This window comes from Polypterus senegalus, chromosome 5 (assembly GCF_016835505.1).
Source record: "Polypterus senegalus isolate Bchr_013 chromosome 5, ASM1683550v1, whole genome shotgun sequence".
NCBI lineage: Eukaryota > Metazoa > Chordata > Cladistia > Polypteriformes > Polypteridae > Polypterus > Polypterus senegalus.
Genome location: NC_053158.1, coordinates 15,761,983 through 15,906,161, shown reverse-complemented (window position 1 = coordinate 15,906,161; position 144,179 = coordinate 15,761,983). Strand labels below are relative to the sequence as shown.

Below are 144,179 nucleotides of genomic sequence, written 5' to 3'. Positions count from 1 at the left end.
TCCTGATTATTTTTTACATTTCACTTTGTTGTTTTGGTAATCATCATTAAACATCAGGAGCTGAAGATGGCTGCATTAGAGGCTTGACAGAGCATCACCACAGAAGATCTTCAGCACCTGCTGATGTCTATGAATCACAGACTCCAAGCAGTCATTGCATGTGAGGGATATGCAACATTAAATACGATGGCTTTAATAGACCTGCCATTGCTGTGTTCCTAATAATATGGTGCCCAAAAATTGGGGTGGACCACATTAAAAAAATTGTGTGACCCAAATGTATGTAAATATATATAAATGAATGTCTGCAATGTGCACTTTAATCACATCTGAACTGTTTGATTTGTAATTTTAAACTGTGGAGCAGAGGGGCAAATCAAGCAAAAATGTGTCTTTGTCCCAAACATTATAGTGGGCACTGTATTTTCTCCCAGAGCCCTAAAGAGCCCTTCAATGGTTTGGAGTTTCAGGAACCTTCTAGAATGCCTTCCTTAAAAGCAAAACATAGTGCCAGCCCCTCCAGGGAGAGACTGTTTGCTGCTATCTAAATGGTACTGCTGTACTCCTAACAGGACTACCTAAGAAATACATCAATCGGTAATAGTGAAGAATGCAGCAGCAAGAGTCTTAAGTAGAAAAAACAAAATCTGAGCAAAGCACACCAATTTTAGCATCATTACATTGGTTACCTGTGTCATTTAAAATTGACTTATGCCTTCTGACACTTCAGTTCACAAGCAATGGTATGGGAATCCATTTGGACTTCTTTTTGGGCACATACACCGTCCAGATCTAAACACTAGAGTGGAGAGTCGCTCGCGTACTGCAGAGTCTATAGCTGCAGGTGGAAGCTGTCATCGCTGTACTTTGTATATAAAAGCCAGATCGAATGTTATTTACCTAATTACCTTGATTTATTTACTTATCTTCCTAAAGCATAAAGTCACAAGTAGACTGCTGAGCTTCCCGCATACATATACAAAGCAACAGCAAAAGTGCAATGTGTCAATGGGAAGCTCTGCACAACGCTAACCTTTACAAGTACCAAGTAAGTACAAGTACGTTGTACAAGTAAGTTTACAGCGGCTGTTACAGACTCAAATCAAATGTATGTTTTTATTCTAAAATAGTAAGAATAAGAGCAGCTCACTTCTCAAAACAGAGTCGTCTGGGGTCGAACCCATAAACTTTTGATTACGAATCAACAGATCTTACTGTTGCACCACCAAAGCAGTCGTATCAAAGGCGTGTCAATGTCACACCCTAACGTGGATTCTTTTTCAACAGTTATAGTCTTAAATAGAAGCGTACTTGTTTTGTTATACATGTACCTTTTGTGAAAGTGTTTACTTGATATTTGGACTTCAGGCTTCACACATTATATGCTTCATGTCTACATTTTGTCAATTATTACTAAAAGATGAAAAATATTTCTGTTTTAACGATGTGTTTACACAGATGCATGTGTTTCAAATAATGATACAGTATTTACTCTATACAACTCTAAGCAACTGGCATGCAGGTAAACAGACTTGAGTTGAGAAAACTTTGCAGTGGTGGGAGGATGTGACAGCAGGCTGCTTGCTGCTTGGGCTTATCGACACATTTACAAGACAAAAGACACTGATGGAGAGGTGTGAAGGGATTTAAGGTAGGACAGATTTACGTGTTTTTTCGTAGGCTTTGGTAATTCTAGTGTTACAGTATAATTCCCAGAGTCGAGCTTAAAAGAAGTTATGAGGCTGCTTTTTTACAGTTATACACCTAAACTTTGGAATACTTTACTAATAGAAATTTGCTAAGCTAATACAATGGAACAATTTAAAAAAACTGCTAAAACCCCATTAATGGCTTTTTTCGTAGCTACATTTTAGTTGTGTCCCTGTTAGTCTTTATGGGCATTGAATGGTGGCTCTGAGGCTAGGGAGCTACACTTGCAATCGGAAGGTTGCCGGTTCGAATCCCGTAAATGCCAAAAAAGGGATTCAGCTCTGTTGGGCCCTTGAGCAAGACCTTTAACCTGCAATTGCTGAGTGCTTTGAGTAGTGAGAAAACGCTTTAAAAATGCAAAGAATTATTATTATTGAATTATCATTTTCCTGTGGGTTCAGCAATTCCCTACTAATCTCTACTATTCTCTTTGCCACCACCACCTGATTAAGGTACCATGCTGCCCCCTGTGTTTATGGATTGAATGGTGGGTGTCCCAGATGTCCACATGACCATCATCATCAGATTCTTCCATGTGAAGTCTGTAAACCATGAAGACTAATTTAGACCATCTGTGTTAGGTAGAATACCCAGTGGGGGCTTGTGGTCTTTTGGCCTTGAAGCCCCTGCAGATTTTTTTTTTTGTTTTTTTTTTTGTTTTTTCTGTCCTCCTGGCCATTCGACTTTACCTTTTTTTTGTTACATACTGTATGATATTATTGTCTAATCTTGTTTGTTTTATTTTATATTAGCTTCCTTTTATTACATGTTGTAAAGCACTTTGAGCTACATTATTTGTATGAAAACATGCTATAGAAATAAGTCTTGTTGTTGGTGGTGCTATTGACTGAACTCCCGACAGCAACCCAAACATCACCTTTAAAAAGACCATCATCCCTCTTCCTCCTGTTCTTGTTGTGCTTTGCCCTCTTTCTTGTGTTACCTGCCATGTGAAGGACTTGTTCCTTTCCTTGCATAGGCTTTGCTATCATGTTTTACCCTGTCAGCCCACTTAAACAACACCACTTAGTTCAGGGGTCTTTAACTCTGGTCCTGAAGTACTACAGTGGCTGCAGGTTTTCATTCTAACCCTTGTCTTAATCAGTAAGCAGTTTTTGCTGCTAATTAACAACATTTATTTCTTTAAAAACATTTTCATATACAGGATGTTGCTCAGAGTCCTTTATAATATGTCAAAGAAGTTGTTACATGTAGAAAACAAAAAAGAAGAACAACAAAATTAATTTACAATAATAATGAATAAATAGTATACAAAAGATAAATAAATAATGCTCATTTACTGTACATAAGAAAGTTGTACAATTAAGAGGAATGGAGCCCTTAAAATACAGAATATATAATTGTTTTTTATTAAGTTTCCAAATGACGGTGCCTGATGATAAGGTCAGATGACTAGGTTGGACAGAAAAAAAAGAGAAAAAAACAGGCTAAAAGACCACCAAACCCCCACTGGATATTTACCTAACATAAAAAATCATAAGTCGCTTCTTATTGGTTCTTTTTTAGCTTCATCTTAGAGGATTCAACACAGTTTGGGGGGTAATCTGCTTTCATTCAGACAGCACAGGCGGCTGCACAGGACTTTGATCATGGATGGAAAAAATTAAGCAAGACTTACATAGAGGGTCAACCCTTCATTTCACTTTAGCTGGAAGAATTAACACTGTTAAGATGAATATCCTTCCGAAGCTTCTCTTTTTATTCCAAAACATTCCAATATACAGTACATCAATATATCATTTTTTTTAAGAAATTAGATTCAACCATAACCTCATTTATTTGGAATTCAAAACATTGACTTATCCAAAGAGCGACCCTACAAAGACCTAAGGCAGAAGGTGGCATGGCTCTACCTAACTTTCAATTTTATTAATGGGTGACAAAATATGCAAACTATAAAAACCTGGACACAAATAGACGAACAAACACCGGCTTGGTCCGCAATAGAAATAAAATCTTGCAGTAGTTCTTTATATTTCTTGCTTTGTGCCCCAATAAATGCAAGTTATCACCAATATACTAATAACCCAATAGTGCTTCACTCACTCAGAATATGGAACCAATGTAGGAACCATTTTAAGATAGAGAAGCTTTTATCGGTGGCACCTCTGCAAGAGAACCACCTTTTTCAACCTTTGCCAGCACATGCAGTTTTTAATATCTGGAAAACATTTGGGATTAAATCACTTAGAGATCTGTACATAGACAAATCTTTGTATCCTATGAACAATTATATTCTTAATTTAACTTGCCAGCAGCACATTTCTTTCACTATCTTTAAATTAGAAACTTTGTTAAACAGAACCTGCCCAATTTTCCTCACCTCCCACCTACCTCTATGCTGGAAAAGATATCAGTCTAGAGGACTCAGACAGCATTTCTGTAATATATAGCTATTTTACAGTCCCTCCCTTACAAAGATTCAAGAGGACAGTGGGAAAAGGATCTCTCACTCAACATCTCAGAAAAGGAGTGGGAGGTAGCAATGCAAAGAATTCACTCGAGCTCCAAATGTGCAAAGCATAGAATTATTCAACTCAAAATTATATATCAAGCACATCTGTCTTGTTTAAAATTGTCCAAAATGTTTCCAGGACAAGATCCAAACTGCGAACGTTGCAATCGAGCTCCAGCCTCACTGGGCCACATGTTCTCGATGTGCACCAAATTAACATCATACTGGACCAAAATTTTTTAAGTGCACATTTTCAAGTTTCAGACAGCCTTGGAGTCACAATCCCTCCTAATCCACTAACAGCTGTGTTTGGTGGGCTCACAGAGGGGCTTAAAGTGGAGAAGGATAAACAAACTGTAATGGCCTTTACTACACTATTAGCACGTAGATTTATTTTGCTCAACTGGAAGAATCCTAACTCTCCTCTTTTAAGTCAGTGGGCAACTGATGTTATATACTATTTGAAACTGGAAAAAATCTAATTCTTACTTAGAGGATCTGTGCAAAACGTTTTCGAAACCTGGCGGATCTCATCGATAACATTTCAGATTAAGCTCTTAAAGCACTGAGGAAGCAGATTCTCTCCCCATTTCTTTTTCTTCTCCATTTATCTTTATTCACTTATTAATTCATTGATTTACTTATTTTTATTAGCTTTAAGTTTTACTCTGTTGGCCATGCTCTCTTTCTAAGGGGTGGGGTTGATTTGTTTTCAATCCAATTTTTGTAAAAATGGATCTGCGTGTATGGAATGATTTCAATAAAATCAATAAAATTGTAAAAAAAAAAAAAGGACTTTGATCATGAAGTGGTCATGTATTAATGAACTCTTTTGCCTTAATTTTAATTGACTTGCTATTTAAGACTCAGACCCCTTATTTCCCTTTTCTTTAATTAGCAGCCAAACAATAATGAGAAACAAAACGAGCCAACACATGAGCAGCTAACCTGTGCCCATCATACAGTACCTGAAAAGTAAAGAAAGGTGAAGGTCTCAGTAATGCTGAACTTCTCAGGTCTTACAAAACATTCTGATGCTGTTATTAGAAAGAAGAAATTCAGTTTTGGAAACGTCTGCTGTGGTGTAATAAGAGCACCAACAAGTTACAGAATATAATTAATTAACAACAAGAATTGGCTTCTAATTAAGAAACTGGTTGGAGTGAAAATGGTTAGAGGAACTGGTCACCCGTTGACTCACTCACTTCACGTTTCTTTTCTGTTTAGGTGCCATTTATGGGAAAAAAAATGAAGCAATTCAGAGGGCTGGATCTTCAAAAACAAGTTCATTAAAATAAATGGAAAAGAACCTTATTAGCTCCAAAAAAAAAAAGATAATTACAAAAAGGATTTGAATGAAAACCTGTAGCTATGCCAGTTCTTCAGGACTGGGGTTGAAGACCCCTGTCTTAGGGAATATTATCATGTTTAAAATCTTAGTAGCTAGGCAGTAATAGATTTTAAATTTAACATCTTGAATGTCTTTTTTTAAAAGGAGATAAAATCAATTTAAGATAAGAAGTAAAATAAGCTGGGTCCTACAGATGCATTACACGGGGGTAGAAGTAGGCTTATTTCGCTATGCAAAGAGGCAGTTATACACTCCTGAACGTAAAAGATAATCTTTCGTACATGAAATTTGTGTTCTGTAAGCTTAAGGTTTATATTATCCACATATAAATGTAAATATGAAGAAGATAAAGGAGCCCAGAGTAAGCTAACTATATCTGATTATTGTTGACTCTATTTAATGGCTTCCCAGGGGACATTGCTGACAACATTAATCTGGATCTAGACATGGTGCTGTGGCCATGCACGCAGTTTGCAAGGAAAGTAATCAAAAAACAATAAACACTTGTAGAGAAATGAGATTTCAATGTGAAAATCTTAAAAGTAAACTTTATTAACTGTGCTGCCTGAGAGCCCATAAAGGCTGTTGAAAGCCTGAAACTTAGTTGTGCACATCATAAACTCCAATGATGTCGGGATGGGAGGGCATGTAAATGAGTTGCAGAGAAGAGCAGAAAGAGAAACTCTTGTCACAAACACAAAATTGGGACGTTAAAATTCCCATTCCCATCATGGTTATATGAAACACACGTTGGTTAGACTTGTTAACAGTGCAATGGTGTCTGTAACTCGACTCTTTCATGTGCTGGACCATTGATTGTCCAAATGGTGTGGGTATTATCATCATCCATCTTTTATTTAAAACTGGAACTACATGTTGGACAACCTTTATAAATGCTCCATATAATCTTGTTTTCAAGAAAAATTAAACCTGACGTTGCAGATGCTTTTGCCTATTTCATATTTTTGTCTTTCGTATTCTAAAACAATTGCAGCCTTCATATACTATAAATACTATTAATCCAGTAAAATATTATATTAATTCATTTTAATTAATAGACTCAAATTATGATTTACACCTTCGTAGTAAACACCACGTGTAATACTGATAGAAGGCACGTTTGCTTTCTAGCAAGTCACCTGACAGTTATGTCACTTCTTCTTTTTCTTCCTTTTCATCTTTTCCCACTTCTAGGTGGGGGTCGATGTGTTTGATCAACCTTCTCCATACAGCTTGGTCCTACACCTTCTCCACAGTCAGACCCTTTTCCTTCAGATCTTCTTTTACTTAATCCATCAATCTCTGCAATGGCCTCCCTTGCTTTCTCTTCCCCTGTACATCCATTCCTATCGCTCTTTTGCCCACATGTTCATTGTCTCTCCTCATCATATGTCTATACCACTTCAACCCACTTTTCTTTACTATCTTAGATATCTCTCCCAGTTTTGTTATACCTCTGATTGTCTCATTTATTATTCTGTTTACATCTCACATCTTCTCCTGTGCTCCCCTTGACTGCCCATGTCTCAGATCCATACATCATTGCTGGTCTTACCACTGTCTTGAAAACCTGACCTTTAGGCCTTGTTCACACGGGCATTAAGTTTTTGGATAAACGAACTTGCTCTGAACGTCCTAGACGTTTATGTTGCATTTTGTGGTGGCGATCGATTGACTTCTACACAGGCGTTCGTTTGTCTCTGTCTAACGCCAGCCTGCAGCCCAAATTGTAGTTTGTGTGTTAACCTGTGGAGGCAGTGTCGGGAACTGGATATGAAAGCCCTTCTCGTTTTATTTGAGGTGCCTCCTTTCAATATGGACCATTTTGCTATGTTAGATATTAATCTTCTTGTTTTAAAAATACTAATCTGGGCGTAGGGAGAGAAAAAATCGCCGCTACTGGGTTCATCCTCTGACTGCACAACATCGTGTTAAAGGAAGTTTTTTTGTGCTTTATGAAGAAATGCGAAAATTTCCGCACAAGTTTTTTAATTACTGTCGGATGTCGGTTTCCACTTCTGATTGTCTGCTGCAGCTGGTGAAATGCCACATTGCACGCCGATCAACCAATATGCGACTTGGTGTTAGCCCCGAAGAGAGACTACTTGTCACTTTGAGGTAAGGAAACATTAGTCGAGTGTGCGCTTACACCGGTGTTATGCATTGAAATGCCCCCTCCCCGCTCCTCCGAAGCGTAAAATAAACTCGCAGAAAACGAACTAAAAGCGGTTTCCTTGCGTTCGTTGGGTTTTGAACGCCAAGAAAAAGCTGCATGCAATGTTTTTTTGATGCTGTATAAACGCGCAGCCGGACAAACGCCCGTCACCAAAGCCCGTGTGAACACTCTCATTGACTCCTACGTGTAGAAAACACTCGGCGCTTGATCGCTCACCGGACGCTACGAACGCAAAAAAAATGCTTGATTTTAATGCCCGTGTGAACAAGGCCTTAACCTCCACTTTAATTTTTCATTCACACGATACACCTGATACCTTCTTAAAATTGTTACATCCACACTTCACTTTATGGGTTTTCTCTGCATCAGGTTTTGCTACCAATGATCCTAGACATTTGAATGTATCCACTCTTTTCAGTTGCTCTTGCTGCAGGCTAACTTCTGAATCCTGATCATCGATAAATCTCAAATATTTGGTCTTCTTTCTATTTGTCTTCAATCCTCTATCTTCCAAATCTCTTCTCCATTCTTTCAACTTCCTCTCCACTTTCTCTTTTTTCACACTACACAACACAATGTCATCAGCAAAAAGCCTGCAGAAGGAAGATTGGTCTTTTATCAACCCATTCATAACCAGAACAAAGAGGTCAGGTCTTAAAGAAGATCCCTCGTGCAGACCTACTCAAACTGGGATCTTGACCGTTACTACAAATTATTTTTATTATTATTGTTATTATTATTACAGATAGACAGAACATTGTTTGTTCCCAGGGGGAACGTTAATCTTGAGCTTGATAGATAGATAGAATTGAAATTATATTATATAAAAATTAAATTATATTGAAATTAAAATTATATCTATATAATAGATAGATACACTACTGGACAAAAGTTTTAGAAGACCTCGGTTTTTTCAATTTTTGTTCAGATGTAATCAGATGAAATGCAATGAATGACCTAAAATGGTGAAAAGGTAAGCAGTAAATGGCCAGAGGTTTAAATTTATAGTTTGGTTAGCAAAAACTGAAAAAAGAAAATTTCAAAATATTACCAATGGGCCTTTTTCAGGGAACAAGTAATAGGTTACAACCTACAGATGTTCTGTGGTATTTAAAGTAAATGAAGCCTTACAAGCTGAAATGAACAATTTGTACAGGTGTCCCAACTTCTGTTGATTACTTAAAAACTCTCTGACTGTCTTTAAGAAGAGCTGGAACAGACTACAGTGTTACTACACCCTCTGCACCCTATAAAGTTGTAAATTCCAGCAGTGATGGCAAGAAAACAGCAATTAATAAATAAAATGAGACACCCTTAGATGGCACTGTATAATCTTCTTATTCTTCTTTTGGCTGTTCCCGTTAGGGGTCGCCACAACGGATCATCTTCTTCCATGTCTTTCTGTCCTCTGCTTCTTATTTTGTTAACCCATCACCTGCATGTCCTCTCTCACCACATCCATAAACCTTCTCTTTGACCTTCCTCTTTTCCTCTTCCCTGGCAGCTCTATCCTTAGCATCCTTCTCTCAATATACCCAGCATCTCTCCTCTGCACATGTCCAAACCAGCACAATCTCGAGAAGGTACAGTATAATATATATCTATGAAAAGTCCTATATAATAGATAGATAGATAGATACAGGGTGGTCCAGATCTAATTATACAGATCCAGATCGTCTGGATGACTTTGATTTATGCAGGGACGATTCCAGTTTGGTGCAAAGACGATTCTTCATGTCTTCAGTTCGCACACTTCTCGATGGTCCTGGATTTTTCAGATGATTTTTTATGTAATAAACTTTACATTACATATTAAGTTATAGCATAATGAAAATTGCATAATCAGATCTGGACCACCCTATAGATAGATAGATAGATAGATAGATAGATAGATAGATAGATAGATAGATAGATAGATAGATAGATAGATAGATAGATGTCACATTTCTAAACCAATCCAATTCTTCATGTATGTGGGGATCGATGATTTTGAACTGAAAAGATCAGAGGTGCTCACATTAATCTGGAACTACAGACAGCAAGCTTCTGATTACAATAAATTGTCTACAGTCAAAAGTCTCCTAAAACCCTAGACCTATAACCGTATGTCATGTGTTTAGAGAGCAAATTACATGTTTTAAAAAGAAACATAACCTGATGCAAAGGAAATCCTTTCTGTAACATCAGATTATACATTGGCATTCAATAGCATCATTGGACAAATGGAAATGTGAACAATACGTTACTGTCGGTGCTGTGTGTGCTCTCTGTTGCTCAGCATTACGACAATAGCGTAGGAGTTGTCACACACATGTGACTAGGAGGACGTTGTATGGATCAAGCAAAGGTAATTCCATGCCAGGCCAGGGGGTGGCTGTGTGTACTAAACCTTCTCATGTTATCTCTACAGACCAGCCGCGGGAAAACCTGTCTGATTCAGAGTCAGAGCAGAGTCACTTCCGGTTCCGACGCCCAGAAGAATATCACTTCCGGCACCCAATCTGACATGCGAAGAACATCTCTTCCGTTTCCTTTACGTCACTTCCTGTCTGATCCCTTAAAGCCACCATCTTTGCATACCCTCAACAGTTCTGTTTTGGACTCTGTACTGAGAAAATCTCTGTACCATTTAAAAAAACCTTTTGCAGCCAGGAATAATATACAGGTGGCTGCCCCAAACCCAAACCTTTTTAAGTGTGTTGAGTCTATTCTTTTTACAGAGTTTGAAAGAACTGGCAACTATGCTTATGAAAATGTGAACTACAAAATATGCATTTGAAGTAAATGGTGTGTTACACATCATCAAAACAATTGACGTTAAGTGAGATGATAACAAAGAGCCACAGGTGATGCAGATTTTGTACTCAACACATCCGAATCAACAATTCTGCCTAACAACACCAGTAAAATCAGGCAGAAGGCTGCACAACATCTACTATCTGACTGTACGTCTAAACCAATAGCTACAGAAATGTAACTTTATTGTCTAACTGGAAATGCAAACATGCCGTGACAAAATAGCTGCAGAGTTTTAACATGTATATCCATAGACCACAATGCTTATTTAAGCTCTGTTTGCTGTTGTTATAGTGATACAATAATTAAAATGACAGAAACATATCATAACAGACAGAGGCACTTCTCAGACGTGTGGAGCTCAGTAGCTGCGGTAGTCTATGTGTGTGTGTCTGTCTGTCTGTCTGTCTCCACTACTGCAGCCCCCATTACAACATGCAGGTTATTATTATTAAGCTTCAGTATCCTCATCAACACCAACTTGAACTTTATTGTCATACTAGCTGAAATACCCAGCGTTACCCAGGAGGAAAATAAATTTTTTTTTAATTGTTTGAGAAAGACATAATTAAAAAAATAAAACTTAAAAAATAAAAATAAATTAACAACCCGGGTTCGCTTCCGTGTTCTGTTCTGTTCTGTTCTGTCCGTGTCTGCTTGGGTTTTCTGCTGTGGGTTGGCGCCCTGCCCGGGGTTTGTTTCCTGCCTTGTGCCCTGTGTTGGCTGGGATTGGCTCCAGCAGACCCCCGTGACCCTGTAGTTAGGATATAGCGGGTTGGAAAATGGATGGATGGATAAAGACTCACTAATGTGCTTGTCTTGCGGTGTTGTATGTACTGTATGTTATCATCTAGTTGACGCTCGGAACTGACCAACTGTATTTAATTTGAAAGGCAACAGGGGCGCGGTGGTGCTCAAACATAACGTATGCAAGCAGTCACCTCCAGTTCATCCTTGTGTTTTTTTTAATTGTTTGAGAAACACATAATTAAAAAAACACAACGTTAAAAATAAATGAATTAACAAAGACTCACTAATGTCCTTGTCTTGCGGTCTTGTATGTATGTTATCATCTAGTTGACTCTCGGAACTGGCCAACTCTATTTAATTTGAAAAGCAAGAGGGGCACGGTGCTGCTCAAAAATAAAGAATACTGGCAGTCGCCTGGTATATACTAGCTGTGTAAGCCAGTGGGATCCTAGAAAGTATTAAACATCGTCAGAACTACTCCTGGCATCTCTCTGCTATGAGGATTTGTGTTGCCGACGTGCTTGCATCACCTTGTGTATTAGCAGCTAAGCGACTGTCTTTCTTTGGAGGTTTCCTTTTGCCGGTGTTCTGGCCTCGGTTGTGTATCCTCGGAGCTGGAGCCCTCACCTCGACTCTACGTCTCACTTCAAATGCAACAGGGGTGCGGTGGCGCTCGAACATAAAGATTGCTGGCAGTCACCTTCAGTTCGCCCTCCGGTGGTCGTTCCGAGTGTCAACTGGATGATAACATGCATACAAGACCACAAGATCACCCCCCACTGTACCCAGAAGAGGGTGGGTTATGGCTGATTTCACCCTACAGTATTTTTATGTGTACCAAGTGTGTACCATGAAAATCGCGGACGTGATGCTGGAACATACATACACACACACATTGACTTTTATATATATAGATCAGTATGAAGATCAGTTGAGACCAATGAAATGGTCTCAAGATGGCCTTCCATCCCCCAGACTGAAGGAATTAGGATGGATGTTTTAGGAAGAAATTTCCGTGTGTGTAGACTTTGTGACGTAGGATTTTGCCGCTGTTCACTACACAGTTTTTAATGGCCTCTCTCTCCCTAGATTTGTATTCATATTTGAGAATCACGTTTGGGCCTCGTAAGACTGATACATGGAAGACAATGTTGTAGAATCCATGGCCCATGGAGACCTTCAGATCATTACTTAATATTAGTTTGGAAACAGGAGAAAATAAAACAAGGAACTCATGTCTGGGCTGAATGGCCTGTACTCCTTTTAAAAGTCCTTCTGGTTAATTAGCTGTTACATCGTTCATATTTTTATATTGCGTATCGTGATAGCGCATACACGTAACTGAAATATTATTTATGATGTTGAACATCTCAGTTGTGATTTTGTACGCAGTCTTGTTATGATCAAAATGTGAACACATCTGATGTGAATCATTCCCTTAAACCAGGACATTTACTGTACATGTTTATTTTATTTTTTAATCTGTTAACAGCAGTGATGGAAAGCTTGGTCTCCTGGAGCAGCCAAAAAGTTGTACATTTTTACATATAGGTGGAGTGGTAGCTCCGAGGCTAAGGATCTGCGTTGATATCTGGAAGTTTGCTGGTTCAAATCCTGTTAATGCCAGAAGGGATCCTACTCCGCTGGGCCCTGGAACAAGACCTTTAACCTGAAAGCTGCTTCGGGGTGCTGTGACAATGGCCGATCCTGCACTCTGTCCTCCAAAGGTCATACAAAAAGATGGTTTCCCCTTGGAATTTAATAGTGCACCAAAAAAAATTATATTTTTGATATTTTATTATTATTTAGAAAATGTTACCAATGAACAATGGAGAGAGAAGGATAACATGAGGAAGCAGCAAAGGCATAGGATAAGAGAGGTGCATTTGACTTTATTTTGGTTGATTTTCAGAATTATTTTGATAAGGGGCGGCACGGTGGTGTCTCGCAGTTAGGAGACCCGGGTTCGCTTCCCGGGTCCTCCCTGCGTGGAGTTTGCATGTTCTCCCGTGTCTGCGTGGGTTTCCTCCGGGCGCTCCGGTTTCCTCCCACAATCCAAAGACATGCAGGTTAGGTGGAATGGCGATTCTAAATTGGCCCTAGTGTGCGCTTGGTGTGTGGGTGTGTTTGTGTGTGTCCTGTGGTAGGTTGGCACCCTGCCCAGGATTGGTTCCTGCCTTGTGCCCTGTGTTGGCTGGGATTGGCTCCAGCAGACCCCCGTGACCCTGTATTCGGATTCAGCGGGTTAGAAAATGGATGGATGGATTTTGATAAGGTAACTTCTGAAAGGTTAATGATCAAATTAAAAGAATTCAAGGCATGCTGTACTGTACAAGAGGGTATCCAAAATTAACCAGAATTGAAAAAAAATTCTTTTAATAATTTTTCTTTACTGAAACTTTAGACTCCTTCAAAGTACTCTCCATGTGAATGAATGCACTCGTCCCAACGGTTTTCCCACTGGTGGAAACATCTTTGGAATTGCTGAAGAGGAACGATGTCCAAGACCTGCAGCGATTTTTCTTGGACTTCCTCCACGGTACAAAAACACTTTCCTTTGAGTTCTTTTTTCATGTGCAGGAACAAGAAAGAGTCGCACAGAGCAAAGATCAGGCAAGTAGGGAAGGTAGCAAGACCTCCAACACACACAAGTCAATTCAGAAATCTCTTCAACAGTCCAACGACGATCTTCGTAAATAGCATTGCGGACTTTTTCAAGATTTTCATTATTCCTAACTGTGGAAGCTTGGCCTGATCTTGGTTGCTTTTCAAGTGACATTTCCTCTCATTTGAAACGTGAAAAGCACTCGTAGACCTGTGTTTTACTTAAAGCTTCCTCTTTAAAAGCAGTCTCAAGCATCACTACAGTTTCAGCAGCTGTTTTCCCTGAGAAAACCAAATTTAACGCAGACTCGCTGTTCTTTATGATCTTCCATCACAAAAATCGCAGAACATGTTTAATAAGCACCAAGGAAAAATGAGGCGGAATGGCGTACAAACAAGACAGAGCAGTGCCACTTGGCAGACTGACACAGAATATTGTACTGTAAGTGTGCTACACCTAAGCAAGGAAATTCGCAGCTAAGCCCAGATTGCACTAGGTACAGATTCCAGTTATTTTTATGTACCCCCTCGTATATGTGGGTTCATAACTTCTGACTTGGCAGGCCCAATCCGACTGTGGCTCTGTACAGGCATATTGCTGTTGGTGTAAAAAAGCCCCCAGTCACATCTCTTGACACACTTCTGCTGACTAATTAGTTGGCTGAAAGTCCTCAGTGTTGGTGTGTCAAAGATGGGTTGTGTAGAATTGTTCATAATGGCACTCAGTTTTGTTTTCATTATTTTCTTCGCGGGCGGCGCAGTGGTAGCGCTGCTGCCTTGCAGTTAGGAGACCTAGGTTCGCTTCCCAGGTCCTCCCTGCATGGAGTTTCCTCCCACAGTCCAAAGACATGCAGGTTAGGTGGATTGGCGATTCTAAATTGTCCCTGGTGTGTGTGTGTGTGCCCTGCAGTGGGTTGATGCCCTGCCTGGGGTTTGTTTCCTGCCTTGTGCCCTGTGTTGGCTGGGACTGGCTCCCTGTGACCCTGTAGTTAGGATGTAGCAGGCTGGATAATGGATGGATTTCCTTCGCTATGACCTCCTGAGTTGGTCCTATAACCGAGCCTGCCATTTGGGATTTCATTTCATTCTTCACCGTCATCTTCATTTCTGAAGCTGGACTGTGTTGTGCCCAGTGTTTTGTTGGGTTTCTTCTGTATCTGCGTTAATTAATCCTCACCATTGGGGTTATTCAGGGGGGAAGCATCTGCATGCGTGTTATTTTTTTTGTTTTTGCCTTCATTATCAGCTTATTTGAATGGTTGTATTACTTGTTTCTGTGTGTGGGTGTACAAGTCAAGTCAAGGCTGGGTACATTGCTGGGGTCCTGAAATAAAATAACAAAGCACCGTTACAGGTCAATATGAATCAGTATGTGAGTGCCACACAGCTTCTACGAGATGACCCTTCTGCACCATGATTGATGTCCATTATTTATACAACTTTGAAGTTAAGCTACTGTCAATATTAATAAATACTGTAAAAGAAGTATAATAAACAACATTTTTTCATACCAAAGGTGAGTGAAGTGACGTGTTGGCAGTCTAAGTGGAGACGTGTTTAGCAAGGCTGCTCCACAGCTCTAGAGTTGTGGGTTCAAATCCCATGCCGGGTTATTATGTAGGTGAGGTTTCTGTGGGTTTTCTCCCCAATTCCACACATACATGCTACCCTGCCCAGTGTGGGGCTATATAAGTGGTGCCTGAAACAGAGTGGTGTACCATCTGGAGTTGTTTCCCACCATACCTTCCTAGGCTACTGAGTCTGGCAAAGCCTACCCACACCCTACAACTGGATACCTGTTGGAAAAATGGACAATTGGAAGGATGGCATTTCTTTTTAAATTTTTTTTGAATGCGTGTGAAAGTCTAAGCTACTCAGTCCTCAATTGTTCAATTAAAAAAGCACATTATAGCAGAAAAAAATCAGTTTATCTGTTGACAGTATTAAAGTCATTAAAGGCAAAAGAAGACAAAGCACAACAAATCTATCATCTCAGCGTGCCAAGGGGCACATGCGTGATGCCAAGGCACAAAAAACATTTTAAGCATTCTGAGCAGAAAACCTTGTAATAAGATGCATGACACCATGAATCCATCTATTTGTGAAAGGAGCCATAAATCATTTGAAATAAATCAGATCAGCAGTATTGGGTGTCTGATACATACAGCTACAATGGTGTACATTCCAATATAAATTCTTGTCGGTGAGATATGGTGGGCCAGTTTATCAAATCAATTTTTGAAATGTTATTATGGAATACAGAGTTAAACTATAAAAAGGAAAAAAAAAAGAAATCTTCAATTTAGCATGAAGTCAGAGCCAAATACAAAAACAAGGTTCAGAAAAAACATCCATCCATTTTCCAACCCGCTGAACCCGAACACAGGGTCACGGGGGTCTGCTGGAGCCAAACCCAGCCAACACAGGGCACAAGGCAGGAACCAATCCCAGGCAGGGTGCCAACCCACCACAGTCAGAAAAAAACACAAATTCCTAATTTAGCATAAAGTCGGAGTCTAATACAAGATAAAGGGGTTCAGGTGCTCTGGATTCTCAACATCCACACAATCTCCTCAAGTAAGGCTGCTAATAGAATTGTCTAGTTAGATTTAGTGGGCCTCCATTGATGCCTGCTAGGGTTCTTAACCTTTTTTAAGAATAACACTGCATTGCAAAGACACATATGAAAAAACTAGACAAAAAATAAATAAATAAATGGGTGTTGCTTTGCTTTGATTTAGCAAAAGTACCTGCCAATGGAGTAAGCAAAATTTACTTGACAAGATTTGTTAAAATAAGCTAAATAATCATAAATACACATAAATGACAAGTCAATAATTCTTCCAATAAAAACTTTTCCACCTGCTTAGATTTAATTTTTTGCAGCATGGGCAACAAAGATTTTTCTCCCTGAGCACTTTTAGGTTTATCTAATGGATTTTGGATTGCTGATCTCAAAAGTCACCTTTGATTTTTCAGATCTTAGCACTGTTTTATTGTACTAGCTTAATTTTGTGATTTATTCTAATATTATAATTATGAAACATAGATAGATAGATAAGGCACTATATCATAGATAGATAGATATTGTGGCACGCAACACAGGGTGGTACCTAGCCGGGACACCCAGGAGGACCGGAGGAGGGCTCACGTCTCCTCCAGACCACGAGGGGGTGACCGCCCTGGTTGTGTTGAGGACCACGGGTGCAGAGCTCTGAAGCTTAACCCTGTAGGGGTTCATGGTCACCACCAGGGGGCACCCCAATGCCTGGAGAGCCCTGGACCTCAGCACTTCCGCCACACCCGGAAGTGCTGGGGGGAAGAGCATCGGGGACACCCGGAGTGCTTCTGGGTACACAGCCGGTACTTCCGCCACACAGGGGAGTGCCGGCGAAGATTACTGGAGGACACCTGGAGCACATCTGGGTGGATATAAAAGGGGCCGCTGGAGGCTGGAGTTGGGTGAAAATGTACAGAGCTCGCGAGGAGAGGCACGAGGTGGCCTGAAGAAAGGACAAGGCAATAAGGAAGAGGCCTGGACATTTGGGATGATTGGTGCTGAGGCACTGGGTTGTGCACCTATTATTGTAAATATTGTAAATAAGCATGTATTGGGTGACTTTAAATGATGTCCGTCTGTCTGTGTCCAGGCCAGGTTCCACAATAGATAGATAGATAGATAGATAGATAGATAGATAGATAGATAGATAGATAGATAGATAGTCAATACACTATATATGATAGATAGATAGATTTTTTTCATTTTTAAAAACAAACTTTATTGACAAAAACATCAGTCAAATATACAACAACTTACAAATTATATTATTATATTATTATAAATACATTTTCATGTTAAATTTTTTTGGAAAAACACAATTGAACCAACAAAACCCCTAAAAAACAAACCGCAGTTCCTCATTAATACAGTCACATAATCAATCAATCAATCAACATTTATTTATATAGCACATATTCATACAAAAAAATGTAGCTCAAAGTGCTTTACAAAATGAATAGAAAAATAGAAGACACAATAAAAAATAAACATAAGTCAACATTAATTAACATAGAATAAGTAAGGTCCGATGGCCAGGTTGGACAGAAAAAACAAAAAAAAAACTCCAAAAGCTGGAGAAAAAAATAAAATCTGTAGGGGTTCCAGACCACGAGACCACCCAGTCCCCTCTGGGCATTCTACCTAACATAAATCAAACAGTCCTCTTTGTATTTAGGGTTTTCATGGAAGGACTTGATGATGATGGTCACGTAGACTTCTGGCTTTCAGTCCATCAATGTTGGAGCATCATGATGCTTTGAGTAGGTGGAGGTGGCACAGGCCGCCACCACAAAGAAACTGGAAAAAGAAACAGAAGAGAGAGTAGGGGTCAGTATGGATTTTGGAGCCACTGTGAATAGTTATTATGATGAATTGAAATAATATACTATTCACACACCATATTGTTTTAAACTTTGTGGATTTGTAAAAATTTAAATCTATCAAAATGCGACTAATGCACAGTATTTTAAAAAATACAATTGGATCTTGCAAACCACTCCCTACAATTTTATACTTTCTGGTTTTCCAAATAGCTAATTTACTTTGCCCCATAATAAAGTTTGCCAAATTTACATTGTCTACGTTTCTTTCAGTTTTTTTAAAACCAAACAGAAAGCCCACCCTAGTGTACACCAATTCCAATCCTCCAACAAGCCTCTCTATTAAATTAAACAAAGGCTCAAGCCTTAGACAAAACATAAAACAGTGAAACACGGTCTCTCTTTCCCCACAGAAGCAACAACTGTCAGACACCCCTGCATAATAATTGACAAGAAGGAGTTCACAGCTAAGATCCCATGTAAGACCCTCCACTGTAAATCACCCACCCTACTACTCAATGATGGTTTGTATAGCGACCTCCAGGCTGGCTCTGAGAATTCTGTGCATCTGATCTTTCTCCTCCATGGAGTGTCTGTTATCGTCCTCAGGGAGTCTCGATGTCTCACTTTTACGCACATCCAGTATATTTGTTTCCCTGTAGCCATTGGCAAAGGCAGGTCCATCAGCCTCTCCACTGAAAGAAATTTGCTCTGCTCCGCCGTTGTCCAGTCACCCACAGGAGATACCAAAAGTGTTGGAAAATCAGGATCCTCAGGGGGATGAGTCCGTTCATTGAACATGTCTCTCAGGAGTGCCGAGCTCTCAGCTGACAGTGAAGCCTTTACTTGCGTTAAAAAGGTCTGCACCACTCTCACTGACCGCACTCCAATCTGTTATGCAATTTCTTTTGCATTCTTCCAGCAGAAGTTCTCACAGTCAATAACATGTTTTAGTTTCGTGCACCCTCCATTTTTAAGATGATTAATAAAAGTGTGATCTACTGATTAATGAACTTCAAATTGTTTACAATGGGCACTTCCAAAACCCAGAACAATGACAGGCTATCCTCATCCCCTTTAATTGTCACCATCTGCCAGGCTCTAAAAAGACTCTTATAAAAGTCCGGTATGTCCGACATATCAAATTTATTCACCTGGCACAGCAGCGCAGTTTTTCCAAATCTGAGGTTTTCAATGTGATCAAAAAAACGTTGTGCAAACTCCATCCACGGCTGATGCTCAGAAGGATACAACAATTACTGTATAGTCTGTAGCTGAAATGCAGCAACTCTTCCACAGAGCCTGAACAGCTAGCAGACATTAAGTCAACTATGAATTCTTCATCATATTAAAGTGTGCTTGAGGAGAATGTGAGGCCATCTGTCTGAAAGTTGAAGTTGAACTGGAAATGGACCCTTCAACACGAAAATAATCTGAAGCACACCGGCAAATTCACGCAGGAATGGAGCGTTTTGGATTAGCCTTGTCTCATTTGAATTCCACTGAAATGTTATGGGGGGATTTAAAATGGGCAATAAATGCAAGCATCTTGCAGCTGAAGGAATTTTACATGGTGGAGTGTCAGAGCTCAGTGGGCAGTTTCGCAAAAAAAAGTCTTTTCTGATAAAGGGAGCAATAACATCTTCTGAGACCAAGGGTGGTCTTACCTTTCTCCAGTAGACTGTTACATCTATTTATAATTCTGTTGAATAAATCAAGGCATAAGGCAAATTTTCTTTGTGCATTTATTCAAGTATATCACTTTTACCTGTTGGCACATGAAGACCTACTGTTTGCCTGTTCAATTATGTTGAATCCAAAATATCAACAATTTTCATGCAGTGTACGTACTTTTGACATGTCTGTAAGTAAGCGAACTGTAGATTGAAACACACACACTCAAAAAAAAAAACATGAATACATGTTGTGGTACCTACTGGGAAAATCTCATTTTAATTGCAGGAAAATTAAGTTGAAGTAAGGCAGTAGCCTTTTGTCCCAAATTATTGCAACTCTTCAGGAGCTGTGCCCTTCAGCGCTGCTCTTGACCAACTATCATCAGCTTCCTCTTTTTGTGATGAAATTTTCATTGATAAAATGAAAAAAGAAAACCAACAATAATAACTGACTTTTGAGCTATATAAGAATAAGCAAAAAACACTGCCCCACCAGCATCCACCCACCCCACCCCATCCCATCCGAAATGACTACATGAACTTCCTGATAACATGTTCTTTAATTTCAGAGGCAGTGTAAAAGATGAAGTCAGGTGTAAGTGGACTTGATGTCAGGTGTTTTCACGTTAAACTTCCTCTGTGCTGGGAATGGGAGTTTGTGATGCTCCAGTGCTTGAAGTCTTTGGAACCACCTGTTTTCTGGACCATTTTGTAGTTTATGAACCAAAGATGGACCACAAGTGAGGAGACAACAACACATTATACTGCACAACGTGCAAAGTGCATATTTATTAAAAGCCAAAGTAATACTACTTCAGTTTAGTATACCCTGACTAGAGCTGCTGATTAGCTGTGCAAGCTGCATCTCTGTTGTTAGTCATTAGTATTAAACTATAAGTGATACAATATTTACAACCTGTTACTATCCCTCTCCTATTCTATTTCTTTTGTCATTTGTGGAAGTATAATTTTAGGGTAACATAGCTTTCATCTTAAAGAAATAGCATAAAGGGTTAGTAAATGTCAGAAACCTTTGCAGGCATAGAAGGAAACCAGATAAAGGTCAAGTGAACAACAAAATGTACTGAAAGATGACTAAGAGATGACTAAGAAATCAGTAGACTAGAACTAGAATGGACAGTTGTTATATGCACAGAAATTTCAAAGGAGGTGGCTCAACTCAAAGTTATAAGAAGGACCAGAATATAATAGACTTTTATTTTATATAAGTAATTTGGGTGTAAACCAACAAACTCACCAGAGTAAATGTATACATTGAGTGACACTGCATGTAAATTCAATAGCTTATAAAATGAACCTCTCTTCTTTCTGACCAGGCTGTAACAGACTGCTTTTGAAGAATGCTCCCTCTGAGGCATTTTACCGAGGTGTAATTAAAAGATACAATGAACAGCTTTTCTCCTCCCAGATAACTGATTTGTCCTGTTAGAGGATGACTCTTTCTTTAATGAGATGTTACATTTCTACTACACAGTATGCTTATGTAGCACTTTCTGCCACTGCTCTACTTCCAAGTTCTTTGCCTGCCTATGGAAAACTCATCTCAGATAAAGAAGCTCTGGAATCATTGGATAGAAGGATCCTTTCTTTTGAATGGCCGGCCAAGTACTGACTCAGCTGTAGAATAGTGGGGAGGTGGCTTGTTGGCCGCGGTCTCCAGGACTCTAACTGCGTCAGGCTTGTCAGACTCATTTTCACACTTTTGTTTTTAGACTACTAGATTACTAGATTACTGTAACGCACTTCTCTCAGGACTACCCAAGAAATACATCAATCGATTGCAAAGAGTGCAGAATGCAGTTGCTAGAATCTTAACTAGGAAAAGAAAATCCAAGCACATCTCACCAGTTCTGATGTCACTACATTGGTTACCTGTGCCATTTAGAATTGATGTTAAAATACTGCTTATGGTTTACAAAGCCTTCAATAATCTCGCTCCATCCTATATTTCAGAATGTCTTTCACCTTACACTCCAAATCGTAACCTTAGATCTTCAAATGTGTTTCTGCTTATTACTCCAAGTGCTAAACTTAAAAGAAGTGGTGAGACAGCCATCTGCTGTTATGCACCTAAAATCTGGAATAGCTCACCGATAGAAATTCACCAAGGTGATACAGTGGAGCACTTTAAAAAAATTGCTAAAAGCCCATTACTTTAACATGACTTTCTCATAGCTCCATTTTAGTGTAACCCTTCTGTATATGCATTTCATAATTGTTTTTATCATCTGCTGTTCTTTTTCCAGTTTTCTGTGGTGGTGATCTGTGCCACCACCACCTGATCAGGGCACCGTGCAGTCCCTACTTTGATGGATTGAAGGCCAGATGTCCACATGACCATCATTGTCTAAATTCTTCTATGTGAAGCCTGAAAACCATGAGGACTGATTGAGATCATTTATGTTAGGTAAAATGCCTAGTGGGTTCTGGGTGGTATCATGGCCTCGGAACCCCTGCAGATTTTCTTCTTCTTCAGCCCTCTGGAGTTTTTTTTTGTGTCTTCCTGGCCATTGTACAATTGGTCCATCCTGGGCATGACATTCATCTGCTTCCAGCCCTGCATGTACAGTAGGCCCTCCAAACTGCAGAGAAAAACTTGGGGGGTTGGTGGCAGAAATGGCACTTCAGCCACCATAAAAACCTCACACTGTTCCATTCTATCTGAAGTAGTGTGGTGCTGAAGTGCCACCCGTTGCATGGCTATATTCGGATCCTAATCTGGATCCTGAGTTGGTTTGTCATATTGTGGGTGCAGCAATGCGCTATATCAGCGCATGCTCCTAATCTCCTCTTTCTCCTGGCCATTGGACCTTACTTTATACTTTGTTACTTATTATTGCCTAATCTTATTTTGATATTTTTTATTTTTTCTTTCTTCATCTTGTAAAACACTTTGTATGAACATGTGCTATATAAATACAATTTTGTTGTTGTTGCATTTTACAAACCATAACAGAATGGGAAAAAGAAATAAAGGGCAGAGATTGCTGAGGAACTGGCAGCAGCTTTAACCCTTCTAACAGCACTGACTCCATCAGACAGCATGCTATTGGCTGTCAGATAAAGGGGCTAGCATGACTGCATTGGAAGATCAGCGCTTGGTCTGTAAATGTGACATGGGCTCTGATTTTCAACCGTAAAAAACTGACATGGTGCAGCGGTGAGATCAGTTGATATACATCACAACAAAAGGTCACGTAATGTGACATCAACTAATGTTTTTTCATCTGGGAGGACCTGAAACACCTTTAGAAAACTAATGTGAGCAGGCTGAAATTTGAAACCAGGACTCTGGGTCTGCAAGTTAGAGGTCCACTTCTTTGCACCGATTAACACTAGAATCCCTGAAGCCTACAAAAAAACTCGTAATCCTAGCCCATCTCAAATTCCTTCGCACCTCTCTGTCAGCAACTTTTGTTTTGTAAATGTGTTGATCAGCACAAGCAGCAAGCAGACTGCTGTCCCATCCACCCCCTTGATGGAGCTCAACTCGGGCAAAAAGCTCTCCCAGGCCAAGCCAAGGCTCCTTATCTGTGTGTGAGATGCCTGAAGTTGTATAGGGCAAATAACACAGTACAGTATATCGTTATTTGGAATAGATGCATTTCATGTGTGTTCCGTGTCTACAAAGATCTGGGTAAGTGTAGAATGAAATGCGAGGCAGGAATTGTTGAACACATAACTAAAAAAGAAACATTTTTCATATCTTAATAATAATTGGCAAAATGTAGACATGAAGCGTATCATGTGTGAAGACTAAAGTTCAAATATCAAATAAACATTTTCACAAAAGGTACACGTATAACAAAACAAGTGCACTTTAATTCAAGAATATAACTGAAGAAAAAGAAATCGGGTTAGTGTACAAATCTGATATGACTGCTTGGGTGGTGCAGAAGTAAGAACTGCTGACTCATAGCCAAGAGATTGTGGGTTCGATCCTGGATGCTTCCTAGAATTATCATTTGGAGTAGTGAGCTGCTCTTATTGTTACTATTATACAATAAAAACATACATTTGATTTGAGTCTGTAATAGCTGGTGTAAATGTATGGTACTTGTAAAGGTTAGCATGTTTTTCTTAATCAGTTTTATTCTCTCAGTCATATTCATGTTCCCCCCGATCTGACACTGCTGTTTTCAAATAAAGACGAGCTATAACAGAGGTGAACTCAGATGAGGACAAGGGTTCTACATCAGAGAAAGAGAACAGAAACCCTCCCTGTGAGACACATCCATTCATATATAAGAACAACGCAGGTGCAACAGGCATAAAGGCGAAAGATGGCACTGTTTGGATACAGCAACAGGTCCGAGTCATCTTCAACAAAACAGCAGGGCATGTCGAGCTAACCAAGGTATCGTGAAAAGTTCTGTTTGTAATTATGTTTTATGGTAGTCATTAAATGAAAAACATTTATATATTACTTATATAAAAGCCACATCGAATGTTATTTACCTTGATTTATTTACTTGTCTTCCAACAGCGTAAAGTCACAAGTACACTGCAGAGCTTCCTGTGTTTGATTGACAAAGTACACGTGCAATGCTACTTCAGTACGCAAATGACAGTTGCATAAAATGCAACTGTTTCTACAGTTTCAGGACATACACAAGGTATTTTTCGTAGTCTTCGTGGATTCTAGTGTTAAATGTCCATTCATTAAATTCCTAAACCCATTTAATCCAATTATATACAATGGGGTATAGGAGACTTACTGCATCAATCAGATTAGCAAATTCCTTCTCACCACATCCCTTTAAGTCAATGCTGGCTATTTATTTAACAAATACAGCATGTGTAACAAAAGTGATGCCTACCTAAGAAGATGTCTCATGCTTACCTAAAAGAGGTGGCATCTGGATGGCGTTCCACTCTGATTTCCTTATTCTCTTAACCCTTCATAAATTATCCTTCCTGTCTTTTCCTCATTTTTAGTGTGGCCTTCATCTCTGACCTCCCTTTCTCACTGCCAGTGAGCCATTATCCTCCAGCTCCAGATTCTAAGGTCAATGCTCACTGGTAGGGGGGATAGTGATTTAGTACTTTTTAAGGGAATTTTCTTAATGGCCAAATTTAGAGTTACATCCAGGGTCAAGGACTTCCCCATGTAAAATAAAATCCAGTGGTCATGGACCCCAAAGCTGAAAAGGACTTATTGTAGTCCAGGATGCTTGAGAAGGAGACTAGTCCAGATACAAGCAGACACAATTATGCTGAATTTGGGTTGGCACGACATTTTATGTTGCTTTTCCATCTTATTCCAACTATGTTTTTAATCTGCTTTTTTCCATGCAGAATCACAGAGAGCTGCTTTCCATAGTGTCTGTTATCACTTTTTAACTGTCCAAGTGCAATTAAGGGTTAGGAATGTGTTGCTGCCATCTACTGGTGGGAGTGGCACTTCATTAAATATTAGCAAACGTAAAGGCACCCTGTGGGGTTACATTGAGAGACAAAAGGGAGAATGGATGTTGGCATCAGTTTCCACTGACTGAATCAGAACAGTTCAAATATCTGTGAAATATTATATAATCTCTTTAAACATACTTTTGATAACATTAAACAAGTTGTTAATAAACAGTTGTCCCTTCACCTTACTTTATCCTGTCAAAATGAATAATCTCCCCTCTCCTTCAGAGTCTCCACGTACAGTAATTATTAACATATACAGTGGATTCAGAAAGTATTCATTCCCCTCCACTCTCTGAACACTTTATTGTGTTGTAGATTTAATTGTAAATGGGTACATCTGCCTTTTTTCCCATCAGCCTAAACTTTGAGGAACTGCAAACATGTTTTCAGAAAGGTTTACAACTGCTGGCCTCACCAAAACCTCTTCCAGCAGCAACCCAAGCTTTTTCGTGGTGGGTCTCCCATCCAAGTACTGGCCAGGCCTGAATGTGCTTAGCTTCAGGTGGGTGACCTCTTCTGAAGTGCCTGTGGTATGGCTGCTGATATGGTTATATATTTTGCCTTTGTACTTTGTACTGGATTAAAGAACATTTACAAATCACTGCTTTTGTGTTTTAGATAGATAGATAGATAGATAGATAGATAGATAGATAGATAGATAGATAGATAGATAGATAGATAGATAGATACTTTATTAATCCCAAGGGGAAATTTATGTTAAGTCCTGTCCTGTCCTGGAGTTGTAGTTAAAAAAGTATTATTTGTTGACTCAGGTGCCCCTCCTCTATTATTAGATTTTGACGGAGGACCTGACATTAACATTCTAACATTCAGTTTTAAAAGTTTGCAATAGTAGAGGCAGATGGAGCAGATGCTTTTTCATACCACCGTATTTACTTATTTTGTGACACAGACACAAATGATTATTTTATGTAATATATATTAAGGGTGGCACAGTGGTAGTGCTGCTGCCTCGCAGTAAGTAGACCAGGGTTCACATCCCGTGTCCTCCCAATGTGGCATTTGCATGTTCTCTTCGTGTCTGCATGTGTTTTCGCCGGGTGCTATGGTTTCCTCCCATTGTCCAAAGACCTTCAGGCTGGGTGACTTGGCAACACTAAATTGCTTGTGTGTGTTCACCCTGCGATAGACTTGGCGCCCTTTCTAGGGTTTGTGTCTGTCTTGTGCACTATGCTAGCTGGGATAAGCTCCAGTCCCACCAGTGATCCTGGTCTGGATTAAGTGGGTTAGACAGTGAAATGACATCTATATATATAAAAGTCAATGTATGTGCGTATGCATATATGTATGTTCCACCATCACTTTCAAACGGCTGGAGGGATTTTCATGAAACTTGGTACACATGTTTCTCATTGGTTGACTAAAAATACAGTAGGGTGAAATCAACCCTAAACCACCCCCTTCTGGGTAGGGTGGGGGGCGGTCTTGTATGCATGTCATCATCCAGTTGACACTCGGAATGACCACCAGAGGGCGAACTGGAGGTGACTGTCAACATTCTTTATGTTTAAGCGTTTAAGAGTTGGCTGGTTCCAAGCGTCAACTAGATGATAACATACATACATACAAGACCGGAAGACAAGCACATTAGTGAGTCTTCATTGTTTGTTAATTTATTTTTAATTTTTCTCAAACAATTAAAAAAAAAAAACTTTATTTTCCTCCCTGGCAACGCTGGGTATTTCAGCTAGTATATATACAAAAGCCAAATACCACTGACTCACACATCACGAAATCTCCCGAACCATGAGGACTTGAGACTTGAAATATGGAATGCAAGTTACCCTTGGCCCATAGGTGCTCGCTAAGAAATGGTTTAAAAAATTTTGTGGTCCAAGTGCGAAATAGTCTTATAGTATTTCAGACCCATTTGTATGTCGGTCCGCTTTTCACAAGAGAACTACTTAACGGATTTAGATTGAGTTTTTTTCTATAATTTGCTTGAACATTCTGGTGATTTTGCAACTTTCTCATTGCGCTAAGTATCATAGTTCGCTTGTGGTACCGATTTATTAGCGCAAATCCCTGAGAGACTCATCGGGCTGTGGGGAGGGGGGCGGGGCCCTCCTCACTCACGTGTCTGCCTCGGGGCATAACCTTAACTCTGCTTAGTTAGCAAATGAGAGAAATACTAAATGGATTTATCCATCCATCCATTTTCTAACCCGCTGAATCCGAATACAGGGTCACGGGGGTCTGCTGGAGCCAATCCCAGCCAATATAGGGCACAAGGCAGGAACCAATCCTGGGCAGGGTGCCAACCCACCACAGGACACACACAAACACACCCACACACCAGGGCCAATTTAAAACCGCCAATCCACCTAACCTGCATGTCTTTGGATTGTGGGAGGAAACCGGAGCGCCCGGAGGAAACCCGCGACACGGGAGAACATGCAAACTCCACGCAGGGAGGACCCGGGAAGCGAACCCGGATCTCCTAACTGCGAGGCAGCACCGTGCCGCCCTACTAAATGGATTTAGATCTTTATTTTTATATAATTTGCTTGAACATTCCAGTTGATTTTGCGACTTCTCGCATTGCACTAAGAATCATAGTTAGCTTGCAGGAGCGATATATTCGCGGTAATCTGAGACAGAGGCTGCGGGCCAAGGGGAGGGGGAGGAGTAACGTCAGGAGTAGAGAGCTGGGCTAGGCCCTCCTCATTGTCCTGTTTTACTACTACACTGGAGAAGCCGCGGGAGATGGCTAGTATAATATAAGTGTCTTCAAATGATACAGTCATTTAAAAACATGTATTATAGCAATTGATTGAATACCTCAATCAATATACAGTATGCTCACTGAATAATGTATTTTTTAAATATAAAGGATCATAAAAAAGAATGTTTGAAAACTATAAGTGATCACATTCTTGTAAGCAGGCAGTCTAATATATGTAGTGCTATGTTGCAAGTTTTAAAAATTTCAGCACTAATTGACTTTGATAGCTGCCAGTTTATACTGACTCTTTGTAATCTGTCAATGTCACGAAAATAGTTAAGGTAAACCTTAAAAGGAATGGATATTCAGGGTTTTTTTTTTAATAAACATACAGATATTTAGTGTGTTTAGTGTGCCACCTGCTGGAAATTTAAAGGAAAATCAGTTCTAACTTTCAAATATAAACAGTCCACTCCAGCAATTGAAGAAAAACATTTAAAAAGAAAACAAAAAAATTAATTCATTGAACACCCCTGTCTAAGTTTGGTCTCACCTAGACTTTCTCATATACTCAGATATGGGAATGGATATTTGAGAAGTAAACCGCAAGACAATGATTATATTTTTATATTATGTACCAACAACAATAAATCAAATCAAATGAATAATATATTGAACAATTAAAAGTTATAAAAGTAAAGTTGAATAAATCAGACTCTGCAGCTGCCTGAATAATAAAAAATCGAGTATGTGCTGAGGTAAAGTACCACTTCTGGTTGATTGATTTGGCCCAAAAGTTAATACAGATCTACAATTAACTACATGCCAAATTCCATCCATATATCTTGTCGTTTTTGAGTTACCGTGTTTACACACACACACAGACATAATTCCAAAAAATGGTATTGTCAGACTCAGGGAGGTCTAAAATGTCGAGATTCATCAAAATCTCGAGGTCGAGTTGTTTCATGATTACTATACTTTCTCTATATTTCGTATATGAGAATGTAAAAAGAAGATGTTACATCCAATCCCTCTGAACAATTGGAACAGGGAATGACATTCCAGCATACTTCTTCCCCTTTATTGTCCTCAGGGGCCCAAGTCTAGAAATCCTGTGCATTCGCTTCTTCCCATCCACAATTGTTCCCTCATTCGTGTTCTTGTTGCCCCCTCCATTTCTAGGAATGGGATGTTTGACAAGGCTCTGAAGCTTGTATCAGCTTAAAGAAGCAAACAGTTTTGAAGAAGTGTATTGTACTTTGTAGCAAAGCTTTCCAAACTTTTGCCCGATGACATCCAAGGCTTCAAATATCACCGAAGCACCGGTAGCACTCTGACTGCTTTGAAGCTTTGCACAGTCCCATATGTTCTGAAAAGAGATTTGAAACTGCTGCTCGTATCTTATACAGAGAACATATTGACTTAAATTTGGAGTTCAGAAATGTGAAACCTGTTATGGGGCAATAAAGTAAATATCATGTGCTTTTCTTCTATACTGGAACTAATAATGTGCCATTAATATTCTAGCTTACTGCAGGCACATTTTCTATTCTTTTTATGTGTGACCAGTTCCACAAGCAAATTCCCTAAACTTTGTTCAGATTCTCTTTCACCCCAAGGGCAAGCATTCCCCAAACATTGATGGAAAAATATGAATCTTTCACATTGATATATTGTGTTATATTTGCTGTCATAATTATGTGCAAAAGTTTTCACGTAATTAGAATCCATTTTGTTGTTTACATCGCTGTCGTAATGATGCTGATGAGTTATGCAACAATAAAGTTAATAAATTACTGTACCATTCTTATGAAGTGGAGCGTATTACAAATATCTTTAATACGCTAGCCTACTGTAGGCACATTTACCCAATTCCGCAAGCACACTCCTTAAATCCTGTTATGATTCTCTTATTCACCAATCTTTACCATTACCTCACAGCAAAAATCCCCCCTAATTGAAAAAGTTGTCACATTACATAATTATGAATCAGTGGTAGCTTTGTTGGATTTTTGTTGTTTACATAGCTTGTGTAATGACGCTGACGAGTTACATCAGCCTGGGGGATAAGTAGCAAGCAGTATTTGCTGGTATTCCATCACACAAATGAGCAGCTTTAGTGCTAGCTTTAGGGGAACCAAAAAAAAAAAACGGCAAGCCTGCCAAAGTCTCAAATTAATTCCACTTGGTGCAGCAGGAACAAGCTGTCTTTTAAAGGATATCGAGACACCCAAACAGGCGATGTAAAGACAGAGTCCATTGACACTCAGCATAAGTGATCACAGGTGCTGTGCTATAACATTCATAATGACAACAAATGACATTTTTAGGACTAATGACAACACGATTATCATAAGATCAGAAAGAACACACAGAGTGATCGTGGGCTTTTAGTGTTTCAGTGCATCTGTCCGATTGACACGATGCAGTCAGCAATGGCGACAGGTACAGTGGCTGGGTCGAACTCATGGCTGCTCTGGTTCCAGTAACCCACCAGATGTCACTGTTTTCATAGTTTCTTTTCTTGGGCCGATCAGAAAGACATTTCAGAAGCTTCATGGGGCTTTGTCAGCCCATCACTAACCATTCCCTCAGATCACACATAAACCATCCGTTCCTTGCCAGCTTATGACCTCCTCTCCTCTCCTCTCCTCTCTGTTCTGTTTTCCTGGTAGTCAGCAGTTTGGAGTACAATCTGTGGAAATACAAGTAAGCAACAACAAAAACACCCTTACGAGAGACTACCGGACTACTCACCAGCTTGAACACTTTCATCTCTGTCTCATGTGTTACGCGCTTTACATACACTAGTGGAGAAAAGATAATCACTCTCAGTCGGCTTGCGATTGTCTTTTCACCAATTATGCTACCACTCGCTGTCAACACCGTGCATTCACATTAGTATGTAATCACCATAATCATTCAGCGTAACCATCTTGCCTGTGCATTCTCACATGCTGTGATACACTTGCTCCTAACTCTCCTTTGTTTACAAAGGCAGAGATTAACCTTCATTTTCTCTTTACGTTCACACGTCCCTGTTGTTTTTAACCCTTGAAAGTGGAGACTTAAAAACGTTCTCCTAAAAACTCCATCTCAGCATTGCAGGATGGATGGGTGAAAGCGTAGAATTCTGAAAATGCAAACTCTTAGGCAGGCAATATGCTTAACACTATGCAACGCATGTGCATGAGGACGCTGCTGCTATGTAAGCAGTATGTTTTTTATATTTGTGCGTTGCCACACATGTGAGATTGGGAGGCAACTAAAAGGCCTGAATAATAGTAGTTCCACGCCAGACCAGGGGGTGGCTAGGTGGAATAACTTTCTCTCTCAATTCTCTGCAGACCATCCACAGGAAATCCCGCATGGTTCCAGCGCCATTAATGAGGTCACTTCTGCTTCTGGCGCCATTGATGACGACAGTTCCAGTGCAACTGACGACGTCACTTTCATTCCAGACGACATCCCTTCCGGTGCAGGTCCCGATGACGTCGCTTCCTGTCTCGGACTTTAAAGCCTCCATCTTTACAGCCTTAAAATCAGTTCTGTTTTGAAGTTGAACCTGAACACAACTCATGAACCAAACCCACTTTGCAGCCAGGGAACAATATTCGAATGGCTGCCCCAAACCTTTTTGATGTCTTTTGTTTATTCAAATGACAGCGTGTACTTTAAGTAAATCTGGAGGATTCCACCAGGTGGCAGTGTGAGAAATCATCACTGTGGGAAAACAACGTCCGTTTTCACTGTGTTGTGAGTTGAGGGAGGAAAGAGGTTAAAGATAACAATTCTTTCCATTTTGATGCTGTTGCAAAGGTGCAAAAAAAAGACAACAACAATGACACAGAAGATGTTATGTGATGTCATTAACATGGGGAATATGCAACACTTGTATTGCCTATCCAAGAAATGGATAAAGAAAAGCACCATGAATACATTCACATTTCAATATTTAAGTTTGATGATTTGCCTCCCCGCATCGAACCATTCATCAAACATTGAAGCATGCATGTTGATCATATTGGAGAAGCATGGTGACTTGCCATCACATATTGATAGTAAACAACAATGCTGACATCATGTACCAAAACTTGAGCACCAACACCACCCATATTTTTGTTGGTATTGCAACTTGTGCGTGCGTCGCATGAATTTTAGACATCGTACTCATAAGATGCATCAAAAGAACGCTGGCAGCCATGATGCGTGAGTGTATGTGTTCTGAGCGTGAAGTATAAACCGCCCCTTAACTGTTCCGTGATTGGTTTGTGTCTATTATGCTGTGTGGCTTTTCTCTGATTGGATTCTGCTCATTGCTGATGGTGCAATGTGAGTTGGGTGGTGGCCGAAGGCGGGGACCTTGGCGGTCTGATCCTCGGCTACAGAAACTGGCTCTTGGGACGTGGAATGTCACCTCTCTGAAGGGGAAGGAGACTGAGCTAGTGCGCGAGGTCGAGAAGTTCCGGCTAGATATAGTCGGACTCACCTCGACGCACAGCTTGGACTCTGGAACCAATCTCCTTGAGAGGGGCTGGACTCTCTACCACTCTGGAGTTGCCCCCGGTGAGAGGCGCCGAGCAGGTGTGGGCATACTTATTGCCCCGACTCGGAGCCTGTGCATTGGGGTTTACCCCGGTGGACGAGAGGGTGGCCTCCCTCCGCCTTCGGGTGGCAGGAAGGGTCCTGACTGTTGTTTGTGCATATGCGCCAACAGCAGTTTGGAGTATCCACCCTTTTTGGAGTCTCTGGAGGGGTTGCTAGAGGGCATACCTTCTGGGGATTCCCTCGTTTTGCTGGGAGACTTCAATGCTCACGTGGGCAATGACAGTGAGACCTGGAAGGGTGATTGGGAGGAATGGCCCCGATCTGAACCCGAGCGGTGTTTTGTTATTGGACTTCTGTGCTCGCCACGGATTGTCCATAACGAACACCATGTTCAAGCATAAGGGTGTTCATATGTGCACTTGGCACCAGGACACCCTAGGCCTCAGGTCGATGATCGACTTTGTGGTCGTGTCGTCGGACTTGCGGCCATATGTCTTGGACACTCGGGTGAAGAGAGGGGCGGAGCTGTCAACTGATCACCACCTGGTGGTGAGTTGGCTTCGATGGTGGGGGAAGATGCCGGTCAGACCTGGTAGGCCCAAGCGTGTTGTGAGGGTCTGCTGGGAACGGCTGGCAGAGTCCCCTGTCAGAAGTAGCTTCAACTCCCACCTCCGGCAGAACTTCAACCACGCCCCGAGGGAGGTGGGGACATTGAGTCGAATGGGCCATGTTCCGTGCCTCTATTGTTGAGGCGGCTGACGGAGCTGTGGCCGCAAGGTGGTCGGTGCCTGTCGTGGCGGCAATCCCGAACCCGTTGGTGGACACCGCGTGAGGGATGCCGTCAAGCTGAAGAAGGAGTCCTATAGGACTTTTTTGTCCTGTGGGTCTCTGGAGGCAGCTGATAGGTACCGGCAGGCCAAGCGGAAGCGGCTTCGGTTGTTGCTGAGGCAAAACTTCGGGCATGGGAGGAGTTTGAGAGGCCATGGAGAGCGACTTTGGACGGCTTCGAGGAGATTCTGGTCCACCGTCCGGCGTCTCAGGAGGGAAGCAGTGCAGTGTCAACACCGTATATAGTGGGGATGGTGCGCTGCTGACCTCGACTTCGGGCGTTGTGGGTCGGTGGGAGGAGTACTTCAAAGACCTCCTCAATCCCACTAACATGCCTTCCAATGAGGAAGCAGAGCCTGGGGACTCTGAGGTGGGCTCTCCCATCTCTGGGACTGAAGTCACCGAGGTGGTCAAAAAACTCCTTGGTGGCAGGGCCCCGGGGTGGATGAGATCGCCGGAGTTCCTTAAGGCTCTGGATGTTGTAGGACTGTCTTGGTTGACACGTCTCTGCAACATCGCATGGACATCGGGACAGTGCCTCTGGATTGGCAGACCGGGGTGGTGGTCCCCCTCTTTAAAAAGGGGGACCGGAGGGTGTGTTCCAACGATAGAGGGATCACACTCCTCAGCCTCCCTGGAAAAGTCTATTCGGGGTTCTGGAGAGGAGGGTCCGTCGGATAGTCAAACCTCGGATTCAGGAGGAACAGTGTGGTTTTCGTCCTGGTCGCGGAACAGTGGACCAGCTCTTCACCCTTAGCAGAGTCCTGGAGGGTGCATGGGAGTTTGCCCGACCGGTCTACATGTGTTTTGTGGACTTGGAAAAGGCATTGACCGTGTCCCTCGGGAATCCTGTGGGGGTGCTCGGGAGTATGGGGTACGGACCCCTGATAAGAGCTGTTCGGTCTCTGTACAACCGGTGTCAGAGCTTGGTCCGCATTGCCGGCAGTAAGTCGAGCCCGTTTCCAGTGAGAGTTGGACTCCGCCAGGGCTGCCCTTTGTCACCGATTCTGTTCATAACTTTTATGGACAGAATTTCTAGGCGCAGCCAGGGTGTTGAAGGGGTCCGGTTTGGTGGACTCAGGATTGGGTCACTGCTTTTTGCAGATGATGTTGTCCTGTTTGCTTCATCAGGCCGTGATCTTCAGCTCTCTCTGGATCGGTTCGCAGCTGAGTGTGAAGCGGCTGGGATGAGAATCAGCACCTCCAAATCCGAGAGCATGGTCCTCAGCCGGAAAAGGGTGGAGTGCCCTCTCAGGGTTGGGGGAGAGATCCTGCCCCAAGTGGAGGAGTTCAAGTATCTCGGGGTCTTGTTCACGAGTGAGGGAAGAATGGAGCGTGAGATCGACAGGCGGATCGGTGCGGCATCCGCAGTGATGCGGGCTCTGCATCGGTCTGTCGTGGTGAAAAAGGAGCTGAGCCGTAAGGCAAAGCTCTCAATTTACCAGTCGATCTACGCTCCTACCCTCACCTATGGTCATGAGCTATGGGTAGTGACCGAAAGAACGAGATCGCGAATACAAGCGGCTGAAATGAGTTTCCTCCGCAGGGTGTCTGGGCTTTCCCTTAAAGATAGGGTGAGAAGCTCAGTCATCCGGGAGGGGCTCAGAGTAGAGCCGCTGCTCCTCCGCATCGAGAGGAGTCAGATGAGGTGGCTCGGGCATCTGATCAGGATGCCTCCTGGACGCCTCCCTGGTGAGGTGTTCCGGGCACGTCCAACCGGGAGGAGGCCCCGGGGAAGACCCAGGACACGCTGGAGGGACTATGTCTCCCGGCTGGCCTGGGAACGCCTTTGGGATTCTCCCGGAAGAGCTGGAAGAAGTGGCTGGGGAGAGGGAAGTCTGGGCCTCTCTGCTTAAGCTGCTGCCCCCGCGACCCGACCTCGGATAAGCGGAAGAGAATGGCATGGTGCATTTTCTCAGCTGCTTTGCTGATGCATTACTCTCAATGACAATTCTAACTCATTGTCAGTTCAAAAAACTTGATCTGTTTATTTGTTTTTGTGTTTGCCATTGCTTTTCTCTAAGTGTAAAAGGCAAGCTGCAAATAAATGTCTGGCATGTGGGATCATTTCTTTTCTTGTTTCCACTGATATGTGCATATCCTGTGTAGGCAAATGGCTATGTCATATAGTATGCGTTTTCAGTCTTTTTATTGTGGCCAGAAATACTTTCCTAAACAATGTGAAAACGCTGGTGTGGATGGACTGTTTTTAAATGAAAATGTAGCAGAGTTAGGAAGTTTCATCTCTCCAGTGAAAAGTGAAACAGTCATCGAGAATTAATAAATGGCATTCACAAAACAAAATATCAAAAGGGATTCATCTCTGTAAAAACTGTGATAAGGTATCAAAAGTTGTTTTTTCTGATAAAGGAAGCCTTTTATGAGCTCAAGTGCTCTTCCTTTTCATCACTTTTTCTAACTTCTATTTTAGATAGAACTCCCACCTGTAACTGGATCCTGGATTTTCTGACAGATAGACCACAGTTGGTGAGAATGGGAGGACGGGTGTCTGCTGAGCTCACAGTCAGCACAGGATCCCCACAGGGCTGTTGCCTCAGCCCCAAACTCTTCACCTTGTATACTTATGACTGTGTCTCCACCCAGGGCAATACCATCGTCATTAAATACACTGATGACACCACCATCCTGGGGCTCATTGGGAATGAGTCAGGGTACAGGACCCTGGTAAACAACATTTTTGTCTATGGAGAGGAGAATGACCTAATCCTCAACACAGACAAGACCAAAGATCTAATACTGGACTCCAGGAAGAATCCTCACCCTCTACAGCCTCTTGTCATCAAAGGGACTGAGGTGGAGAGGGCTGACAGCCACAGATTCTTGGGACTGCAGGTTACATCAGACCTGAGCTGGACTCTTAACACCACAGCCATCAGGAAAGCTGGCCTGAACCATCGCCCTCTCACCCAGGCCTACAGAGGATTGATAGAGAGTATTGTTACCGCAGGCATCACTGTCTGGTATGGGAACAGCACACAGGCAGAGAGAAAGGCTTTGCAAAGAGTCATAAAGACTGTGGAGAGGATCATAGGGACAAAACTTCCTTCCATGGATTCTATGTACGCACATCGTTTCTGGAAAAGAGCAGAGGGAATTATCAGGGACTCATTCCATCCAGCTCACTCTCTGCTCAGACACAAAAAATGTACGTACAATCTGAGACACAACAGAGCGGACAGCATCATCACTCACAGAACAAGGTTTTTCAATAGCTTCTTCCTGTGCAATATCTGCAATATAATTGTATTTTTTGTGTAGATATTATCACCTTTTTGTATAGTGTTGGTATAATTCATATTATTTATTATATTGTTTTATTGTTTAAATGTTTACTATGATGACTCTAAAACAGCTCTGCACAAGAATTCCAATGTGCCTAGACTGTTGGTTTTATGTACAAATGGCAAATAAAGAAACCTTGAACCTTGATGTGATCGATCAACCATCTCCATACAGCTCGACCCCACACGTCCTCCATAGTGAAAAGCTTTTATTTCAGATCTTCTTTTACTTTATCCCTCCACCTCCTCTTTGGCATTCCTTGTTTTCTCTTCCCCTGTACTTCCATTCCCATCACACTTTTGCCCTCATATTCATTGTCTCTCCTCATCATATGTCCATATCATTGTACCCTACTTTCCTGTACTTTCTTAGATAGCTCTTCCACTTTTGTTGAACCTCTGCTTTTCTCATTTCTGATTTGGTCCTTATAACTCCACCCATCCACCTCAACATTCTCATTTCTGCCACATCTAACTTCTTCTCCTGCATTCCCTTTACTGGCCATGTCTCAACTCCTTACGTCATTTCTGGTCTTACCGCTATTTTAAAAACCTCACCATTAACTTTCGCCTTAATTCTTTGATCACACAATACCCCTGATACCTTCTTCAAATTGTTCCATTCACACTGCACTCGGTGGTTATCTCTGCATCTAATTTTCCATCTTGGGCTACCTTTGATCCTAGATATTTAAATATATGGCTACCATTGATCCTAGATATATAAATGTATCTATTGTTTTCAATAGCTTTCCGTTTAGGCTAACATCTTTATCCTAATCATCATTAAACCTCATATATTCCATCTTCTTCCTATTTGTCTTCAATCCTCTATCTTCCAAGGCCCTTCTTCTAAATGTTCTCTTTTCTCTGAGGCTACACAACACAATGTCATCAGTAAAATGCCTGCACCAAGGGGATTGGTCTTTAATCCCAGGATCCATCACATCCATAACCATCCATCCATTTTCCAACCCGTTGAATTCAAACACAGGGGTCTGCTGGAGCAAATCCCAGCCAACACAGGAACCCACCGCAGGACACACACACACAAGGAACAATTTAGAATCGTCAATCCACCTAACGTGCATGTCTGGATTGTGGGAGGAAACCAGAGTACCCAGAAGAAACCCACGCGGAGAACATGCAAACTCCACACAGTGAGGACCCGGGAAGCGAACTCAGGTCTCCTAACTGCGAGGCAGCAGCACTACCACTGCACCACCACATCCATAGCCAGATCAAAGGAATTCAAGAAGATCCCTGGTAGAGAACTCTTGTATCTGTGATCTTGTCTGTTACCCCAAGACTGCTTTTAACCCGAATTCTCACTCCCTCTTACATATCCTGAATGATCCTCGCATACTTCTCTGGTTCTCCTTTCTCTCTTATGTACCTCCCAACCTCTTGAAGTAGTAAATGCTTTGGTGCCATCTTTTCATTATCATTCTTTATCATTTTTCCTCTTGTGCGGCAATTGCGACTCTGGTGCTAATGAGGGAGCAGGTCAATTCCGCACGTTTGCATGTGAATGCGGGATCACCCACCCGCTCATCTGTCCCTGGAGCCACTCCGGCATGCTATCTATGCCCACCTGAAAATGTGTGTGTGTTATTTATTCCTTCATTTATTTAAAATGCATATGCCACAGAGCCACTATATTACACACCCACACACACACTCATGAATTGGACATGAACAAAGTTGTAGACCTATTTATTATCCATCCATCCATTATCCAACCAGCTATATCCTAACACAGGGTCATAGGGGTCTGCTGGAGCCAATCCCAGCCAACACAGGGCACAAAGGTAGGAAACAAATCCCAGGCAGGGCACCAGCCCACCGCAGCCTATTTATTATAATAAATATTAATGGAAGAACAAGGATGGATTAATGGCCCTATAGTGACTTAGCTCCTTAACAGACAATTGATCATATTTTTAAAAATGCAGTGCACGGACACTGAGTCATTCAATGCAGAGTGGTATTTCTCACACTTGATTTTGGCATGACACTCAGTTCAACTCACAGATAATCTATTGATTCATCGAGTGGTAGGTGGGGATCAATATTGATAATTTCGATGCTCACATACTTAATCATTTCTTTGGGGGATGGGGGATCTCCCCAGGTCATTTTGATTTGCAAATGTTCATTTGTGTCATCATGTCTGGTGGTGTCCCACTTGGTCATTCTGGCCTGCTGATATTCTTCCACCTTTTTCATTGAGCTGGGGTTTGGGGTTATTGGAATGTTGAATTTTGAGAGGATTATTGTGGAAAAATGGCAGAACGTGCCCTGATAGTAGATTTTTCCCTGTGGAAGAATCATTTTGTCATAATTGTATAATCTTCTGAAATAATGCACTACTGAAATTTTAAAATGTAAGAAAGCATGTTTCTTAAATTGCCCCTTCTCCCCCTTATGAGCCAGTAACCACAGAAAGGTCTGTATTTGTCACTGTTAGAAGCACAGTATTGTCATGTGTATAGAGTACAACTTTATATTCTATGACGACAAATTGCTTTTAGGGTGGACAAAACAAGGTAGCTGATAATCTTCAAATAACTGTAACTCACGATTATTTGGTTTCGAGTCTTTTCTTTTTTTTTATCAATTCAAAAACACCCTGCGCTCATTCTGGACGCGGCACATGAAGTTAATTAAGGCTTCAAAGACGCGTTCGTGTAGTAAGCGCTGGGTGAAACGTCATACCGTCCAGCGAGTCCGTGCTAAGCATACATAGTGACAGATCTGACTAAAGTTGCGCAGCAATGCCAGTTCACAAGCAAGCACAGACAAAAGACGTTCGCGCAGCACAAAGTCTGCGCAGGACCGCAGTGCCTGACTTCCTCGAAATGAGACGTCGTGTCAATCAACTTTGGGGCTTCCGTTGGTTTGCGCATGCGTGTTTCAGAACGGAGGTGGGTTTTTGCTTTGTATTTCCTGGCCAGCAGAAGCCGGCGTTTCCTCCGTGAGAAAAATGGCAGGAAGAAAGATCATTTTGTTTTATTCTGGTAACGATATTGAGTGAAACATAACTATAGAAATATGTATAAACGTAGTTCTGTTTGCATATGGCATGATGTTGTGGTTGATGCAACTTTGCATGTTTTGCCAAGACTAGCTTTCTTCGTTTGCCTTTTATCTCGCCGTTATATTTAAAAATATTTTTAAATGAACACATGCATTCTTTTAATTCATTTTAGTTGCTGTTTTGTTTATTGCACTGGTGTCGGCTTATGTGGAAGAGCTGGACGATTCGTAAGTATTTAAGAGATTCATTAAAATGTGGAAAGTTTTAATGTTTTTTTTTCTATTTGTCAACTTAACATATTTCGTATAAAGGGAAAAAAATCTGTAAAAACAAGGTTTGATTTTTTTTTTTATTCAGTCTGGTGTGTACAACTGGCATAACTGCATGTTTAATTCTGTTATTACATTTTCGACTGACGTGATTTGACGTTGTCAATTAATTATAATTACTGCTAGGGTTTATTTTATACTGCGGCATAGCTCAACAGTTTGAGAGCATCAAAGGTGAATATATTATTGAAAGTACAATTGGTGTAATTTTTTTGTGGTTTCATTTCTTTCAGGTTTAAAGATTCCAGAGTAGATGACGTTTGGCTAGTAGATGTAAGTATCTTGATGTATTACTCTTAAATAACACTTCTTACGTTATTGAAACCCATGGATATGAAAATTTAGATTGCTCTTTAATCAGATTTTACTTGCTTAAATTGCTCATTGAAGTGTCTGGTGTCAATTTACACATTTTAATGTAAAGGTTTAGCCACCCTCGTCATGTTAGTAGTAGTATTAGGATTCTAGTGAAATTTAATGTCATTAAACACTGTACAGTGAAAATATCTTACTTTGCATGCCATTCCGGTCATAAAGTAAAGTGCTAATAATAGACAATTTTCCTCAGACCATACAGCAGTGTAAGAGTATCGGGTATGGAATTGGGGACACAAATTGTTAAAAACAAAACAAAAAAAAAACTGTTGTAAAGCTTGTAGCAATTCCCTTCTACTCGCCTTCAAATAGTCCCCTTGTGAGTTCACAATGCAATGCATTTGTCCCGGTGCTTCTCTGCCAGTTCCACGGTACGTTTCCTGTTCTTGTTTTTTATTACTGTGCCTAGAGCCTCCAGCGTTTCTTCTAAACCTCTTCACTAGAAGTTAATCATCTTCCCTTCAGTCTCAATTATTTTTTTTTTTTTGGGAAGAGAAAGAAGTCACAGGGAATGAAATCAGGTGCGTTCCTGCAGATGCTTCTGTACTTTAGTGTAATGTGTCTGATTAACAGTCAGTTCAAGTAGGACAAATTCTTTAGGAACAAGTTTGTCAATGTCAAAAAAAATGTGATCACAGTTGTCTCTTGAAGATCTGCCATGGTGGCTTGGAGTGGGGGAAAAAGAAAAAATGAAGTCACCCGTACGACAGCAGAAAGACGCACTCGATCAACTGTAAGATGCCACTCAGTGGAATGATTAGGCACACAATGCTTACTGGCATATTCAAGACTTATACACTAGTCCTATCGTATTGGCTGATTCCAGGGAATTTCTTTGGCCTTCCTTGTACAGTGAAAATACAGTGAGTATTTCGTAAGCATAGAAATCGGCTAGTGACATTAAAACATGTAATCCAGAAAAAATGTTACACAATTCAAAGAATTAATAAAATAGGCAAATTTCAGGCTGTACCTATGTGCCAGCAAAGTCATATATTGTGAGTGGAAGAGGTTATATATGGGATCCATTCAGATGTCTAATTGTCTGCAGCTTAAAAAGTCTTCTCATAGTTCTTGATTTCACACTCCTATGTCCTCTGCTTAATGGGAGGAGTGTGAATAACTCTGCTGATGACTCTGGCATAATAAATGTCAACCAACAACAACATTTATTTATATAGCACATTTTCATACAAGACGTAGCTCAAAGTGCTTTACATAACGAAGAATAGAAAAATAAAATAAGTCAACATTAATTAACATAGAATAAGAGTAAGGTCCGATGGCCAGTGTGGACAGAAAAAAAAACCAAACAAAACTCCCAAGATGGAGCGAGATTATTTAAGGTCAATTCTAAATGACACAGGTAACCAATACAGTGACATCAAAACTGGAGAGATGTGCTCAGATTTTCTTTTCCTAACTAAGATTCTAGCAGCTGCATTCTGCACTTGTTGCAATCGATTGATGTCTTTTTTTGGGTACTCCTGAGAGGAGTGCGTTACAGTAATCTAGTCGCCTGAAAACAAAACTGTGAACTAATTTCGTGCAATGTTATAAAAGGTCTGTCTTTTGCTATATTTCTTAAGTGAAAAAATGCTGTCCTGGTAATCTGATTAATATGTGATTTTTAAAAGTCAGGTCAAAGATGGAAGAGCTGTTCCTGAAATGATTAGGGTAGTCTAGACCACCCACTCTTGGGTTTTGTGGTCCTGTGCAGAGCAGTTATCAAACCAGACTATGACAGCATTGGTAAGAATGTTCTCAATAGTACCCTAAGAAAAGCTACCAAGGATTCTGGCTGGCATGCCAAATTTCTTTAGCCCTCTCAGGAAGTATAAACACAGTTGAGATTTATTTACCTATTGAATGATGTTGTGAGACCAGGTAAGATCTTCACCAATGTATTTTTTATTTACTTTCTAAGAAAACCAGTTAACACAATCTTAGCAGGTTAATCAATTAAGCCAGACATACTTCAGCACATTTTAGTACACAGTTATGATTTCTTAGGCATGTAACAGTTTATAAATATCACAGTATGTTGTTTAGTTTTTCTTGGAGGGTTGGAAGATTAACAGAATAATAATTATTGCTTACTAGTGATTAATTAGGACACTCTAGTGCAGGGGTGCCCAACTCTAGTTCTGGAGGGCCACAGTGGCTGCAGGTTTTCTAACCCTTAATGAGTGACCTGTTTTTGCTGCTAATTAACTTATTTTGAATTAATTTTATTTGACTTACTCTTGAAGACCTAGACCCCTCAATTGTTTCTTTTTCTTTAATTAGCAGCCAAACAATAATGAGATACAAAAAGAGCCAAAACATGACCAGAAAACTGTGACCATCATACAATATCTGAAAATAAAGAAAGTTAAAGGTCTCAGGAATGCTGATCTGCTCTTAGAAAAGAGAAAATCCACAATTTCGGAAATATCTGCTATTGCACAATGAGAGCAGCAGCAAGTCATGGAATTAAAGAAGGGGTTTAATTAATGACAAGACTCAGCACCTCATTAAGCAACTTGTTGGAGTGAAATTGGTTGGAGTTTGAGGCCTTGACTTAGTAGGTCTTCTGTTGGCTCACACACTTCACATTTCACTTCTAATTGGGTGCCATTTAAGGAAAGAAATGAAGCAATTCAGAGGAACGATGGAGAAATTCAGGGAAACATTTCTTAAAAACCAAGTCAATTAAAATGAATGCAAAAGAAGTTAATTAGCAGCAAAAACAGATCACTAATTAAGAAAATGTTTAGAATGAAAACCTGCAGCCACTGCGGCCCCCCAGGACTGGAGTTTGGCACCCCTGCGCTAGCGTTTTATTATTAGGAGATGGGTGAATTGAGTATTTTGGAATAATTTTTGTTGTTCTACCTTTGGCTTGACCTCACAGCCCACTATTTTAAAGTATTTTATCAGCCATTTCTACTTGCACTTTGCAATAAATAAGTAAATAATGAATGAAAATATAAAAATTGCAGTGCTGTTACAGCAGATCAGTATGTGAAGTTGTGGTAAAAATGAAGAATGCTGGTTATTGGAGAGCAATGGGCACTCCTTTGTGGAGATTTGCTAATGTAGTTCCATGCAGAAATTGGGAAACCTAAATGTGTAATAGTTTTTATTTATATTATTTTATGATATAATTATTATATACTTATATATATATAGCAGTAACGGCGCACTGCACGATAACGTACAGTGAATACACTTGATTTGAGCCTTCCTAGTTTTCATCCTCTTTCTCTGTACATTTTTCATTCGTTTGCTCAGAGATTGATGTGTTGCTGCTTCCTGAGCAGCTCTTCTTTTCTCCAGCCTAGCGGCTCGCTTCTTCTCTTCTTTCGTTGGCATCTTTTTGTGTTAAAACTGATTAAGTCAGCGTTTGTGTTGCAGTTACTTAGTACGTTTTCCATAATTTTTCACTTTAGTTGGCACTTAAGTCTTCACTCTGCCTCAAGAATGATTTAAGATATGACGAGGTAGGGGAAGTGACGGCAGAGGTGGTAGAGAATGAGAATGGTGCCCGTACGAATGCGCTGCACGGCCGCTCTGCTGGCCACTGCAGAGAGTTGATCCTACAATAAAATAAAATTAAAAGAGAAATGATCTTGGAGGTCAATCATCACCCCGAAAGCGAACAGTAGACCTCACGTAGTATATGTGTACCAAATTTCAGTTTAGTAGGTCAAACGGTTTGCGGGCTACAGGTGATTTAAAATCCTGGACAGACAAACGAACAGCCACGGTAGCGTATTATATTTATATATCTATATCTATCTAGCGCGAGCGAGCCCAAGCAGAAGAAGTAAACATTACAGAATTACATTTCCTCATGTATGACGCGCACCTGATTTTCTAATGCTATTTTTCGGGACAAAATGTGCGCGTGGTACACGCGTAAATACGATATATATGTATGTGTATATATTTAGTGGTAATTCTGTAGCATAGCATGCACAATGATAATATTAATGTATATTGTGCCGTTTGTGACATTTTGATTTTTTCATCAGACTTGCAGTTCATTCCAGGTCTGGCTTTAGTCCTGGTGATGCCATTGTTGTTTTTATTAAAAACAAAACAAAAAAAAAAACATACTAATGTATGCTTTAACCCCCTGCGATTGTGTACTTTAAAGCTGTACTACTGAACGAGATAAATTGACATTAGCGTATTGTTCCGTGCAGATGATTTTTTCATGTGCATTTTAGTGCATGCCGCTTATTTGACGTGATACACTAGTAGTACTTTGCATATTTGACTAGTTTGCTTTCTGTTCAGTAAGAGATTCTCTTCTGGGTATTCCACATCTTGCCTTGACTTCAGCAGCTCTCTTTAAATTCCATTTGTTAATAATGTAGTGTAATTTCGAAGCTAGACGCATTTAGATATCCTTTTTATAGCATTCCTGTGCTTGTAAGGGTCAATTAACTTTATTTTCAATTCCCCTGTCAGCTGCCTAAAGGAGCCCACAGTTGTTGAGAAAAGGTACAACAACATCCGGAGTGGTTGTTAACTGAAAGGGTCCTTAAACGTTTGTACATGCCACTGTTTTATTTCTAACTTTCTTTTACATTTACCAGCAAAAAATAGTATGGTGCATTAAAATGTTCAGAAATCTGTCATATTCTGTACTTTGCAGTAAAATGATAAAATCTGACCAGGCTTCCCAAAAGTTTTGTTTAAATGATTCCTCACTTCAAGATGCTTCCTTTTTTTTTTTTTAAATTTCCCTACTGTCCTAAGTATGTGTGCGTTAGACTTTAACATCCACGTTGGGATTAATTTTAGTTTATAAAACAAGTTATTACAATGTCAGTCAGGCTTTTTCCAACCCACTATATCCTAACACTTGGTCACGGGGGTCTGTTGGAGCCAATCCCAGCCAGCACAGGGCACAAGGCAGGAACAAACCCCAGGCAGGGCACCAACCCACCGCAGGACACATGTACACACACACACCAAGCACACACTAGGGACAATTTAGGATCGCCAATACACCTAACCTGCATACCTTTGGACTTTGGGAGGAAACCCATGCAGACACGGGGAGAACATGCAAACTCCATGCAAGGAGGACCTGGGCAGTGAACCCAGGCCTCCTTAATGCGCCACCGTGCCGTGTGTTATTACAATGTTTCCCACAGAAATCTGATTTAGCTATGGCTCTGTCTTGGTGACACAATCATTTCTGTTATATTTTAGTGCTTACAATTACATTTTTATGTTCATACATATGTTTAAATTCTTTAAATAGGTTCAACATTTCAATATAAAAATGTAAAAAAAGCCGTTACTGAAAGTATATCTATGTTGTTGGGCTACCTTATCGATGCTTGTGCAGCCACAATCCTGTAATGTGTTGTGCTTGTTTGGAAAATACCAGATGCAGTGGATATATGAAGCCTGTGTTTGGAAACTTCAATATTCCCTACTTGAGCTAAAGATATGTGTGATAATCAGCTGACCAAATCACTTTTTTGAAGGGTCTGCACAATTTTTAGCAAATAGCTTGACAGTTTTATCAGTTCAGGGGATTCCCAAGTTCTTGCAGCCTTGTAATCTTACAGTGCACAAGACAACATATAAATAATCGATGCATTAAATTAGCTTATGTTATTAAATTGATTTTATGTGGACTACTAAAACACACAAAGCACCCATTGACCATTACCTTTGAAGTATTGCTATACAAAAGCTCTAACAAATTAATTAAATGAAGAATAGCCTTCTCTCTGTGAAATTTACATGACATAAATATCAAAATGCGTTAAGAAATGGTTATGGATTTTCATTATTTATATAATTTCATACCATGAACGGTGGCCATGGCGGCCTGCCTCTAAACTCGTAAGTACGAGTTAAGGGCCACTTTTCATGTACTGCGGAGATCATATTGAATGGCTCTGTATGTTGTTATATGGAGCACTTGTACTTATTTCTAGAATTGCATTTATATCACGCACTATTTCTAAATTATTTTTTTTTTTATTTGTCTTTTGTAGTTCTGTTTCTTTAGTAGTATTAGAAAATAAAGCAAGTATTCAATTTTATTTGCCTTTTTGTGTAGCAGCTTAAATTTGACTTTAATGCTAATATGTTGAATGCCAACTACAAGAATTCTCTGTTCCTTGTACAAGCTGTGAGTCAGTGTGGGTCTTCTGCTTAGCCAAGGGTTCATTGAATGTGTTTACCAGTGCTTTTATAACCTGGCTTTTCACAGAATCCTGGTTTGTAAAATGCCATGTAAACCCTTAGTCCAGTTAGAGAAACTGGGTTAACACACATAGATTTCTTGGCGAGTAACCTGGTTGTTTGGCTATGTAAACCCTTAACAGGGCTCCTTTTAGGACTTTGTAGTCTGCCCGTGTCTTTGTTCGCCTACAGCCATGGGTAGAAGCGTCATCAGGGTAAGTTTCCTGAGGCAAATACTCAGGCAATCACATTATTCTTCTTGCTTGTTCAAGTAATGTGTCTCGATATTTCAGAAATTGCTAAATTTATATATTGCTGATCTCAGCAGCACAATCTTGGGAGAAGTGTTGGAGGTAACATTTTAAAAGTAACATGGGTTACACAGTTTGAGTACTTTTTAAAGTAATATGTATCCTAACACAGTACCTATTTTATTAAAGTAAAATTACCTGCCTTATTATTATCCCTGCAGCACTGGCTATAAGGCAAGGCACATCTGCTGGTCCATTACAAGGCTCAAGCGTATAGCCAAGCAGAAAAGAATGTGCTGCGTGCAATCCACTAACAGTAACCTATTTTTTTTTTTTTTAAAAAGTGTTAGTTCAGTTTTCATTCTAAAAATTGCATCTCTGCTGTTTTCATGTGATGTTTCATCAGACATTGATCTCAGATGCCATTTGGAGTGGTTTGCAGCAGAGTGTGATGCTAGTGGGGTGAGAATTGACACCAACTACAAAAAAAGTTGTAAATATGAGGTTATGGTCCACTTTCTGTAAAATGTGTGATGCCTTCTTCAGGCAATGAGGATGTAGCTGTCTCAAGTTGTAAAATTCTTGGTATCTTATTCACAAGTGAGGGAGAAGGCCATCATGTGACTGAGCACCATTTTGGTGTAACTGTAGCAGTTACTAATACACTGAACTGGACATGATGTTCAGAGGAATTTTTTCTGATTTACCAATCAGTGGACCGCCCTATCCTTACCAGTGCTCCTCATTTCAGAGTTGTAACTGAAACAATTCATACCAGCAGCGGAAAGGTTCCTGAGCAGAGTGTCTGGGTTTAGTCCCCTCGACAGGGTGAGAAACTTCAAAATAGAACGGCCTCAAAGTAGAACTTTTGTTTCACTGCATTTAACAAAGCCATTTGTGATTGTTGGGACAAGCTAATTAAAAGCCCAGAGCCGCTGGTGGATGTTTAAGGTACAGTTCCCTTGGAGCAAAACCAAGGTAGACCCTGGACAAACTGAGGAATTACCTTTTAGTTGGGAGCATTTGAAAATTCCCCACAAATCGTGTAGACGGTAGATGCTGAGAAGAGAGTAGGCCTTGTTAGCTCAGGTCATCCTGCTGCTAGTGCACTTCTCATGAGCATAAGGAGAATGAAAATAATAATAATGATGATGTTAATGAAACACAGAAGCTGAATAAAATGTGCTTGTTTTCTTAGTATTTCCTGGTATTATGTGAAAACGGCAATAGTCTCCATAGTCAGTTCTCAGGGATGTCGTATTTAATTTTTCAATGTAATTACTGAATCCTTTAATCACACTGTGACGATGCGGGTTCGCTCCATGCTCCCATCTTGATTCTGGGAGCCCTTGAACCCGACACCGTTGGTAATGTCACTGATGAGCTAGGCATTGAGGCACAACGAAGCAAGGGAAGGTGCAAAAAGTGCAAAGTACTTTTATTTAAATCAACAAACAACAAGAAAGTGTCCAAATAGTACAGTGCTTTAAATCTTCAATAAATAAATAATCCATAAAATGAGGGAAGTAGTGGAGGTTAAAATCCAATAGAAAAAATTTATTTTAAAAACAACAATTAAGTTAAACAATGGCTTGAAACAGTCTCTTTAAAAACAAAGCCTGGTGCCTTCTTTTTACCTGGCGGCTCCCCTGCTGCTACCATCGGGCTCCGCAACAGGGGAGTCGCCCTACCTGCAGCTGACCTTCCTTCTGCCTTCTGATCTGGGTGCTTCCCGATCCCTGGCTTCGGTTCAGCGATCTCCAGACCGAGACTTGGTTTCCCCCAACGGTCAGGATGCTCACACTGGGGAATCCACCTTCCAAGCCTCCCGACTCCCGCTGCCTTCTTGGCCTTACGCAGCCAGCCATCCTCCTTCCGGCTCACTCCCGCTCCTCACAATGCTCAGCGGAAGCACTACCAACTGCCTTAGGTATCGGCCAAACACCCCGCTGAGGCTCACTGTCCAGCTGCCTGTGAGCCTGTGCTCGTTTGCTCTCTCACCAGCTTTCCTCTCTCTGCTTCCTTCTGCAGAAACCTCCGTTTGTCTTCTCAACCTTTTACTTCCTTTTTTCCTGCCTCTACTAGCCGCCTCTGCGCTTCTATATATCACGGGGACGTGGGTCAGCTGTGGCAATCAGCAGCTCCCGAGAACAATTACGGATGTGGACGACTCCTCACCTGTGCACTTTAAAGATTCGTCCGCATCACGAATTCCCCTGGGAACTGCTTCCACCACACTACCACGGCCCCTCACTAAGCTGCGAGGGCGGCAATTATTTATTTTAAAAAATGGCCTTTGACATGAGCTGTGGACCCGCTATACCACACACACATTCTGTACAGAATGAATTCCGTGTGATAAATATGAAGTAAACCCTTCAGGAACTGTGTCTAAGGCATCAATAAAAAGTTCAGGTCAGTATAACGTGATAGTTGAAGGGTCAATAGTGCCAAAGGTATGTGTTTAAATCTAATAGCATAACAAATAAAGTAACAATTATACTAACATCTAGTACACTGGAGTTAATTTAACCTACTGATTATTTTTAAATAAGGTGGTATGGCAATTATATCCACAAAAGAAAACATGTGGTGAGTTCGTAATGAAGTTTAAAGTAAAACATACGTATAGAAAGAAACCTTATGAGATAGAAGCACACAATGGCAAGTTTAGAGCAACAGTGTACACAGTATTAATTGAAATTCAATTGTTTGCAATTTTATGCATTTCATTTAGTTGGTTTTAATTATAGCAACTCTCAATTATCCCAGTGTAATCTTGGTATGTTGTGACTGGCACATAGTCAAAGGTGAGATTGTGCCAGATGTTGCGAGAGTCATAAAGCTCCCCACAACAATGTATTTGTATTCAGCTATTATAGGAAATGGATGGATTTGTTTTCAGTTCTATTTGAGTTCTTGAAAAGAGGAGTTCAATTTAAAATCCTGGTTTCACAAATCAAACAAAAAAGAATTTAAAAATCAAACCTTAATTTGACTGGTTTTTAATTTCAAAAAGGGAGAAAGGAAAAAGAAATTTTAGAAGTACATCAGCAGGTTAGGATATTCATTCATGTGTTTAATCCGCAAGAGCCAATTTATGATCCCAAGTTTTGGATGAGCACTAAACAATCTGTTTCAAGTGCAACTCTTCACTAATGAGGTATTGATTCACTTCAGTGGCAGGCTTGATTGTCTTGAGCAGAGAAGACACCATGAGAACCTAATTCATGCTTTCAAAATATTAATTGGCATCCATACAGATGATCCAACACATTTCTCTTTAGCTGTAAATCACCAAGAGACACAGAAGGAAGTTAAGGAAATCAAGACGGATTAGATACGTTTTGATCTGGTGTCCATGTATATTAACAACTTTATAGAAAGAGTAATTGAAATTTGGAACAAACTATCGAGTTATATAGTTGGAGTGAATACCATCGCATGCTTTTAAAAAAGATAACTGGATTAAATATTGGGACAGTTCTATTGTTTGCAAACCACTCAAGGCTGGCAAACTGAAGGATGTCCTCTTTCTTGCCAGATCTAATGTAATATGCATTTCCATCAGTCCAATACCTAGATACTAGCAAATTATCAAAATTCCTATATCTTGTGTTTCTGTAGTCAGTAATGAAACTTCTGTTAACCCAAACATATGTTGTTAAACAAGTATTTGAATTTTTTGTTTTACTGAATACAAAAAAAAATGTGAAATATTGCTTGAGTGATGAGAACTTTGTAACTGCATTTCAGCATTGAAAGCTCTAATTAAGGTCAAAATTAGTGGGAGGTACCGTATATACTCGTGTTTAAGTTCTCCCACGGATAAGTTGGGGCTTGATTTTACCGAATCATTTCCAGTATTTTATAATGTTGGTTGTTTAAGTCGAATGCAGAAAACTCATGCTATTGGTCCAAAAGATTTATGATATGCTAACGCCCACCTGAGAGAGTAATCACGGAGCACACTGCCTTTTTCTTTTTCTATGTATTGTGCCTACGTGACCACACGGTAATTCCCAAACTATTCCGAAACGACGTTTGCTCTGATTCATGTTTTTTGTATCTCGCACCCTCATACACCTTTAACGTAAGAGCATCCCTTATCTACGATGGAGCGTTCGATCAAAAGAAAATATGAAGCTGTTTTTAAATTAAACTTCGTTAAAGTGACAAAAGAAGTTGGTAACTGCGCTGCTGCAACAAAATTCAATGTGTGAGAAACTGGTGCGAGATTGGAAATTAAGTTGTATTTTTGAATGGGTGTATAAGTTGGGATCTGATTTTATTTTTTCGCGAGTATATATGGTAGTTAGTTTTCTGGTTAACATAATGAAACTGTTGTGTGGCTGTTAACACAATTCATTGAATAAGATAAGATCTTAAATGTCACAAGGTTTTGATGGTAGTAGTCTACTCGGCCGAACACTGATCTTCATTTTCTTTTTTTAATCAGATTTTACCTGAATAAATAGGGTTTAATGAACTCATTAGTGTTTCTGCCTTTGTGCCTGTGTTCTTGCGGAAAATACATTTTTAAAGTAAAAGTTGGCACTCACTCTTCCAACATAGTAAAATAAACAAATTTCATCTGTTCACTTGAATAACATTGTTATAACATACTTCATATGAAATTGAACTGTTTGACAGTTAATGCAAGGCTAACAAGAATATAAATACCAGTTTGTCTGTAGAAGAAACCACTTCATAAATAGCGAGTTGACTACACAAGTGATGTATAAAAAGCTATCTTGCTTAGCTTTGTTATACTTACCTTAACATGCAACATTTAATGAAGTATTCGAATGAAGGAACGAATGAATGCATAATGTTCATCATCTCTTTATGGGTGGGTTCTGCCTACCTTAAGTAGTGATTACATAAAATATATTTTTTGGACCAATGTTGACAATTGAGTTTGCTAGTTAATTGCAGGTCACATCCTATCTGCAGTTTTCACATTGAAGGTTTCAAAATGTTTAAAACACATTTTTGGATGAATTCAGTAACTGTGACACAGTTAAAAAAACACATGCATTTACAGAGCATGTCATACTGTAGATGCTTGTGTTTACATCAGGGAAACACCGATTTTCTGCATGTAAAAAGGTATGTTTGCACTTTTATAACAGACATACAGAGTTACAGTCCAGTTATAAGAAGAGTTTAACAAAACTTGATAATGAGCATTATCCAGTGAATGTGGCATCATTTGTAAATTTACAAGATGGCAATTGATTGGCTTTATAGTCCACACAGTAAATCTGGCAAGTTCTAAACACACTTCAAGGGGAGCTATTACTCACCTATTCTGGCAAGCGAAAGGGTGCCACTCGCTTTACTATGAAAGCTGTGTTTGTAGCAAGATCATTAACACCAGCATAGTCCTAAACACACCTACTGTGACCAGTTAGAAATATGAGAATTTTTTTTGTTTACTAAAAATACCAAGAGTAAAGAAGACAAAGTTTTTTTCCCAAGTAATAAATCGCCATAAGGATTAGACTTGGGCACTTCATGCAATTACACTTAATTGTTCTGGTCCAGAATTCCTTCTACAGCCTCCCAACACTAGCCAGCTAACTACCCAATTATCACTTTCCACCACTGGCTCATCACATTTCTCTTCTGATTCACGTCTGTTGATTTTTTTTTTATATTATTTCTTTATTAAAAATCAGCGTATGAGTAGGTCAGGTAGATCCCATTTGCTCTCCTTTACTCCACACTATACCTAAAAAAAAAAAAAAAAGTGGGGTTGCATCTGAATTGTTCTGTTTTATGTAAGGCTCATTGTTTTGTACCAACTTCTAAATACTGCCCATTTTTGACATGTATTGAGCTGTTTACCATATTTCGTAAGATCTGCTTATGTGCTCCGTGTCTTTAAAGAGTACGTTTTTGATATTTTCCAGTTCAAAGTGATTTCTACATAATAATATATATATATATATATATGTAAAAATATATATATATATATATATGTAAAAGCCAAATACCACTGGCTCACTCATCATGAAATCTCCCGAACCATGACAACTTAAACAGTTTGAAAAATTTTGTGGTCCAAGCATGACATTTCTTATAGTTTTTTAGACCTGTTTGTATGTCTGTCCACTTTTCACGAGAGAACTACTTAACTGATTTAGATGGGGTTTTTTCTATAATTTGCATGAACATTCCGGTTGATTTTGCGACATTCTCATCACGCTAACTATGTTAGTTCACTTGCATTACCGATTTATTAGTGCGAATCCGAGAGGCTCGTCGGGCTGCAGGGAGGGGGACGGGGCCCTCCTCACTCGCGTGTCTGCCTCGGGGTGTAACCTTAACTCTGCTTAGTTAGCGAACGAGAGATCTACTTACCAGATTTAGAATTTCTTTTTTCTATAAATTGGTTGAACATCCTGGTTGATTTTGCGACTTATCTCATTGCGCTAAGAATCATAGCTCACTTGCAGGAGTGATATCTTCGCGCTACTCAGAGAGAGCCTGTGGGCCGAGGAGAAGGGAATGAGTGACGTCAGGAGTAGAGAGCATGGCCGGGCCCTCCTCACTGTCCTGCGTCACTAATACGTGGGCAAAGCTGCGGGGGTTGGCTAGTGCTATATATTTGCCACATATGTTCTAAAGTGAAGCATATTTTTATAAATTTTAAAACTACCATGCCTGCTTTTGCACTTTACAAAGTTGCATGAAGAAAAAAGCCTTTGAACTTTCCATATATGTCCATGTTTCAAGAGTGTTATTGAGTATGAATGTGAATGTTTGAGATTATACACATATTGGAAAACAGCATGTCAGTGTCATTTTAGGAAGGAGAAGAAAACAAAAACAACTTTCTGAGATTCAACCATTTTAAAACTAGCTGTGTGCTTCAACTTACTACTTCTCTTTCTCTGTGACAGCCTTGTACATAGAAAGCTATATACCCAGGAAATAGGAGATGAATGTAAATTATTTCACAACACATGAAGGACTAAACTTTTTTTTGGTCATTCACAAGTATTATTAAAATATTTCCAATTTTCTGAATTAAAACCATTTGTGGTTAACCATACTAACTAATACTTGTCAATCTATAAATAAATGGGAACAGTGTGCAAACTCTATGTAGACCCTGGCATTGGAAGGCAAAAATGGCAACTCTACAGTAGCACTCTGCCTTTGGTAAAACATCTACTGCATTTTCCTGCAGCATCTGTCAGTTCTTGTTACTTGAGTATGCAGTATCACACATGTTCAGCCTACCTCTCTCTCTCTCTGTCTGTCACTAGACTACTGAAACACTCGAGTGCAGTTCTTTGCAAAATAACGCAATATATTTGAGCAAAAATATCCATGTGACTGAGTAAGTGTATCAGCATTAGGGGGTGTGCTTGGGGTAAATATCAAAGCTTCACCCATGCAGTAAGCGAGCAAGTAAACAAATAAGTTATCCTTACCTCAAGAAAACAATACCTAGAATCTGATAAAATGTGTTGCTTCCTGTTAACTTTTGTTGTTATAAACATGCCTTAGAAACATGGAAGGCAATCTTTCTTAAATCTAAAACTTTGCTGCTTCAAAATCAATTGTTTTAGTAAGTTTTGCTGCTTTTGTTTTAACGTTGGACCCTGGTGTCATTTACATTCAATTTTTTTTTTTTTTTTAATTTATAAAAACTGTTTCTCTTAAGAACACAATTTCATTTGCCAGATTAATACAATATATACTCTGATTGCAAAGAAGTAACTTTTAACTTGTAAAATACCAAACTTATCTGCTTTTAATCCATCGGGTCCTTTTCACCCTAACATTGATATCTTTTGTAGCCTGGTTGCTACTTAATTGAACTCATTGACCTAAATAAGCAAAAGGTCCATTTTCATGATATCCCTTATTGTGTAGCACACTCTTTATACATTTAAAGGAGTACTTTTTTTTAGATATGTTACTTATCCCATGAAGTTTTTAGTAATGGCTTAGAGTGTTTAATCTCAAGTTTTCACACAGAATAGAGATAACAAAGTATTTGATAGAACAGACGTGTATGGTCACCAACGCTAGACAATGGCAAGCACTATCAAAAATGGCCATAAAAAATTCCCACTTTGACTCCTTTATTTCTATTAGACAATTATTAGACAATTATTAGACATTATTTGAAAAAGGTGATGCTATTGTCCTAATGAATACTACTAAATACATAACTGAACCCATCCATTATCCAACCCGCTATATCCTAAGTACAGGGTCACGAAGGTCTGCTGGAGCCAATCCCAGCCAACACAGGGCGCAAGGCAGGAAACAAACCCTGGGCAGGGCGCCAGCCCACCGCAGGGCGCGCATACACATACACACACACACTAGGGACAATTTAGAATCGCCAATGCACCTAACCTGCATGTCTTTGGACTTTGGGAGAAAACCGGAGTACCCGGAGGAAACCCACGCAGACACGGGGAGAACATGCAAACTCCACTCCGGGAGGATCTGGGAAGCGAACACGGGTCTCCTAACTGCGAAGCAGCAGCGCTACCCACTGCGCCACCGTGCCAACCCCATGGTGTGATGAACTTTTTAAAAAGACCCTGCTCCACAGGTCCCTATTTAAGTCTTTGACACATGATGCCCATCCCAAAGGAGTGATTGATTGATAAACCTTCTGGATTTCTTTTCAACATGTCCTTTAATATATCAGTATTTTACCTTCTTCCTAATTACTTCCTAATTACATTTTGCCAGAAGATGCCTCAAAAGCTTACATATTGTAATCTTTTCAGTTACCCAGTAAAATACATTTTGCTTAACTTCTCATTACATTCATAATGGCTAACACGGGACAACACCCTACTACTACCTTCTTCCTAAGGTACATACAAATGTGCACATCCCGCCGGCATAGCAAATTGTTTCTGCTAACAAATCTTTATTACAGCTTCTTACCCAGTTTATTGATTTTCATATGGCTGATTTTGTGCAGCTATAACTATTTTTGTATCAACATACCAAACCATTCCTTTTTTAAAACTAAAGATTTTTTGCTGCAATACGAAACGTATTTTGTGACACTGCAGAAGCTTTGCAGGACTGTGCCATTCCTTTTATAATTTCTCTTCCTTCATGCATCACTGTACCATAGAATGGCAGACCACTTCAGTTATCTGTTAGTTAATACCATAAGGGCTACTGTGCACCTCTATGTATTTTACAGAATGGCCACCAGAAAACTGACTTTGTCATGTTTTACTTTGAAATGAAACTTGCCTCGCTGTCTTCTGGATTTGTTTAGCAGTTGTTCATACTGTGTATGTGGCCGAGGTGTAAGTGTGCAAGCTATAAAGCTGTAATGTGTTTTTTTCCAGGAGCTTTTCATTTGCCGCACATTAGGGATGTCATGTTATATTTTTCATTGTGTTACATTTCAAAGCTGATGGAAGAGTAAAGAGTGATAAAAGCACATGTTTGGTGCATTCTTACCAATTGGTGTTCCATTTTGAATTACTCATTTTTCACATCTGTGTTTGTTCATGTCTGCTTACAACAGAAACAGAAAGATATTAGAAACCACTCTAATTTCACAGATTGCTTTAGGAGGTTTTTATAAGAATTACATTTGCAAAAAAAAGTAAAGAGGATAGACACTGCTTGTGCTACTGAACAAAATGTTCAGAACAAAATGAGAATTGTGATGAAAAATAAATAGTATTGTGACCTTGTTTATTTAGAAATGAATACAATAGATATTTGGAGTTATTTTACATACGCAGTTGAATCTGAAGAAACAAATTCGTCTAAACTTGTATTTATGTAATTGTGGAAAGCACTGCTTTGTGCTACTAGAAGACTAATTGTGCAGTATTTATTTCTAGAAATGTCAGAAGTCTAATTAACGTACTAAAGGTTGGTAAGTTCATTATCTTATTCATAATGAAGTCCAGGGAGAGCTTCCTGTTCTTTTGAGGGTTCTTAAAAATATGAGCACCTAGTTATCTTAAAGGTTATGTTGTCACAGTGACACCTGTACCAATGTTTCTGTCTGGTTATTATGAATGTATTTTAGTTCTTCTGGGTATTGGTTATGACAGTGGTCACAATATTTTTAACTAATAAATTTAGTGGTTGTACTCAGATTGTTCCCTATTAAACACATTTTGTCCCTTCTAAATTTTGTGACAATACTAATTTTTGATTTTAAGTTTTAAAGTATCTTCAAATAAATCTTTTTAATATAATTGTTTGAAGATACACTGAGTTTGTTGATTCCAATTGCAAATTATACCTAAAATTATACCTATTCCTGTTCTGACCACTAGATACTGGAATCCAAGTAGACAAATGGGTGCCTGTCAGTTTTGTTTTTGTTCCATTTGTGAGTTTTCACACTCAGGTACAAGTAGATCTTGGCTTCCACCCACCTGTGTACTAAATGTAAATCTTCAAAGTTTCTATACTAGATTCTAATTTATGCTATCTTAGCAAACATTGTCATCCGTGCTGGTGCCATTTTTGCACATTATTTTTTAGCTTAATATAACTATTAAATGAAGGTATAGCATCAAAGTTTGCTTTTCTGATCAAACTTTATCTTGCACTAAGAATAAGTAAAATATATTTCTAGACGCCGCAGTCCTTTTAAAATGTGGTCATACTTTACCCCACAGAGCCCTTGCCTCCAACCCCCTTGTGTAAAAATCGGGAGTGGTCTCCTCTAGACTTTCTTGTAACAATACTTAGATATGGGGATGGATATTTGAGGAGTAAACTGTAAGACAATAATTATTTTACTGGCAATGTATGGAAAGCAGACATTGTTTAGAATGCCTTGGCAATATATAGAATTCCTGACATTTCTGGGCAAAGTATGAGATATCCGAATTATTTTAATATTATATATACTTTCCCTAGGCATTGTATGTAATACCTAGGCATTATATAGAATGACAAATGCTATTTAGGCAAGAGAGTCACAAAAAGGCTTTTATTGAAAAGACAATAAGAAAAAGAAAGAGAAAAGCCAAGCCAAATGACACCTTTTATTGGCTAACTAAAAAGATTACAATATGCAAGCTTTCGAGGCAACTCAGTACATCTTGCCTGAAGAAGGGGCCTGAGTTGCCTCGAAAGCTTGCATATTGTAATCTTTTTAGTTAGCCAATAAAAGGTGTCATTTTGCTTGGCTTTTCTCTACATTCGTAATGGCTAACACGGTACAACAACCTAGTACTAAAGAAAAAGAAAGAAATACAAAATAAAATATTGGACTTTCTTATTGAGCAAAACAGGAGAAAATAAAATATGAACCTACTTGTTGCAGCAAGGAAGGAAAAAAATTTCTTTTAAATTGCAAGTAATTATCATGACGAGTAACGTTCTTGTATTTGGGTGAAAGTTCTTTCAACATTCTGTCACGTCCTCAATGGCAAAATGAACGTCATTAAGTACGTTAAATCACTCAGAGTCCATGATGTAGAACTGGATAGCAGTAACGTCTTTTTTAACAGGATAAATCAGTTTACTTTTGTTTTCCACTAACATCACATCATAGCGATTCAGCAACCAATAGGCCCGTGGTTCCTTCTTAGTAGTCATCTTGGCCTTTTTAAAATTGCTAACTAACTTCTGGTAAGTAGTTTTAGTTCAGAAAACACTGATGTTTGCAGCATTGGCTCACACTTTAGACAGTTCATCGTAGAATCGTCGTTTCATGTCAACATGACATGATTCCTTCTCAGACACTACACCTTGCTCTTCCATTTTCATACAGCACAGTATGGGCTAGAATCTTTGCTGAACAAATTGAAAGTAGCGTATTTTGTCACTTCCGAACAAAGACTGAAATGCCAAAGGGAAATTCTCTGTCTGAGGCGAGCGTTGCAAGTCACGTGACATTAGAAACGTCATTAGCGGGAGTATTTTATACTTTGCCGGTTTGTCTTTTGGTATTGCATAGAATGCCTAGAAAATGTGTGAAATATTAATCGTTTCATACTTTGACGTCCAATTTTCGGCATTCTTTATATTGCCTAGGCATTCTATACAATGCCTGCTTTTCATACGTTGCCGGTAACAATTATATTTTTATATTATGTATATTAAAGAACCATCAACATAAAATCAAATGAATAATATATTGAACAATTATTATAAAAGTAAAGTTAAATAAATCGAACTGTGCAACTGCATGAATAAAAGATAAAGACTTGCACTTAACAGAAATAGCCTAAAAGTTAATAGAAATCTTCGTTTTGTACCAAATACTTGTATGCAAAATGTGCTTGACCTAAGTGAAAGCGTACTGGAGTTATCATGTTTGTTTATTTATTTATATATATATGAACACACACAGACAGACATAATTCCAAAAATGGTATTTTTGGACTCGGGGAGGTCTAAAACATCAAGATTCATCAAAATCTCGACATTGAATCTTCCAGTACTTTCCCTATACTTTTTATACAATAAAGTAAAAAATGAGATGACATGAGATATTAAGTCATTTAGTGCCCTCCCCTTAAAAAAAAAAAAAAAAACACTCTCCACTATGAGTTGGCTTATAGTTCTTATAGTTTGAAGGGTTTTTTTTAATATGAATATTCAACACTTAACTCCATGTAATGGCTTTGAAAAAGACATCTAAACATGTTCATTTCAGAATGAAATTTGCATATGTGACAGTCTGCGTCTTCATCCAAGTGATGATCAGTTAATTATTTTAACATCTTTTGCAGAGATTTTTATGCAATTCCAATTTTTTATAATAATACATTTTATTTATCCGTAGGCACCTTTCCAAACACTCAAGGACACCGAACAATAGATACAACACACATTATAAGCAAAACTAAAATACAAAAATCAAACGGAGCAATTGTAATCAAAGAGAAAAAAGCAGTCTTAAACAAATGAGTTTTAAGTTTAGATTTGAAAAGTGAAAATGAATCAATAATTCTAAGCTCAGATTGTAGTGAGTTCCAGAGCTGGAGAGCAGTGTAACTGAATGCTCTGCTGCCAATGGTAGTAAGACAGACGAAGGGGGCAGTCAAGTGGATGGATAAAGAGGATCTGAGGGTGCGGGAGGGAATGGCAGTATGGAGGTCGTCAGACACATGGAAGGGCAATGTTGTGGAGAGCCTTAAAAGTTAACAGAAGAATTTTGAATTGAATACGGAAGTTAACTGGAAGCCAGTGAAGCTGCTGCAAGACAGGGGTGACATGGTTAATAGAGGGGGTTCTAGTAATGATGTGGGAGGGCAGCCGAATTCTGGACCAGTTGAAGCTTATAAATAAATTTTTTTTAATTTATTTATTTATATTTTTTATCATTTTTTACATTTGACACAAAAAAAAACCAAAGAACGAAACCAGAAAAACTGCCTGTTATATTGATTTCCTTCCCTAACAAAAAACCCCTCCTCAGTCACATTGAGTAGGTAGCTTTTGTATATTGGTTGTACTGGTGTAGCATGCAATTCTTCTTTCGCTTTTTATGCAGGTAGAAAGTGTTCTAATGCACTATTATCAAAGCATTGCTGCTACACCTTAACTTCATTGCTGGCTTGACAAAAACAAGTGCAGTGAGACTGTATGCTTGAGTTTTTTATTTTTAACTATTTCTTCATCGGAATTGGTTATTTTTCATTTAAATATTGCTAGATACATGAGCTTATAAAGGTTGATAAAAGCTTTTACATAAACAAGGTGAATTGTTTGTGTTTGAAAAAGCTGAAATCTGATCATCCTTAAGTAGATTTCTGATGTCTACTCTACATACCCTCTGTCCAGTAAATAAAGTTTATGTACATTTACATCCTTGCACATGTAGTTGGCACAGTCTTATTTTATTAGCATTGCCAAATTTAACACATGAGACAAAGTTCCATCTAAAATTCAAAATTGCTGTAAAATAGGAGCTTCGTTTCGTCCAGTTGTTATGCCCTGAATGATATATTTAGTTTTTGCAAAACAGCAAAAAAAATTATAGATGGGATAGTGCAAAACTCTGAATACTAAAAAAAAAAAAACTAAATAAATTTGAAAATCATTAATTGCCAAGCCTGTGTTGTTAATGCATCTGCCTTTACCTGTATATACACAACTTATTAAATTGTTTGTTTTGTTTTTTGTTCTTCTTGCCTTCTAATTCTGTTTTGATGTTTCAACTTTGTAGTTTTATGCACCATGGTGTGGGCACTGCAAAAAACTGGAACCTGTATGGTTTGAGGTCGCTGCTGAGATGCGAAACTCTGGGTCACCTGTGCGAGTGGGCAAGATGGATGCCACTGCTTATTCCAGTGAGTACAAAATAATTATTTATGCAGTTTAAGAGAAGTAAAAATTAACTTGTGTAAAATTAGATTCTGTAACCATTTTTGAGATCCTTAAATGATGCATTATTGCTTGAAACTTAGGCGGTTTCAGAATGACTATTTTTAGTAGTGAATGTAGGTTATTAACTTCATTATATAATGTTGCAGGAAATACTTTGTAGATAAAGAAAAGTCTTGAGCCATCATTACATATGAATTCAAACATGGACATCCTTTATTTATACCTGCTGGTGAACTACCCAGTTGCTTAAGTTTAATGCAACATGGCAGACCGAAGAAAACTAACAGAGTGCTGTCTTGTTCTTTTATGTGTATATATATAACACATTTGAGTATATTTTAATTTTCCCCAGTCTGCATGCAAATACTCCAGAAATGCCCCTTATGTCATGAAGCATTATGTAAAGTCCCAAATTAGTTTAGCATATTAAGAGTCATGGGTGGTTCCTTGGTTAAAAGAAATGAGACTTTTTATAGTTAAACTGTCAGCAAAGAACAAAGTATGAAGTGATCTTAATTTTCTAATGTCAGAATGTCCCAGTTAAACAGGCAGACAGTTGGAAGAAGATTTTTTGTTACTTATAAATGCATATGGGTTCATAGTAAGGCCGACAGCAGCTGTGTCAATATTTACAAACTGCAAAACATTTTTCTGCCAGTAGATGTTAGCAGCGAGCCAGCATTGACTTGTTTATTAATTTTTCTTTGAAAAAAGGAGCATTCGTTTTTTTTCGGAATTTTCTGAATTGCCACTTGATGTTCATTCCAAATGATTCTATATAAATAAATTTTAAGTTGATGGTTTGGAACATAGTCAAGGTTGGTGTTGGCTTACTGCTTGAAGCACACTAAATTAGTTAATGATTAGCTATATTTTTTTTTCCTTTGTGGCTAAAACAAAAAGCTACTAATCGCTTTAAGATTTTATTGCTTTTCACCAAATACACACTGTAACAATAAAAAAGGCATACATCATTAGGTGAGGCAACTACTGTCTCTTCTAGAATATAATTTTATGCCGGTTTGTGAAGAAGCTTTTCCTGAAATTCTGGAAGTGTTTGGTACCATTTAGAATGTAGACCTTGGCCTATGCATACGTTTAATTTGGAAGAACAAGAGACAAATCACAATTACACAGGCACTGCTTATCCCACTGTACTTGATGACACCACTTACAGTATGTATAGGTTTTGTATGTTCTGTCTCTCTCTTTTTTTTTTTTTAAATATACAACCCTAGTGAAGTGCATGTTAGGTTAATTATTGGTTCCAAGTGATTGTGAGTGGTCCTCACAATGGATGGTGAGAAAGAATTTGCAAAAAAAAAACTACTGTGTGATCTTGAGTCACAGGGTTTTTTGAATACAGTATGCTCAAAATACAGTATATACATCTGTGTCCTACGTTAACTGGTTTAAGTGTGATCAGTATTTGCAGCCTGTTAAACAACTAAGTGGTGTTCTTGTTTCTGTGTTAAACTGGCTAAACATAGCTTCAATGTTCCTATCACTATTACAGCACTGACAATGTTTGATATCTCTTCCATACAGTCAACTTGGTATATTTACATTTATTGGCTTAGCGCACACTTTTATCCAAAGCGACTTACAAATTGTTCAACATGATGGAGTAAATCATCTAGGGTACTGCATGTGTTACTGGTCAAGGCTACAAAATTGATCACAACAACTCAGAGAACAAAATACAAGCTGGTAACAAAACCTAACAGCTGATTTTGAACATTTCATCAATCAAGAGAGTCTTCAAACATTTCTTAAACCCATTGAGGAAGTCAGCATTTTTAGTGGAGTTTGGCAGCTTGTTCCACCAGCTAGGAGCTACACAGGAAACAAAAGAGTCTGCACCTCTGCATGGTGTCAACTTAATCCAATCAGCACATGCTGTTCTTCAGTAGACCGGAGTAGTCTAGAAGGAGCATAGGACCTCACAAATGTCTTCATATATATATATATATATATATATATATATATATATGAATGAAAATATTTTTATATATATATATATATATAAAATATTTTCATGAGAGAACTACTTAATGGATTTAGGTCAGGGTTTTCTTCAAAAATTTACTTCTAAAATTTGCTTGAACATTCCGGTTGATTTTGCGACTTCTCTCATTCCACTATGTATCATAGTTCGCTTGCAGTACCAAATTATTTGCGCGAATCTGAAAGACATGCCGTAGAAGGGTGGGGACCTCTTAACTCACACATCTGCCTCGGGGCGTAACCTTAACTCCACTTAGCAAACAAGAGATCTACTTAACGGAGTTGGATCTTTTTTTTTATTCTATAATTTGCTTGAACATTCTGGTTGATTTTGCGACTTCTCTTATTGCACTAAGAATTAGGGATGCACCGATACCACTTTTTTGGAAAACGAGTACGAGTACTTGCATTTCAGTACTCGCCGATACAGAGTACTTAATAAAAACATGATTTAAATTTACAGGTAACAGCTTTAGTCATATGATTTAACAAAAAAAAACAAGGGACTAGTTTGGATTTAAGAACATTTATTTAAAATGAAAAGCATGTTGTATGCAACATATTACAGAATAAATAATTATAAAAAAAAATTTAAACAGTGACAGTGCAACTCAAGTATTTTTTTCAGTTTGTTGTAAACTCTGCCGCGTTGGACAACACAAGGGGCGTTAATAAACGTCTTTGCTATTTAGTGCACAATATTTGAATAAACTAACAACATCCACCAACATAGAACTGTGGCAGTCAGTGCAACTGAGGTAGGTATTAACATCAAGTCTAAGACGACCCACTTAATGGAGCCTATTTAGAAAAAGTGAGTGGCAGGTTTTTTTTAAGAAAAGTAGCTTTTCTGCATTATCAGCAGTCAGCCTGTTTCTGTTTTCATCTATAATGTGTGACACTGAGCTAAAAAGCCTTTCACTTTCCAAACTGCTACATGGGGCTGAGAGGTATTTCTGGGCCATTTTAGCCAAAGTGGGGAACCTGATTTTGTTGACACCCCAGTACTTCAGAGGACTGTCTTCACGAGGGCTTGGGGCCTCTCCGAGGTATGTGTCGAGCTCAATGGCAGCACCTGCTGCCAGCGGCTGCTCCTTAGCGATTTCTTCAAATACAGTGTCCAGACTGCTGCTAGTGCTGGCCTGGGCCTTGAGGAACAGTTTAGCAGGAGGTTCTGCAGCTTCTGCCCAACTCCCCTCTGCCTCAGCTCTGGACATCATCTGCAGCTCCTGCTTCAGGTGCAGCTTGGCCTCCAGAGCAGTGTTGTTGGAGAAGAAGTGATCTTTATACCTGAACAAAATTCATGAATGTATTAATATGTGGATAAATAGGACTGTTTTCAGTTTCCCCTAAACCACTGTCACAAATGCCAGCCATTTGGCTTTCTGGTAGTAATAAGGGAAATATATTTCATATTATATATTGCATACATTTGTATTTGTGTATTTTAGTTGCAAAAATATAATATAATATTTTAGATGGAAATTAATCTTACATTTAGTACTGTGGTTTATCATTGAATACCTATAGCATACAGACTTTACCTTGGGTCAAGTATGGTGGAGATGAAGTACAGTGGGTTGGTGTCGACGTCACTGAAGCGCTTCTTGACAGCTGCCAGTAAGGTTGCTTTCATTGTCTTGACGTCGTGGTCCTCGTCTGTTTCTCTGTTTAGAAGTCTCACTAGCACAGTCACAGCTGGGATGACATCAGAGGCTAGTGTGTCGTAGCTGCTCACTTTTTTAGTTAGTTCCTCAAAGGGGGAGAGGATGGCAACAGTCTTCTCCATAAGAGCCCATTGGTGAGCGGTGAGATAGTCAGGGAGTTCATGCTCGGACACATACACCCCCAGCACTCGCTTTTGCTCAATGAGGGACTGGAGCATGTAATACGTGCTGTTCCAGCGCGTCTGTACGTCCTGCTGCAGTTTCTTTATTGGCTGGTTGAGCTGTCCCTGAATGTCCTCGAGGCTGGAGTAGGCTAAGGCGGAATGTTTAAAATTCCCAACTATTTTCCACCCCACTGCTATAGCATCAGCTATGCTCCTCTGTGCTAATAAGCCCTCGTGAACAGCCAGTTGGAGCGTGTGCGCGACACACGGCAGACTTGGGAGCCCTGCGTCATGTTTTTGGCATTGTCACGAAGCACAACATGTACTGATGTTTTAGGTATACCCCATGTCTGGAGCATTTCCTCAAACACATGCGCTATAGTCTGGCTGGTGTGCGAGCCGCGGAATTGTTTCACATGTAATATGGCTCGTTGCGGCGTGAAACTCTCGTCTGTCCACTGGGAGGTTAGGCTAATTAGCGACACGGGGCTAACACTGCTTGTCCAAATATGCGTGGTGAAACTAAACGCAGAGGAGGCTTGCAGTAGGCTGTGGATATGTTTTTTCACGGAGTTGTGTAGTTTAGGCAGCTCCGTGTCAGTCATGTAGCGGCGGCTTGGGACATCATATCTGGGCTCCAGAACATGGAGGAGACGCAGGAATCCCACATTTTCTACCTCTGAGAGTGGTTGGTCACTCAATGCAATGTACTCGATAATTGCCTGTGTTATTTTCGCAGCACGTGGATTGTCTCTGGACATTTTCTCTCGTCTTGCAAGAGTTTGCTGCAGTGTGGGTTGTGTTGGTTTAGAAGCGTGGATAAACTCTTTGTACTCGTTGTCGTGTTGAGATTTTAGGTGCTTGATTAAATTACTTGTGTTAAATGCTCTACCTTTTGAGCTTCCTCTTGACAATTTCGCTGAGCACAATTTGCAGTCCGCCTTTGTTTTGTCGTCTTCATTCATTTTGAAATAGTTCCACACGGCTGACATGTCTCGCCTCGCCTTCTCCCCGTCTGTGATTAACCCCTTACACGCCGCTCAAACATAGACATTTCTCAGACCGTGGTATCGGTCCCCGGTTTCGGGGGACTTTTAACGAGTACAAGTACTTTAGAAAATGTGGTATCGAGGCCGATACCAGTATCGGTGCATCCCTACTAAGAATCATAGTTTGCTTGCAGAAGTGATATATTCGCACTAATCCGAGACAGAGGCTGTGGGCCGAGGAAGGAGGAAGTGCGACATCAGGAGTAGGGAGCAGGGCGGGGCCCTCCTCACTGTCCTGTTTCACTATTATGTTGTGGGCGGAGTCACCGGGGACGCTAGTAAAACATAAGCACAAAATATTTATCTTTAATACAGTATGTATGGCATTAAATAAAATACTTCCCATAATTACTAGCCACAATTCAAATAAACTATTGAAGTTTCTAATGAGTTTTTCAATATAATGTGGATCTGTAGTCAGCTTGTCTGTGTCAGTCTGAGAGATGCAAACAATTCTCATACCTGGCCATAAAACTTGTCTTTATTCAAACCATGTTGCAATGTGTTAAATTTTAGCATGAGTTTAACTTCCCATTCTTTTCTCTCTTGCTGTGTTTTGAAGTTGCCCATAAGCACTGTGACTTTAAAGTCCCTCTCACAGTGTCCATGGCTGTTGAAGTGGGCCGCTACAGGAACATCTGTGTTGCCACGTTTAATGTGGAACCTGTGTAAATTCATTCTCTGGTGGAGTGTTTGTCCAGTTTCTCCCACATAGAGCGCAGTGTCAGGACATTTCATGTGATGTTCTAGTTGGCAGTGTATAACTATACGGTCGGTATTATAAATGTGGGCACACGTTAAGAGCAAATTCTTCTTTATCTGTTCCTGTTCTAATTCAAAACGTTAACTGCTCTACAATTCACAAGCTTGCTTACCATCCATACTCGAGACAAGTAGTGTCCGTTTTAATTATAGGACAAAATGATCAGACCTGAATTCATTAAAACAATACCTGCTTTAATATCTGCAGAAGATTCACCTATCTTTTCTTCCACTTGATCACCTGGATAAAATATATGGCTGGCGTTCTTCACCATACACAAGATGACTCCACAGATTTTTTTTTTCTCAGTTTAATACTGTGCATTATTTATTGTAAAATCCAATATTGGGTCTTCTCTCTGCTTTAATGTCTGCCTGTTTTTGGGATTGGTCGATTTGCCAATCTCTTGATAGTCCTTTGGAGTGGAAATCGGCTGATTGGTGGACGATCGTTTGGAGCATCATTAATTTTAATATGGCAATCCTGTTAGCGATTGGGAAAATAGTCTCATGAATTCCAGTTTTTATGAAAGAAGTACCAAGACATAGGGTAGACTACAGTGAAACGCTGCGTGATCCTCCTTGGCATGGAAAAAGAAAAGTGTGACATTGTAATGGGTTCCTGTTAAACATACAGTGCTTCTTAGCAGTTAAGTTTTTTTTTTTTTTACTTCCTGAGGTAGTAAATTAACATTGTTTTCTTGTTGGCATGACATTGCAAAATGTAATCTGAAAATGAGGCCCACTGGGCAGTTTTATTTGCTATTCTTGTTTCTTTCAGTTTGTTTTTTATTTTACTTTAATAACACTGCTTTGCTGTGCGTATAGGAGCTTTGCTGTTTTTTTTTCTGTAATATAAACAGCAGGATGCTTTCAAAATTCTTGAATTAAAGTTTAGCTGAAAAAGCTAATACAGAAACTGAGCTTTTGAATTGTTGAACACTCTTAACTTTGCAATAGTATATGTTTATGCAAATAGGTTATATAATCTATAAACATAAAACCTGTTCTAAATCCCAGTGCATTATTTTAGTTCTGAGTAGTTTCTACACTTGCATAACATCAATGACATTTTATTAAATTCCAGCATCAAATATGAGACACGGGGATTAATTTTCACTTTCAAATTCAGCTGTAGTAAAATTGGTCTTGCATGAACTTCTTTAGTATACTGCACAGGCAAAGGGGAAGAGATGAAAATGATATTAGTTGTAGCACTTTTGCAGAGCTGTAAAGGAATATGCAAAACTAAAGACAATTTAAAATGTTGTTTGAAATGTAAAACTGCTCTGTACAGTACTTTTTAAAGAAGATACCACAGAAATTGCATTGGAACTTTTTTCATTGCTCAGTTCTTCTGCAACCAGTTGATTTTGGAACATGTCCTTGTAAAGTATAATAAAGTGGTGTAAAAAATGGATTCTCAGGTGATATTGAGCTTGCTTAATTATTCGGTTATTGTCTTTGAACACTGAAAGAATTAAGTCAAAAAACGCAGAAACAAATTGAAGCAAAGGCTTCTCCACTAAGTATTAAATTAGTGTGTTCAATATGTTTCAATAAGTGTCATTCCACTCTATTTCATGTACCTTAATTTATGACATTTAATGTTGGGAATTCTTTATATTTATGGATTTGTCTGATGAGAATAGTCTCATTGGAAATATGTTTACTTACACGTTCAATACTTATTTCCCCCACTGTATATTATGGTTTTTATTCTGGTTAAGAATGTACAGTCTTGGCCAAATGTTTTGAGAATATCACAAGTATTGGTTTTCACAAAGTTTGCTGCTTCAGTGTTTTTAAATCTTTTCGTCAGATGTTTCAATGGTGTACTGCAGTATAATCGCAAGTATTTCAGAAGTTTCAAAGTACTAGGGTGTTGTACTTTGTTAGCTATTATGAATGTAGTGAAAAGTCAAGCAAAATGACCCTTTTTATTGGCCAACTAAAAAGATTACAATATGCAAGTTTTTGCGGCAACTCCGGCCCCTTCTTCAGGCGAGATGTAATACAGAAACCGGAGTCCCCTGTGTTTATATACACACTAGGACAAAAAACAACATTGGTAAATCTTTAAGTGAGAAATGTTAAATGTAAAAAATGAATAGACTCCTTCAGGCTAGGGTTCATTTAACAAGAGAGAAGAACAATGTATGGTCAAGATCTTTGGATAAGATAACTGTGCAACAGTCTTTTGACGTTTCTGATGAGTTTTTCCATACAAACAGTGCATCTGGGAAGTATTCACAGCGCATCACTTTTTCCACATTTTGTTATGTTACAGCCTTATTCCAAAATGGATTAAATTCATTTTTTTCCTCAGAATTCTACACACAACACCCCATAATGACAACGTGAAAAAAGTTTACTTGAGGTTTTTGCAAGTTTATTAAGAATAAAAAAATTGAGACTGTACTGTATGTGGATCTGTTGTCAGGTTGTCTGTGTCAGTCTGAGAGATGCAAACAATCCTCATATCTGGCCATAAAACTCTTGTCTCTGTTCAAAAAGGCTTTTATTGACAATTACTTTTTCTTTAATTTTCATCTTATGTTGATTGTCAATATCATTTTCTTTTTCTCCTCAGACAATGGGCTTCAGTTTTAATATTATACTGTACATTTCATGTTACACTCGAACGTTGTTAATAATTTGCTCAAATATTTTTTGTTGCGGTTTTGAAAGAAAAGATTTAAGTCTTATGTATAAACTATGTAATAATGCAAAATGTTGCAATGCCCATGGGTGTTTATCACCTTTTAATTAAAAGACCCAACCCATTGCTCTGTGACAAAAATACTTTCGTAGCTTGTAATACACTTCAGTCCAGAGATCTGCTTTATTCTAAATAACATTGCTGCCTTGTGCCATTAACAATCATTTGTGTTACCCCCATACTGCCTGTTAGTGTTTAAGTTCATGAGAGTTGGACTAAAAGGTGTTTCAGATTAGAATGCTGTAGCTTTTGTGTAATGAAGTATAATTGTTCAGCACAACTTAACTGTAATAGTATCCATTTTATTTATTTCTCAACTTATTTCTATTTTTAGAATTGTTGTAATTGCCTGTGGTGTTTATTTTTGATCTGTGTGAAGATACAGTATCTTAACAGCTTTGTTTAGGGTGTACAGAGATTGTAAATTTATTCTAGTCTCACATCCTTTCATGTGCTATCAGCCTATACATGACCTGCACTTTCTTCATGTTCCTTAGCAAAACCACTGTCTTCAGAAAAGCTTTCTTTTAAAAATACTGTGAAAGGTAACGGGATGATAGAGCTGACAAATTATTCATTACAAATTGTACAACTTAGTTTCTGTATCAATTAAATTTAAAAGCAGTAGCATAGAATAATTTTGATTTCTACATTGGAAGCCTTGGTCCTCAACTGGAATGGCACTTACACATGTAAACTTGCATGGTTTCCCATTTTTCTAGCTATTCATTTTTTTTTTGCATTGCCAGTACTGCAGGTGAAGATGTAGATGTAATGAGTACATTTTGTAAGTGTATCAGCAGTTACAAAAAGTAGTAGACATTAAATATGTGTTGCTTTTTATGAACCAAATTAAAAGACTGCTCTGCTCGAAAATAAAAGAAAATCTGCTCTGCCACTCCATGTTATTTTTTACAAGTAGATAATATAGGATGTCGGGAACGTTGCTGCAATTTTTCCCATTTGTTATAGTTTTTTTTTTTTTTCTTTTCATTTTTAGCATAACCATAAGATCCTACCTAGTTTACTTGAACTAATTTTATGTAATTTTCACATATTAAAAAAAAGAAGTGTGGAAATTATGAGGACATTTTAAGCTTTGAAGCTATATGGTGTACACAGCCCTCCTCATTTAATATATAGTGTTTACCCTTCTATCAGCTTATTTCTCATTTATTGTCTAATGCTAGAAATAGTCATGCATGTGTGTACATTGCTTTTTTGCTGTTTTGTTTTTCTTTTTGCTTTTGATGTGATTATTTTAAAGTATGCTTAAATATTTTGCAAAACAGCATTTTGTGCTGAATCCTTCCCTGTAAGCGTTTAAATAATTCAAATTTTTATTATTGCTCATTTGTTTACTGTTTTATTGGATGCGCTCACGGAAAAGAGCTGTGAATAAAACACTGTCAGAGTCATCCTTTGCTAAGCCAGTTGTTGTTTGGCTTGGAGGACATTGACAGTGGTGTGAAAAACTATTTGCCCCCTTCCTGATTTCTTATTCTTTTGCATGTTTGTCACACAAAATGTTTCTGATCATCAAACACATTTAACCATTAGTCAAATATAAAACAAGTAAACACAAAATGCAGTTTTTAAATGATGGTTTTTATTATTTAGGGAGAAAAAAATCCAAACCTACATGGCCCTGTGTGAGAAAGTAATTGCCCCCTTGTTAAAAATTAACCTAACTGTGGTGTATCACACCTGAGTTCAATTTCCGTAGCCACCCCCAGGCCTGATTACTGCCACACCTGTTTCAATCAAGAAATCACTTAAATAGGAGCTGCCTGACACAGAGAAGTAGACCAAAAGCACTTCAAAAGCTAGACATCATGCCAAGATCCAAAGAAATTCAGGAACAAATGAGAACAGAAGTAATTGAGATCTATCAGTCTGGTAAAGGTTATAAAGCCATTTCTAAAGCTTTGGGACTCCAGCGAACCACAGTGAGAGCCATTATCCACAAATGGCAAAAACATGGAACAGTGGTGAACCTTCCCAGGAGTGGCCGGCCGACCAAAATTACCCCAAGAGCGCAGAGACGACTCATCCGAGAGGTCACAAAGACCCCAGGACAATGTCTAAAGAACTGCAGGCCTCACTTGCCTCAATTAAGGTCAGTGTTCACGACTCCACCATAAGAAAGAGACTGGGCAAAAACGGCCTGCATGGCAGATTTCCAAGACGCAAACCACTGTTAAGTCAAAAGAACATTAGGGCTCGTCTCAATTTTGCTAAGAAACATCTCAGTGATTGCCAAGACTTTTGGGAAAATACCTTGTGGACTGATGAGACAAAAGTTGAACTTTTTGGAAGGCAAATGTCCCATTACATCTGGCGTAAAAGGAACACAGCATTTCAGAAAAGAACATCATACCAACAGTAAAATATGGTGGTGGTAGTGTGATGGTCTGGGGTTGTTTTGCTGCTTCAGGACCTGGAAGGCTTGCTGTGATAGATGGAACCATGAATTCTATTGTCTACCAAAAATCCTGAAGGAGAATGTCCGGCCATCTGTTCGTCAACTCAAGCTGAAGCGATCTTGGGTGCTGCAACAGGACAATGACCCAAAACACACCAGCAAATCCACCTCTGAATGGCTGAAGAAAAACAAAATGAAGACTTTGGAGTGGCCTAGTCAAAGTCCTGACCTGAATCCAATTGAGATGCTATGGCATGACCTTAAAAAGGCAGTTCATGCTAGAAAACCCTCAAATAATGCTGAATTACAACAATTCTGCAAAGATGAGTGGGCCAAAATTCCTCCAGAGCGCTGTAAAAGACTCATTGCAAGTTATCGCAAACGCTTGATTGCAGTTATTGCTGCTAAGGGTGGCCCAACCAGTTATTAGGTTCAGGGGGCAATTACTTTTTCACACAGGGCCATGTAGGTTTGGATTTTTTTTTCTCCCTAAATAATAAAAAACATCATTTAATAACTGCATTTTGTGTTTACTTGTGTTATATTTGACTAATGGTTAAATGTGTTTGATGATCAGAAACATTTTGTGTGACAAACATGCAAAACAATAAGAAATCAGGAAGGGGGCAAATAGTTTTTCACACCACTGTATACCCAAACTCACATTTTGAATTTCCGTGAAAGAAAAACATTTATTAAAGTCAGGAAACACTCTAAAGTAGCTTTCACTGAAGTTGAAGACTTTTTCCAGTGTGTTAAGTGTGAAGGTATAGGCAGTCTCCTGTTCACAGAATTCTTTGAGAGACGACAGGTTTATAAAAGCAACACTTCAAGGTACAAAACTCTCACTAGTCTCTAAAATAGAAAGACCAGATTAAAATCTGTTATATAAGAAAAAAAGCTGTGGAGCCAAGTGTTATGAACAAATAATGGATTGATAAACATTTTCCAGGTTTATTTCTTAATCTCGCGAAGATTACATTTTCGTTTCTTGCTGTATAGCACCTGCAGTTACTAGCACCACTCTGCTTTCATCATCCCTCTCAGATCCTGAGTGCTGCTTTATTTCGGTTTCTTTAAAGGTTTCTTTTGTGAGGTTTCTGACTTGGCTTGTTAATCCTATCAAATAATTTATGATCTTGAAAATTGACTTTCCCATTTGGAAAGTAGACACCCACCTGGGCAATAAACTTAATTGCAAGGACCAAGAATGAAGTAAATGTGCTGAGTTTATAATTCACCATGTTAAAACCCAAAACCAAAGAAGGGCGCCTAATCCAGATTAGATTAATTCAAAAATTTAAAAATGACTGTTGAACTCACTTTTACAATATTTACTGGGTTGACAGCAGGTAACCGAGCCTGACCAATGTAGAATGCTGCCATCAATCTATTCATCGATCCATTATCAACCGCTTATCCGAGGTCAGGTCGTGGGGGCTGCTGCCTAAACAGGGAAGCCCAAAGCTCCCCGCCACCTCCTCCAACTCCTCTGGGAGGACCCCAAGGCCTTCCCAGGCCAGCCGGGAGATATAATCCCTCCAGCGTGTCCTGGGTCTGCCCCATGGCCTTCTCCCAATGGGGCATGCTCGGAACACCCCCCAGGGAGGTGTCCAGGTTACATCCTAACCAAATGCCCGAACCACCTCAGCTGACTCCTCTCAATGCGGAGGAGCAGCAACTCTACTCCAAGTCTTTCCCAGATAACTGAACTCCTCACCCTATCTCAAAGAGAAAGTCCAGCCACCCCACGGAGAAAACTCATTTCGGCCACTTGTATCCGCGATATTGCTCTTTTGGTCACTACCCAAAGCTCGTGGCCATAGGTGAGGGTAGGATCGTAGATCGACTGGTAAATTGACAACCTCGCCTTTTGGCTCAGATCTCTCTTCACCACGACGGACCACGGTAGAGCCCGCATTACTGCGGATGCCGCACCGATCCGTCTGTCAACCACCCGCTCCATTATTCCCTCACTTGTGAACAAGACCCCAAGATACTTCAACTCCTCCACTTAAAGCAGTAATGTGCGAACCGCTCCAGTGAGAGGTGGAGGACACTGTCCGATGAAGCCAACAGAACCGCGTCATCTGCAAATAGTAGAGACGAGATTCAGAGGTCACCGAACCAGACCCCTAGGCTGCGCCTAGAAATTCTGTCCATATAACTTATGAACAGAATCGGTGACAAAGGTCAGCCCTGGCGGAGTCCAACCTCAACAGGAAACAAGTCTGACTTATTGCCGGCAATGCGGACCAAGCTCCTGCTCCTCCTGCACAGGGACTGAATGGCTCATAACAACGAGCCTTGTAACCAGTACTCTTGGAGTACACCCCAGAATACTGCAATAAGTTTAAAATTACAGAATCTCTTACCAGCATTTCTTGTTTACATATTGAGTAAGATAATAGAAATGTGCATCCCTTTATTTAAAAGTGATCCTCATTTCATTTTTCAAAATGTACCCATCCACACAAATGAGGTTTACTGTACATACTGTACATACATCCGCCATAGCCACATACTGTATGCAGGTGGAGTGTGGTGTTCTAAAAGTACCTCCCATACATTTGGAAGAAACGTTTGCTAAAATATCTACTAATGTAAATTAGAGCCCAAATGAAGTTTTTGAATACTAATATCGCTTAATATTGGCCTGTTAAAGTCTAGCATTAAACAAAGATATACACTCACTGGCCACTTTATTAGGTACACCTGTTCAACTACTTCTTAACTCTTTGAGGGCTGAATATTTTTTCCAAAAAATGCAGTTTTCTGAAAAGCAAATATATAAATCAACATCAAATATCAGTTGTTGGGTGCTGTGGCCACCAGTTCACAGTCTCTTATGGCTTGAGCTGCTCATGGGTGGCATGGTGGCCGCCAGGCTGTCTGCATGACAAGGGGCAAAAACAGCAGCAGCAGCAGTCATGGTCACAGTGCAGCACAATCTGGTTTATACCTCTTGTCATTATGAGTGGCGGTCTTCATCTACACAAACGTGTTCGGCATCCTGATTAGCTGGAGATCAATTGGCTGAAGCTGGTACCTCACTTGTCATTTTCGACATCGATCTCCAGATCACTTGCATCAGAATCAGAGTCTGACCAGTCAAGAGTCCAATTCATTGATGATATACTGTACATAAACATCATCCATGGAGTATTTTGCTTTGTACGTTCACTTTGTCAATGCCATTTTTGTTGTTGTTTGCCCTTCACTACTCCCACAAGTGCAGGATATCTTGGTAAAGTCAATGGAGCTAACTTTCCTTCTAGCAAAGAGAGTCGAAGTAAAACGTAACGGCGAGTTTTGTCACCGTTGCTTACTGCTATCTAACCCTCCTGCTGACAGAAGTCGACTTCCGCCCTGAAAGAGTTAAAGCAAATATCTAATCAGCCAATCATGTGGCAGCAACTCAATGCATTTAGGCATGTAGACGCTGTCAAGGCATCGTGCTGAAGTTGAGCATCAGAATTGGGGAGAAAGGTGATTTAAGTGACTTTGAATGTGGCCTGGTTATTGGTGCTAGACAGGCTGGTCTAAGTATTTGACACACTGCTGATCTACTGGGATTTTCATGCACAACTATCTATCAAGTTTACAGAGAATGCTCTGAAAAAGGGGAAATATCCAGTGAGTGGCAGTTCTCCTGGCGAAAATGCGTTGTTGATGTTAGGGTTAAGAGGAGAATGGCCAGACGTGTTAGCTGATAGAAAGGCAAAAGTAAATCAAGTAACCACTTGTTAAAATTGAGGTATGCAGAAGAGCATCTCTGAACGCATAACGTCAAACCTTGAAGCAGATGAGCTACATCAGCAGGAAACCACACCTGTGCCACTCCTGTCAGCTAAGAACTGTTAACTAAGGCTACAGTTTGCATGAGCTCACCAGAATTGGACAATAGAAGATTAAAAAAGTATTGCCTGTTCTGATGTGTCTTGATTTCTACTGCGACATTTGGATGGTAGGGTCGTGCTTCAGGAGAGACGGACAAGGAAGGAAGGAAGGGGGCTGTGGTACTGTAGTTGAAATAATAATATACAGGTTCACATTTTTAAGATGAAAGAAGGATGTAAGAAGGAAACATAATAGTCACTGTGGCTTAAGGAAGGAAGAAAGGCAGATATCTGGTTATTGGTGTTTCCTACAGGCCGACAAATTGTTATGTTAGATAATAACATTTAATCAAGTAAGATACTGTATATGTGCAAAAAAGATGACTTCATGTTCATGGGTGATTTTATCTTTCCAAACTTTGATTGGGAAGTCCCTACAAAGCCGACTATACTTCCTTAGAAGGCTGGCGTCTTTCAACATCTGCAGTAAGATGCTGCAGATTTTAGGAGGCCCAGGCCCCTCATGGACCCCGTGATCATCAGAGGAGACTGTGTGCAGAGGGTACAGGGTATAAATACCTGGGAGTGCAGCTGGATGACAAATTGGACTGGTCTTCCAATACTGATGCTCTGTGTAAGAAAGGTCAGAGCCGACTATACTTAGAAGGTTGGCGTCCTTCAACATCTGCAGTAAGATGCTGCAGATGTTCTATTAGACAGTTGTGATGAGCATCCTCTTCTCCGTGGTGGTGTGCTGGGGAGGCAGCATAAAGAAGGACACCTCACGCCTGGACAAACTGGTAAGGAAGGCAGGCTCTATTGTAGGCACGGAGCTGGACAGTTTGACATCCATGGCAGAGCGTCGGGCGCTGATCAGGCTCCTGTCAATCATGGAGAATCCACTGCATTCACTGAACAGGGTCATCTCCAGTCAGAGGAGCAACTTCAGCGACGGACTGCTGTCACCGTCCTGCTCCACTGACAGACTGAGGAGATTGTTCCTCCCCTATACTATGTGACTCTCTAATTCCACCGTGGGTTGGGGGTAAATGTTAACATTATACAAAATTGTCTGTTATATCAGCATTTTTATCATTCTTTGGGATTAATAAAGTGTCTGTCTGTCTCATACAAAAGAGGAAACTGGTGTGGTACAGATGGCTGTTTTTTCAACCGGTTTGTCTATAACCCAACACGTGGTGACACATGGCTAGATCTTATCTTTTCAAACAATAAAGACAGAATAACAAAACCAGAAGTTACTGATACTTTAAACAGTTTCATCGCCTGGTAAAATTTGAGATAATCTTTGAAAACACACAAATGTACACCAAAATGAAGACATATAACCTGAGTAAATCAGACTTTATGGGGATGAGAAGTATCTACAAAACATCAAATGGGAAAGTAAAAACTCAGCAACTATAATGACAGTAGGTGTCATTTCAGAGATCTTCTGGTCCAGGCTCAAAATAAGTAACATAAGTAATAAGTAAAGTTAGGTAACAAGTTGGTTAAGTTTGCAGATGATACCAAGTTAGGTGGATTAGCAGATAATTTGGAATCTGTTATATCATTACAAAAGGAATTGGATAGCATACAGGCTTGGGCAGATTTGTGGCAGATGAAATTTAATGTCAGTAAATGTAAAGTATTACACATAGGAAGTAAAAATGTTAGGTCTGAATACACAATGGGAGGTCTGAAAATCGAGAGTACACCTTATGAGAAGGATTTAGGAGTCGTCGTGGATTCTAAACTATCGACTTTCAGACAGTGTTTAGAAGGCATTAAGAAAGCACACAATGTCAGGTTGTAGGTAGCGCCTTGATGTGTGGAGTACAAGTCACAGGAGGTTATGCTGAAGCTTTATAATGCACTGGTGAGGCCTCATCTGCAGTCCTGTGTGCAATTTTGGTCTCCAGGCTACAAAAAGGACATAGCAGCACAAGAAAAGGTCCAGAGAAGAGCGACTAGGCTGATTTCAGGGCTACAGGGGATGAGTTATGAGGAAAGATTAAAAGAGCTGAGCCTTTATAGTTTAAGCAAAAGAAGATTAAGAGGTAACATGATTGAAGTTTTTAAAATTATGAAGGGAATTAGTCCAGTGGATTGAGACTGTTGTTTTAAAATTAGTTCATCAAGAATACGTGGACACAGTTGGAAACTTGTTAAGCATAAATTTTGTACAAACATTAGGAAGTGTTTCTTTACATAAAGAGCGATAGACACTTGGAATAAGCTACCAAAAAGTGTGGTAGACAGTAAGTTTTTAGGGACTTTCAAAACTCGATTTTTTTTTTTTTTAAGAAATAAGTGAATAGGACTAGCAAACTTTTTTTTGGGCTGAATGGCCTGTTCTCGTCTAGATTTTTCCAATGTTCTAAGTTTATTCTGAAAAGCATTAAATCCAAAAGAATAAATAATCGGCCAAGATGCCTAAATAGGAGCATTATTGAAAAAGTAAAACTGAAAAGATCACTGTTCAAAAAATCTTAAAATGCCAGATGATTTTAACATTGAGGAATACCGGAAGCTGCAGAAAAATAAAAGAGAGAATCCAAAATGAACAGCAAGCATTTTTTTTAGTTATACTATAAGATAGTAGAATTGAAGAAACCCAATGGACACCAATGGAAAAATCATTGAAAATGAGAAACAAATTGCAAACTGAACAAATATTTCAACCAAGTATTTAAATGAAGAAACAAGTAGATTGGCTCATGCTGAAGTAAAAACAGACTCTGAGTTTATAGATTTTAAAATAGTCAGATGTGCTTTAAGCCCTTAATATGTTGAAGACTAACAAAACCCCTGGGCCTGGTAGGATTTTAACAATTATATTAAAAGAAATGAAAGATGTCATCAATAAACCGTCATTAGGCATATATCAGCAGTCATTTCTGAAAGCAGAAGTGCCGGAAGAGTGGAAAGTTGCAAATGTAACCGCCAGTCTTCAAGAAAGTAGTCAAAAAAGATCCTAGTAATTATAGACCAATTAGTCTTCTGTACTATGCAAAACTATGGAAACTATAATAAAAAATAAAATAGAAAATTCTAAATAACAGCTAATATGGGTTTATGAGAGGAAGGTCCTGCCAAACCAGTCTAATAGATTTTTTATTTTTTTTTGAAAAAGAAACTGGAATAGCTGACAAAAACAAAGCATATAACATAATTTACCTTGACTTTCAAAAAGCATTTTGTTCAGTCTCACACCAAAGATTAATTCTGAAAATAGATGTTGTAGGCATGAGAAATAACCTACATAACTGGATCTACAGTTACAGATAAAATACTAAACATGGAGCAAGGTCATCAGTGGAGTCTCTCAGGGCTCTGTCCTTGGGTCATTACTTTTTCTGATTTATATTAATAACATTTATTCTGGAATAGTTAGTAAACTTGTCAAATTCACAGACAACACTAACATTGGCAGGTTGGCAGACACTGAGAAGGCAGCAAAAAGAATTCAAAATGACCTGGACAACCTTCAGTCCTGAGTGAACATGTGGAAATTGCAGTTTAAGGTAGAGAAGTGTAAAGTGCTACACGTGCACTAAAGGAACATCATTTAAATGATGGGAGACACTGTCATACAGGAAGAAACCAGTTCAGGGGTATATGTTAATGCAAAATTTTCTTCGACTAAGCAATTAAAAAAGCAAATCAAATTAGATTATACAACCCCAATTCCAATGAAGTTGGGACGTTGTGTAAAATATAAATAAAAGCACAATACCATGATTTGCAAATCCTTTTCAACTCATATTCAATTGAATACACTACAAAGACAAGATATGGAATGTTCAAACTGATAAACTTTATTGTTGTTTTGCAAATCTTCACTCATTTTGAATTTGATGCCTGCAACACGTTCCAAAAAAGTTGGGACGGGGCATGTTTACCACTGTGTTATATCACCTTTCCTTTTAACAACACTCAATAAGCATTTGGGAACTGAGGACACTAATTGTTGAAGCTGTGTAGGTGGAACTCTTTCCCATTCTTGCTTGATGTACAATTTCAGTTGCTTAACAGTCCGGCGTCTCCGTTGTCGTATTTTGCGCTTCATAATGCGCCACACATTTTCAATGGGAGACAGGTCTGGACTGCAGGCAGGCCAGTCTAGTACCCGCACTCTTTTACTGCAAAGCCACGCTGTTGTAACACATGCAGAATGTAGCTTTGCTTTGTCCTGCTGAAATAAGCAAGGTCGTCCCTGAAAAAGACGTCGCTGGGATGGCAGCATATGTTGCTCCAAAACCTGTATGTACCTTTCACCATTAATGGTACCTTCACAGATGTGCAAGTTACCCATGCCATGGGCACTAACAACACCCCCCATACCATCACAGATGCTGGCTTTTGAACTTTGCGCTGATAACAATCCGGATGGTCCTTTTCCTCTTTGGCCTGGAGGACACGACGTCCATGATTTCCAAAAACAATTTGAAATGTGGACTCGTCAGACCACAGCACACTTCTCCACTTTGCGTCAGTCCATCTCAGATGAGCTTGGGCCCAGAAAAGCTGGTGGCGTTTCTGGGTGGTGTTGATATATGGCTTTCGCTTTGCATGGTAGAGTTTTAACTTGCACTTGTAAATATAGCGACGAACTGTGTTAACTGACAATGGTTTTCTGAAGTATTCCTGAGCCCATGTGGTAATTTCCTTTACAGAATAATGTCAGTTTTTAATGCAGTGCCGCCTGAGGGATCGAAGGTCACGGGCACCCAGTGTTGGTATTCAGCCTTGCCGCTTACATGCATTGATTTCTCCAGATTCTCTGAATCTTTTGATGATATTATGGACAGTAGATGATGAAATCCCTAGATTCCTTGCAATTGTACATTGAGAAACGTTGTTCTTAAACTGCTGGACTATTTGCCCACGCAGTTGTTCACAAAGTGGTGAACCTCGCCCCATCCTTGCTTGTGAACGACTAAGCCTTTTTGGGATGCTCCTTTTATACCCAATCATGACAAACACCTGTTTCCAATTAACCTGTTCACCTGTGGAATGTTCAAAACAGGTGTTTTTTGAACATTCCTCAACTTTCCCAGTCTTTTGCTGCCCCTGTCCCAGCTTTTTTGGAACGTGTTACAGGCATCAAATTCAAAATGAGAGAAAATTTGCAAAACAACAATAAAGTTTATCAGTTTAAACATTAGATATCTTGTCTTCGTAGTGTATTCAATTGAATATAGGTGGAAAAGGATTTGCAAATCATTGTATTCTGTTTTTATTTACATTTTACACAATGTCCCAACTTGGAATTGGGTTTGTATCATAAAAACTCTTGTTGTCAAGGGATGTTATGTTCAAACTGCATAATGCACCCAGTAAGGCTACATCTGGAATGATGTGTGCAATTCTGGTCACCATGGTATAAGAAAGACATAGCAGCACTAAAAGCTGTGCAGACGAGAGCAACCGAGTGTATCCCAAGACTCAAGGACATGTCTTACTCTGACAGATTTGGAGAATTAAACCTGTTTAGTCTCGAGTAGAGAAGATTCAGTGGGGATCTAATCCAGGTATTTAAAATCCTCAAAGGCATTTATAAAGTAGATCCAACAACATTTTTTCATCTTGTGAATCTTGTTCTTTTGAACATCATCAGTGGAAACTAAGGAGAAATGTATTTAAAATTAAGTCAGGAAGTACTTCTATACACAAAGAGTTGTAGGACTCTGCAAAAAACTAATATTTTTGTACATAGTACAAAAGTAGTTAAAGGAAATTTTACTTATTTCAGTGTTTATATGATCTCTGAACAATGAGCATACATAATTTAATTTTGTTAACAAATGAACAGATAACACCCTTGTTATATAGTTTAATAATAAAAATACACTTTAATAGAGGACATAAGGTTTCTGTGTGTCTGGGAAAGCCCATTGAGGCATTCCTCGTCTGAATTTGGGCTATAGAAGAAATACATTGGTGGTGTTGATTATTACCCATTCAATGTTTAGATTTTTCAATGGCATAGCTATTTTTTTTGGTCTTAAGATTGCATTAACTACTCTTTATTCCACACAAATGAAAGAAGTGCAAACTTCCCTTATTTTTTCTCTCACAATCTCTTACTTAGTGTTACTACAGCATATTTCATGTTTTGCCCTGAAAAATCTGCTGTAATACAGTGAAAGGAGACTTATTGAACAAATTTTCTGTCATTCTTTATCGTAATGTTTTTGTGTATTTAAAAAAAAAAAATTTAAACAACAAAAAGCACTTGTTTCCTTTACTGTTGGATTATTTTCTTTTTCAGTAATTGCTGTATATTCTTATAGCAAATGCATACCAACAATTTCGTTCTCTTTTGTTTAGGTATTGCCTCAGAATTTGGAGTACGTGGTTATCCAACAATAAAATTGTAAGCAAAATTTTGATTGTCACTATAAAACAATTCCAGGCTATACTATAAGTGAAAGTGTTACTGTGTGTTTCAAATGTAATTTTAACCACTTGTAGTTGTATAAAGGGATTTATCAATGGTTTGTTTGTTTTATCTATTTGTGTTGTGTTAATTAAAAAGTAAATATAGTATACTATATATAATAGAAAATGCAAAAGACATTTTACAAATTAGAGAATACCCTTTAGTGCATCTTTTAGTTACAGTTGGCTGTCTTGTCTGCATAAAGTCCCTTTTTTTTTTAAATATCTCTGTGCAGTTTAATCGCACTGTCAAAATTGATGTATTTTAAATATTACTTACACCTTGTAGTTTGTACTGATGGCCAATAGAGATTTTTAATTTCATGATATTATGCAGCATGGAAAGACTTAACATTGGACAACAGAAAACAATACCAAAACGTCCATAATCCACACATGAAACCATCCATCTCAAACACTTGTATTTTTACCAAAATATCATAAAATGAATCACTTCTTATTCCATTCTAGTTCACAAGAACATTTTCTGGATGTCTGGTGACCTAATGCTGCTTCCTTAGTTTCATGGTTTATGGAATTTAACAAAATTAAAGCCCAGCCGTACACTGCGCAAAATGTAACAATAGAAGGCAAGCCAAGAAAATTAGTAGCTTTCTTGGCTGTTACTCAACATGTCTGGAAGATATTACTCTGAAGTTGTTTTTCATACATGTCTCACTTGTCAATGTTCAGTTCTCTGTGAAGGCTGCCAGAACTAGTCAAAGAGGTTAAAACTCGGCTGTGTTTGTAAAAGTGCTGCATTTCACTAGCGTTGGGTTCCTAAAAGTATATCAGTGCCAAGCCCAGCTCAATTTCAGGTTCTTGGTGCTAACAGCCTTGTAACCATGCACACTCTTGCAATGAATGATAGTTAAGTGCAAGAGTGTGCTTTTACAAGCCATGTTCAAAACAATGAAAAAGTTCATTTTGGAAGGCAAATTGCAAAGAAGCCTATGTTGGGGTTATCCTGTATTACAAAGGTGGCAGGTATTTTCTAATCACACTTTTATGTTTTATATAAAATCTTAATTGTTTATATGTTATATGGAGTTCAAAGTAATTCTGATTGAAAGGACTTCTACATTTCATAATTTTGTTTCACTGATACTCATGTTTGTCATAGTAACACTTTTGTGACACATTTTTGGAACAAATTTAAATATTAATTAGAATTTATGGATCCCTTGTGCACAGTAGGCAATAGATGTTGCCAAATTTTGCAGTTGGTTTCCTTTTCACTAAAATTGCCAGCTTGTATTAACACACTTTTCTCACACCAGTGCTTTTGAGCATGCATTTTTGAAGGCGTGTTTGAATACATTAATTCAGACATTATTATTTAGGAAGACATTTCAACACAAATTTAACACTAGAATTACCAGAGCCAACGAAAAAACTTGTATATCTGGCCCACCTTAAATCCCATCAAAGCCGCACTGACAAAAACAGAGACATAGGTATATATGATACGCGGTCACTGATTACAAGCTCCAAATGGTATGTGAATGAATATAAATAATGTTGCATTCGTGCCGCAGTGTTTTCTAAAATGTACTGTACAGGTCATAAAATGTATAATTCCAAATATCATGTATACCTATGTTTCTGTTTTTTGTCAGTGTGACTTTGACATCATAGACCATAAGGTGCATACTAATTCATTGTGAGCAGGAACACTCAATAAAACTGAATAAAAAAAATTTCAAGTGACGGTGAGATACGAAGCAGGCAGATTCACCAGCATTTGTATGTCAGCTTTAATCCCTCCAGATCAGAAAATTTCCAGTTCCATTTTCCCAAAGCACCACTCACATCTACAGTTATTCCCAGTTTCAGATAAAAAGTATCTGCTTCAGAGGGGAGGGGGTGTTTGTTGTATCGTGAATGTAACTGAGAGAATAAAAGTGAAAAAAAGCTAACTTTTACAAGTACTATAAATTTACAGGCACAAATTAAATGTATGTTTTTATTGTATAATACTAACAATAAGAGCAGCTCAGTACTCAAAACGGTAAATTTGAGGGGGAGATGGTTTTGAACTCACAACCTCTGGATTATAACTTGGGAGTTCTAACAGCTGCACCACGGAAGCTGTCAAATTGTACTTGCACCTTTTGTGAAAGTGTTTATCTGATATTTGGCCATCAGCCTTCACACATTATACAGTTCATGTCTACATTTTGTCATTTATTACTAAAACGTGAAAAACATTTCTGTTTTAACGATGTGTTTACACAGATTATTGTAGACACAAAACACACATCCAATTATTTCCCCTTACAATTCTGGGTGGCTCACTCCCAGATAATCAATCAAGGCAGGAACTGGGAGAACTTTTTGCCCATTCTGAGGCGATGGGTGGATGGTATAGCAGGCTGCTTGGGTTTTTTGACACATTTAGAAGACAAAAGACGCTGACGGAGTGGTGCGAAGGGATTTAAGGTGGGCCGGATTTACAAGTTTTTTCATTGGCTCTGGTAATTCTAGTGTTAAATCTCTGCTGCCGACCTAGGAGTAAGGAGATCTTTGAATTTTACCGCTACAGCCTTATACAACAAACATTTTGTCTCTTGATTGTGTTATATTGGTTTCAAACAATGTACAGCACTCTGTTTAAATCTCCTCTTCAGCTTTTTAGTATCTTTAAAAAAATAATGCATTTATTTTGTGAATTAGAAATAAGTAAATGTGTCTGATCTTTTGTATTTAGATACTTAGTTATTATAACAATATTATCTGTGTGATTATTCTGAATTAAAGATATCTCTTTAATATTTTAGGTTAAAGGGAGACCTAGCATACAATTATAGGGGTCCAAGAACCAAAGAAGACATAATTGAATTTGCTAATAGGGTGTCAGGGTAAGTAAGTACATTCTGAATATGTTATCTGGTAACTGTACAAGTGTAAATTACTTACCTGTATCCATGCTGAAGTCTTGTGTTTTAAAGGATATTTTTTTTAATTAAGTAACTAGTAGATAGATGGTAGAGCATACCATTCTCAAATATGATTTATCCAATTTGAAGTCATGGGATCCCAACTCCCATCTCATCAGCAAAGCAGGGCAGTCACAAGGAATAGTGCACAGGGAAATGCAGTCTGTAATGAATCTAATAAACCCTGAGTCTTCTCGGACAGCTTTCTCATTATAAGTTGTTCAAGTGATTTTATTACCAGTCTTTTTTTACAGCTTTAAAACTTTCTAATGTTCTAACGACAAACTAAACGTAAGAGAAAAATATGACCGAGCCTGTCATGCACAAAATATATCACATTTCTGGCTTGTAACTTTTCTCTGTTTTAAATTTACTGAGGATGTTCTGTGCTACCCTTTGATCAAAAGACAGCTCTGCTGTTTCAGAAATCCTCTGCTTCAAGCATTATCTTTACTTAGTTAAATTAAACCGTGTAAATCTTAAGGGGAATTCATTAAACCCATTAGTTATAATCTAAACTTCAGAAAAAGTTATTTAATTTTTTTTTTTCTTTTATTTAATGACTGGAATGACAAAGTTTTAATACCTAACCAGGCAGGGCTCGGATTGATTATGTGTAGATGATTTCTACTCAGTTACGTCCATGTACTCAACTGTAACCTCTTTTAATTTGTGTTTAAAATCCCTCTATGCTACATGTGCCTCATTAAGATCACCTTGTTTTAAAAGTCATTTGGTTTTGTACAACAGATTTTTTTCACCCAGGATTAGTTGGTAGGGAAGGAGGTATTGATTTTAATTGTAATATACATCTCTTCATATTTAGTATTTTGTTTATATATATTTATATAACAGGAAAGCTGTATATTAAAATTTAAGAGTAAAGGGTCTATTGAATTTATGATTAGCCTTCCGTTACGTGTTTTTCATAATTGTCACTTAAAAAAGCAACAATACTTGTGACTTAAATTAGAAAAGCAAAAATGACGCATTGACAGAGTTTAGCCACAGTGAGGTGCTAGTATGTCACAGTTTGCATTTTTGGGCATAGCAACAACACTATTTGCAAATGACTGGCTCTGAGCAATGTAGTGTGTCAGACTGTGTGGTTCCTTGAGAAGAAATTTAATCACAGCAAACTGAAACTTACATTGTAAATAAATGTGAACATTTAGGAGAGATTTACTGAAGTGTAGTAGTTATGTGGTACACTTAGCCTGTTTTAAAGGATTAAAAGAGTGCATAACAGAATTGGATTTTTGTTTGTTTTTTTTTACCATTGCTTAGAATTTAATTTCAAGTGGTGTTATGAATTATATTGAAATACGCAGCAAGAAATGAATGCAAGAATAAAACAATCTCTAAAAATTTATTGTTTGAACAATGCAGTAAAAATTTGTAACTGCATTACAGAAGCAGTGTAGCTTCATTTTGCATTGCAGTAACCTCACTGTCAAGTAGATAAATTCTCAGGAACTGGATGACACATATTTTGTTGTATACGTAAGCAATGCAGATTTGAAATAAAGCCATCAATGTGTATCTATGGCAATTTCTTGATATGAGCAAACCTACAAGTGCTTCTAAAATTGAGTGATATTTTAGATTGTGAAAATTCTAAGTACTTTACAGTATAATCAGTATGAAAATGTGAGAGGCACATTTTCTGACCAGTATGGATGATTTATGCTTTCCCTGTATTTATTGAAAACTATCATTTCTGCAACCTGACTAGTTATTGCTTCTGCATTGTAAACTTTTTACCTTGTTATTTAGTTTGTCCTTTGCCTACCTAATAAAATGGATATTAATTGAGACTTCGCACTAACAATTTCATTTGTTTTCATTACTTGTGCAGCTTTACATGTTTCTGAATCCTGTGTGCATCATACAGGTCTCAAAAAAGAACTTGCTCATTGTGATTGAATTCCAGTAATTAGTACGACTGTACATAGGGGGCACTATGTATAAATAATGAACACTCAAATTATAACCGATTCTCTACTGTTAATAAATCTGTTTCAAAATAGTCACTAAATGATACCTAATATAATAGGAATGCTTTAAAATTTTGCAATTAACCATACATTAGTTACAGTTTTGGACTTAACAATAAATGAACGCTGAAGTGCATATTTTCTAAATCATTCTGTTGCTAATGGACAATATTAAAGTAATTGTTTTATGGAATACCTTGTAACATCATCACAAACTGTTTTACTAGAAGAGTCTATAGAGCTGTATATTTTACATCATATAAACCAAAAACTTACATGACTTCATGATTAGAGTTTTAAAGGTAAAATCTATCAATCTTTACAATGTAAATAAAGTCTTTAAAAAGTGTTGTAACGAACCATATTTTAGAAAAAAAATAGTGTGCATACAGCCAGGGTTGTGGAGTCGGTAGATAAATCCTTCAACTCTGACTCCGAATCCGACTCCTCTGGATTTAATATGCTAATCTATTTTCCATGTTGATTGAAGGAAGGCAACATATACATCATTTAACCACAGAACTACTGGCTAGGAAGCTGATCCTCTATCTTATTGGCCAGTTTAAAAAAAAGACAAGAACCCCTGAACACACATCAGGCCATAGCACACACCTCCACCTACATCATTACACTTGTTTACACTCAAATTAACTTGTTAAACAAATTATATCTGAAATAAAATTAAACACTTTTTGTAATGTACCATAATCCAGATTACGATATGTGAATGTCAGGTTGTATAATAGCTCAGCTGAACTTCACACTAGTAGTAACACAACTATTGTTTGTGAAATGAAACATTTGAACTTTCTGTATTTTTTTATTACAATTTAAATTTATTAGAAGTCAGAGTTGGTACATTTTTGCCGACCCTGACTCCAGGTACCCAAAATTATCTCTGAATCCTTGACTCCAACTCCACAGCCCTGCACACAACATTACACAGTACATTACATACCCGTTAAATTGTTTTCTTAGAAGATAGATGTACATTTTTTTCAGATAATTCTAAGAAATCATTTTAACTTTTTTGTCTGGTTTCTTTTTTGGGAATATAGTATTCCAATTCTGATATGCTTTCTTACAGCTGCAAGGACACATTTATTTATTTTTTATTTATTTGAAATTTCAGAACAGAATGAAGTTGCTATAACCTCATTTACCAGTCCTTGACAATGAGAATATGAATCATGACAGCCTACACAAGCAGGAGTTTTAGACTACATGCTTTTTGCCACATGAATAAAGAACGAAACTTGAAAAATTGATTTGATTAAATGTTGCCTGGGTGGTTATCTAATTAAGTAATTAAGTATGTAGTTATGTGATTAAATTTGTAGCTTCATAAAATGTTGGTAGTACTAAAAAAAAATTCAAGGTTTCTGAATAAGTTTCATTTATTCTTAGATTATTATCTGTTTTCATTTGAAACCATGTTCTGGTGTATTCAGAGATGCTGTTTTTATTTTTTGTATTTGTTCATTTATTTACAGTATTTTTACAATATTTACTGCATTTTTTAAAATTATTTTACTGTAATCATTCCATACAAATAGATCAATTTTTACATAAAATAGGACTGAAAACAAATCAACCCCCACCCCTGAGAAAGAGAGCTTGGCCAATGGAGTAAAACTTAAAGCTAGTAAAAATAAATTAATTGAGTTTAGTAAGTGGATAAAGATCAATGGAGAAGAAAAAGAAATGGATGAAGACTGATTATTTTTTGTATTTATTTAAAAAAAAAAATGTTTGCTTTCCCTGAATGTTTATATTGCGGTGGGCTGGCGTCCTGCCCGGGGCTTGTTTGCTGCCTTGTGCCCTGCGTTGGCTGGGATTGACTCCAGCAGACCCCTGTGACCCTGTGTTAGGCTATAGCGGGTTGGATAATGGATGCATGGATGGATGAATGTTTATATTTCTTATAAGTTGGTTTTGTTTCCTCTCTGTCTGAAGAGTGATACCTCTTTTGACATAAAACTTTGCATAATGCATAGATGTGGTTGAAAACGAGAACAGAGTTTTTAAAAATACAAAGAAAACAAAAGGTCTCTCTTTCAGGAGCCTTTTTAGTCAATGAAAACTCTTCAAAAAAACAAAAAACTGGAAATATGCAGGAATGCAGCCACCAAATTTAATTTATATAAAATATCACAAATGTTTAAGAAATGAATTAGTTTTGAAGACGAGATAGATTAAAATGGTAATACTACTGGACATTGCTCATTTTACAGTAAAATATTTCAAAAAGAACTAATGCCAAGCACAAGAGTTGGAGAGCACCTAAAAAACTGTACTTCATCACTTTTTTTTACCTGTTCAATCTGTCATGCTTTTAGAACTGAATTTAATTGAACTTTATTGCTAGGCAACCTATTTTCCAGAAATTCATCTTGTTATTACAACCATAGATCTAAAACTTCCAGTACAATTCTCTGTATACAGTATAGCATCACAATATTATTTTCAGCAGTAGTCCATGATAATATAGTAAACAAATACACAAAACATTAGAACATTGTAGAAAATTATACTTGTGCCTCATACAAATCATTAAAAGTAAACACGTTACATTGGATAGATTATTAGTTTGTATTCCCTAATTGATTTCTGACCAAAGAAGTAAGGCCTGTGCAGATTCAGGTCTATAGTCTATGCACTTATATAAGCAATATGCTGTAGTTTATGTCTAGAATGAGCAGGTGCACTGATAATCCAGACCACTATGAAGAAAAAGAGGTTGTTTTCAGTGACTGCTCCATAAAACTTGACTAACACTGATGACAGATTAATCTTATTAAATTTCTAGTGGGAAAAAAAACACTTCTAAGATTTTTTTTTTTTCCTTAAGAGACATTGTTTTAATCCCAATACAGACTGTGAGTAATTGTGGTGCCAGGTAATTTAATGAGTCTACTGTTCTGATGGTAACGCCATTTATTAAAGGATGCAGTAGGAGAAGTACCTGTTAAAATCAATGAGCATTTCAGCTGCCCAGATTGTAGAAGGCACACCAGATGGCCAACTGATCCATCACCATCAGATGTCTCAGCTACTGCCTTTCTGTGGTCAGACAAATCAATGTGGTATCATTGGCAAATGTAAGCAGTTTTGCAGATAGGTTAACAAAGGTGTTCTCGGGTATACAAGGAGAAGACACCGAACACATCCCTCGGAGCACCTCCTATTCAGGTTCATAGTTACTAAGTGATATTTGCCAAGTTTCCGTGATATCTTTTTTTTCTGAAAAAGTCATAGGTCCAGGGACATAGGGCATAGTCCAAGGTTATATTGAGAGGCCTGTTAATGTAGAAGCGTTGTAATTATAGCATCCAGACAGAAGTACTTGAAAAGTTTTAAAGCTGCCAGATGTACTGGGCCAAGAAGAGAATCTGTGAAAACCAGGCTGACGAATTAGACATTCAGATGCTTTTATTATTGTCGAAGTCCATTGCACTGGTCCGTTATCATTAGGGTATGAAATGTTTTGCTTTTGGGGCACCAGTGGATACTTAGAAACAGGCAGGAACTCTGCATTGAACCAAATCCTTTTTAAAACTATCTGTTAGCTCGAATTTATCAACATGCTATCTTATTGTGAAGGTAGTGGGATTGCCCTAAATGACCTACTTTATAAAAGTCCTGTTTTATGGACAAGCAAACATACATACCCCATACATTAAGTAATGCTAAGGGTCAAGGAAGAATTTGAGAGTTAAGAGAAAGCAGGTGGAGAGGGTTGCCTGTCAAATCTGCCATTAAAACTGTTCATCTGATTAAGCAGAGGGATTAGTGGGTGTGAGGCCATTGCAGCTTCACACAACAAATTATGTAATCATTTGTAGCCAGTTATTTGTAGATTTCTCCAGACAAAGAAACAATTATTGGTGGAAAAATATGGTTCCAGCTTCTTCCTCTGTCTATAGTTGGCATTGAATTCTTTTTAGCTGATATTTTACTTTTACGTCCATAGCATTATAACAGGAGTTTACAACTCCAGTCCTGGAGAGCTACTGTGGCTGCAGGATTTTATTCTAACCCATTTCTTAGAGACCAGATTTTGCTGCTAATTAACTCTTTGCCTTAATTTGAATTGATGCACAATTTAGGACTCGGGCCCCTTATTTCTTTTTTCCTTAATTAGCAAACAAACAATATTAAGACACAAAATGAACCAACACATAAACAACAACCTGCGTCTATCACACAATAACTGAAAATGAAGAAAGGTGAAGGCCTCAGTAATATCGATCTGCCCAGGTCCACAAAACATTTTGACAGTGCTCTTAAAAAAGAGAATCAACAGTTTTGAAAATGTCTGCCATGGCAGAATGAATGCCATGCAATTAAATAACGTGTTTAATTAGCAACGAGAATTGGCTTCAAATTAAGGAACTGAATGAAGTGAAGTTGGTTGGAGTTTGAGGCCCCAACTCAGTTGGTCATCTGTTTTTTGGTTTTTTTGCCATTTAAGCAAAAAAGAATCAATTCAGCAGTCAGAGCCTCAAGAAAAGTCAATTCAAATAAAGGTAAATAGTTAATTAGCAGCATAAACTGGTCACTAATTAAGCAAAGAGTTGGAATGAAAACTAGCAGCCACAGTAGCTCTACAGGACTGGAGTTGGAGACCCCTGCATTATAGCATCTTTTGTAGACTTCCTCCTTTAGCTGTGCATAACTGTTTAGATAATTAGAAAACAATGGGTTTTTACTTTTATATTGGGTAATCATTTTTTGTTAGAGTACATTTTAATCTACTGTGTCAAAGCCACAGTGAAATTATAATAAGCCTGGTTCTCATTTTTAGTGCTTTTGGAGAAGAACCATGGGAGTTCTGAAGTATGACTTTGACTGTTTAGCTGTAGAAAATCTAATGGAGTCTCTAATAAATGTTCTGTTTCACCTGTTTTAAGAATTTTAGCACCTATATTAGTTTTCAAGCTCCTTTTCGTTCCCTTTTCCTAGATATTGGACATTTGTCTTAATTTTGTACTTTACAGTTCTTTTTTGTATAGCTATTAGTTTAATTGCCTTTTCTGTATTACTTGCACATAAACTGTAGCATGTACTGTATATCCCTTCTAGAAATGACATAGTTACTTAGATGTTTATTAGGTTTTCTCTGATGAGGTTTCTTTAAGGCCAATACCGATTTCATGTTAGTGGATTAGCCAATGCATTTTTTCCTTAAAAATCTACTATATTTATACAAGTGTTATTTTATTGCAGTGTACCAGCTATAGCTTCGTAATTTTTAAGGTGTAATTCTAAATAATGCAGTATAAGTACTCGTCGACTTACGACCTATACGTCTGTCTTCCGTTCGACATACAACTGCTACCATGTCTCACGGGCAAACAAAAGTTTCCGCCATGCCAGCTCCATATGCTTTGACTCATTTGTCTCGTTCCCAATTTATTACCTGCAGGAGTTTCGACTACGTTCAGTTACATTTGTCTTACAATTACAGGAAAAAAGACAATTTATCTCGACACAAATGAAGGTGATCAAGCAGTATGAGGGAGGAATGAAAGCAAATGCGATCGCATGTGACTTTAAGTTGTACCTTGTGCTGTACTGCTTTGCTTTGGCTTTAAATCTGATTAACCTCCGAAGCTTCTGTGTTGTGACCCACTGTGCTGTGTCATACAAACTGCCACAAAGGCATAATGAAACCACACTGAACTCTTTTATCTGTTAATATTTATTATTAACAGGCTGAAGTGTTAAAACAGAAAACATAAGAGTACTCAAACTCTGCCAGTACACCTCCTCCTCTCACAGTTAACACAATGAACACTGGGAGTGAGACTCACACCGATGATGTAACATAACACAGACAAAGAAAGGATTCATGAAGCTGTTAAAGGTTTGGCACCCATGTGAACATCAGTAATAATGAAGCAAAATAATTTACAAGAAATTGATATAAAAATGTACACAATGTGCTAAGAATGATGACAAAAAAGGGATATAAAACAAGTAATATGAGTTAAGAGACTTATTGTACAGTACTATACTATACGTAAGGACAGGTTTGAATACATATACTGGTCCATCTTGCGTTCAGATCGACTTGCGTCAAGTTCGTCAGAACAGATCGTGGTCGTAAGTCGCTGACTACCTGTACTCGTTTCCTACCAAAACATATACTATACGACATCCACAAAATAATAAACACAGTACAACTCTTTAACAAAGCTTCAAGTGTATTAAATGTTCATAAGATATTTATCAAGAAGATGCAAGGCTAACAAACTTAACAGGCTTACAAGTGTAAAATGTTAGCCAGCTATCATACAAATAAACTAGTATTAAATATCAAAATACAATGCAGGACCTGAATTTTAATGTGTGGTAGACATGGAGACTCGCCCAGCTTAACAATCAATGGGAGGAATTCTTTAATCTTCAGTATAGGGTTTATAAAGGATGATATCATAATCTGATTTAACTTACCAGGCGCACATTCTATATTTATTCTTTGATGTGTTCTCTCCAGAAAATAAAAAATACTTAAAGTTAAAATCAATACTAAAAATAAAAATTCGAATGTGATGATATTGTTACTGTTGAATCGGTGCATTCCAAGATAATTCAGGATATGTAATTTAAACAAACTTTCAAAGCAGTTTTTCTAACATTCTTTTAAATTTTGGCTTGTCAGATTTATGTTAGATCTGTAACAATTATTGGAAGATTTATATTTGCATCATTAGGTGGCTGAAAAAACGTAGAGTAATAATAAAGAAACATGTCAAATTGATTGAGTCTTCAAATGTCAAGATATTTAATTTGATGCATCTGTTTTTCCCTCTCTTTTTTAAACATTTGTCCAAACTTTTATTTCCTGTGTGAAATCAAACTTTGATTTTATTTTGCAATAATCCATCATTTCAAAACTACAGTGAAACACCCTTTGTTGTGTTGTTTTCAAAGTAACTTATGACTAATAATGCTTTGCTATTGCTTAGCCTATGCACAAATGAATATTAATGAATATTAACTGGACCTGCAGTGTGACTCATTGCATGTATTACATTCACGAACATACCTTTTAAATAAATGTCATATGTGCTTTCACTACATTCATCACATTTTAGAGATATACACACAACATTATTTTGGCCTCAAAAACCTAACACATGACACAAATTTAGCATATTTAGCAATGAAATAAGCCATTTTGCCTGTCCTGCTGATGGGTTGATTCACAGTACTTTCTGCTTTGAAGCATTAAGTACATTTTATTTTGGCATTAACACATGGAGCAGCGCATTTGATCACCAGTTGTAGACCCACCAAATAGCTTTTTTGTCCGAAACTTGACTCATGTTTCTCTGCTACAATTATTAGCCCTGACAGTGTCCACAGTCCTCCACGACCATGAACTGTATAAGCCAGTTAGAAAACAGATGGATGCGTAAACAGAAATCTGCTGATGTGCTTGATGCAATCAGAGAGTGTGAATACAAAATCTCTCACCCTTTTTTTGGGACAGAACGACACAATATTAAAGAGCTGTTCATCTCACCACCATGTTGTCGCCTCTTACTACTTTGTGATAAAGCAAGCTGAAAGATTAAAACATACATCTGATCGCTTACATCATAGCACTCAAAGCATATGCAGAAACTAACTCCGTAAAGGGGTAAATGTGTCAATAATGAAAGCCTGTGTTTGTGTGCTTTGGCCCTTTTTTTAATACTAGTGGGTTTCTCTTGCCAAACCCCCCTGCCTGCACTACATGCTAGCAACTTCTTATGGATAGTCCTCTTCATTGGGAAGAAACACTACTTTTCCCTGATGGCAACATGAATTAGACGGTCTACAAGTCTCCGACTTAAAGTTTAAAGCCAAACAATATCTACATACTTCTGACATCACCTATGTCCATGTATTCAATCTCTTTTTGCTTTTACCTTTTCATCAATATCGTATTGAATTTTAATTCTGTGTTTGGAATTACATCGTGACAACGCAACGTGTAACTGCCCGTGAGTGAATATCATTTCTTTCTCTCTACACAAACTGTGTCTGACAATAGCATTCACACAGATGAGAAATGATAGACCCGTGTGTGTGGTTGTAAATGTTTTAGATGTTGTCAGGACTTTTCCAAATCTCTTTGCATAATGCATGATGCATTTAACTTTCACTAAACAACAAATCTTTTAATTCTCGCGGATATGCCTCTTTTGGAAAACGCACTACTTTTCCCTGATGGCAGCACAAATTAGATGATCTACAAGTCTCTGACTTAAAGTTTAAATCCAAGCAATATATTCAATCTCTTTTCGCTGTTCTGTTATTTCACCAAGTAATTTCTGTTTGTTTGTGCTAATGCGATCTTAAGTATAATTTTTTGAGACTCTTGAGTTTTCGTACTTCCATTATCTCTAACCTGCTCTACATGTGTATCGCGCCAGCATTTTTGAATTTTTTACGACGTTCTACTTTGTCATCTACTCTTTCTTTTATTTCCGGCCCCAGGAGTGGTTAAATCTCTTGGCACAAAATCTTGTCTCGCGGAAAGTGAAAGTGTCTCTCTGAGAAAGTCTCGTCTCGTCTCTCTTCCCAAGATTTTTTTATTATAATAGAGAGAAATAATAAGCTTGATTCCTTCAATAATACGCTGGGATTCTTCCACCTTAAACACAACGAATATCCAGAAATGCTTTTCTTTTTGACATGTGTTGATGCTGTGTTTTAGCATCAACCTCAGCTCTGCTGAATAAATAGCTATCTTTAGTCTTGTGTTTTTCTCATGTTGTTATTCTGCCATTCGCAGTAATTTGTCTACTTGCAGTACTGACTTTTATTTGGTTGTACTAATACTCTCAAAAGGGGTGGTACCATTACGTTTTCGGATCTTTTATCAACTTGGTACCAAAGCACTGGTTCCTGGGACATCTGTCACACGCACACAATAGTGAAAATACAGATTGAAATGGTTGTAGAAAAGGGTCAAACTTTGGTGTGAGCAAACTTAGCGTCTTTTTATTTATTTGGGCTTTTTTTTTTTTGTACATTTATCAGCGTTTCTTTTCTGATACGATCTTGTTAGCTCTGTGGAGAAACTTGTAAAACGCCATGCAGTAAATATACTTTCACAGTGAAGAATGAATAATTTTATGGTAAACCAGCTAATTCCTCTGCATTTTCAAATAGTAGTTTTGGAGAATACTAATGAATGATGTGTAATCAAGAAGCTTCTAGTTATTTATACTGTGAAAATTTAATGTAACAATGCATTTTAATAATGATGTTGATTAAATTTTTTTATTTTTTTTTGTAGACCTCTTGTTCGCACTCTTCCTAGTCAACAGATGTTTGAACATGTGCAAAAGAGACATAATGTGCTTTTCGTGTACATCGGTGGAGAATCACCTTTGAAGGTTTGGATATTTAATTTATTTATATGTTTTAAACGCACATATGGCTCTTAATTGTTACAGCAGGCATGCTATTAATAGCTAATTAAAATTAGTTTGGTAACGGATGCATATTTACACTTTTATCTCGAGCATGGAAGATGCATTAATAATTAAACTTCACACATTCAGAAGTACCTAATTCAGTGCAGTCTGTTAATGCAAAAAGGTTATCTGGTGTTTGTTATATACAGAGAGATTTTTATTTTTCACATTTTTTATTTTATTGTTTTATAAATATATTGCTGCTTTTGTAGGAGAAGTACATTGAAGTGGCATCAGAGCTGATTGTCTATACATATTTCTTTTCTGCCGTTGAGGAAGTTATGCCTGAGGTACGTTTGTTAAGAATTGTTGATTTTTTTCTGATCAATTACAATTTTTTGCTAAAATGAACATTCTTTACCATGTGATCTCCTTCAAAGAATAGATTGGCTTCAGTGGACTGTCCTACAATCTTGTTTTTATTATTGTTTATTAAATTCTTGCTTTTTGTTACCTTGTAGCCATTGTCATACATTTGTTTAATTTTATCTGTTGTGGATACAGACCATTTAGTATACCTTAAGAAAATTGTGCTGCCTTATATTTTTGCTTGTGTAATAAATATTGGACAGATCCTAATGCAGCCCTTCTGATTGCAGTACATCACATTGCAAGAGTTGCCTGCTGTGGTTGTCTTAAAGGATGGGACATATTTTGTCTATGATGGTATGTTACTTGACTTTCACATCTCGAAATTGCAAAAAGCGTAGTTTGTGTTGTTTGGGCTATAATTCTGTGCAGTGTTTTAAGTAGCATGTTTGTCTGTGCTTCTGTTAAAGTCCCAATAGGCTTTGTAGGATCAGTGATGAGGTTTTTTTATATATGTAACCATTAGCCTTCACAAAAGTTTTTTTGCCTTATTTGGTTATATAAAATTTGCTAAAAATGCTAGTTTCACTGTTTAGATGAAAGAGTGATGCTCAATTCTTCTGAAATGTATCAAGTGTAATTCTTGTTGGAACTTGTGGTTTTTGCAGCAGATTATCATTTTAACAGTGTTTTCATTAAACTAACTCTTCAGTTTCATTCATCAGGTTTGTACTTTTAACATTTCAGCTCAGGTGTTGTCCCACTTTACATCTCAGGTCGTTTATATAAAAACATTATAGCATAACTATGATATTTTAAACATCCATCCATCCATTGTCCAACCCGCTGAATCCGAACACAGGGTCACGGGGGTCTGCTGGAGCCAATCCCAGCCAACACAGGGCACGAACCAATCCTGGGCAGGGTGCCAACCCACCGCAGTATTTTAAACATGTTAGTCTTATTGTGTACAGTCTGAGGGCATGCAGTAAGATCATTAAATATGATTTGGTATTTACATTTTGTTGGCTCTGTAGAAAAGTAAAATGAAACGTTTATACATAGAAGTTTGTTTTGAGGTGTGTTTTAGATTTTTTTGGTAAATATACCTTAAGAAAACACTAGCCGAACTACTAAAATAATATTAGAAACTTAACAGTGAAAGTTCATGATTAAAATATAATCTGTGACAGATTTTGCAGTGCTGTAGCCATTGAAACCTGAAGAAACCCTTATCAACTGATCACTTGCAGTGAAACATTCTTTATGGTCTTGCTGATAGATTTCTAACTATGGCCTTTAGGAGTAATTTATTAACCTTTTTTGTCTCTTGCTTCCTTTTTTACACTGTATTTTTTATTATTTGTCAATAATGGCTTTTGCAAACAAAAACATTTCAGTATTGGAAAAATTGAGGTACCGTTTAATGATCAATACTCACTACAAAGCACTGCCAGGTAACTATAGTGGTAACATGACTACAGCTTAGTGCTATTATCAGGCATCTGGATTATAGTGACTTTTGCTTGTTTGTGTTTGCCTTTTTTATGACGTGGTCTACATGCATGGAAAATTGTGGCTTCTTGTTTACATTTTTAAACGGTTTTATTTAAATTGACTCCTCTGTCTGTTTGCCTGGATTAAATCTTGCAACTGATTTTAAACCCACTTTTGGCAAAGCAGATTTTTGCATATGTGTTCAGTATCGACAATACATTAATCCATCAAAACGGATGCAATTACGTAACAAGTTTCTCCATAATCAATGGTAATGTGATTCCCATTAACACACACACACAGCAATGACAGAGCGAGAATATAGTGAGATATCGGAGCATGCAAGTGAGAGATGCATCGGATTGCCCCCACTTGTCTCTTCCAGTGAGTGGAGTATTTAAATATGTGTGACGACTTGTTTACTCTTGCGAGGGAGTAGCCTTGATGATCTCCATGTGGAAGTATTGGCTTAAGCTTGCCCTTCTATCTTGGATATTTTGTTTCCGCAGTGACCGAGTGCTACTCCCATAAGAGCTTGAACAAAAAATAGGGACCAAAATATAATTCTTTTTAGCATTAAAATAATTCTGCAAATAGGATATATTATGTAATACTGTTAAAGAAGCTTCCTATTCATGAAAAATGATTGAAGAAAAATCATTTGCAAAATACTCAAACTAAAAAGTAAAAAATAAAATATATAATTTTTTTTTTTTTAAGTGAAATGATTGTATTTACTTATAAATGCACTAAAAAGCAAAGAATTAATTTTCCACCACAATTTTCATGGTTATATGTGACTAATTAAAGTCGTGGGGTGTACATAAATTAATTCAGTCAATTAATAGAATAGCTACTTTCATCATAAAATATAAAAAAACGACAACATTGTAATTCCCTCACTATGCTAAACAAGTTTAAAAAATTGTTTGAATCAATTAATTTATGTGTGCCCCACAATTTTATTTAGACACATATAATCAATTGTGGTTAAATAATTTATTTTTTGCTTTTTAGTATATTTATAACTAAAGTAAATAAAATTGTTTTACTTTATAAAAACATTTTTTTTTTATTTAATTTTTAATGGGTAAGAAATTGTAAAGGCTTCAAAGGAGGATGCCATGTTGGTGAATCCCTGCTTTAAAACCACATCTAGCCAAGGCTGCTAACCAAAATTCTGATTCTTGACTTAACAGTATTGTCAAATATTTTTTCCAAAGCTTTTGATAAATTCCTCTGTGATTTATGTGATATGAGCATCCATCAAATCAATGGGGAAATTATCACCTGCCAGATTTGGTATTTGGGTCTGTATCGACTCGACTCATGTTGGTATGCTTGGCAAAGAGGATTGGTAAACAGCAAATCATTTTTTTCTTTCTCCAGTTCGTGCCAATCGGATTTGATCATTACAGTACAGACCCTCGGACTGAAATTTCTGTGATAGTTTTGTGTCTTTGACCTTGCCCAGAAGCGGTTCTAATCCAGCATGGTTACTGCAAATTGTTGAGGTCTGGTCCTATTAGTAGAGATGTCTAGCCTCCTAGCACAATGTTTCTTTGCCCTCTTCATCATAGTAACTCTCCCTGTGAAGTGGATAAAAATCTTAAAAATTTAAGTTCTTCCTTTCAGCAAATGAGCTTTAAGGTAGCCTAACAGAATAATAATAGTGTAATAAGTGGAGGCAGAGATTTTCCATTCAGTGTACATAATTATGCCCTTCTGCAGCCATTGTTTGGACTTTAATTGCTTCTTTTAATCATTAACAAAGTGCTATTTTTCATTATTTGTATGATGTTTCCATTCAGTTCTAATTCTGGTGGCAGTCTGTAGTTAAATTTTAAAGCATCAAGCACAATGCTAATTACAAAAGGGCTCCAGTAATCACTGTTTGACATTGTCATTAAGCGATCTGACACTCTCAGTACAAAATGTAAACTGGCTGTTGAGGCTGAGAATATAGTGTCAATCTGCTGCACTTGACCGTTGTCAAAGAAAGTTCTTGTTTTCCAGTATTGGAGCAGAAAGGGATTTTGACATTTTACTTGAATAATGAACACGGAACTCAAGGAATCCTCTTCCAAGACACTGATTGATAAAACATCAAGATCTTCAGGAAAAGCCATTTGATGTACTTCCGTCTGTTGTTTATAGCTGAAAAGCAAAAACAAGTATTTTTCTTGTAAGTTGAAAGGTTAATGCTTATTTTTAGCTGCAATTATACTGTATAGTCATTGTAAAAAAAGTGTCACTCAAAGTAGAAACTTGTTAGTTAATAGATGAAATGATGTTCTACTACAACCCCTATTTGGAAAAAGTAGGGGCAGTATGAAAAATGCAAATAAATACAGAAAGTAGTCATTTCAAAATTCACTTTGACTTGTTAACTCATCACAAGCAATATAAAACAAGATATGTAATGTTTAACTTGATTGACTTTCTCTCTTTTTAAATTAACACCCATTCTTTAGTATCGAGGGCCTGCAACACATTCTAACAAAAGTTAAGATGGGGGCAATTTAGAGTTACTGTATATACTTGCAGTTAAGTTCTTCCGCGGGACTTGATTCTATTGTATAATTTCTGGTATTTTATAATGTCGGTGGTATAAATCTATGAAAACTCACGCTATTGGTCCAAGAGATTATGATATGCTAATTCCCACCTGAGAGAGTAACCATGGTGCCTACCTGGCCACACACGAATACCCAAACTATTCCAAAGCAACGTTTGCACTGATATGTGTTTTTTGTATCTCACACCCTCATACACCTTTATCGTAAGAGCATCCCTTATGTACGATGGAGCATTCAATCAGAAGAAAATATGAAGTTGTTTTTAAATTAAACGTCGTTGAAGTAGCAAAAGAAATTGGTAACTGTGCTGCTGCAACAAAATTCAATGTGTCTGAGAAACTGGTGCGAGATTTGAGGAAGCAAGATGTACAAAAAAAAAACATAAATCGAACTCTTTCAAGGCTGATGTTGACTTTTGTCAAAATTCAGGGGTTTAAGACAATAATGGGCTGTAAATTGCGCCAAAACATGCCCTTACATTTTAGATCGACTCTCTTTGGTTGAAGGAAAGTTACATGGCTTTGTTGATTTGACCTTGATTCCCTGGGCATGCATGAGTAATGAAGAGCAAACAGTCTCTAAAATGGTGAGACTAAAGCAAATGTGCAAAGCAAAATACTCCATGGACATTTTACATATTATTGCTGAATCGGACTCTGACTTTTCAGACTTTGAGTTTGATGCAAGTGATCTGGAGATGGATATCAAAAACGAAAATGAGGTACCAGTATCAGCCAATCAGTCCCCAGCTGATTGTGGTGCTAAACATGTTCGTGTTGCTAATACCGCTACAGCAGCGTTCGCCTAGGAGGACCATCACTTATGATAACAAGAAGTACAAACCATATTGCTTCACACCGCGATTGCCACCATCACCCACCTGCTGTGCAAAGATAAAGAGTTAGCCGGCCCGCTATTCATTCCTGCTGGCCATCGAGCTGCCCCTGCACAGCCACTGCTGCCAGGGTTGCCAAACAGGTGCCAACAACAGTCTTGATTTATGTGTGAGTTTTTTGGAAAAAATATTTAGCTTTCAAATAAAGTGTCGCATTTTTGAACAGGCGTATAAGTCAGGGTCTGATTTTATGATCGATTTTTCGGGTTTCAAGGCCCAACTTATATGCAAGTATATACGGTAATAAAAAAAGAGTTAGAAAAAGAAAAGAATATGAGTTGAAATAGATCATTTTCAACCAGTGATTGTATGCTTTGGTATTAATGGAAAGGCTTAGTCCTTAAGGATCAAAGACTGGTTGAGGATTGCCAATTTTCCCAAAAATGTATGAAAGAATCATTTGAAAATGTAAACATTTGTTCTCAAAGACAGATCAGAAGGGATTTTGTTTATCTTAAACCCTCAACAATGCATTAAATAATTAAAAGATTCAAGGAATCCGGCAAATCTCCATTGCAAGCCTAGGTTGACTGTCGGTGGTCTCCGATCCCTCAGACAGCACTGCGTTAAGAATCGCCGTTCATCAATATCAATAAGTGATGTACAGTAAGCACATGAGCTCAGAAGTACTTTGGCAAAAAACTTTATCAAGTATCGCAATATGTAGTTACATCCATAAATGCCATTTACAGCTGTACGGACTGCTCTAGGCTCGGCAACATTTAGGATGGCCCATCACACATTGTAAACTTGCAATGTGGTGGTGCAAATTAATATTTCAGGTTTTTTCTTGGAATATATTCACTTTGAGATCTCTGATCCCAAGAAGAAAAGGACAATTCAGACCACTAGCAGCTACAAATCCAGAAGCCAGTGTCTCTGTTGGAATTAGGTCAGTACCCTGGGTGAGGGTACCTTGCACTTCTGTGAAGGCACCATTAATACCATAAAGTATATACAGATTTTGGAGCAACATATGCTGCCTTCCCGATGACATTTCTTCAGGGGTGCCTATGTCTGTCTGTATGTATGGTATGAAGGCTAGGGTGCTGTCAAAAGAAAGATCATGTTAAAGTCCATTGTGGCATTCCTTGTGAGATTTTGGGGTATACAAGATACATTGTTGTTGATGGTGCAGTGGTAGCTGAGTGTGAGAAAGAACTCAACTGACATCACCAGGAAGCGCTCAGCTTGTAGTGCTTACAGGTGGTCGCTGTGTGCTCGAGCATACAAGTTGTTATTGCTCACAGCACAGAAGGACCTGCTTCTGAGAGCCTTTCTAATCTAGATTTCGTGGATTCATGGATGACCACAGGCAGTTACAAAGGTGCAAAATATGTGATGTGGGGTGGATTTTTATTAATTTGTTGTTGTTCCACAACAAGCCCCCCCTAAGTTCCCCATCTCTCTGTCTCCCCTGGCACCTTTCTTCCACCAGTAAGCCAGAACACTTAATTGTGGAAACAGTACCTTCTCTGTACTGAGCTGGCTATAACATCGGGGTGAATCTGTCAGTTCTTTGTGTTTCCAGAGCCTTCAGTGAGCCTCCATACTGCCATCCTCTTTACACTTGAAAGCCGTATTAATCTTGGCATTTTATGACATTTTGGCAGCCCTCCATTACACTTATTTCTTTTCTGAAGAGACTGCTTAGTCCATTCATGCATAAGTAATATTTTTTTTTCTGTTTACTTTGGACAGACTTCTTTGAAAAGGTCTGTTACATCTTAAATTGTTCTTTCACTGTCTTATTTTATTTTATTGTATTAAAACAGAAAAAAACATAATAGTGCATAACTCAATTAAGAGAAAATAAAACATTATAGCATGTTCCAGTGATGCATGAAAATAAACAATCACCTCCCCAGTTTTCTTAATTTGATATTTGCAGTACATAGTTGCGGAAGAAGCAATGGTGTGTTCAATGCAGTACTGTTCTTGAATGAGAAGTCAGTTGAAGAATGTGCTAAAGTTTTCAGTTTTCTTTTTGAGTGGAATCTAGTCACTGTTTCGTTTATCACTGTCTATTTAGTATATTACCGTTTATCTATCATTTTCTTCAATTATTGCCCATTGTATGTAAAATTTTCTGAAGGAGCCTTGAGAACCCCAAAGACACAATCGTACTTACAAGATAGATGCTTTATTAATCCCACGGGGAAATTCACATACTCCAGCAGCAGCATACTGATAAAAACAATATTAATTAAATAGTGCTAAAAATGCAGTGCAAGTTAAAAAATGCAGGTATAACAGACAATATCATTGTATAATGTTAACGTTTACCCCCTCGGGTGGAATTGAAAAGTCGCAGTAGTGTGGGGGAGGAATGATCTCCTCAGTCTGTCATTGGAGCAGGACGGTGACAGCAGTCTCTCGCTGAAGCTGCTCCTCTGTCTGGAGATGATCCTGTTCAGTGGATGCAGTGGATTCTCCATGATTGACAGGAGCCTGCTCAGCGCCTGTCGCACCGCCACAGTTATCAAATTGTTCAGCTCCGTGCCTTCAATAGAGCCTGCCTTTCTCACCAGTTTGTCCAGGAATGAGGCGTCCCTCTTCTTTATGCTGCCTCCCCAGCACACCACCGCGTAGAAGGAGGCGCTCGCCACAACCGTCTGATAGAACATCTGCAGCATCTTATTCCAGATGTTGAAGGACGCCAGCCTTCTAAGGAAGTATAGTCAGTTCTGTCCTGTCTTGCACAGAGCATCAGTATTGGCAGTCCAGTCCAATTTATAATCCAGCTGCACTCCCAGGTATTTATAGGTCTGCACCCTCTGCCCACAGTCACCGCTGATGATCACGGTGTCCATGAGGGGCCGGGGACTCCTAAAATCCACCACCAGCTCCTTGGTTTTGCTGGTGTTCAGTTGTAGGCGCCTTGAGTTGCACGATTTAACAAAGTGCTTAATTAGGTTTCTGTACTCCTCCTCCTGCCCACTCCTGATGCAGCCCACGATAGCAGTGTTGTCAGCGAACTTTTGCATGTGGCAGGAGTCAGAGTTGTATTGAAAGTCCAATGTATATATGCTGAACAGGCCCGGAGACAGCACAGTCCCCTGCGGCGCTCCTGTGCTGCTGACCACAATGTCAGACCTGCAGTTCCCAAGGTGCACATATTGAGGTCTGTCTGTAAGAGAGTCCACAATCCATGCCACCAGGTATGAACCTACTCCCATCTCTGTCAGCTTGTCACTAAGTAGCAGAGGTTGAATGGTGTTGAAGGCACTAGAGTCCAGAAACATAATTCTTACAGCACCACTGCCTCTGTCCAAGTAGGAGAGGGATCGGTGTAGCATATAGATGATGGCATCCTCCGCTTCCACTTTTTCCTGGTATGCGAACTGCAGAGGGTCGAGGGCGTGGCGGACCTGTGGCCTCAGGTGGTGAAGCAGCAGTCGCTCCATGGTCGTCTTCACATGTGACGCCAGGGCGACAGGCCTGAAGTCATTCAGCTCACCAGTACGTGATACCTTTGGGACTGGGGTGATGCAAAGCCTCCGGACTCTCCCCTTTTCCAGGCTCAGGTTGAAGATGCTCTGTAGAGGACTCCCAGCTCCAACGCACAGGCCTTCAACGGTCGTGGTGGAACTACTGCTTTGCTGGCACAAAGTCTCCTCAGCTCTCTGCTTACCTAGACTGCTGTAATTGTGGGTGGGGGGAAACTCTCTCCTATGCTGATATCAGCAGAAGGATGGGTGGAGGATGCAGTACTCTGAGGTGAGAGTGGGTTAGGGTGGTCAAACCTGGTCTAACCTAGAAGTTCATCAGGTTTGCTCTCTTCCACGTCTCTTTTGATGGTGGCACCCCGTTTCAAGCTGCAGCCAGTGATGATCTTCATCCCATCCCACACTTCCTTCATGCTGTTATTCTGCAACTTTTAGTCCAGTTTTTTCCTGTACTGCTCTTTCGTGCCCTGGGCTGGACTCTGAGTTCCTTCTGTACATGCTTGAGCTCATGCTCATATATACATTTAAAAGCATTTTTCTTCTGGTTCAAAAGGCTCTTGATGTCAATTGTAATCCATGGCTTGTTGTTAGCATAGTGGCGTACTGTTCTTACTGGAACTACAATGTCCATACAGAAGTTGATGTAGTAAGTAGTGCGGTCAGCAACCTCCTCAATGTTCTCATTATGTGACCCCTGTAGGATATCCCAGTCTGTAGTTCCAAGGCAGTCTCTCAGAGCCTGCTCTGCCTCAGGGGACCACTTCCTGAATGAGCGTGTGGTTGTAGGTAGCTTCCTCACTCATGGTTTGTAGTGAGGCTGAAGCAGGACCGGGTTTTGATCTGCTTTCCCAAGCGCAGGCAGCGGGGTGGCGCTGTATGCATCTTTAACGTTTGCATACAGTAGGTCAATAGTTCTATTTCCCCGGGTGTTACATTACACATACTGGGAAAAGGCAGGTAATGCTTTGTCCAGCGTCACATGGTTAAAATCTCCAGAGATTAACACAAGTGCCTCTTGTAAACAATAAAAACAATGACGTGTCCAAACTCTCTGGGAAAGTAGTAGGGATGCAGACTTACGGCCAACAGTTTAATGTCTCTGCAGCAAGTGGAGATTTAGACGTTTACATGTCCAGGGTTGCACCACCTTGTGTTCACATAGAGAGCGAGTCCTCCTCCTTTCCACTTCCCGCAGGTATTTGCATTTCTGTCCGCTCTAACTGTGCTAAACCTGGGTAGCTCCACATTAGCATCTGGGATGCTAGTTGTTAGCCACGTTTCACAAAAACACAACAAGCTGCATTCTCTGTAGGTCCTGACATTTTTAACCAGCGCAGCCAGTTCGTCAATCTTACTTGGTAGTGAGTTCTCATTTCCCAGGATCACAGAAGGCAACGAAGGCTTGTATCATCACTTCCTTGGTAGCCGCTTACCGCCAGCTCTGCTGCCACGATACCGCCTTCTTACCTCATCAGGTAAATAGGGAACCACACCGGCACGGGCCTTTGTTCTCAGCGCTAGAAGTTGATTACCTGAATAGACGAGTCTCGGTGTATAAATTTCCATGTCCAAGTAGTAAGAAGTGTCCAGGAAAATTAGTCCACATAAAAGAAAGTGGTAGAAATGATCAGAAAGACAGAGATAAAGAAAGATATAGTCATACACAGAGCTGCTGAAAAGGCTGCCACTCACGGCGGCGCCTAACTACTAAAGGTAAAACTTTGTCAGATAGTGGCAAAGATTATCCAGGTTTTTACGTAAGATTGTATGCCAGATTTATTGACCGTTATTAAACTTAAATAAGCTCTTCATCTGTCTAGTTTCTGTCTGGATGTATTTTCCAAAATGTTGAACAAAAGAATGTTACAGAGTATAATAAATATCAGTTTGCAGAATTATAATGCAGACTAGAGGAGACAACATTGTAGCCTTATCAGTGTTCTTGCTTTAAACCCTGAAAAAGGATTTGCGTGGGTACTTCAGCTTGTCACATTTTTTTTTTTTTTTTTGCAGTATCTGTAATTTTTGATAAGACAAGACTCTTAAGTGAGTGTGAATGTATTTGCCCATTCAGGATTAGGTGCTGCCCTAAATCTGATGCTGCTCTGATAGTCTCTTCTGACTAACTCAGTAAGCAAATTTGGAAAAAATAATGATCTAACAAAGAGGAAGAAAAAACTAACCTTCTACTTGAAATTGATTTTATACAGTTGTGAGACTGGAGAAGTTTATAAATATTTAACAAATATTCGACAAATTAAGGAGTTGATCAGTATAATGTGGATGTATAATAATTGTAAAATTCCAATCTGTGTTCCAGCTGAAGACTTTGAAAAAAAAAATCCCAAAGTTTTCAAAATCCATAGAAATTGTAATCTTGGCTGTTGCCCAGTTAAATTATATAGATAAAGAAATAAACATATTTGAAACAGCAAACTAAAGGAGGATATTTTCACTTATAAAGAGAAAATCTTTCTCAGTTGTTGGAACCGATCAAAACCTTTGCTCAAAACTCACAATTCATATTGCTAGAATGGCATTCTTCTTTGTTGTCACGCCACACATAGTCTTCCATTTGGAAATGATCTTCGATTTTTAAGTGTACAAATAAATTCATGTTAGCTGTGCTGTACTGTATGGTCAATTTAAAGCAAAAGTAGTGCATTTAAAAATTAAATGCCATCATTCTGAATTCAAATATTCCTGAAACTGGAAAAATGTGAAACTGAATGAAATGGAAAGATTAGCAAATGAAAATGTAAACAAAAAGAATCTGAAAGATTTACTAAATGATCTGCTAAGAAAGACCCCATCATATGTTGTTTGAACAAAGCAAACCATAACTCTTACAGCAGAAAAATACATTGAATATTCACAGTAATTAAAATATACTGTAGTATTCACCATAAACTCCGCAATTTTAGCAATAATTAGCTGTATGAGAGATTTTTTTATTAAAAATGCAACAGTACAATTTGTATTGCTGTAACTAGTGTTCATTTGCAACAGAATATATGATATAACAAACAAGTGTTTTGAAATGTTACTTTTAGAATTCTTTATATGCAAACCTATTATAATGGCATGAATAATATTTTTGCAGTTGTGTATATGGTATACATTACAGTTTATTAAAATATGTTAAAACAGGCATTACATTAAAGTACATTTCTAGATCTGTGTGACTTTGGAAATGCTCAACACTTTACAATTTGAGCATTTATTATAGACAGTATGTCCTTTGTAAGATTAAAAGTATTTGAGTGTAACTAGAAAATTAACTCATATGAAGTGCTCCTTACCTTTTACATGATGAACTTTTTAGGCACCAGGCTGGTGTTACAAGTTTCAATTTCTTTGAGGAAAATGTTATGCTCTGTCACAAGTTCTCCTGCCATATAATCTGTAGAGATATTGTTAACAGAGCAGCTGTGGATTTGCATTTGCCTACAATGTGTAAGGCTTTCCTTTATTTAAAAAAAAAAAAAGTCAAGTGATAAATGGTAACAGTAATCTATGTAAAATACATTGTTGTCTATCATCTTTAAGTAAGCATTTTAAATATATATTTAAAATTACATATGAATGATGAGCTGTATGCTTTGTTAAAAATAATATATCCTTTTACTCTAATACCGTATAATTTGTAAATTGTTATTTTGTCAACCTTTGCCATAAACTTTAAAGATTGTAGGTGGAAAGCAATGTATTGTTTCTAAATACCATTTTTTTTATAATTCTCTCTAATTTTAATGTAACATTGTGTTCCTTTTTTTTCTGCTATTAACTTTGTACAATTAAAAAATAATAACCGACATAATTGGCTCTACTGAAAAAACGTCTGGTCCATACCCTTGTGAATTTCCCCAAAAAATAATTTTGCTTCAGTCTCGTACTAATGTTTTAAATGATGCAAAGTTGATGGTTGTCTAATAAGGAAATCACATTCCAATGTTTCTATGTGGGGGAGACTTTAATGTTGAATTCTGTCAATAGTTTGGAAATTAAATCTTAATGAAATTATTGCTGTGACAGGGCCAAGGCATCAGCTAAATAGGGAATGCAGATTTTTCTGCTAGGTTCCTTCATCTGTGACAGCTTCATTTTATGGTTTGCTTTATCTGTCATGATGGTGTAGCGAGTAGCTTTTTATCTTGCAGTAATTTAGCTTTTGTTCAATTCCTGTCAATTTGTGTTTTAAATTTGCATGTTGTTTGCAGTCCTGCTTGAAATTGTACTCTCACAGTGCTCTCTGTATATTCCAAAGACTTTCTTTCATTTTAATTATCCTCTCTAATTTGATTCTTTACTATGTGGAGTGGTTAAACAAGTAGACTTATTGTGTAGAGTTTTCTTGGATTGGGTTCTGCTGTCTACAACCTTGCAAAAAAAAAAAAACGGGTATTTATATGGATGGATAAGGAGGTTTGCTCCAACATTGACTTTAAATAAGTTTCTTACCGCTCACTATGCAGTCCTCTTCTTGGTCAGGCAGATCACCTCTTAGTACTTACTCCTCACTTCTCCATCTTACAAGTTGAATCTGAAACAACAGGAGTTTATTAAGAAATGTGGTGAGCCCACCCAAACAATGGACCACATTCTCCATGAATGTTCCCGAGGCCCTACATGTACCGATGAATATCTTAAGGATTCTAATGACACCGCTCTTACGTGGTTACGGCAGTGGCGTGATAAGGTATGATGATTAAGAAATGTGATTCAATGTAGGACTAAAGATGCGGAGAGAAGAATTGCAGGATTCATCAAAAATGTGTAGATGACTCTGTATCTACAAAAATAATAAATCACATATTTCCTGATTAGAAACCTGAGGCAGCTGAAATCTACTTAAAAGCTTGCAGCACTGAGTTTCTAGTTGGAAATATGGAAATATACTACAGACACATAAAGCATTTAAAGCTTCCAAACTTTACCATGGAGATAAGGTGTAGTAGATTGAGCATAGCAGCAGTGGTGACTCACATAAAATGTGTCAGCTTGCAGATGGTATGGATTGTAAAGTAAAGCCTAATGCTATCCACTGTCATTTTGATTAAAATAACAAACTGTCTTAAATGTTGCCTACAGCACCACATGAGTTATCGTTTTGTGTTTCTGTGAATGAATTCAGATTTTCAAATTAGTCTTCATCCATGAAACATTTGATCTGAATCGAATTTCAGGATGCAAAAACAATTATCAGTATGCCAAGATGATTATGGATTAGTGGCATTCCCTTGCACAGTGATGAAACGGTTTGAGAAACTGCTGTTAGGATACCTCAAGTGTAGCGTTCCAGATAGTTTGAAATTTGAAATTAATTTGCATATCATCATAGAAGGTTCTCAGGTGTTGCCATATTCCTTTCACTTTATACCATCATGGCAAATCTGTATAACAACTGCCATACCAAAGTACTGTTTATTTGCAACAGCTTAGTACTGAACACTGAAGTACCATCCAAAGTGGCCACCAAACTTCCAGACTTTGAAACATATTACACCTTCTAGAACTGAATTCTGGATGTAGTAACTGGCAAACCCCTGAATATGTGAATTGGCAGCGTTAAATTCTCTGTACTTGTACTCAACACAGGCACACCACATGGTGGTGTGGTAAACCCCTGTTGTACTTTTTTATTAACCTATGCCTGTATGGCCAAACACATCTCCCACTCCATCTGTTGTATCACACCACCATTGTTGCCCTAGTTGCAAGCAATAATCAAATTGCTTATAGAGAAGATATTTTTCTTCTGATACATTGGGACCAGCACTACAATCTGCCGTAATAGCATCAAAAGCAAAGCAGGGCTGGTCATAGGTATCAAGGGGCAGGTGGCAGATCACACTCCAGTCTATTGTGCATCAGGGAAAACACAGTGGAGAGGGTCAGAAGCTTTCATTTTCTTGGACTGCCCATCACTGTCAACGTAAGTTGGCACAACAGATGTTGGCTATAGTCCTAAATTTTTTGACAGATTAAGGATTTGTTCAGTATAATGTACGAGGTATGGCAGAAAAGTAATGAGACTGGCAACACTGCAAGCGATCTGGCAGCGCTGCGCTGTTGTCCTTGATAGAGCACGTGTATCAGTACCCTCCCATAGCTCAGTGCGAGTTTCAACTCCTTCCGTTAACTACGTGATTTTTGTGACTGCTATTAGCGAAGTTGTGTTTTTGGTTGTGCATCACGCAAAATGGAACAGCGGAATTTGGAGCAACGTTGTGCCATTAAATTTTGTGTTAAGCTTGGAGAATCGGCAAGTGTGACGTTTGAAAAGTTAAAACAGGCCTATGGTGAACATTCTTTATCCCGAGCTCAAGTTTTTCGCTGGCACAAATCATTTTTGGAAGGCAGAAAACACGTTGAAGATGAACACCGTTCAGGGAGGCCTTCAACTTCGAAAACCAATAAAAACATTGAACGTGTGAACACTCTTGTGAGATCAGACCATCGTTTAACATTAAGAATGTTGAGTGAACAATTAAATTTGAACAGATTTACCGTTCATCAAATTTTGACTGAACATTTGCACATGCGAAAGGTCTGTGCCAAAATGGTGCCAAAAAACCTCACAATTGAGCAGGACAATCGAAAAAACAAGTGTCTTGATCTTCTTGACAGAATCGCTAATGAGCAAGATTTCTTTAGTCGTGTGATCACAGGTGATGAATCATGGATTTTTGAATACGATCCTGAGACCAAGAGGCAAAGTCAGGAGTGGCACACTGCAAACTCTCCTCGACCAAAGAAAGCTCGAATGAGCAAATCGAAGATCAAATCAAAGCTGATTTGTTTTTTTGACAAAAGGGGAATCGTCCACAAAGAATTTGTTCCTCCAGGACAAACTGTCAACCAAGTTTTTATAAAGACGTCCTTGAAAGGCTCAGAAAAAGGGTCATTCGCGTGAGACCAGACATTGCAGACAAATGGATGCTCCATCATGACAACGCCCCATGTCACACTGCCCTCTGCCCTCTCCATAACAGAATTTTTGACCTCAAAAGGCATTCCTGTGGTTCCCCAGCCCCCTTATTCACCTGACCTCAGTCCGTGTGACTTTTTCCTTTTTCCTAAACTGAAAAATGTCCTCAAAGGACGTCAATTCGGGACTTTAGAAAACATCCAAAAGAGTGTAACGGACATGCTGAAGACCATACTGGTTGAAGACTTCCAGCGCTGCAACCAACAGTGGGAACAACGTCTCCATCGGTGTGTAGCTGCCCAAGGGAACTACTTTGAAGGGGATAACATTGATGTTTGAAAAAAATAAAAACTTTGGTAAATAAAAAATCAGTCTCATTACTTTTCTGCCACACCTCGTAGATTTATAATATGTGTAAAATTTCAATTTGTGTTCCAGCTAAAGACTTTACCTCCATAGATGTCTTCCAAAAGCCTGAATGTCTCTGCCTTTGTTCACCAATATTTACAAGTTTTTGTAACAGAAAACAAAGTCCCATTAACACTAGAATTACCAAAGCCTACGAAAAAACATGTAAACCCGGCCCACCTTAAATCCGTTTCGCACCTCTCCGTCAGCGTCTTTTGTTTTGTAAATGTGTTGATAAGCACAAGCAACCTGCTATCCCATCCTCCCCGCAGCTCTCCCAGCTCAAGCTTGGTTTACCTGGGAATGAGGTACCGGAAGCTGTGTAGTGTAAATAATATATTGTTATTTGGAACACATGCATTGCATAACTCATAAGCAACAGGTCACAGTTTCGAGCCTTGGTGTATCACAAAATAAATTTTTTTAGTAGTGAGCTGCTCTTATTGTTACTATTATACAATAAAAACATAGATTTAATTCGAGTCTGTCCACCTGCAGCTGAAGTCACTTCAGTACACATGTAGTTTGTCAGCGTGCCCGTGTCGATCAAACAGAGGAAACTCTGCTATCTACTTGTGACTTTACGCTGTATGAAGCTGCGTAAATAAATCAAGGTAAATAACATTCGATCTGGCTTTTATATAAGTAACATATAAATGGTTTTATATAAAGACTATCACAAAATATAGTCACAAACTGGGCTCTGCATGATACCTTGGCGAGCTCTGTAAGCCGTGCTTTTTCTTTAAAGGACAGGTGTGGGGCAGGATGACACCAGACCTCTCTTGCTGCATCCAAACAGTGCCATCTTTTGCCTTTACACCTAGTGCAGCTTCGTTGTTCTTATATGTGAGTGGATGTTTCTAGCTGGGAGGGCTTCTGTTCTCTTTTTCCAATGCAGAATCCTCATCTGAGTTCACCTCTGTTATAGCACGCCTTTATTTGAAAACCAACAGTGTCAGATCGTGGTGAGAATGAACGCGACTGAGAGAATAAAACTGAATTATTAAAAAAAAAACAAAAAAAACACAAACCTTTACAAGTACATTACATTTACAGTATCTGTTGCAGACTCAAATGAAATGTATGTTTTTATTGTATAATAGTAACAATAAAAGAGATTCACTGCTCAAAATGTATATTTTGGGACACGTGAAGGCTCGAACCAGCAAACTTTTGAATAGGAGACAGCAGTTCTTACCACTGTACTACCAGAAAAGTCGCAACAAGCCACACTACCCCGAATTCTTTTTCTCCGGTTATATCTTGAATAAAAGCGCACTTGTTCTGTTATATTTGTACCTTTTGTGAAAGTGCTTATTTGGTATTTGGACTTCAGGCTTCACACATTATACACTTCATGTCAAAAAGGTATGTGCTCACCATTTCTTGCATTTCCTGTCATCCTACACTTTCATAGATCTTTGTAGTCACAGAACACACATGAAATGCGTGTGTTCCAAATAATAATATATTATTTACACTATACAGTTCCCAGTACCTCACTCCAAGATAAACAAGGCTTGAGCTGGGAGAGCTTTTTGCTGTTTCGGCGGTGGGAGGATGGGATAGTAGGCTGCTTGTGCTAATCGACATATTTACAACACAAAAGACGCTGATGGAGAGGTGCGAACGGATTTAAGGTGGGCCTGGCTTTGAGTTTTTTTCATAGGCTTTGGCAATTCTAGTGTTAATGAGCTTTTTTATGACACAGAATACATTTTCAGTTTAGTAATTGTTCAGTAAAGTTATAGAGACATGATTAAGGGACTGAACGCTTTTGTAAGACACTGTGTGTTTGTGTATGTACACTACTGGTTAAAAGTTTTAAAATGACTGTTTTTCTTTACATTTAATCAGTTGAAATGTAGTGAATGACCTAAAATGGTGAAAAGGAAAGCAGTAAACTGCCAGAGATTTAAATTTAAAGTGTAGGTAGGCAAACTCTGAAAAAAATAACATTTCAGAATATTACAATTTTTTTTTTCAGGGAACAACTAATTGGTTACAACCTACAGATGTTCTGCACTTAAAGTAGCTGAAGCCTTGCAAGTTAAAGCAAACATTTTGCAAGGGTGCCCCAACTTCTGCTGATTACTTTAAAACTCCGTCTGTCTTAAAGAAGATTACTGTGTTTTTACACCCTCTGAATTTCTACTTGCACATATTACACTGGCATAGAATAAATAAACAATGGCATATAAAAAAAATTAGTCAAGGAATCATTAAGTATACAAAATTGCATTTATATTTTTATTTATACTTTTCAAAAAAAGTGTGGTAACCATTTTGATTCAGAATGCCAGTCAACTCTGCCTCTAGCAAAAGAACTCCAGACCATGACACATCCTCCTACATGTTTGACAGTTGGTGTCGCACATTGAGGAACCATCCTTTCACCAGCTTGACGGTGTATAAGCACACTGCGTGATGAACTGAAGATTTCAAAATTTGATACATTGGTCCATGAGACTTTTTTTTTGCAGTTTCTTGAAATAAAAGGCCTACACTTCTAAGGGTAATAATGCTTTGTCTCATTTCATTTGTTAATTGCTGTTTTCTTGCTATTATTACTGCAATTTACAAGTTTTCTGTGGCGTGGAGTTTATGCTAACACAGTCCGTTCCAACTCTGCTTTAAGATAGGCAGAGGGTTTTCAAGTAATCAGCAGATGTTGGGTCATCTTTTCACCATTTTAGGACATTTATTGCATTTCAGCTGATTAAATTTGAAGACAAACGGGGTTAAATGAACTGTTCTAAAACATTTGACCAGTAGTGTATGTACAATATATATCTTGTCTATCTGCCTGTCTGTTTTATTTTAGTACCAAGTCAACTACACAATCAATTATGCTAAATTTCAAACATTAGAAACCAGAAATCTTTCTTAAATACACTTGCGCCTAATTAATATACATTGTCTACTACTCTCCATCATATACTGAAGTCAGTAAATATACTGCACAATTCTAAAATGGCAAAAACATCTTTCAAAGATGATCTAATGTTTTCTTGTTTTGACACTAACAATAGAAAATGTTGCCATGGCTGCATGAATACTAAAAGAGAGTTGAATAATGACAGTACATGAGATAGTAGACCCTACACAGATTAGTTACAGAGCAGTTGAGTCCATTCTGCATGAACAATTAAACATTAGCAGAGAGGGGCAGATTGGGTGCTTATCCCTTCTTCCAGCATTCTAGGAGAATCATGAGTTCACATGAATTAATTCAGCCTTGGGGAAGTTTTAAGAATCAGTTCATTTGGGTATGTCTATGTCACAAACAGCAATCCTCAGAAGGTGCCATGTTATGCTGATTGTTCTTTTGCTGATTGTGGCAGTCAGAAAAAGGGGCAGGGAAAGTTTTCAGTCCTCCCTTTTCTGCTTCAAGCCAGTGAACTTGATCCCATAGCATATGTTGCAAAAGCGGCTCTGTAACACTGATTTTGAACACAACCCCAATTCTCCTCACAGGTTTTTAGTGACTGCTGCTTGTTTCCTTAATGTGATGGTCCATCTCTGTGTAATGTGATATGCCAATGATAATTTCAAGCCAGATCATATTTTTATTTTCTCATCAAAATATAGAACTTTATGCTTCCTCTTAGCCTTTGAGGGACATCTTTGACCGTTTAACTAGTTTTTAGGAACCAGTTTTTCACAGTAACAAAGGGTGCACAAAATTTGATGTCACAGGCCACACAGCACTTTACTGTCAGAATTGCTGACAGAATGGCTGTTTGTTTAAATAAACATGAGGCAACGGTTTTTATTCTGCACATGTTTGTCCCAGTCAATAATGGTTTCAGCTGTTGAAACTTCAGCGGTTGAAACTTCAGTACATAATTTACAGTTTACTGTTTATCTACAGACAGTCTGTGTGTATCCAAGCAGTTTCTAGCCTGCACACTTCTTTGCCAACAACGCATTACCTAATTTTAAAGCTGGTGCCCACATCAGGTGTCTGCAGACTGTTAGAAGGACTCACTTTGAATGGCTTGGGGAGGACAAAGGTTTAAAAAAGTCCAGGTTCAGTGTACTGTTTTGGTTAGTGTTTAATTTTCTTTGTTTAATTTGTCTTTATTTTCCTGAATATCTGTATGTCTTTAGTGTTTCGTTTAAGAGCATGGAAACCATTTCCCACCTTGGCGAATAGTATCGCTTAGAAACCGAGGTATGATATGAGGTGAGTGAGAAAGAGCTTCCCTTTTATGAAGGTGGCGATTGCTGGAGAACAGGGTCGTTGATTGGTGTGCCTAGTATAGCAAGTGTGTTTCTTCTGGGCAGAGTGGTGGTTCAACATTTGGCTGCCATATAGCCTCCTGTATACTCTTATGAACCATTTTATTCAACTGCTGTGACAGAGAGGCTACTTAAGGGTATGCCCACAGATCACTTCATTCACGTGGATTCATTATAGTGTTTGATGCATGGAAAATTTAAGTTTTGCCTTTTAGACCTTTCTGTTTTTATTTTTGATCTCAGGTTCAGCATCCTTGGATTCAACTGACCAATAGATACGGATGGCCAACTGCACATTAAATATGCTCTAGTTTAGGATTAACATTTCATGTTCAAGCAACTCTGCTGTTAATGAGTTTAATTGCTGAATAGTTATATGTGCTTTTTGTTTTTAAGTGTCGAAATACATTGCTTGTTGCTTGTCAGATTGCTAAAACTGAGTATGTAGTTAAGGGGATTGACAGTATTAAAGACTTTTTAAGAAAAACTAAGTATTCATGTATTAATTTTACTTATGATGCATTAATATACCGTGCAGCTTAACCATGTATTTGTGTGTGTGGGGGTCAGAGTGACACAACGAATATTATATTCCGTGCTTGGAGTTTACATGTTCATTCCCTCCGGGTGAGTTTCCCAGTGGCAACTCTGGTTTTCTTCCTTCATCCTCTTAAGACATGAAGGTCTGATTGCGATTCCGCAAAGGCTCTTGTATGACTGAATGGTTTATACATCTGTGGATTTTGCAGTGGACAGGCAGTTTACTTAATGATGTCCTTTGCTATGTATTTTCTTCTGCTGTGGTAAACTCTGGTTATACATGACTTAAAAATTGGATTAATTGAGCATGAGAATATTTCCAACCTTATATTCAGCACTTATATTTATAGAAGCACTCATAATATTAAAACTAAAAACAGAAATTGATTGGGCTAGGAGTTAAGTCCAGCCCTAGATCCACAAGGACGAAATGCAAACATAAGCATCACCCTAGGAAAATAACCAAAAGAAATTACTTTTTGTGTTAGTTCATTTATACAAAAAAGAATAACAGATTTGAAAAAAATGAAGCTGAAAAAGAGAGAATTGGAAGTGAGAGTTATTTTCGGTATTCTAGTGTGCTCTGTTGTGAATAGAATGCCATGGCCCCTCCATGTTTTGACTGTTTAAACTTCAAATATATGACTAGTGCCCCTTCATTGGAACTTTGTTTTAGAACTTTAATTAAACTTTCTGCCACTAAATTGATGACTTCATGGTATCTTAACATGTGATGGATGTGTCCCTAAGACCGATTTTCTTTTCTTTTTTTTTTTTTTTTTTTATAGATTTTGTTCAGTGTTCAATTATATAGCAAGGTTAATAGAGTACCAATAGTTTTTCTTCCAAAGACTTGTTACAAATTTTAATTTGAAAAGTATACTAAATATTAATGTTCACTAAAACTTTAAATAATATAGATATTTCATTGTAAGAAGCATTGTGTTGCCTTTTCATCAGTATCCCTAGAAATGATGAGATGCTAATCAGCCACTTGTTGAGATAAACTGAAAAGAACATTGAATGTAATATATACAGTGCATCCGGAAAGTATTCACAGCACATCACTTTTTCCACATTTTGTTATGTTACAGCCTTATTCCAAAATGGATTGAATTAATTTTTTTTCCTCTGAATTCTGCACACAACACCCCATAATGACAACGTGAAAAAAGTTTACTTGAGGTTTTTGCAAATTTATTAAAAATAAAAAAACTTAGAAATCACATGTACATAAGTATTCACAGCCTTTGCTCAATACTTTGTCGATGCACCTTTGGCAGCAATTGCAGCCTCAAGTCTTTTTGAATATGATGCCACAAGCTTGGCACACCTATCCTTGGCCAGTTTCGCCCATTCCTCTTTGCAGCACCTCTCAAGCTCCATCAGGTTGAATGGGAAGCGTCGGTGCTCAGCCATTTTAAGATCTCTCCAGAGATGTTCAATCAGATTCAAGTCTGGGCTCTGGCTGGGCCACTCAAGGACATTCACAGAATTGTCCTGAAGCCACTCCTTTGATATCTTGGCTGTGTGCTTAGGGTCGTTGTCCCTGTTGAAAGATGAACCGTCGCCCCAGTCTGAGGTCAAGAGCGCGCTGGAGCAGGTTTTCATCCAGGATGTCTCTGTACATTGCTGCAGTCATCTTTCCCTTTATCCTGACTAGTCTCCCAGTTCCTGCCGCTGAAAAACATCCCCACAGCATGATGCTGCCACCACCATGCTTCACTGTAGGAATGGTATTGGCCTGGTGATGAGTGCTGCCTGGTTTCCTCCAAACATGACGCCTGGCATTCACACCAAAGAGTCCAATCTTTGTCTCATCAGACCAGAGAATTTTGTTTCTCATGGTCTGAAAGTCCTTCAGTCGCCTTTTGACAAACTCCTGGCGGGCTGCCATGTGCCTTTTACTAAGGAGTGGCTTCTGTCTGGCCACTCTACCATACAGGCCTGATTGGTGGATTGCTGCAGAGATGGTTGTCCTTCTGGAAGGTTCTCCTTTCCCCACAGAGGACCTCTGGAGCCCTGACTGAGTCACCATTGGGTTCTTGGTCACCCCCGATTTCTCAGTTTAGAAGGCCGGCCAGCTCTAGTACTTATGTACATGTGATTTCTTAATTTTTTTATTTTTAATAAATTTGCAAAAACCTCAAGTAAACTTTTTCACGCTTGTCATTATGGGGTGTTGTGTGTAGAATTCTGAGGAAAAAAATGAATTTAATCCATTTTGGAATAAGGCTGTAACATAACAAAATGTGGAAAAAGTGATGCGCTGTGAATACTTTCCGGATACACTGTTAAGTATACAGTATAATATATGTATATGATGTAAATGTTAATTTCCTTAGAGAAGCAACTGTTAGTTATTAACCTAAGCTGCTTTGAATGTGGAGAAAGACCATTTTCATTCTATTTGCTTCATGTTTGTGCTGGTATATATGTTTGTTTGATTAAATGATTTATTCATTCATTTGCAGAAATTGCCTATTTTCTTTGTTTGCTGATAATGATGCCTAACGGAATTTGAAATGTTTATTTGGATATTTGTGTAGGTTGTCATAGCTGTTAGCTAAACATAAGAGCAGAGTGTTGTGAAGACGGTCTTTTTAGATGATGCTTTAGAATGTAGCATTATGTGGGTCAGAGACTTGGACACTGAAGTAAAAACATAAATCCATAAGGATTCTTTTAATCATGAAAGAAAATGGAGAGAAACGAGTAGCAAGGCTTTAATCAGTTAAACAAAGACATTTTTATTGTAAAATGTAGGCAGCTGAAACAAGATTAAAAATGAGTGCTCGAATAAATGAGAAGTTTTGCTGAGCAAAGTCCAACAGCAGGATTAGTAAGAACGATGGGGAAAACCCAAGAACAAAGAGAATTCATATTTAGATATCATGTTATAAAAGAGAGAAAATAGAGGTGACATTTGAAAATGCAACCTTTTGTTAAATATTTTGGAACTAGGAGTATGTGATGGGCAGTGCAGTGGTAGTGCTGCTGCCTCGCAGTTAGGTGACCAGGGTTCGCTTCCTGGGTCCTCTCTGCATGGTGTTTGCAGGTTCTCCCCGTGTCTGCGTGGGTTTCCTCCCACAGTCCAAAGACATGCAGGTTAGGTGCATTGGCGATCCTAAATTGTCCCTACTGTGTGCTTGGTGTGTGCGTGTGTGTGCCCTGCGGTGGGCTGGCACCCCAGTCCATCTACTGACTTCATAGGAAGGGTCACCAGAGAAATGAATGCCACTGCTGTGGTAAGTGAACACAGCATCATCGGCAAAATGGGTCAGATCACCATATTGTTTATCAAGATTTATCCTGTCACCAGATAAAATGTAAGCAATGCATTATTTTTTTAGGAATAAGTGAGAAGTTTTTTGTTTTTTTTTTAAACTTCGTTTACTGAATTGTTAAATTAAGAATGGGATATGCTGAACTATTTGTGAACCACTTGGGAACATTTATTGTTAATGGTGTTGCTTATTTGAAGAGAGTTCCTTTTTATTTTTTTGACTAATTTATTCCTCATCTGGTGCCATGCATCAAGTAACTAACTTGAGTGATCATACCTACTCTCCTTTCAAAAATTCTCTTATCCTTGCGACACATCCTGAAAATATATTTCTCTGAGCTTTACTAAAGCCTGCACTAAACATTTACACTGATAGATATACCTTAGAAATCTATTCCCTATTTTGAATGATCATTATTTTATTAACAATACATTTCCTTTTTGCTTTTCTCTTTTAGTCGTAATCATGTAAGAAATATTGTTCAATGGAAAAGGAAACAATTAACTTTTTATTATATGGCTGTTGTTATTTGTCTATTAATGGCTGTGATGTCATAATAGTGATAATCCTCTTCTTGAGCCCCAGTATGCTATTAATTTTCTTATTTGGGTCCTCTGATTAAAAAGTATAAGAATCCCTACACAAAGTAATGTTGAACTGATAAGTGTGTTCTTTCCTGAATACACAATTTTTACTTGAATTGCATAGGTTGTTACTTTATACCTGGTATTGTCAAATTAGATATCAGCACTAGCTTTCTTTTGAAAATGGAAATAATGTATCTGTTTTAAAGCATTGTTGTTAAAGCAATCTCAGGTAAAATGTCTTATTTCACCTGTTATGGTATGCAGCCAGTCAGTGTATCCTATGTATCGTTTCAAAATTGTTTTTTTTTGGATGTTTCTTAGGTAGTTCAGGTAGGCAATATTACTGTTATTCCAGTCTGACTGACTTTGTTTTTACTGACATGTAAGGAAACTTTTTTTTTTTTTTAATTTGTAGAATATGAAGATGGGGATCTCTCTACCTGGATCAATAAGGAAAGATTCCAAGGATACCTGCACATTGATGGTTATACTTTGTATGAACTTGGAGAAACAGGTGAAATGATCACCCTATAAATGAAATCATACAAGAGCTTTAAGGCAGTGATTTCTAATTTTGTTCTTAATTAAAGAGTGGCCACATTGCTTCTTTAATATTTGTCAGTGCTATCGTTTTATGTTGCATTTTTACTTGGAAACCTTTGTTTACCTTAAGGATAATAAGAGTTATTATTGAAAGAAATGGTTTTTATATGAAAATGTTGTATAGCATTCAGAATTATGTACATTGGTTAAAAAGGAACAGAGAAGTGTGCAAGGAAAGTCGGTAATAGTTCATAAAATTTAAATCAGAATTAAAAATGAAAAACTGTATCCTATTGTCCTCTGGTTTTCATAGTTGCAATATTTTTAGTTCAGTATTTTGCACAGTATTTGTTTACTTGATTTGTATGTAAACTTTACTTTTTCAACTTGTACCTCTAAAGTACTTCAGTATCAATATTCTGAATTTCACAAAATTACAGGAAAGCTAGTGGCCATTGCTGTTGTGGATGACAAAAAACCCGCAGAGGAAAATATTAGGTAAGTGCCTACATCTTGTATATCACCTTTGTCTTGATGAACTATGCTTTTGCCAATATCAGTAAGGTATTCTTCCATAACTTGCATTATTTAATGCATTTATGCCTAAGATGTTAGTGAGTCAGGTTTTAATTATGAATTTCTTACATCTAAATTAATTTCCTGTGCGATGAAAGTTTCATTTTTCTTACAGATTGAAATCTCTCATTCAGACTGTATCAAAAGACTATAGGAGCCAGTTCAGCAGGTAAGAAAGGTTGTCTGTGACTTGAATTCTAAGGATTCCATTGTAATCAAAAGAACTTTTATTACAAATATTGCAGAAGAATTTAACTGATTTTCAACATAAGTTTTGTGATATTATTTATTGTTTGTAAATATTTAACTTCAGAGCTTCAGAACCATATCTACATAACTAAACTGCTCACTTAATAACCTATATTTTGTTTGCATTTTAACTAGTTTTACTGTAACTGCATGTTTGCATTCCATTGCTGTCATTTAAAGCTTACCTGTCCTTTGTCATCTTCCTGTTACTGTTTTCAACACCTCACTCACAATACACACCTTTGCAGAATTCATATAAAAGTTAAGTCTCATTTATCAAATTGTCCATCCTTATTTATGTAACAATTGCTTAATAAAAGAGACCAATTATGAAATGTGTGTATTCATTCCTAATTTGATATATCTCTTCTTTCTAAGGTCTTCACAGCTATAAATGATTTAATTCAGATTTAAATATTTTAATTTTAAGGGCTTGGCTTTAGGAGCCAAGACGAAGGTGTACTGCCTTGTTTTAAAATCCTTGCAAAAGTTTAGAAAGAAGTAAATGTAAATATTTTCTGTTGTGACATTTATATAACGAGTTAGTTTTAAACAGAATATTTTGATAAAATTCTTTCCGCAAGCAAGCAGGTATTTGTATATTTAAGCAGTACATTAAGAAGGCAGTTGTGCAAAGAAAGGTTTATTTTTCTTATCTCCTGCCTCCTCCAGGTACTCTGGTTTTCCTCCCATTCCCCCAAAGACATGCTGTTTAGATTATTTGGTTCCTGTGTGGGTGCAGTTATGTTTCCGAGTGAGCCTTGCAGTGGATTCTTGCCATTTTCAGGGCTCTTTCTCATATTCCTGTCAGGATTAGGCTTTGGCTTTCCATAACCCTTATTCAATATGTGGGTTTACAGATGTAAGATTACACATCATACATTCCAGATTTCCATCATAATATTAAGAATAATATATTTAATGTTATCTCTGTTTTGACAGACTAGAGAGGTGGACCTCAGTTTGCTATAAGGGTCCAAGTGTGCTCATATGTTTAAATTTATTTTGTTGCAGTGATCTTTGAATTCCTGTGGTGCTTAAATAAGTTATAAATACTTCTAAGTTACAGTACAATTTACAATATTTAATATACGTTTTGATTAAAATACTTAAAAAACTAAGCATAATACAAGGTAAAGGCATTATTTTTCTTTTTAAATTTCAGAGATTTCCAGTTTGGTCACATGGATGGAAGTGAATACATAAACAGCCTAATAATGGAGTGAGTATTCTTTTAAATATGGTATAAGACTTTGTTAAGTGTAAATTCCAATTTTTATTTATTTATTTATTTATTTTAAGTATTGTGACACTGTGAATAAGAAGCTTTAGTAACTGATATTTCAAAAGAAAAATTTGTGAAAAACTAATTTTCATTATAAGAGAATACATTCATTGCTATACAAATATCCACAGCATTACACTCTAGTGACTTTCATACTCCCACAAAACCACTCTAATTCTCCAAAATTGTTGTTATCCCAATGCTGATTAAAACAACTTATTATTTATTTATACAACTATTAATTCTAAGTGACACTCATAGTGATTGGTGATGGAGTTTTGTTTTTAAAACAAACTTCCAGTGTTACATTATGACTGTAAATTGGATGAATTTCCAGACAGTTTAGGAAAGATGTTGGCAAAATTTATTTACAGGTAGATAATGTAAAGCTTTACACAATTGAAAATAAAATAATTTTTATAAACACAAACTTTACTGTAATTGGAGCATTACATACATTTTTTATTTATTAGAATGATTTTGTTGTGCACTAGCTTAATATGCACTTGAAGTTGTGCATTATGACTAAACAACTCCACTTCTAACTTATCTGCCTCAAGTACATTGTTCGAGGGTCTAATGCATTATTTAAGTGTTTGCAAATGTAAAGAGTGAATCGGTTTTCCTCCTGTCTACCATTTGACCAGAACCTTCATCAACTGTCATCTAGTAGGCAGTGAACTGGGTGATTAAAAAAGGCTTGTAGAATCTTGAAGAGTTTACAGTAGTGTTTCCCAGCATCAATCCTGGAAAAACCCAAATGGCTGCATGCTTTTACTCCTACAAATTTCTCAATCTGTTCATTTCTCTTACTTTTAATTGATCTTACTACGTATTTATCTGGCCTACAAGAGAAATTCATAAAAATGTATATACTTTACTATATCTTTTAATGCTTACGTTTCTTTGTTTTTTTTAATACTTTTCTGTAACATTTGCTCCTGTAATTATATCCAAATGCTGACAATTACTAATGAGCATGTGGAAAGGGCACAAATCATGTTGAATGTTAAAGTGGAGCAGTGGCTTCACTGCCAATTTCACTTGCCTGTTCTATTAAAAACGTTTCTTAATAATGAGCAAATAAGTGAATATGACACTTACTTTTAGAATCCAATATTGTCAAATCAACCAGGACAGAGTCCACATTGTTTCTCCTAAGTCTGATGTTTATCTAACTGACATAGCCTGCATTTAAACACTGAGGCATAGGCTTTCCCCAGAGAAGCGTCATCCCTCAGTAATTAGGACACCTACTCTTGTACCCCATTTTTGTAAAAAAGTGAACCAATCCAGAGACATTGCCACCACCTTAAGTCTAATACCATAAGAAATGTATAATTTACTCTGTTGGATGATTTGAAAATATAATTTACAGCAGAAGTTACTGTGTTTTTTGTGATTGGTGTAAAAGCCAGCCTGACCCTTCTCAAGTAAGTTGTGTAAAGTAAGACCAACCTATTTGTTCAGGTAGACTAGAATACAAATTAAAAGTTGTAAATATGAAACATTTTTCTAATTATTAAGCTCTGATTCCCACCCAAAAATATTCTGATAACTGGCACTTTTTAGTATAGAGCTCAAAACTGAGCATTAGTATAGAGCATTCAAAGCTGTTAATTGTATTAAGAATGACTCTGCCCAAACGGCACTGCAGATTTTCACTAGTTTTCTTGGGATTGAGTCTAAGAGAAATGTATTAGATTTCATTTTTAGAAATTAAACTTAAGATTGGTTGTTCTGTTTTAAGGCTTCAAATTAATTGGCATGCGAGAAGAGAGGTAAGGTTTGACATTGCAAAGCTTATTGCAAATTATCTTGTAAACTCCCAAGACTTTACATTATGCAGGTTTTGTGTGATGTTAGGACTTTTGCATCCGGGATGTTGGCATCTGTGAGAAATGCCTTCTAATCCAGCACCTATGAGCACAGGGTGACCAAACTTGAGTTGGAGGTAGCTACAAGTGGGCTGCATTGTTATAGAGAATTAGAAGACCTTGTCAACGTGTCCTGTAGAGAGAGTATGCATTTCTAAAGTGGTGTGGAACCCATCCTAGAGATGTAGAAAAAAGGTGGGTCACTGTCAAATGTAACTGTGCATATTGTCTATTGGCATTCACTCCAGAGTCTGAGGTGCCTGTTTTCAGGACCTTTGCGTTCTGATGATGATTGTACCACCAGCACCAGTTACATCTCAGCTAAAGGGTTAGTGATGTATTGGGAAGGAATATTTGGAAACTGCCTAATGTTGTCCAGTTATATACTGTAAATAAGGTGACCATGGCAATCCTAGTTACTATAAGTAAGGAAGCTTAACATGTGTGGAAGCAATTATCAGAAAAGTTGAGCAGCATCTGTTATGTATTAGTGTATTAGTGACACAGCCAGCACGGTCTTGGATGAGGAGATCATGTTTCACAAAGTATGAAATAAGAAAAACATTTGATTAAGTTAGTTTCTAAAGTTATATTTGTTTATTTTTAAAAACCTTTTGATAGTGTACTGCATTAAAGGCACACTATGTAGATGGCTGGAAAAGTGTCACAGGCCACAAAGCAGTTTTGTTTATGTAAATGAGCTTGATAAGAATGTGTCTAAGCAGATGACATCAAACTAGTTGGAATATGAATATAGTGTGGAATTAGCAAAATTGTTCTTGCAAAATAGCTCCAAGAATCACCTGGTGAAACAAGCTGTAACAAAGTCAGTCTTTTGAGGCACCTTATGGATAATGAAAGGAACCAAAGAAAGATAGTCAATTCACTTTAGAGAGAAGATTTTAAAGAATGCATCTTATTCAGTGAAAATATTTGAGATCAAGGAACTATGATTATGATCATCATTGTGAAGCCAATGCTATAAAACAAATACAGCAAAGTAAGAGATTCAGATATTGTTCACTAGTAAAAGGAATTTCCTACGTTTAGAAGGTGTTTTAAGAATTAGTGAGACGTGCATTGATGCAGTGAGGATAAATAGTTAGCATATTTGGTGATTTTAATAATAACTCCAAAAGTAAATTTTTTCAGGTCAGTTTATGGTTTCTCTAAGCATGTGCTTCAAGCTTATTGATATAAATGGTAAGAATAAAAGTGAAGAATTGAAAAGTAGAACTACCTTCAGACGTCTTGTATGCTATTGATCTTCTGCTATTAGTGAATGGAAAAACAGAACTGAAGATACTGAAATGTAATTTTGTTATGGAAGTAAAAGACATGAAAGTTGGTGTAGGTAAGACAAACTAGATTAGTACAGGTAAAGGTAGAAGAGACATATAACAGAGTGAAGGGGGTCCTGATATAGTCAGTTTTAACTCTTTTGAGGCGGATGTTGACTTATAATGACATTTAGTATTGTTTTCACGCAGCTGCCAGCCGCTACACAAAAATATTCAACACTGTGATTGCTGGGATTTGATCAGCTGATGCTGGTACATCACTTTTGTTTTCAGTCTCCAGGGGCCTCATGTATAACAAACACCGTGTGTAGAATTCACACTAAAACATGGCGTACGGACAAAAGCAGAAATGTGCATACACACAAAAAAATCCAGTTGCATGAATCCATGGGCATGCCAACTTCCAGGTTGTTCCGCTCCATAAATCCTGGTCAGCGTGAAAAGTAACACTCGGGCACACACCCCGACTCCTCCCAGAATTACGACTCTTTGAATATGCAAATCAATATAACTAGCCCATTATGTTTTGCATTCCGTGAAAAGACAATGGCAAAAGCATGGGGGGAAAAAAGAAGAATTTCAGCGAATACCAAGTAGAGGCAAGGAAAAGTGTATACTCTTTGTTGGTTTAAGCAGCGATATAAACAACTAAAGAAAGTTGATTGAGTGACAGAGAAACTCTAAAGTTCAAGTTCAGAAAGTCGCACAGTGCCTGAAATAAATAAGAAGTGGTCAGATATCAGAGCCGCCGTGAAAAGGCAAGTTGTTGCCCACCGTTTGATTGCCATATGGAAACGTATTAGGGTACAGAGAAAAGAAAAAAAATCTGGAACACAGTTTGGAAAAAAAGGTTGAAATTTCCACTTTAATCACGTAGTTTATTTTGTCACTAAGGTAGAACATCATAAACTTCATCTTAAAATCGTTTAATAGTTTCTCAAATCCCATCGTAACTAAAGTAGCATGTTAAATGCTTCGTATTCCATGTGTTCTTCTATGTACTCTTATGTGTGTGAATCGCTACGTGCCTCTTAAATGGGCTTTCCCTTATGCCAACAGGACACAGAATACATTACATTCGTGATGTTACACCTTTCTGAACAATTTAAATATTAAGAATTACACTTGATATTATTTTCATAATGATAGAAATTAAAGCATATATAAAACATTGAGGCACAGTGGTGCAGTGGTAGCGTTGAGTTGGCGCCCCCTCCATAGATTGTTCCTGCCTCCCGCAAGATGCTTGCTGCCCCGTGCATGAACCTCAATAAAATAATTTATTGCAGCAGTTCTGTCTCTTTCAAACATACTAACATACTAACCCCCAATTCCTGTCCTTTTTCTTTCTCCAAATAACCAATCATCACACAATCAGATCTTTAATAAATATCAAGCCATCTGTAATCTTAGAACGCCGATTCTTCAAAATTTTAAGTAACATTGAAATATCTTTGTAGTATATGTTTAATTATTCCAGCCATTTATCCTTCCAGGGTCGTGCCAGTTCCAGCAAGCATACAGTGCGAGGCAGGAGCAATCCCTGAACAGGTGCCAGCTCATCACTACCGCTGCGCCACTGAGTCCTTGCATATTTTAATCATTAACAATATACATTATTTAAATGAAGTAAAAAATGTATCTGTATAATGTGATATATATATACTGCATTTTATCTCAAGAGCTCCAAAAAGATGAAGTGCCTGAAACTCTGTAAATACGTCTCTTCTATTGAATTTCTTTATTGTTATTTTATGGTACAATGAGTTTCAATATGCAAATCCTCCGTAAAATTATTTTCTTATAAAATGGTAAAATAACAATAATAATAATAGGATAAAAACAGTTAAAATATACAATATGAAAGCATAAGTGGCTCAGGTTGTGCAATATTACAACTGTAATGCAAGTTTACAGTGAAGCAATTGTACTTATAAGTACAAACAGCTCTACAAGGAGAACTTGATGGACTGATTGAGTGCGTTTAGAGCTCTTGGGATGAAACTGTTTCTGAACCGCGAGGTCTGCACAGGGAAGGCTCTGAAGGTTTTGCCGAATGTGAGAAGTTAAAATTGACTGTACATGACTGAGCAGCATGTGCCTTAAACTAATAAACAATATACGGTTAATTTCAGTGTAACCACTCTGGAACAGTAGCACTGCTTTGATGATGGGTGCCGCCAGTTTGCAAAACTGAGAGGAGAACTTGCGTACGCAAGGGATTGAGCTGGCCTGACAATATGTGTGGCTTTATACAAAGTTTAGCTTTTATAAATCGAGATGTGAGCAGGGAAACAGGCGTACGCAACATTTTTGTGCATGCACACCATTTATACATGAGGCCACAGATTACTTGTGATAAGTCTGTGTACAGTTCAGCAATAACACCTGAAACTTTGTCTATGGGGTTTTTTATTTTTTGCGCTTTCATTTTGCTGTCTCGGCAGATCGGCCTTTAGCTCCAACAGCCAACAGCTGCTCTGCTGTGCATTCCTGCCTGCCACCTAAAAAAATGTTTAGCCCTCGAAGAGTTTAACTTAGATATTCTTAATAGATACTTGGAAGAATGTAAAGGAATTCTGTTTAGGTGGCTTGTTCAGTAGACCTGGATATCTTCTGTGAATGTGATATTTGTATTCACAGAATTCCTCATTCTGAGAGCGAAGTAAAGTAAAAAATTCATACAAGCTGTGGTACATTTTTGGATGTATGTATACAAGGTATTTGTTCAAAAGGGCACTTAGCAAGAAATTTCAAATGGATGTGTATAGTGTTGCGAGATGATTAAGTTCAGAATTTTGAGAAAGGATTAGTGTCAGTAGGATAAAAAGCTATAGGAGTAGAAAGTGGCTGAAATGAGTTGTACATGTTGATGATGAATGATTTCAGGAAATGGTGCATTGTAGCAGTTTGTCAGGCAAAAATGGTTATTACATTTTAGGATGTAGAGGACAGCAGAAACATTAGGGGAACCACACAAATGGTATACCCAAACCTATTGATACTTTTTTTTTGATTATGATACAAATGAGAAAAGTGAAGGAAGAATATACTAAGACTGGTGCCAGAGCATAGGGCGGCATACTACTCATATATTATATACATGGCACATCATTAAAGATAGTAATGTCTTAGTAACTCTGGTTATTTCCAAAACATTGAGCTTTCTATTGTGGGTGGCTGGTGCCCTGTCCGGGGTTTGTTCCTGCCTTGCGCCCTGTGTTGGCTGGGATTGGCTCCAGCAGACCCCCATGACCCTGTGCTAGGATATAGCAGATTGGATAATGGATGGATGAGCTTTCTATAATATAACCGATTCCAAACATTTGTATTTATTTCAGTGAATTGGATGTCCCTACAGTTGTTGTGCTCAATACATCAAACCAGCAATACTTTCTTTCTAGCAAGCCAGTTGAAAATATTGAGGACCTGGTTCAGTTTATAAATAATGTTCTCGATGGAACAGCTGAGGTACTGCTCTATCTTAATCTTTTAACAATATTCTGGAGGGAAGTTCAAAAAGTTTCCACTTTTTTTTTATTTGTCTATTTCTTAAGAGTTACGAAAACAAATCATATCACTTTTATACATAGTCACCTTTGTTTGTAATGCAATTTTCCCATTCACATAACACACAGATACGATCTATTACTACTTCTCCCTATAAAAGTGCGGAAACTTTTTGAACGGTCCTCGTGTATAGAAGTAGTGCTTGTGTGCTTTTGTTTTTCTGGCGATCACAAATGCTTAAGAAAAAAAAACTATCTAAATTGTATAGATTATTTAAGTAAAATATAGTTAACTGTTACAATGTATTTGATGAGACTGAAATCTTACTCTAGAATAAATCCATACTGAGCTCATTTTAGCCCTAAAAACCATTGCTTCTGCTTTTGTAGCTGGACTCTACATATGAGTTAGTGGTTCTGCATCACCTACTCAATATTATGTTTTTAAGTCTTTTTTTTGTAGCTGAAATAATGGTATTTTGAGTCATTTTGATCTATTGTACATCTCCTGTTACGAAATGTAATTTTCACACATGCATACGCTGAGAATAGTTTAAAGGAAGTTTGACCATAATTTCAGTTTTAATAGGATTGATCTTCATGGATTAATACGTTTGTCTTACTTTTGTTTATGGGTTTATTATCTCTTTCCTTTAGGCACAAGGTGGAGATGGATTTTTTCAGCGCATCAAACGAGTTCTTTATGATGCTAAATCAACAGTGGTTGTAAGTAAACACTATTTGTAAACTACTAATACGATGTGCTGTTATGAATTGGACATTTATTTGAAATAGAGAGGTAATCGCTATTTGAATTCAGATTCATATTTGTGAGGTGATAACTGTAATATTCATTTTAATAAAAACCTCATTATTTGCGAGGTGATAACGTTAATATTCATTTTAATAAAAGCAGCTTTTTATTTCTCTTTAGTCTGTCTTCAAAAGCTCTCCAATTCTTGGATGCTTTCTTTTCGGCCTGCCTCTGGGTGTCATCAGCATCATGTGTTACGGAATTTGCACTGCCGAATCCGATGACAGTTCTGAAGATGCTGAACTCTTGAAGAAAGACTCGAGGAATTTGGAACTGACGGATGAGGGCAGTGAAGATGAGTTAGACAATGGCAGCAATGAACACCAGACAGAAAATATACCTGACCATAGTGAGGAAGAGCTAGAGTATGAAGAAAAGGATTCTATAGAAAAGAAATCTGATTAGCAAACTGACTGGTGTTTCCTTGCATATTTTTATTTCCATTTAAGGGGTATATTTGAATCCACCCTTAACTAGAATTAAGTTGTAAAAATTCCACAACAGGTGTTTTATACAGCTTTGCCAGTGTGAAGATTTTGGCTTTCTAAAGCAGAATAGAAGTGAAAACATCAGAGTAATTTACTGTAAATGTATACAAATGTATGTACTTCATTGCAGCACTCTGAATTTTTTTGCTGCCTTGTTTTAAGCTTTTAAGTTAATCTGTATACAGTATGTAAATACTATTTGAGGAGCTCCTATCTTATAAAATTTTTACCCTGTTTCCATTGGTATCTGTTTGTTCACTGGCAGTTAACCTAATAAGCAGTTCTATAAGATACACCTTCTAAGTTTCCACTTTGTTATAAAATGCCTTTAATTTTACTGCTGTTACAATAGAAATGGTTTGTGTGCTCACAAGATGTCCTCCACACTTGTAATGATAAATGCTCATGAATTATTAACAAGTTTTCTTATTTGTCAGTTTCTGAAAAACTTTAACAATACTTTTAGTCATAAAAGCACTAGTATATTCTATTTAAAATTATTTTGTTACCCTCATTGAGTGCCAGGAAAATTCAAATAGCTTTATTGTGTAGAGTAAGAAACATGTAATTATTCATTTTATTTTCATTGTAGGTAAATTGGATTGTCCAATGTGACATTCTTGATATACGTAATCATCTGAAGTTATCAGCTCTGATGTTTCTTATAATAGCTGAAACGCAATGAAGAAATCTTCACCATTGATTACGGGCATAGTGACGTTATTTGAGGGAATGTTCTGGGCTGTTGTGTATGTTTGTGATCATGTGTCTGTTTTTAAAAACACATCCATGATGAAGTTGTATGTGTATTTTTCTGTTTTTCAGCAATATAGCATTCTGGGGTCCTTTATGAAGCACACTATTTCTTAGTTTCCTTGTCTTATTTATGAATGTCACCATTTACGAGGCTTGTAATGACAAATTTAAATGTTGAGCAGGTTGAAACGTAAGCACACTGATAAGCAACAGTAAGCATTCATTTTGTTTCACAGTCATTGAAAAATTTGAAAACTTGGTTATGTCAGATATATCGTTAAACAGTTGCAGTTCAGTTGGTGTTATTATGGAACTAACTAAAGCATGCTTGAAGCAAAAAAAAATTACATATTTTTTTAATTAAAAACTAAAACTTGTGTTTCTTTTTTCTTATTTGATTCAACTCTTATTACTTAAGAATTCTTAATTCCTTCGAAATTTACTTCAATTGTCCAGGTTACAACTCCTATGCCAGATTCTTTCAAAAGGAGAATGGAATGGGCAAACTGCAACCCTTGATAAACGGATCACATATTCAGAGGTTAATCTTTTCAGTCATTCGTCTTGAGCTTATTCACAGTCCCGTGCAGAATGACATCCTGTTTTCCAAGGGGCAATATTCTATGAGCTTATGGTGTCTGAGACACAGAAATTGGCTCTAGTTATCCAGGCATATTTCTTTGACTTTTGTAAATCTTGCAAGTACTATAGATAAGAGCAGCAGTGCACCCATCAGCGATAGGTGAAAATCTGCGATATAGAAAGACCATATAAATAAACATTTCTTTTTTATAGTTTAAGCCTTAAAATACCCCTCCCACACGCTTTAAACACATGTAAACTTGTAATGGCAAGCGACGTCCGCTTAACACTTTCCTTCCCAAAGCATATCCAGGAGTTTTACCACCTTCTGAATGGTCAAGGCCTTCCTCTGGCGCTTAGGCTCACTACTACCAGAAGGCTTAGAAGACTTGGAAGCCATTGTTAAAACAAAATGATGAGTTCACAAAAAGTTTGCTCACAACAATCGGACCACAAGCAAGATATGCGATACACAGAGAACTGAGATGCATCAGGGACCCACACTCACTGTTCTTGCGCGATTACACCATGTTAGCCACAGCCTATCAGAGCCCAAGAGAATGAAAATCCCGTTCTGATTGGTTGAGTCTCCTCTTTCAGCCAATAACAGGCCTTGTAATAAATCATCTGGGTACTGTAATGCGAAATTCTGTCTACCGTAGTGTACAATGTACGTATATTTAATGATTTACTGTACTGTATTGCTTAATGTTCATTATTTTATATACATATTGACATTTTACTACATTTTAGTCAGTATTTACAGTTATACTTATTAGAAATTATAATACGTATTGTTCCTAATGAACTCTTGTCTAGTATGCTTAGTGACAAATGAAAAGTGTATGCTTTGTTATGAATTGGCTGCAAAGTACACAAGAGGTAGGATGTACTTATTTAATTTTTATATATATATATATATATATATATATATATATATCTATACTAATAAAAGGCAAAGCCCTCACTCACTGACTTACTCACTCACTCACTCACTCACTCACTGACTCATCACTAATTCTCCAACTTCCCGTGTGGGTGGAAGGCTGAAATTTGGCAGGTTGATTCCTTACAGCTTCCTTACAAAAGTTGGGCAGGTTTTATATCGAAATTCTACGCGTAATGGTCATAACTGGAAGCAGTTTTCTCCATTTACTGTAATGGAGATGAGCTTCAACGCCGGGGGGGAGTTTCGTGTGACATCATCACGCCTCCCGTAATCACGCAGTACATAGAAAACCAGGAAGACCTCAAAAATGCGCTCAAGAAAACATGCATTATATAATTGAGAAGGCAGCGAAACAATAAGAAGCGAGTTCTGCTACTTGGAAACAAAGCACGATGTAAACCTACACTTTAAATTAAGTTCATAGACAGGCTGCCGCTGGCGTTTGTAATTTAGTGCCTGCCCATAGAAGGCCGTCCGTCAGCGGCAATCCAATAGCAAACTGCCATGGGTAAATATTCACGGGTGAAGGACTGTGCTTATGGAGAGGAAGATGAGATGGTCAGGGTGGTGTTTGACACAAACTCAGCGAAACTGCGAGAGAAAGTTTTAAGTGCCAGGACTAAGGTAACATTAAATAAAGCTATGGACATAGCGAGATGGCACCAGCACAGCTGGGAACCTTCGATGCAAGTACACCGAGTGGCTCACGTGAACTGGCGCAGTGCACAGATAAAAGCAACAGTTCCAAAAGCTGAACAAAACCGAATTACACAGTTGAAAAGGCAGCAAAAATATGAAGCGTCTGATAAGCATATTCATAAATGCAGCTACTGTGGAAACAAAGCACACGGTGGAAAAAGTCAATGTCCGCTAAAGGAAGACAGTGTAAAAAACCCGTGCATGCAGTGTGTCAGGTCTCAGATAAAGAAGAAGGCGAGCTGTTTATTGATGCAGTAAGAAACTAATCGATGAATGAAACCTGTCATCTTTACAGCGATTGACAAACACGGAATGTAACTTGAACACAACACATCATACAAATCGACCCTGATTGAAAGAAATAATGATAATCAAATCCTTGATGACAGCAACATTCAATAACACTCACAAAACAATTACTGTATATTGACAATCATGTTACGTTATTTTTAAAATGTTCCCTTTTCTTTTTCATAACTTCTACTTCTCCACTGCGATACGCGGGTATATATTTAAATGTATATATATACCCCTATCTACAGTACATACTCAGCATAGACAAGCCACATGCTGTGGCTCAATTGTAGAGTCTTAAGCCTCTAATGCCGACATTCGAGGTTCGATTCGAGAGGGATGCACTGAGTATGTACGCGCTACTGATTCATTTTACCTTCGCATCTCCTTGGTTTGGGGCGTATGAAAAAATATTAGGTTAGCAGAATCATGTTACGTTATTTTTAAAATGTTTCCCTTTATTAGCACAAGCACAGCTGAGAAGCTTGATGCATGTACTCCATAAGCGTTAAAAATAGCGCATTTAATCACACTTTCAATTCCAAGCAAGCGGGAACTTTTGTCAATGCATCATTTCCTGGTACATCCATTACACTGATGCACACATCACAGCTACAAAAATGTTAGAGTCGGAATAAAGCGCGTTCCTCGACTGATCATTTCGACTTCCGAGCGAAGCCTTGATAAAAGCATGGTTTTGTGCACACTGAAAAGCAAGCAAAATTAGATGCATTACAGAAAGCGGACTTTGTGGCTCTTACTGGGGATCATTGGACTTCCGTGACCGTTAGTAATTCTAATTACATCTAATTACAAAATGTTCAATGATCACACTGTTTTAGCCTAATGTACAAAATAATTTTGGCTAAGGTTACTCAGAGTTTAAAGATTAAGTTGGTCAAATTACCTTTTATGTTTCTGACTTATTTTTTAAGAAGAAAAACTGCACTTTATGTTGAAATTTTGGTTATTATTATTTAAAGACAATACTATTCTGAAAATCTACTTAAAGTACTTAAACTACCACTTTATTTTTAAGTCTGCCCAATTTTAACCAGGGATGATATTTTTGTTTCTGTTTTGAATTCAAATGCAGTTTAAAGGCTTTTTTTCAGAAATTAAAACAGCTTCAGTTTACAATATTCATGTACATGTCTATTATTTGATTCTGTAAGCCCACTAAAACACTTTTAAATTAAAAAAAAACATTTGCGATTTGGGGCAAATTTACGTGTCGATTACATACGATTAATCAAGATTAATTCTTACACAGCCTCTAATTAATTGGATTAATTTTTTTTAATCGAGTCCCACCCCTAATATATATATATATGTGGATATATATATGTAGATTTGTATATATAAATGTGTATATACAGTATATATGTAGATATGTATATGTGTATATACAGTATGTATATATACAGTATGTATATATACAGTATGTATATATATGTATGTGTGTATATGTATATATATATATATATATATATATATATATATATGCCAGCAACACTCATGACAATGACAAAACAATTACATTGTCAATCATGTTACGTTATTATTAAAATGTTTCCTTTTCTTTTTACTTCTCGCTGCCAATCATAGGTATTTTGCTATATATATATATATATATATATATATATATATATATATATATATATATATATATATATATATATACAGATATATATATACAGATATATATATAGATATATATATATATATATATATATATATATATATATATATATATATATATATATATATATATATATATATATATATATATATATATATATATATATATATATATAGATATGACAACAACACTCAATATCAATGACAAAACAATTACATTAACAATCATCTTACATTATTTTTAAAATGTTTGCTTTTCATTTTCATAACTTCTTTAACACACTACTTCTCACAGCTGAGCGCTGGTATTTTGCTAGGTATATATTATATATATATATATATATATATATATATATATATATATATATATATATATATATATATATAGTACAGGTATATATATAGTCATATGAAAAAGTTTGGGAACCCCTCTCAGCTTGCATAACAATTTACTTTCAACAAAAAAGATAACAGTGGTATGTCTTTCATTTCCTAGGAACATCTGAGTACTGGGGTGTTTTCCGAACAAATATTTTTAGTGAAGCGGTGTTTAGTTGTATGAAATTAAATCAAATGTGAAAAACTAGCTGTGCAAAAATGTGGCCCCCTTGTAATTTTGCTGATTTGAATGCCTGTCACTGCTCAATGCTGATTACTTGCAACACCAAATTGGTTGGATTAGCTTGTTAAGCCTTGAACTTCATCATATACAGGGGTGTCCAATCATGAGAAAAGGTATTTAAGGTGGTCAATTGCAAGTTGTGCTTCCCTTTGACTCTCCTCTGAAAAGTACAGCATGGGATCCACAAAGCAACTCTCAAAAGATCACAAAGATTGTCCAGTCTCATGGTTTAGGGGAAGGTTACAAAAACCTATCTCAGAAGTTTAAACTGTCAGTTTCAACTGTAAGGAATGAAATCAGGAAATGGAAGGCCACAGGCACAGTTGCTGTTAAACCCAGCAGGTCTGGCAGGCCAAGAAAAATCCAGGAGCAGCATATGCAGAGGCAGGATTGTGGGAATGGTTACAGACAACCCACTGATCACCTCCAAAGACTTGCAAGAACATCTCGCTGCAGATGGTGTATCTGTACATCGTTCTACAATTCAGCGCAATTTGCACAAAGAACATCTGTATGGCAGGGTGATAAGAAAGAAGCCCTTTCTGCACTCGCGCCACAAACAGAGTCGCTTGTTGTATGCAAATGCTCATTTAGACAAGCCAGATTCATTTTGGAACAAAGTGCTTTGGACTGATGAGACTCAAATGGAGTTATTTGGTCATAACAAAAAGTGCTTTGCATGGTGGAAGAAGAAAACCGCATTCCAAGAAAAACACCTGCTACCTCCTGTCAAATGTGGTGGAGGTTCCATCATGCTGTGGGGCTGTGTGGCTAGTTCAGGGACTGGGGCCCTTGTTAAAGTTGAGGGTCGGCTGAACTCAACCCAATATCAACAAATTCGTCAGGATAATGTTTAAGCATCAGTCACAAAGTTGAAGTTACGCAGGGGGTGGATATTCCAACAAGACAATGACCCAAAATATAGTTTGAAATCTACAAAGGCATTCATGCAGAGGGAGAAGTACAATGTTCTAGAGTGGCCGTCACAGTCCCCTGACTTGAATATCATGGAAAATCTATGGGATGATTTAAAGCAGGCTGTCCATGCTCGGCAGCCATCAAACTGAACTGAACTGGAGAGATTTTTGTATGGAAGAATACTCAAAAATACCTCCATCCAGAATCCATGCACTCATCACAGGCTATAGGAGGCATCTAGAGGCTGTTAGATTTGCAAAAGGAGGCTCAACCAAGTATTGATGTTATGTCTCTGTTGGGGTGCCCAAATTTATGCACCTGTCTAATTTTGTTATGATGCATATTGCATATTTTCTGTTAATCCATTAAACTTAATGTCACTGCTGAAATACTAGTTTCCATAAGGCATGTCAGATATTAAAATGAAGGTGCTACTTTGAAAGCTCAGCCAATGAAAAACAAAAATTTAAGAGGGGTTCCCAAAACTTTTCATATGACTGTATGTTACAATTACAGTAATACATTGTTATTAATAGTTTAGCATAGAAAAATGGTTATTTCAACGTAAAAAGTTGTCAAAAACCCTTTTATAATTATCACTATAAAACCGCAGATTTCCGTGATAGAAAATTAGATATGGGGCGGCACGGTGGCGCAGTGGTAGCGCTGCTGCCTTGCAGTTAGGAGACCCGGGTTCGCTTCCCGGGTCCTCCCTGCGTGGAGTTTGCATGTTCTCCCGTGTCTGCGTGGGTTTCCTCCGGGCTCGGTTTCCTCCCACAATCCAAAGACATGCAGGTTAGGTGGATTGGCGATTCTAAATTGGCCCTAGTGTGTGGGTGTGTTTGTGTGTGTTCTGCGGTGGGTTGGCACCCTGCCCAGGATTGGTTCCTGCCTTGTGCCCTGTGTTGGCTGGGATTGGCTCCAGCAGACCCCCGTGACCCTGTATTTGGATTCAGCGGGTTAGAAAATGGATGGATGGATGGAAAATTAGATATGTTCCACAGAAAAATCCACGATATAGCGGGAGCACAATAGCTGAACCACGAAATAGCGGGAGATCACTGTATATAATAAAATATTGCCCATTTTAGCTTCAGTAAGTCCCTGCACACATTATATGTTGTAACAATAAATCCCAATGTTAACTTAATGGCAGTTTCAGAACAGTAAAGTCTAACAGTGTGGTGCCCATGGTGGTGGTTTCACCCCTCTTCATTGGCAGTAATAGTTATTGATAGCTTACAGGCCCAGTATCTTCTGCATGGGCCGTTTTTGACCTAAATGTTGCAAAGTATGCAGTGCTTAGAATATTGTTTAGCATTCATGCTTTGTTTTTTTCCCCAATAAGGTGTCGTCCTGTGACTTTTTGAATATTTTTCACTTTTCAACCTGAATAAACTGATAAAAAATAAGAACAATGAAGCATAATTTATAAATGAATTGGTAACTGGCTTGATAAACAACCCACATAATTGTTTGTATTCTTTCACATTTTCTAAAGCAATGAAAGTGCTTGTAATTATTTACATGGAGGTTTTTTTAGTAGCACATTCCATTTAAATTACAAGCTAAAATGTTGTAGAGTAATTAAGTAAAAATGACAAATGTGTTGTACTTACAAACTGGTAGCACTTTTGCATTTCAGATTTTTGTCAGCCTTCATAGGAGTGGCTTTCATGGTGCATTACAGAGCCCGACTCACTAGTATGAGGTCATTTCTTTATCCAGCCAGTCTACAATGCAGGTATAAGGATTATGTTACAGAATTCATTCTTTAGGTTTACCTGATTGTTTTGGATTATATATAAAAAAAAAAAAGTTAAAAGAAAAATATCAATTTCTATGTTTTCTGTGCCCATTTATTGCAGCTCAGGGCCACACAAAGTGTTGATACCTATGCCATCTGCAACAGACACAAGGCAGGAAATTAATGAGCCTTGTTAGTCTGTAGCAGTGCCTTAATTAACCATTTTATTTTGTATATATTGGCTTTGTTTTATAATTGCCAGTGATCATCCCTAATTGAAAAAGAGCAGCACGAGGCTCACACATCAACTGATTAGTAAATTGATGTGGTATTTAAGAGTGGATAAGAGAGGAAAGGGGGGAGTATGTCTTGGTTTTGCAGTCCAGGATTAATCTGACATTTTCCTGCTAACAACTTAATGAGAGGAAAACAAGTGAGGACTAGTCCATGAAGGTCATGTACATTTGATTCAGAAAATATTCAGCCCCCTTCAGCTTCCTGCAGACTTTATTATTACATTTTAGATTTAATTTTAAATGAATAAATTTCCCATTTTTGCCAGTCATTCTGAACTCAGTAACCCATAGTGACAGAGAAGGGCTTTGCCTTCTGATACAGTTGTGTAGGGGATATAAAATGTTGGGTTAGATAGTTAGTGCCCTAATGTGTATAGTGCAAGTCCAAAGAGGTTCTGCTCAAGCATTATAACACACTGGTAAGGCCTCATCTGGAGTACTGGGTGCAGTTTGGGTCTCCATAAAGACATAGCAGCACAAGAGAAGGTCCAGAGATGAGCGACTAGGCTGATTCAGGGCTACAGGGGATGAGTTATGAGGAAAGATTAAAAGAGCTGAGCCTTTACAGTTTAAGTAAAAGAAGATTAAGAGGAGACTTGACTGAAGTGTTTAAAAATTATAAAGGTAATTAGTCCAGTGGATCGAGACGGTGACTTTAAAATGAGTTCAGTAAGAACAAGGGGGCACAGCTGGAAACTTCAGGGTGAGCTTTGTTGGGCTGAATGGCCTGTTCTCGACCAGATTGTTCTAATGTTCTTAAAAAAAAAAAAAAAAGGAAAACGTTTTCTGAAACATTTGCCAAATGTATTAAAAATCTTGTTACAGGTTTTAGTTGTCTGGTGTGGAGGTCTCGACAAGCTTTGCACACTTATGTTTAGACAGTTTGTCCCATTATTCCTGACAGATCTTCTCCGTCTCTGTTAGCTGTAAACTGACATTGTCAGGTTTCACTTCAAATGCTCTATAGGAGTTTAGGTCTGGTCTTTGGCTGAACCACTTGAGGACATGTGCTGAAGCCAGTCCAGAGTTGGCTTGGCTTTATGTTTTAGATCATTTTCAGGCTATGAGTTGAACCATCGCCCCAGGCTGAGATCTTGTGCACTTTGGAGTTTTCTTTAAGGTCCTCTGTATTTGACTGCATTCGTCCTTGCTTCCGTTCTGAAAATTCTCACTGTCCCTTCTGCTAAGAAGCTTTCCAATGGCAAGATACTACACCATCATGCTTCACATTAAGGATTGTATTTGACTGGTGATGAGCAGGGAGTTAGCCACTCTACCATAGACAGCTGATGAGATGGCCAATCCCTCTGACAGGTTCTCTCGTCTCAACAGAGGATTTCTGAAGCCCATTTAGAGTGACCATTGGGCTCTTGATTACCTCCCTGACTAAGGCCCTTCTTGCCAGCTTAATAAATTTGGCCAAATGGCCAACTCTGTGGAGAGTGCTGGCGGCTCCAAATGTCTGCCACTTCACAGTTATTGAAACCATTGTGATCTTGAGAACTCTCAAAGCTGAGCTTTCTGAAGACATGCTTTCACTTTGTCATTATGGGTTATGGATTGATGGGCAAAATTGTGAATTTAGCCGTTCAAAATGAAATCTACAACACAGTGAAGGTGTCTGAACATTTCCAAAATCCACTGTATGTGATTCATTACTTAATTGAAAGGATTCTGGTAGATTGTGTTTTGGTCTCTGCAAAGCTTTAATCTCAGGGAATTTTAATGTCTTAATTATTTGTATTTGTAATGTAGTTTTTAACCTAGAAGAAAATATTGTGTTATTTAATTTTTAATAAAAATAATAATACATTTTATTTAATAGGCACCTTTCTTAGCACTCAAGGTCACCTTACAATAAAATTAAACAACATTAGTAACATAAAAAACAAGAGAATGATAAATCACAAAGCAATAATTAGCAAACAAACATAGATAACTGGCAGTCACAGTGTAGAATTCACAATCGGTATGCCAGCTTGAAAAGATACGTTTTGAGGGCAGTTTTAAAATGTGTTATTGAATCGAGCTGACATATAGAAGAGAATTCCCGAGTTGAGGAGCACTATGAGAGACGATCGAACTCCCATAGCACAGAGTTTGATGTGTGGTATAGAAAGTCGAGCTGCAGATGAAGATCTGAGTGAGCGAGAGGAGTGCAAATCTGGAGGAGATCAGTGAGGTTGTGGAGAGCTTTAAATGTTCAGAGCGGGATTTAGTATTGTATTCAGTAGTGAACAGTGAGCCAGTGAAGTTGAGAGAGAATCGGTGTGATATGTTCAGTGGATTTACAACAGCAGGTTATTATCCTGGCAGCAGAATTTTGAATAAGTTGTAAACGATGGATACAGTGCATCCAAAAAGTATTCACAGCGCATCACTTTTTCCACATTTTGTTATGTTACAGCCTTATTCCAAAATGGATTAAATTCATTTTTTTCCTCAGAATTCTACACGCAACACCCCATAATGACAACATGAAAAAGTTTACTTGAGGTTTTGCAAATTTATTAAAAATAAAAAAATTGAGAAATCACATGTACATAAGTATTCACAGCCTTTGCTCAATACTTTGTTGATGCACCTTTGGCAGCAATTACAGCCTCAAGTCTTTTTGAATATGATGCCACAAGCTTGGCACACCTATCCTTGGCCAGTTTCGCCCATTCCTCTTTGCAGCACCTCTCAAGCTCCATCAGGTTGGATGGGAAGCGTCGGTGCTCAGCCATTTTAAGATCTCTCCAGAGATGTTCAATCGGATTCAAGTCTGGGCTCTGGCTGGGCCACTCAAGGACATTCACAGAGTTGTCCTGAAGCCACTCCTTTGATATCTTGGCTGTGTACTTAGGGTCGTTGTCCTGCTGAAAGATGAACCATCGCCCCAGTCTGAGGTCAAGAGCGCTCTGGAGCAGGTTTTCATCCAGGATGTCTCTGTACATTGCTGCAGTCATCTTTCCCTTTATCCTGACTAGTCTCCCAGTTCCTGCCACTGAAAAACATCCCAACAGCATGATGGTGCCACCACCATGCTTCACTGTAGGGATGGTATTGGCCTGGTGATGAGCGGTGCCTGGTTTCCTCCAAACGTGACGCCTGGCATTCACACCAAAGAGTTCAATCTTTGTCTCATCAGACCAGAGAATTTTGTTTCTCATGGTCTGAGAGTCCTTCAGGTGCCTTTTAGCAAACTCCAGGCGGGCTGCCATGTGCCTTTTACTAAGGAGTGGCTTCCGTCTGGCCACTCTACCATACATACCTAATTGGTGGATTGCTGCAGAGATGGTTCTCCTTCTGGAAGATGCTCCTCTCTCCACAGAGGACCTTTGGAGCTCTGACAGAGTGACCATTGGGTTTTTGGTCACCTCCCTGACTAAGGCCCTTCTCCCCCCGATCGCTCAGTTTAGATGGCCGGCCAGCTCTAGGAAGAGTCCTGGTGGATTCGAACTTCTTCCACTTACAGATGATGGAGACCACTGTGCTCATTGGGACCTTCAAAGCAGTAGAACTTTTTCTGTAACCTTCCCCAGAGTTGTGCCTCGAGACAATCCTGTCTCGGAGGTCTACAGACA

General features: G+C 38.1%; 1 protein-coding gene across 1 annotated transcript; it reads left to right on the top strand.

The window, feature by feature from the left end:
- Positions 1–39,643: 39,643 nt before the first annotated feature.
- LOC120530144 (protein disulfide-isomerase TMX3-like) lies at positions 39,644–133,235 on the top strand. The gene is made up of 16 exons (XM_039754348.1): positions 39,644–39,742; positions 39,935–39,989; positions 40,325–40,364; positions 61,074–61,197; positions 82,209–82,254; positions 85,100–85,180; positions 96,554–96,653; positions 96,947–97,024; positions 97,334–97,400; positions 121,880–121,978; positions 122,448–122,505; positions 122,699–122,752; positions 123,998–124,054; positions 130,637–130,766; positions 131,462–131,530; positions 131,739–133,235. Exons 1-16 carry the CDS (start codon positions 39,709–39,711, stop codon positions 132,021–132,023), a joined length of 1,377 nt encoding a protein of 458 aa, XP_039610282.1. The 5' UTR covers positions 39,644–39,708; the 3' UTR covers positions 132,024–133,235.
- Positions 133,236–144,179: the final 10,944 nt, after the last annotated feature.

Coding starts and splice junctions, on each gene's coding strand:
- LOC120530144 (XM_039754348.1), top strand. CDS start 39,709: ATGGCAGGAAGAAAGATCATTTTGTTTTATTCTG. Junction 39,990..40,324: donor GTGGAAGAGCTGGACGATTC/GTAAGTATTTAA, acceptor CATTTCTTTCAG/GTTTAAAGATTCCAGAGTAG. Junction 85,181..96,553: donor TTTGCTAATAGGGTGTCAGG/GTAAGTAAGTAC, acceptor TTTTTTTTGTAG/ACCTCTTGTTCGCACTCTTC.